Here is a 121896-nt window from a genome sequence, read left to right on the forward strand (position 1 = left end):
CTCGATAGCGTAAATGTCAGTCTTGACACTGTCAGTGACTCATGGTACGGGCTCTGGTGTAGCGACCCGTGTGACGTTATTAGCTCCTGCTGGCTCCAGATAAACAAGAAGTTAAAAAAGGTCTTAAGTCTTAATTCACAAACGTAATACTTAACTCCTCCGTCTGTTCAATTATGTATTGTATTCAACTCTTGAACACGGCCTTAAAATTTTACGTTAATTGATGATAAAATTGTGCTCAGTTGGGTATAGGCTTATTATTTTCCAGGCACCTAAAATATAAAACGCCAGCATTTATTTGATTTAAGTATTAGCATTACTATAATATAATTTGGATGCTATATTTTTTTTCATGCCAAAAAAATTAAATGCGCCCCAATTATTGTTTAATCATAATTTCATTAAAAACCGGCAGCAAAATAAAGCGTAGGTACCAAAATTTTTACAACGAACTTGAACTAAAGTTGGATTCTAAAATAATAACTTGGCATAGAATCTAATATTCTAAACTGAAGCGTTGGGGGGCTTAAGTGGGAGCTATACGTACATCTTTCAAACCGATAGTCGCGAGTTCGAAGTGTTCAAACCGCGGCTTGAACTTAAGTAAAGTCTATTTTTTTATTCGGTAGACTAAAATGACATTTCATAGTATGAAATGACATTTTATGTTCATACTATGAAATGTCATTTCAGTCTACCGAATAAAAAAATAGACTTTAGGCCTACCTAGAGTCTACCTACGGTATCTATATTATCGTAGGTAGTACCAGGCAACGATTAAGTATGTTATAGCCTCCTGAGACCCAGAAGCATTTGTTTTGTTTTTGAATTTGGAACCCTTAGTTACTCAATGAAAGTTCAAAATATTTTTAGGGTCTTAGGAGGTGAATACATATTTACAAAGATATCGCGAAGGTGTGTATGTTTAACTTGTTGTAGTATGCATAGTATGTATTAATGTAAGGCCTGAGTGGACGCTTGAGTTGGGCGTGCAGCGGGGCGGGCGTGCGGCGTGCATGTTAAACAAATGCACGCTGCTCAAATTACTCCTGACAGTCCTGACCCCGACGCCACGCTGCACGCCCCGCCGAACGCTCCGCTTCGAGCGTCTACTCAGGTCTTACACTTAGGCATGTATGGCCGAACTAAAATTTAGCATCTAAGTTACGTAAATTCGATACATTTAGTGGTCAGTACAATGTACCTACGTATTGTACGTGTCACGTGGCTGTCACGCGCTCACGGCAAACACGGCTCGATCAATGCGCAATCACGTTGCTAATCACTCACGATTGACGCGACGCAAATGACGCGCATCCGATCCCGCTAATGAATTAGTACGCTTGCGAGCATTAAGTGGTTATTACACTTACCGCTGGAACACCGGCACGTCGGGAACAGGTACTGGCGGCCGCCAAGCCAAGGTGACGATCGCTTGCGCTTCGCCATCGAATCGTTTTGTGTCTCTCTATCACTCTTCCATATTAGTGAGACCGTGACAGCTGCGTTTCGTTCGCTACGTAGCTTGAGGCCGTAGCCAATATAGAAAAGGCCAATCGAAATGAAAATAGGTACTAGAAATATTATGGAAATGATTATGTGATTTTTTGTTGCATCTTTCATCCTGATACGACAAATAGAGGTAGTACCCTAATATCGCAGATAGCATGACAATCGTTTATCAACAAACACCAATCAAAAAGTAAAAATGTATGGAAAGGACAGACAGGTACCAAGAAAAAGTTGTGTCAGCATTGCCATAAATTATTTAAGTTTGGTACGATTGGCGTTTTCTGTAAACAATTATCATTTATCATATACCTACTGTATATTTTTTCCCAACTTAGTATAAGTTACCAGCTCTACCAGAACTTTCATATTGTAATTTTTTTTACTGAGAACTGACTAAAGTCGTCGGCGCTATCAGTGCAACGAGTCAGTGTAAAGAGGCCTTTAGTGTTGACGATTTTAGCCCCTCCACGTGAGTACATACTCGTACTCGTATATATGGGCGGCACAGCATGTTGCAAATTAATGTTTGACATTGGCTAATGAGAATGAGATCATGTATTTACCTACTTGTGCTAAACAATCTTGATCCCACACACAACGAAACCAAAGATGAATTGTTCAAACGAAAACTTAAAGATCTGTTAATTAAAAGGTGCTATTACTCTGTTAATGAATTTTTAAATGATACAACCTTATCGAATTAAAAAATATAGGTATTTGTAAATATAAATGTTAATAAAATGTATATCATATTTTCTTATACACTCAATTGAATCCTAAACAATGAATTAATTTATTTTTATTTTTATTAATTATTACATATACCTAAATGAAATTTTTAATAATTATATACTTATACATAAATTGAACTAATTTATTTTATTGTCGACGTTAAATTTAACCAATTACTTTGTAACCTAGTTAAAATGAAAAATATTTTTATGAATTATTAAATTTTTAATAATTTTCCACTAAGTAAACGTGTCATGTTGCATGCCATATAAAAAATAGTTTAAATTTACTTTAGTATTAAGTCTTAGTTAAGTACATTGCTACGTACCCTAACAGGGTTCATGTGAACACTAGCTGTAAAATGCCCTTTGTAAGACCTTATGTAACACATGATTATAAATGCAATAAATGAATTATGAATTATGAATTTCTACATTTTAATTTATATGTTCTACTAGTATTCCAACTTTTCAATTCGAAGACTATTGTTTAAAAAAATAAAGAAATTTTAATTACAAAGTAAAGACTATTTGTGTCGAAAAAAAAGTTTAATATCCCAAAAACACAAAGTATCCTAACTAATTAATCCTGCTATATGCTATATGGACGACACGTGCGGCAAATCACGTCTTTTGTCCTTTTGTATTCGTAAAGATAAAGTTTTATGAGCAATCGGTTCAATTTATATTTCGTCTACCATACCAATGTTATACGTAATTATAAAATATACCCCAAACTTGGTTTCCACTACTTTCCACAGTGCTACAAACGTGAACTGCATCATCAGTGTGATAACTGCCTTACAAGACGTAAGTACCGTATATGTACACTATGGTGTACACCATAAACAGTTTAATAGAGCTCCGTGATGCCACGCAATTGCGTCAGTAATTGCCGGTTAATTAGTCCACAATTAGCCGTAAATATAATCAGACAGGTGTGGCTTACAAGATGGTGTTAGACCCTATTGCCATTGCATTTCAAATACAGGTGAGTCGTATATTCATTCAGGCGAGTCAAGTCTAGCTACTATTATGTAATAGAACATAATATCTGAGAGACCGAGCTTTGCTCGGAAAACATAAAATCTCAAAAATTTACGTTTTCCCAGAGATAAGACCTAGCTAGATCGATTTTTCGCCCCCGAAAACCCCCATATACCAAATTTCATCGATATCGTGAGAGCCGTTTCCGAGATCCCCGAAATATATATATATAAATAAATAAATAAATAAGCAAGAATTTCTCGTTTAAAGGTATTAGATAAGTCTGGTTAGCACTTTATATAGCTCTCTAAAGTCTAAACTTGCTGGTGCTCCTCGTCTGTTCAGAGTATTTAATCGAAATTACACTTTAGGATGACTTATGTGGACTAGTTTCATTAAAACTACTCGTAACATTATTTAAAATTAACGTTGTCAATAATTAAATACCTAGGTAGGTTCGTAAACAAAACTACATATAGCACCTGCGTAAAATGCAAAATAAACGTACGTCCATAACTAAGAATTAATATGCCAGTTCAATTTAACTGGACTGTCACCTATTAAATCCGCGTATCTTAATCCCTTAACCCTGGCAAAATATGAGGTAGCGTTGCAATAAAAAATCGTCATAAAGTCATAACAGAGCGGAGCGCGGAATAAACGGGCGCAGCCGTAAAACTGTCGATGTGAATGGCCGGTGCATTTGACCGGTACGCCAGTTTAGTGGAAAACAATCCTTTTGCGAAAACAGATCATTCATTTTCAGTGCCCTTTGTTGAAGTTTAAACATGAACCTTTAACAAATTATTGTAGTCAACCACGTTTCGAACTCTTTAACCAACCTAGTAAAAATGCCCCGTAGGTATTTTCATGAAAAGGAGCATTACGCGAAATTATTTGCCGTTGTCCTGGAGGCTTATTCTAATTATAATCACTGATTAAGAATGTGATCTGGGTTTTTTGTTAATATATTATGATCCGTCAGCTGTCTGCACAAACGCGAAGTTTCTGAAGATTTGCTGGTGTACCTAAAGTTTTTTTCCAATGATGCTCAGAAATATAATCATGCACGGAGAACGCTGAAAAACAAGTGTTTAACAGACAGAATAAAATGCGTTTGTACAAGATAGACACGGTCCAAACAAGATGTGCCTAAATAATAATTAATTTCGTTTATAGAAATAAAGTTGTCACTACGAATTCAGTAGCACTAGCTAAAATGTAAACGCGTCTACAATGCGAAAGGGTAAACCCATCTACAAATCGCACCGCCACAGGTGCGGTTAGAGTCCACATGGGCATTAATAATGATAAATTCGAGTCATTAATTCGGTGGGATTAGTCGAGGCGTGTGCGCCGCCGATAACCAAATATTAACTCAATTAGTGCACATCCAAATGTCTGCTAATCCTTGCACCGAGGCACTGGAGAATAGATGGACGGACGGCTTAGCTTTGAATGTTCAGTCGTTTAATACCTGATTAAAAATAATAGGTACCTCTATTATATTGGGGTAAATCTTACACAGATCGACCTAGCTCACTAAACTAAGCAAAACTTGTACTACTCGTATGGGTACTAGCCTCTCTCGGTACTAGCCGTACTCGTACCTATGTGTGTCTAAGAGAATAGAACAATTGGTTTTTTTATCACGTCGGTGACCATCAGGCACACGGGCCGCTGCTGTATGCAGGCGTGTTACCTTTTCTCTGCAGTCAGCTACAGAGAAAAGGTACCACGCCTGCATACAAATTTGTATGCAGGGGGGGTACCTTTTATCTGCAGCTGACTGTACCCAGTAATAGTACCAAGGAATACCCGTCGTCTGGCTGAAATGAAATAAAAATGTGGAATATTTAGGAAGAAATTAATGTACAAAACCCCTAGTATAAATTTCATTCGATAGCGTGACGAGCGTTCGCGTTTGCGTTGTCTATTTTTGTATAGAATTTTGAACGGCGCGCCAAGCGGGACGTTTTGGAAACTCAATATCTCAACAAAATGACACTACGCAAACGTGTACGTCACGTCACGCTATCGAACGAAATGTACACTAGGGGTAGGTATACTGATAAAATAATGCATCGTCTGCATTAACCTAGATATTTAGCATTATTGTAGGCGACATGAATATTGATTTTTTAAATGATGACTCTTCTAGGAATAATTTGATTGATTTACTAGCTGTATACAATTTTAGATGCATCGTAGATTTTTATACTAGGATTAGCAGTCATTCGGCTACGTGTTTAGACCATGTATATACTAACTGCCAGCCCGGTGTAACGCATGCGTCTCCTGTGACCACAAACATTAGTGATCATCTCGCGGTGCGCTGTGAGGTGACGTACCAGGCTCGCGCGCCACCGGCGCCGGCGCGGCTGGCACGCGCATTTACTCATGCGAACCGAACTTCCTTCATAGAAGCATTATACAGTATAAACTGGAACGATTTGTGGAATCGCCGTGGACACACGGCTGCGCAGATGGCGTCATCCACTATAAATATTATTAAATATCACTTTGACATTTGTTTTCCATTTAAATTGTATAATCGTAAGAATCAATCTTGGGTATCAGATGACATTTTCAATTTAAAACTATTTTTATTCGACATTATTAAAATTGGCAATGTGTTTCCAAATAATAAACACCTAAAACAAATAATCGACAATACACATAAGAGGTATAACGAGCTCGTTAGGCAGACAAAATACGACCATTATAAAAATACTATAAAAAAGAGCCAAAGTGCCTCCAAATCCATGTGGCAAATTGTAAATAAGGAACGGGGCAGAACCTCACGCCCTCTGGCAGATTTTTTTGATGTTGTCGTAGACTCAGATGGGACCAGTTTTACATCGAAACAGGACGCTGCGAGTGCCATGAACAAACGGTTTGCGTCCGCGGCGGCGGCATGTGGAGCGCCGAGCGCCGATCTGCTGCAAGTGCGCGCCGCGCTGAGCCTTGCCCGCGCGCCGGCCGATTGTAGCCTGCTCTTCAGTCCGTTCTCTGTAGCTGAGGTATTTCGAATAATCACCAAAAACATCCCACACAAAGCCACTAAAGATCTATACGATATTTCTATGGAGCTTATATATATCGCTGCCGCTCCCCTATCACCTGTGCTGGCGGATTTGTATAATCAATGCATTTTCGAAGGAGTCTATCCCTCATCCTTTAAAACTAGTAAAATTTCGCCTGTGTTTAAGGGAAAAGGAAAAAGAGAAAACATTGATGGATACAGACCCGTCTCCATAATTCCAGCGGTGGCTAAGGTGTTCGAAAATGGCCTCAGCTCGCGACTAACAGATTTTCTTACGGCTACAGACGCTCTATCTGTGCGGCAATATGCCTACCGCGCGGGCCGCTCGACTTGCGCAATGACGCGCGAGCTGGTGCGCTGTGTCGTGGGCGCTCGCGAACAGGGCCGGCAGGTCGCTCTGTTATGCTGTGACCTGTCAAAGGCGTTCGATGTTGCCGACCACAGCGTGCTTGCTATCAAACTGCGGCACTACGGCATAAGAGGTAAAGCGCACGCACTCTTAACAGATATGCTTCATGGTAGGTCCCAGGCAGTGGTAGGTGACGGGGGCCGAGTGAGATCGGAAGCGATATCGACGGCAATGGGAGTTGCGCAAGGGTTGTCGGTGTCGAATATACTTTTCTCGCTGCTTCTAAATGACTTTCCGAAAGCAATAACAGCGGGAGAAGCTTATATGTATGCCGATGACGTCGCTGTTGTAGTATCCGCACCCACTATAGATGAACTCGAGCAGCGCCTAAATGAAGTTGCTAGTCAGGTATCGCGGTATTTCAGTGTGAACGGCTTAGTACTTAACTTAAAAAAGACCCATTTCCTGCATTTCAATCTTGCAGGAAGAGATCCTAAGGATCTAGTGGTACTCGTGGACCGTGTCAGAATAGACCAGGTCCAAAGCACCGCATTTCTGGGCATTGAACTTGATAGGGGCCTCCAGTGGGAAGCACACACTATTAAAGTTTGCAACAAACTGGCGGGTGCCTGCTTCGCACTGCGACGCCTGGCAAGGGTGGTGCCCAGGGATGTGGTGAGGTCTTGCTATTTTGCCACTGTGCACTCGATCCTCCAATACGGTGCGGAGCTGTGGGGCCGCGCTGCCGAATGGGAGCGCGTCTTCCGTATGCAGAAAAGAGCCGTCCGAGCGATTGTGCAGGTAGGACAAAGTACATCTGCAAAACCACACTTTAAGGACCTCCAGATACTCACTCTGCCCTCTGTAGTTATATACCAAGTGGCTGTCTATGTGCGATGCCACCTTAATGAATACGTGAGAGGAGCTGACGTACACGGTCGTAACTTGCGGAATGCCCACAGACTCTTGGGTGTAAAGCATAGGTTAGCCAAGTCAGCGAAACTAACCCACGTGATGGGGCCGACTGTGTACAACCGACTGCCGAGTCATGTCACGAATGCGCCGTCATTAACTAGCTTTAAAATGCCACTGAAACGATGGCTTATCGAGCACACTTTTTATAGCTTTAATGAGTTTATGGAGTACAAAATAACTACCTAAACTTAGATTTTAATTTAATTTTATATTATGTTATTATGTAAAATGTTACAAATCCTATTTTGTAAATAATTTCTTGTAAATAATATTGTGACATATAATACGAATTATTATGAATAAATATATGAATATGAATGAATATGAATATGATAAGAAGGTAAGTTAGGTACCGTAAAAGTATAAAACTTTGCCCTTAAACATAACTTTGCCCATGGCGTCACAGTTCAGTAAAGGCGAAATAACTTAATATGTTTACAGAATGCGTTATTATACAATTAAAAATACAAGTACACATATTTATAACTTGCGAGTAGCTCGTTTCCATTACGTCATCATGTAAACAGATTTGGATTAGCCGCGACATTATTGCAGGACAGCTAATTGCATTAATCCAATTAATAGTGACTAATAGTAATGACAAGTGCAGTGCTAGCATGACAGATCGCGGCAGATATTGGGCGGCTGACGAGGCATAAGCTAATGGGACATGACGTCACATTACACGCAACTTGTACAGCACAATCAATGCATTTGGTTCTATATAATTTGGTTCTAAGATATAGTTGGTAATTTTAGGTGTAGGTAAAAATATCGGTCAATGATACCAAAAATAAAAAGAACCCTGTTTTTAACCAACTGCTTTTGTATTAAAAAAAATGCACATATTGAAAAATGCGGCGTATTATATCGGCAATAAACTTATATGCCAAAGTAATGGTAAGAAAAATTTGACGTTAAAACATATTTTAATTCAAGAAAGTTCCGCATAATAAATACTTGAAATCCCCACAAAGACATTGTTGCGCCAAAATTATATTAACTTATTGTTATCCCACACAATTAACTCATTCCCCTTGGCTTGGATCTTTAACCCTGATCAAACAATTTCTCAATCTCAAACAGCGTTTCTTTATGAAAACAAACGCAAATCCGATCCGAAGTAAGACGTCGACTAGTCGACTCAAACAAATTATTTGACATAATATCGTTAATTACAAACCCTCTTTTGTGCCCGGGGTAGGGTAATTAGGTTGGGATGTTCTGAATGGGCCCTTTTTCTGCTCGTTACGGCTGAAACAAAGGGGCAAAGAAGTAAACAGAACGTATTCAAACGGAGTTTGAATTAGACTCGACAATGAGAATTCGGCTTTAATTCGATTCGTTTCACTACGGCTTCTAGAATAGTCAGTCTGACGGGGGAGTTGCGCTTAGAATGTAAGTATTCTATGAAGATTAAGTAGATGCCTGCCTACCTAGTTTAGTTTATGTTCTAAAAAAATTAGGCGGTCAATTCAGCCACAATGGACTGTCGGATATTGACTTAATTCTTCATTAATTATCTGCACACTTTCACATTAGTTTAATGCATAATAAGCTTCAATATTACACTTTAAACAACATTAATTAGTGAGCAATGAGTTATATATTGATAGCTCATTAAGCTAACTAGCGCGGAAGTGTGCAGCTAATAAATAAAAAGTATCTTGTAACGCGTTTCATTAATAAAAACCCGGCAACGATGGATTTCCGGGTATTTAGTCTTTTTGTAAAGTCTAGCTATCAGTTTACTAAAAGCAACTATCAAACAACGTCCATGACCAGATGCTCTACGAACACACTTTTGACATTGGTGAAGTCATCATGATCGAAGCCAATTCTTAAAAGAAGAAGTGTACAAAGAAATTGCCTTTACAAAATCATGTCTTGCTGCAAGTTATGCATAGGCTATTACTGAACCGGTGAGCTCCATCTTAGGATCTGTCTTCACTTTCCATCAGGTGTGAGCATGGTGTGAGAGTAGAGCCAATCGCCGATCAGTTTATTATAAAAAAAAGTTTTTGTCAAGCGGCTAAAATGAGCACGCACTGGTTTATTACGCATTCATGCACCTTAATCAGCTTCAGACTGCAGAGTCGAAAAATTCCCTTGTTTAAGTTCTGTGGATCAAAGTATACGTTACACAGTCTTCAAGACCCCTTTAATTGCACCCCATTGTTTCCCGCTGATTTGATTCCGTATCTCTCAATCGCACAATCATAATAACAAGCTTAGCGGCTTGGCGGTCGCTGAGTAGCGTGGAGTAGCTGTAGCTGCGTTTTTACATTTAAATAGAAGAAACAACGGTCCAAAAGTATCTGACACTGACCTATGTGTCTTAAAGTTCGTGTTCTAAGTTTACCCTCCTTCCCCCCCCCCCCCCTCGTAATACTAAAAATGTTGCCAATTTTAACCTAATAAGGTCACTGTGTGAATTTTTCCTGGCGTTTTACCTTGATTAGAATGTATAACAATTCAAATTAATAATTACAATTTTTGCATTGCAATTAGATAGGTACGCCCTGCAGAAAAACAGACGATGCTTAAAGTAAATGTCACTATTCGGATACGAAATCCATAAAACAAGCAAACATGCGGGTAAATAGTTGTGTCAACAAAGCAACCTACTGATAATTACTTACTTAGGGCCACCCCACATCTAGCGTCTTTCGAGCGTCGGCGTCTACAACTCTATGACCGAACGTCGACGCGACGTCGACGCAACGTCATTTTCCATAGCGCTGACCAGACGCCGACGCTCGAAAGACGCTAGATGTGGGGTGGCCCTTACTGCTGTGGCGCAACGAACCGAAGTGGATCTTGGCCTCCGACACCAAAGACCGCCATGCTACTCTGTCCACAGCCGTTTCTGTCCAGTCGACGACGCCAAGTTCGCTTAGGTCTGATACGCATTGATAATACTCGTATGCGTATGTATTTCATAACACAAATATATAATTCCTATATTAAATTTTAATAAAATTAAATGGAAGTAAATTTGATATTCCTTTGGAATATGAAATTACTATGAATACAGAATTTTCAAAAACAATAACTAGGTACCTAATTGTGTAACAAATTAATAGTCCGACCACCGAGCAAAAATCTCGTTACTCAAAACCTGCTCAAAACCCATGCATACGAGTATTCCGAAAAATCTACGTATAATCTTCATCGCACACCGCTGGGCTGGACGCTCTTTTCAACTGCAGCCTTTTGTTGCTGGATTCAATTAAGTTTACACCGGCACCGAGGTCAGTTAATAAAAACCGAAGCCTATAAAAATTGGTACGTAAATCAAATTCAATGAAATGCAGGACAAAAGGGCGGTATTGGAGAATGAAGCCGGCAAACAATGGCGCTTCGCCAATCAGACTGATTCCCGGTCATCACCGGAACACTATTGTTTCATAATAATCATAATTGGGTGTTTTTTTAGATACATTGGGTTTTTTACTATCCGTAATGTAGATTATTATGTAAAGTCGCAACAGATATATCGGAGCAACCAAGGTGCCCAAAATATCTGAACACGCACCCTAACGCCTTAACAGTAAACGCGTGTTCAGATTATTTGTGCTATGGTCGCTCCGATATACGTATCTGATGGCGACTGTACCTATACTATACCGCGCGTGTTATTTTCAATTAATTTCACATAATGCAACCCTTAACGTACTTAATTATGTCGTATAAATTTATTGGCTTATAATTTTATATTATAAATTGGTACGTAAATCAATCAATCGTTATTAAAAATAATAATACATCTACAATAAGTTCTGCAAATGAAAATCTATGTACGAAACATTTAACTGATTTGCAAAACCGAAGTGATCCCATAAGCTTGTGTTCCGTGAACAAAGTTTTGTACGGAACACTAAAAACGATGTGTTAATAAAATAAATAGGTATACCTACGAGTGTGTGGTATAATGACTCTCTGTCAAAAAAGTGTCGTGCAATACGGAATATTTTAAAGTCGTTAAGAATTGCTCAAGTAGGTACCTACCTACTTATACATAATTAACTTGTTTTCATTATGAGAAGAAACAAACGAGCGTAGGGCCTCCCCAGTTACTGCATTGATTGAACCGTCACCCTTTCATTTAGAATTCCCGTACCTTCCCGAATTAATCGCCCGAGATCCTCTCTCTATTAAAGTTTCTTCGCAAGTTCTTTAAGAGGCTTAACACCCATAAAACTCCGGAGATAATGTTAAACATTCATTTAAGTGCGCGAGGTCCGCCCAACTTTAGAATCGTCGTATAAATCTTATAATTCTTCGAGCGTTTAATATTCATATCAGTTTTCGGCGATGGCGGAGCTGAATTTGACGTTGGAGGTGCAAATTTGCTGTCTTATACGTAGGTAATATTTTTGTGTTAAAATGGTCGTTAAAAGAAAAATTTGCTCTTTATACTCATACTGGTTTCCAAAACTATTTACATATTTTATTTTAAAATAAGGATGTAGGCTTAACGACGCTTAACTACACCACTACTTACTATCAGAAAAAGTGTTCAATTAATATCGGAAACCATTGTTATCAATTAACACACATATTTTTAAGATTGTTGTTTTATACATGTATTCACTGACAGCTTGAGCTACGCGTTACGAGCGTAGCCGATAACAAATTTTTGTGCACCTTAGCGCCTACGAACCGAGATCCCGTCTAGCGAGTGTTACACAAAGTTTTCATTTTCACTAAATATTCCTTCAATTTCCCCTAACCAGTTCAATTCTTTTACATTGTCCATGCAGGCTCCCGAAGCAGCCAATGTTCATATTAAGCGCCCTCTAAAATAAAATTTAAACGTCGCCGACTTCAGCTATTCAGACTGGATGCGTCCCGCGGGGCGGCAAACGGCTTGCGAGTCTTGCGACCTCTCAATGCCTCTAAAGGAAAAAAGCATTAAGAGTGTAAGAATTATCAAATACTTGGTACTTAATTTTTTTCAAACCGCAATGTTACTGTTATGAAGTTTTGAAAAGAAGTAACAGCCGTTTAAATTTGAATGTAATTATACCCGTTTGGTTTACGTCGGTGGCCGAGACGAGCGGTTCCGGCAAAGCTCAGACCTGCTGGCACGTTGAATGTAAGTATGTCTCTAACTCTAATCTGTTTTGACTTCACCTACTTAGAGATCCGTTCAAAAAAAATTGCAAAATCTGTCCCTGTCTGTACGTGCGCCACGGGCCTCGCTCAGAAACCTCTATAAAATGCATATTCACAAAATATTGAACATTGAGTTAAGGTTTTTTTTGGCACACACTGATGACTTTTGAGAAGGACAATTTTAAACTACGGTGACGTGAGGCATGTCACAGGCCTTTATAATCTAACCATTTTTGCCAAGTAGATAAATATAAGTAATTTGCCTCCTCCTCCTTCGTATAGAAAAACCATACCAAACAATGAAAAATTGTCTCAATCGCAACGTGAGCCACGTGACCAAAACGTCGTAAGCGCCGTGAAATTGACGTTTCCATAGTTTTTTTCGACCGACAATAACTATTTAATGGCACAAAATTGTGGTTCTCTGTGCCGGTTCTATACGTAGTAACAATACTTGGATCAATGCTAGCAATGTCATTTTATTTAGGTAACTGGTATTCTGCTAATCTAGCATGCTGTATACAGGGTGGCCCATTTAGATCGGTCAGTATGGGAAAGTCTGAAACTATAAGACATGCGAAGATCTGTTCTTAGGAACCATGTCATCGATTTTAATAACAAGAAAAACTGCATTCATACATTTAAAAAAAACCTGTACCTACTCAGTTCGGGAATCGAACCCGGACGTTTTGAAAAATAAAACTAAAACTATTTAGATATCGATTGTGTAGGTCTTAAGCAGTAAATTTTACTATGAAACATGATGTCTAAAATGAATAAAATGAATTGTTTTCATAATCTTTAATTTATTTTAGTAAGTGTTCGAAATGACCACCGCCTTTTTATTATTTTGAGTACAGGTTTTTTTTAATGTATGAATGCAGTTTAACTTGTTATTAAAATCGATGACATGGTTCCTAAGAACAGATCTTCGTATGTCTTATAGTTTCAGACTTTCCCATACTGACCGATCTAAATGGCCACCCTGTATATGAAAAACTCACATTCTTACCTATCTTTGCCAAACTGATATAAAGCTTTAAATCTACTTGCATTTAGACGTTTGGTCGCAGCATCGAAAATAAACCTAGTACGACAATGTAATCGACGGTTTACTGCATTAAATGAGATTTGGTCACAAACGTAGTTGCTATATCGCCTAACGTGTGTCTGTCTTCGATCAGACGAGGGGGTTTTATAGCTAATCTCTACTCGTAAAGCGTTCTGTACTAGTCTGTGAACTTATACCACTTTAAGCTTGACCCGGAGTTCCTTGGCGGCCAGAAGTAACCGGACGTCAAGCTTGTGCTGGCCCACCTGTTACGATGCGTGCGGTAATCTTTGAAATATATCCCTGCTGCGATAACTAGACAATGAGTACCTGGATCCGCACTAACTTCGGTAATCACTATCGTGTGGTCTGTTTGGTCACATTGTAAACCGGTAAAATAGATAAGATGATGTCAAATTTGTTGTAAAATTCAAACAATCTTACACAAATTAACCTGTAAACTCGCTTTGTAAGCAGGGTCACTACCGACTAGGCTAGGAGGCCGTTAAACATGGGTATAATGTGTAATCGTCAATTGAAACAAACAAAGATTATAGAAGGGTAACCCACCTAGTCAATGGCGGTGTAAAGCAATTGCGGGAAGCCGCCAAAACACGTATCTCGTTCATTCGGGTCGTTACAACTTGGCCAATATTTACAGACACTGTCTACCCCGAGAATTAAGCAGCAAATAAACCCAATGAGGAGGAACGGGAAGTATTAAGAGGGTTCTCCGTAAACTGGACGTGTAATAACTTCCTGAGCAAGTCGTTCTGCCGTCGCCACATCAGCGGTTCGACTGCAATCTTTCCATCCATTTGTGGGTGATTTCACATTGTTATTGTACTTTCTAAGTAACTTGGCAGTAACTTCAAAGCTACTATTAGTAGTCGTAATAATGGTTACTAATACTTAATCAATGACAAACAACATGATGTTTAAAAAGATTTAGTAATTCAGAAGACCAATCCTGATATAAATCTTTCTCCTAATGTAAAACGTATTTGCCTTATATTAAGTTGCGGAAGATGCGGAGTGAACCCATTCCCGCGCCCGCCCATGCCGTGTTTCAGTTCACAATAAATTTAAAAAATAAACCACGCTCTTTATATTCCACTGAATTTATCAGAAAAAAGACGCTCCAAGTCCGTTAATACCCACTTAGGAAGCCCCTACGTGAATAATTAGATGTTACCGGGATTTATCCCGCTCCGTTATCTATAACACGCGTTTTAAATTTGCAAACTCATTCTTTTCGCTTTATTGGGGATAATACATCTTGGGTTGGTTGCGATTCTGATTAATGCCTTCGAGTGAAGTTGGCGCAACTTTGTCAGAGATAGCGGAGAAAAATAAAGGGACGTGACTAGACTAATTCCCTTTTTACGGCGACAAGAGGTAAAAGAGTAATTTCAGTTTGTAAATTATATTAAGCACTCCAAAGAGGTTGACATAGCCTGCTTTTTAATCCGAACCATTAGGCCGGCAGGAAAACTGAAAATAAAAAGAACTGTATTCTTCTTATAAATCCGCTCTTGTCAATTGCGTCGGAATATTTTAAACGTCAGTCTATATTTTGTGGATGATTTAGAAAATATGAAAATTAAACTTGTTACTATTTTTTCTTGTGGTAAGTCACGTTATGTATACTATTTTCGTGTAGCCAATAAAGATAAATGTGTATAATCAACATAACAAAATGCATTTCAGTTATATATTTGATAGTGGGAGCTTCCGCTGATGATGAAATCAAACGCGGCACATATCCATTCATGGTATGTCTTTAATATTATCGTACCCATTTTCTAATTAAAAACAAAATAGACAGTTAAATAATTTATCGTTTTGGAATATTCTTTAATCTTTGGAACACCAAGAAGCTTTAAAGATTTCGTCAGAAGTCGAGCTCGTGGCGCCAAGAACGTCCAAGTAACCTTCAACGTTTTCAATGCCTTTATTATGGGTTCATTAGCGAGTATATCTTATGCCAGAGATATTGGCGTGTGTATAACATTCTTGGGTTTGACATAGGGTGTTCCAAAAGTTAAACAAATACTACATACACAAATACATTGATTTCACTGTTTCCTATGTAGTAGAACTTTACACCTCTTTAATTAACAAGTTATGTATGTTTTGCGTATAACGTTTTAGGCATTCATCTACTATCAAGATGAAACAATCCTGGGCCTGGGAGGGGCCAGGTTTCTCCAAGGCGCCGTGCTCGTCCGGCCTAACTTTCTGATATCGTCTTCGCCCGAGTCCACCATCTCCAAAGACCCTCTCAGCAAGACAATGCTAGCCCGACTCGGGGCTACAGTTATCGACCATAAATTTACGTTGAATGAAGATGAGGACGAGCAGGAACAAGAGGTAACGTTTTAGATTCAGTATTTTTTGCAGGTTTTTGATTACGATATATAAGATTGTTATTTTGGTACTTGACTTACTTGACTCAAAATCTCACTGTCATAAACATCTCGACAACAATAAGATGTAGGTATTTTAACATAGGTAAACATACATACATAGTGTTCACATATAACATGCCATGCTGAGTCGGGACCATTTCGTGGCTAATTTATGTGTCATGTTATGTAATGTTATACGTTGTAATGTTATGTGTAAGTTTGTTTATTGTTTCTCTTTTTGTTTGTTGTTTGCCATAAATAAACAATTACTATTTCTATTTCTATATAAACCTTTATATCGATTATTTACTTACTTACGCCCGCTTTGTTAACCTTTACCTAATACCTAAACCGAAGTGATAAACGTTTTATTTATAATCCATTGTTTATGACTTGGAATTCACCTATTTCATTTTAAAGTTCTTACTCTGCTCAATGTTTCCAGGTCATCCAAATCACTCAACCTTCCGAACATGACAGCATCCAATGGTGGCTCACGGATATCTGCTTATTGAAGACGCTGCAGCCTATTGTCACCACTAACGCTGTTCACTTCACACAGCTCTCTACGAAACAGGAGGCTGCTGATAAAATCTGCCACATACTCATTTACAAAGTAAGTCGCAAAGGGGTTGGCCGGTCGAAGTATTTTACAGATGGCGCCAGCATAGGTTTTGCTGTGAATCCTACGAATTCTGTCAAATTCTTACTTTTTATTTTGGAATTTTGTGGCCGGGCTCTTTGAGCCAAATTAGATAAAAGTTAAACCTATGCTCGCGCCATCTATATAATCCTTTGACTCAGTCAGGAAATGAAGTACATAGCTGGGCCATTTTATTTATAGCTGTGTACTCCATAATTTTAAATTTGGGTTTTTCTAAGATTATTTCAGATTTACTCTACTCAGATTTACGTGCTCTTTCGCTCCTAATAAGAGAAAAATTGTGCCCTAAGATTTTTATTTTCATTCCTTTAACAATTTTTTGTTCAGAAAGTAGTCTACATTTAGAAAAACGGTTCATTTTCAATTATAATAAATATTATATTCCTAGTATGATTTCTATATTATTAGCCCTAAAACAAATTTCACAATAGTTTTAAAACATTAAAAATTAAAACAAAATTAATAAATCATCTAACTGGTCGAGTTATTTTGGTAAAAAAAAATGCTTGGGTTATACCTATATAAATGTTTGGGTTATTTTAATATAAATATAAGTAATATATGAAATTAAATTAAACAAAATCCTAACAGAAAAAGAGCGGCACAGACGTTAGAGTCCTGACTCGTTTATTCGTGGAAATGCTGCCAACCTCGACCGACAACTGCGGGGAGCACTTCGTTCGGGGGGCCATGACGTGTGCGGCCGATCAGATCACCAGCGACGGAATACCACCGTCTACGGACTTTTGTCAAGTAAGTTTCTGAAGGAGGTTGTCTGGAAGAAATCGCTTTTTAGCGATAAGGCCACCTGTTGTTTACCCTCTTCTTTTCTGTATCCTTTGTATTGTTTTCTGTAATGAGGTATGCAATAAAGAGTATTTGTATTGTATTGTTTTGAAACTGTTATGGCAACGTTATTATAAATAAGATTAGAGTCCCCTACAAAATATGTTTTCCAAATTTGATGACTATTAAATTTAACCTCGTAAAGCCCAATGAGCATTACAATGTAGGTACTCTCCGTCGTCAATTTAATCAGAACCTCGTACAAACCAAATAAAGCATTAATTTTGTTTCATTGTTTTTTTAAACGATTTACTATACGACAAGGTTCAAACTAAATAAACGGATAATTTGTACAGTCACGTCTGAATATATCGATTATGTACGCACAGTGCCAAAAATTATGTAGGTATACACAACCTTCATAATTATATGGGCATTAAAGTCGTGTAGGTATACATTTTTGTGCACTTTGTCCGTATCGATATTTTCAGACGTGACAGTAAGGTCTAGCCTAACCTTGGAAAGGCCTTTTTACAGGCAGGTGTAGGTATACTTACTGTACCTCTAGGAACATTATTTCCAAAACTTCCGTTATTTAGCCACATTTTGAACACTGGTATGTTTAAATGTGTCTCACGTTATACAGGGCAACAACGGCGGACCTCTTATATGCGACAACGACGTGATTGCGTTGCAAACCTACATAAAGGATGACTGCAAAGCACCCCACTTGTACCAGCTCCTGTCACCACGGAAACAGTTTCTGGATTGTGGTATTGATGAGAAATGCGGTAAAGAGCATTGCCAGCACGTTTGCTCCGTGATTCAAAAGGATGCTCCACCGACACCTACCCATAAGTTAACGGAAACAACCCCAACGGAACCTGCAACGACCGAATCACCTTCAGAAGCGACTACACCGGTGGAGCCCACCAAAACAATCGAGCGGGTGGAATCTACGGAAACTTATTTCCTTTCCACCTTGTCATCGACGACTCTCACGACCATTTCTACGAGCACGATTATCGCTGATACTTCTTCTAAGTCGTGGCCAAATGAGCGAGATGGACGCAAGGCGAACGATGAGGAGACGGATACACTGAATCGAACGGTAAGCGTAGAAGCGAAAAGCGCACCCGTCGACGAAAACACGCCGGAGCGTCGCAGGGGAACGCGAAGCCACTCGAGCGGTGACAACATCAACCTAGCCTTATTCCAGAGTCTTGTTTGCTACGTTTTTATACGTATTTTGTCATAATTGTATGCATCTATTTCAATATAGAAACTCATTTGTGAATCTTTTTTGTGATTACCTGCTGGAATTTAATAAAACTTGAAAAGGGTTTCAAATCTTTTCATACCTCACCGAAGTCTTACACGATTTACAAATTGTTGGCATTAGTGGTACGAAAAAGGCAACCGTGTAGTAATTAACAAAATTCAGATATTATGTTCCTGGAAACCATTAAAAAAATGTGGAAGTCTGAGTAATTAATCGAAAACGACGTTTTCAATTTCGTGTAATTATATTTTTAGGCCGAGTATGGACAGTATACATAGGGCACAGTAATCATTAGTGTATTTTATTCCACCCTTTGAGACCTCAACCATACACAAAGAACATAACTTCAGGTCTTACGGCTCAACCTAGAGTTAGTATTTTACAAGCTTAACTTAACTTCTTAACTTGCAATGTATGCATGTTCGGGTCAAATCTTGCAAGCTAAATTAGGTCCACTTCCCATTATTCAATAGAGCTGAAATTTCACTTACATAAAAATTGGGTTACAATCAAGCTGATCTGATCAGGAGGGTGGCCATAGGAACTGTGCGATTAACAACCAACGCAACCTAATTGTGTTTGGGACTATTAGAATTGTCTCGATGAGTCACAGAGAAGACATCCTCTAGACTGAGCATAGTAACGCTACCCCCTCTGCCACTTATACGGTAGTTTTACTCCATCTTCGAGTCAATCCCGTGCCGTGATTGGTCCGTGTCTTTGAACGGACCAATCACGGCACGGGATTCGCTCACCTCATCCCCCTGCACCCCCGTATTTTTGGCGGCATCGGTTTCATGAAATAATTGCTCTAAACTCAGTCTAGAGGATTCCTAGTCTATGCGATGAGTATTAGTTGCCTGATGAAAGTACAGTCAGTGATACAAGCTTATATCAAAATGATAACAAAATCTTTAAGCACATTTTTATGGATTTTGTTCAGTATCAGAGTCTGTTTGAAGTATTGGATCCGTCGCCAGGCGGCGTGGGCTGCAAGTATTGTAATTAGCATATCGGGTGGCGGCGGCGTTGTCTCTAATCCTGCGGGCCGCCCTTGGTAGGGTTGTCACCGCATGCGAATATTACTAAACTTACCTTCAAAAACAATACACTCTTTTTTTTGGGCAGTCGTGTAAAAAGGTGTTTCATTTGTTTAAACTTATACGACAAACACAGTTCTTATATTTAATTACTTTGAAGTCATGGCTAAAACATTTATGTAGGTGGATGGATCAACTTCTTTTTATTGTTGTTTTGTCTCGTCAGCCAGGCGACAATAGTAACATAGTTTGTTAAAAGTATTATTATACTTTATGTTACTAATAACTGATAAGTAGATATATAGGTATCCCATTATATAGAAAGGGCATTTCAATTATTCCATTGTGTCAAGATAATTTCCCATATAAATTGTTTTGTATTTATTTTACACACATTCAAGTTTACAGCAAACTCCAACACACTTGCATCTAACTGCAACTTTAAAAAAAGTGGCAAAATTTCGTGACACAATGAAATTACTGTTTTTTTTTTGTAATTCAACCGTACATTTTACAGAAATGTGTATACATCGATCGATACCTCGATACATACATGTGTATATGTGATCGAGTTAGGTAATGTACGTATGTACATTCACATTAATTTACATCTAGAGGTACATTAATGACAACGGCAAGTTTATTTCCCTTTGTGACGTTCAATAAAAAAGTAGGTACGGATATGACAGCTGTTACTCGCACAAAAATATAATAATGAATTTACTTCTGTCATTTCTGTTGCCCGAGCGAAGTCGTGCGTGCCAACCCTGCCCGGCCAGGGACACAATTTACATTTTCACAACTGGCGGCTAAGTACACTTAACTTGCAAGTCTACAAGCCTCCTGTAATTTGTTCTGAGACTTAAGGTCTCGTTAAAGACTCGGCTTAACGACTTTACTATAAGTTTTGTTTAACGTTGAGTTATAATAATTTAACATTTTTGCAGGAAGCACTAGTTGTGTGTTTTAGTTACTTGCTTGTAAAAATATATATTTTATTGACAACATTGTTTCAACCAAGCTTACACTTAGGACATATCGTTACACGCTGTTTCATTGGAAAGTAAGTTAAGTCTCTAATAGTTCAGAATACTCGAGTACGGGCAGCGAGGACAGAGCTGAAACTGTAGGAGGTACAATTCTTGTAATGGCTCCTCTACACGATGGGCCAACGCCGGCCACTCCAAGGGACGCATTTATGCGTTAGAGGGAGCAAGTGATATTGCTATCTCATTCTACCGCGTGGCTGCGTCCCTTGGAGTGGCCGGCGTTGGCCCATCGTGTAGAGGAGCCATAAACATTGCTCAAGACTATTCAAAATAACTCTATATAATAATGTATACAGATGTAGTGCATAGGTAATTGTTTTCCATCGTATTTTCTGGAAACGGTCGTATTTGTCATGCTACTTCAGTCGACCTCGGTACTTTTTGTACCGACACTGACTGAAACAGCAAGACACGTTCGCTTCCGAGAAAATACGATGGAAAATAATTATGCATTACATGTTATACCTTTAAACGAGCAATTCTTGTATATTTATTTATTTATATGTATATATATTTCATGGATCCCGGAAACGACTCTAACGATTTCGATGAAATTTGCTATATGGGGGTGTTCGGGGGCGAAAAATCGATCTAGCTTGGTCTTATCTCTAGAAAAACGCGCATTTTCGAGTTTTTATATGTTTTCCAAGCTTTTCTCGGTCTCCCAGATATTCTGTATTTAAATGGGTGTGCCCGACTGACTGAGCGAGCCGAAATTAGAAAAGCTGAAATCATAATCATAAGCTGACGTCATAACTCATCTCGTTTTTTTTTTATTTGTTGGTCCTTCGGGTCAAATTGTTTCAAATGTCCTAAAGATCAATCGTACCGATTTTCATACCTTTAACATCATTTGCAGCATTTTACTAAATTTCTCGGTGTACCGCCAGCGCTATCACCAGCTGATTAACTTAGCAGACGTTTATGAATAACGTCGAAAGTGTGTACAGTCACGTACAACAACACGTTACACAACTAAGGCCGCAAAAATAACTTACACGATCTTATTTTTAGAGCCATAAGAGCGTCACATATGTATTTGTGCGGCCTTACAAGCGATTTTGAAAATTCAACCCTGTGATTTAACCCCTAAGGGGGTAATAGGGTCATCTTTGTTAGGCCTGTTGTAAATAATTTAGTAGAAACAAAACGATACGTGTGTATACGTATTTACCCCGGACTAAGCCGACAATCTGCGCACCGCGCCAGCGGGCTACTAAGCCTGAAGACTTGCCCGTAAATACTTAAGCAAATTTGCAAGTTCGGAGTTGCCGACACTTTACGCTCACAGACTTAAACTTGCTGCTGTTTATCAAAATAAACAATATATAAGTATCTATCGACGTATGGTTTACATACAGAATATTAAGGTTATCGTGGTTGAGAATGGTAAATCTGCATGATATGTGCTCGAAATTAATTGACAATTAAATAGTTACCTAGCAAAAAACAAGGTTAAATAATTCATTTTCCTTAAAATCTCGCACATGTATATATCAGAGTTGGCATGCTCAGCGATGTTATGTTCCTTAGGTATCTTTTTAAATTTTTACCTCGTAGGACGTTCTAGTTCTAGCCATCTAATGCTATACCAATATTACTTACGTACTTATATATTTAAATATCAAACATTGAATTGAGTTCTTACAAAAGTTGCCAAGTGTCCTGAATCCAAATGTACCTATTTTAATACGACCCGATGTGTTTAAATTCTGAAAAGGGATCACATCGGAAAACTGTTATGCATATTTTAAATTTAAATTTACTTACAAGTTAGGGTTGCCTCTTGTTTCTTATTTGGAAAATGGGGATTCAAAAACTTATGAAGACTTTATGGAACAATCTGTGGCGTAGGTACTAACGAATAATTAATTAATAAGTAGAGTCGGACTTAGCTAACTCTGCATGCCATTTGTAATGACAATGTGCCGAAATGTCATCAATAATGTCAATATTCTATGAAAATATTACGTTTATAACGACACTCCCGCACTTTGTTTTATTCAAGTCGGTGCGAAGTTAGCTTAAACCGTCTCTAATCTAAAATAATGGCAGTTGTTGCATTATAAATAGTAACTATACACAACATTTCTTTTTATCTAATTTTGTCTAATACAAAACACTACGTTTTGTATTTTATAGAGGAAAATACAGGTTGCTTATACTGCTAAAGCCACGGTACTTAGTAACAAAATAGTTTTAATAGTCATATAAAAGTACCTCTTGTTGCATATAACCCTAGCGGTGAACTGACGGTGCCGAATAAGGACTTCGCGAATATCTCTTTGCGAACTTTAAAGTGTTTTATGATATTCAACGAACGTGATATAGATAAATTTACGAATAACCACTCGATTGAAATGAAATTGTGAATTTGAACATGAATGCAAAGCGCCAATTACCCTGACGCCTTTACTTTTCGTAATGGCAAAAACACTTGGACTTACTTTTGTGTATAACCTTTTGGCGCGGATGATCAACTTTAGTAGTACATTAATTACATTATACATAGGTATACAGATATAGCAAATAATGTATGCTGGCACATCATTAACATACCTAAATGTAATATTTTAACTATGCACAGTGAAGGAAGGAAATGATATTTAATGTTAAAAGAAATAATAGAAGTGTAATAAGATTAATTCATAAATGTAAGGAACAAACAAAGCTTCAGCGATAGATATAAGAGGAAATGAGTTAACAAACAAAAGGAATTAATTCAACAATCTCATAAAAACAAATAAGCAGTAAATAAAACTTTTAATAATTAAAACTCAAATGAAAATAGGAGCCTCGGGAATAATGAGAGCCAATGTAAGCTGGCCTCTTTGCCGCCTATTTTTGTATGTGAACGGAGTGCAAGTATAAGAATGGTTGTATTTTTTGCATGTCTTTTTCGCCGGCCGCTGTTACGCCTTTTTGCTAAGGAATGGCTAAAGTATGCTTTATTTCTTAGTGACGTTACGCCTTTATAGAACAGTGGTATAGTATTTAGCTGATGTCCCGGTTTAGCCCCTTGGAGGGTAAAGAACTGACAACTGTCGTTAACTCGTCCTGACTGAGTATTAAAGAGTGTAAACAGGGAAAAGATCGTAAAAATAATCGACGGGTAATATATAGGTATTTTTTTCTTAAGGAAAATGGAGCTACGAGAATTGCTCATGATTTGACATTTCAATGCAGATTCACTAAACCCTGAGTTTTAATCAGCATTGTTACCTCAGCACTAACACTAACGCAAAATTGTAGTTTTATATTTACACAAATACCATAAAAAATCACACTGAAACCAGACTAAATATATTTACACGGACAGACTCCAAATTAAGAATTAATTAGTAGTAGAGAGTTTTTCTATTGACCCATGGGTCAATAGAAAAATCAGAAAACAGTAAGTAGGTACGTTACCGTTATACCGTGTAGCAGTTTATAGTGTAGGTATTGAAAATATGTACCTACATACTAGACCGCGATCCAGGAACAGATTTCTAGGACTAAATAGCGCGCGTGATTTTTGATGCTCTTTTACAAAAAAAAAATCTAATCAAATTACCTTAATCATTTCATGAATAAATGGAACAAAGGTTTGTTTTGTAATATAAGGGCACATTGAAGAGAATAACCGAAGTAGTGTAAAAAAAAACCACATTTTTAGAGTTACCTGGATGCCGTAAGCCACCGGGGGGTAGTAGGGGGTCGAAAAGTTGTGATCCTTAATAAGACATCGTTTGGCTAATAGCTCGTATAGCTCAAATAGCATCCTGAGAATGATAGCAGACAGGTGGGACTTGGATATCCTCCGCCGATATATGTACCGACCTTCATGTCCTGCGACCTAGAAAATAAGTATTTTTATGTTTTTATGTAATAGGTAGTTTTACTAATGTAATTTTATAAGTGTCTTGTAACTAACAATCTATGGATCTGCGGAATCTGAAAATGTTTTTTTTTATTATTATTTATTTACTTATATGTAGTTCCAAACTCCAAGCTTTGGGGGCAATTTTTCCAAGGCTGCTACACTCTTTTGATCACATGTCCCGTTCCGACTTGACGAGGATATTGATAGGATAGGATATTATTTAACTGTTCCATATCCTCTATGATTCCTAATATACATATATACAGGCAATACAATGGCAATAACAGTTACGTACCTACCTACACATCAATGGAATCCGAAATTAACCAACCAAAAGACACTTGAAGGAAACGACATAAGGGACCATCATTCGACGCGAGAGATATAACAACGCGGTTTACAATCTCACTCAATAATCTCGTACCGTCCAAACCCAAGCAAGAAGTTAGCCGATCAGTTGAAGTTAGACAAGTCCATTCCACGTCTGCTTCGCTAACTGCCTCCAACAACTAATAAATTGCGGCAGATTGCGGGTATCTTAACAAAAACGCTTACAATTCCATTGTCTTTTAAACTTTTACCGCGCTGTTCGCTTCGGTCAGATACGGAACAGTCCTAGATTTATTGTGTACAAATAGTTTTGGAAACCATGTTATTTTCTTAAAATCCTACTTTGTTATCGGAATTTTGTCTTAGTAAAAGTATTGTTAAGTGTACCTTTGTTTATATGACAGAGTTAATTATTAATTTCTCAAGGTGGAAAACTTTTGAACATTATTGATTTAGGAACAAGATGGTGTAGACAAGGTATTAATGCATTCCTATTGTATTCGCGGTCTAGTAATTGATTCAACTATTGGATTCCAATGTACCTTTTAACTGTATATAGTCAAGGTATTAAAATTCAATACCTTTGATATTTACTACACGGACAATAGTCCACTAAATACATAGTATAATCGTAGTCTCTGTATCGTAGCCATACCATTGACATTCCGTCAAACGTTGTCTTTTTTGAGGGTTTCGTACCCAAAGGGCAAAAACGGGCCAATTACCTACTAAGACTCCGCTGTCCGTATGTCCGTCTGTCTGTCACCAGGCTGTAACTCATGAACCGTGATAGCTAAACAGTTAAAATTTTTACAGATGATGTATTTCTGTTGCCGGTAAAAAAACAAATACTAAAAACAAAATAAAATAAATATTTAAGTGGGGCTCCAATTCAACAAACGTGATTTTTTGTTTTGTTCTGCGTAACCCTTCGTGCGCGAGTCCGACTCGCACTTGGCCGGTTTTTATTATTTGCAAAAAGACAAACTGACCAAATTGTATGCAAAATTGTTTTTTTCTACTTGTCATCTGAAAAATAATCATCATTATTGGTGATAAACAGTAATTAACAACATCATTAAAAGGCTCATATTTGAATTATGTATGATGTATTTTTCTCTTGCTACACGACCCCGAAATTCAGCCTGTATATCATTTGCTGTACCTATCTAATAATGGGTACCACACCGAACGTCTGACCTGCAGAACCTATTCTAAAAGACGTATTAAGGAACGCATATCTTCCGTATAAATACCAATTTGATATGGATCAATAAAAACAATATAGGCACGTGAAACAATTGCCTAAAATTATATCCATAAGGAAACAAACATTGCTTCAATATCCCTTGATTCATATTAAGAAACAGCAATGTGGAATCATCATATCCGCCGACACGACCTGTAGGCAATTTTCAATCTCTTTCCCATTTGTGACAGTAATAAAGCGGCCGGGAAAAGTCAACAATCAATTTTGTATTTCAATTTATTCCCAACCATCCTAGTTCGTGCGATGATAAGAAAAAGAAAAACGCGTTCATTGAAAACGGAAATTATTGCAAGAAGCCATCAGTGGTGTGCTCCGGTTCGCTGTTTTCTTTTATTTCCCGTTTTTTTTCGTCGAACGATTTCACAGTTTTGATTTATGTGCCGTCGGATGGAGCTGTTTCGACTGCTGGCATTTTCTGTAAACCTCATAAGTCTCGCTGCACTATTTCGAAATATGAGCTTTAAGTTGTCGAATGTAAGGATGCTTTTTGATTAGTTTAAACATTAAAGATACGAGGTTGAAGAAATAGTGTGTCCATTTTTCACGCACCTCATTGTGTCGTTCACGCTCGAGGGACTGGACTGTAAAGGTTTGTTCGCGCGTTACGCCTTTATTTGTAATCGCTTCATTTGACTATTCTGCTCTTTGACACCAATATACCATGATAATAAGCTTTTTTTTTTTCTTTAGTTCAACATGCTTAAAAATCATGTGTACACCTCTACACCACCCCACCAATTGGCATGCCTAGGTATATCTAACATAATCATGAGCCTAAGAAGCCCAGGGAGCAAAAATAAATAATGTATCGGGATGACGGATGATCCGAAAAGTCACGGGACTAAGTATTGCCATACATTAGATATTTATTTATGTTTGGATTGGCGTTTTCTATCAACGATTGTCATCTTGGCGAGGCTCCCAGTAGGCACCAGCGTGGTACTAGCATTGTCTTCGCTTTAACTTAACCCACTATATACGTAGGTACCTACTTCTTAAGTAGCCTGACTGGTCTGACAGGGAATTAAAAAAAATTCAACTCATGAGCCAAAAATACAGCCAAAATAATTACCATGTAATGAGGTACCTATACTTACTTATATTTACCAGTTTTCAGAGCAAAGAGTCGGAAACGCACATGATTCACCTCTGTAGTTGCAAGCGTCTATAGACTACAATAACTTCCGATCGCGGCGGGCGGACCGTATGCTTGTTTGTCACCGACGTGGAACATAAAATAAAAGTTTTATTACCAAGTACACCGCAGTGCTCCGTCCACTACATGAGCTCCATTGACGAACAGACGCGGATGCAAATTCGTTGTTTACACTGCAGTGTTGTTTCTTAATCTAGCTAAGCCGGATTGCAGTGATAACGAGCAGTTATGTTGGCGGCCGAAATTAAAGATGGCGCCGATAACAATCCTATCAGGTTACGCTCGGCCGACAATGAGGCAGGCGAAGCTGGGAAATTGGGATGATTTTTCTCCTCTTTGCACGTCCATGTACGAGTAGGGTGTAGTGTCGGCAAAACAAGGCGTCAAAGGTAACAGAAAAACATTGTTTTGGCGGTGTGCGGTGATATCCTTTGTCACAGTCTAAAAAACAATACATTGATTTTTACACTGTGCCGTTGTTAAGCAAGGTAATTCATCAAACGAAAAATCTTTTTTTTTAACTGCCGACGTAAAACTAAATTAGTAATAACTACCTTATTGTATGTATGTTAGTTTATAAGGTATGTGTATCTATGATGGGCCTTAGTTGCCTGACAATAATTGATATTTGATTTAATATTTAAATCTAAAATAGGCCCTTGAGGCATTTATATTAGTAGGAAAAAAAAATTTAGGAACTACTAGTTCTTAAAATTACATAGTTTACCAAAGTGAATTGGTGATATAATTTTATTGCTGGTGGGTTTTTTATGAAGGGAAGTAGCACGCGCGGTTTTACTTACAATAGATAAAGAGCTATCCGTAACGCAAACTACATATGTTTCTCAGAGCCCGTACCATGAGTCACTGACAGTGTCAAAACTGACATTTACGCTATCGAGAACGTAATTTACTTTCTATACATCTCGTTTGCACTAATATGCGAGTACGAGCGAGATGTATAGAAAGTAAATTACGTTCTCGACGGCGTTTATGTCAGTGCCAAACTGATGGTAGCCGTAAAGGTGTAAAAAGTGACAAAAAGCCCACTTGTCAACAATAACCAATTTTATCAGGCAGTAAGCTGAGAACGTTGAAAATTCGATCTTTTTTCACTTGTTTTGTAATCTTATTACAAAAAAATGCATTTATTCTCTAATAAGTATCTCATTTTCTTTGGTATATATGTAGTAATGAAAATAATCGAAATATATTTCTGGGTATACTGAAATCTTAGGTAAAAACGGATACGAATAAAACGAAAAACATTTTTGCTTAAAACTATTTGGGTTTTTCTTACTAAGAACTAAAATTTTTTAGTGACCGAGTTATAAAGTGCTTAAAATTCCGAGCAATAAGCCTACACAATTTTGTGATGATAAGTGTATTGTACAAAAAATACGGAACCCCTACATAAAGGAGACGTATTTTTGCCGACGCTCCCGCCGACGGCGGCGCTCACTTCTCAGGTGCTATCATTGAGTGCTACAATGCGGTGGCCGCGACATCTTTATGCCCGATATGAGATCGCTTTGCCATCATTTTCCCTTCCCCCGAAGGAGGACCTTTTCAAATTTCCGCTCACCTCCACCCGTGATAACATTTTTGCTTTTCATTGAGTTTATTGTACACTTTGAGGAAATTAGCACCCCTTGACCTGAGAACGCGGTCATTGTTGTATTTTTTTGTAGTAGCAGTTTACTCTTTCGTTTTGAAATTCGGGTGCCTAATAGTTATGTTTTACAAGGGGGTAAAGTTGTTGTTTAACCGCTCGTGCTAATATTGATACCCGAGCAAGCGAAATCAGAAATCAGAAATATTTATTGTGTAGACTGTAGGTACAAGAACTATTACTAAGTACATTTTTGATGAGTATCAACAGTTCCAAAATTGAACCACGAGCGTAGTGAGTGTTTCGAAAAATGTAACCTTGAGCGTTGCGAGGGTTTCAAAGCACGAGGGTTAAACAAAATTTGCCCCCGAGTGAAACACAAAATTTTTCACTATACCAAACCGAAGAAAATATTAACTGTAAGATATCAAACAAATACAAACCAAATCAAATCCTAATTCACATTGATATATTCTGTGTAAATTTATTTAGGTACCCGCTCAAAATATTTAATTCTCGTTCTATTCTCGTCCTCGGTTTTTAGGGTTCCGTACCCAAAGGGTAAAAACGGGACCCTATTACTAAGACTCCGCTGTCCGTCCGTCCGTCCGTCCGTCCGTCTGTCACCAGGCTGTATCTCACGAACCGTGATAGCTAGACAGTTGAAATTTTCACAGATGATGTATTTCTGTTGCCGTTATAACAACAAATAATAAAAACAGAATAAAATAAAGATTTAAGTGGGGCTCCCATACAACAAACGTTATTTTTGACCAAAGTTAGGCAACGTCGGGCGGGGTCAGTGTCAGTACTTGGATGGGTGACCGTTTTTTTGCTTGTTTTGTCTATTTTTTGTTGATGGTGCGGAACCCTCCGTGCGCGAGTCCGACTCGCACTTGGCCGGTTTTCTTTATTCAGTCAACTTATTAGGGTTCTACGGTTTTTTATTGTCTGTTGGCGCGAAGAACCAATTTAGTAGGAACCCAGTTTGTGTTTTCCATATTGAACTGGAATTATCAAGATTTTGTATATTTACTTTCATTATAGTACCTATAGATTAATATTCAGTCTTATATTCTCTCTTCTCACCGTCAGTTAAGTAGGTAAGTACCTAATTTAATTTGACGACTGGTCTGGCCTAGTGGGTAGTGACCCTGCCTGTTAAGCCGCGGTCCTGGGTTCGAATCCTGGTAAGGGCATTTGTTTGTGTGATTAACACAGATATTTGTTCCCGAGTCTTGGGTGTTTTTAATGTACATATTTATGTATTTGTATACATATATATATCGTTGTCTGAGTACCCAAAGCCTTCTTGAGCTTACTGTGGGATTTAGTCAATCTGTGTAAGAATGTCCTATAATATTTATTTATTTATTTATTATTTATTTATTTATTATTTATTTATTTATTAATAAAGCCTAATAAAGTAACTGATGAGCATGAAGAATTTCGCACATTTACTGTCCCGCCGATGATGCCGGCCAATGCCACTATGTGAGCGGGACAGCAATATAATTATGCGCATGCAATAGAGATACCTAGAGGTCAGATAGGAAATGGCGGGTACGAAATTCTTACTAACGCGAATTTTCTGAAGCATATACCTACCTTACTTACTTTGGAACTAAGACGATTCGTGTAAGTTACTTTATAAGTTTATACTATGTAATATTTGTTTACTTTATGGGTAAAGCGTTACTGGTGTAAGAAAACAAGATAGTGAATTTGAACAAAGTTTTAATGAGCTACATCTTTGGTCGTATCATTGGTTACATAAACCCGAGACACTTTATATTGAACAAATGTGTACACGACACCATTTCTCCAGTGCAACATCTCAAGTAGGAATGCATGAAACTTACTACAATAAATGCAGAAATAATTAAAATTGGACATAGGGCGCACCGCGCTTATTCGCATTATTCACATTTTCAGAATACCAGTAAGGGCCACTCAACATTAGGGTCTTTTGAACGTCGGCGTCTAGTCAACGCTATGGAAAATCGCATCGCTGCGCAGTTGCTCCCACGTTGCGTCGAGTAGCAGCCATAGAGTTGACTATTCGCCGATGCTCAAAAAACACTAGCATATAACCTGCACACAACGGTAGAAAGGTATGGGTACATACATAGGCTATGGATCTACCCCAAATTAGTGTCCGACCGAAACATGTTTTTTTGCCGAAACCGAAACCGAAACCGAATGTTCGGCTTTGGCTCTAGTTTCGGCCGAAACCGAAACCGAAACCGAAACTTTTGTAGACTTGTTAAAACCGTTGAAAAAATGTCATAAAACCGCTTTTACACACATATTATGGGGCTGTCAACACCCAATGTCCTTGAAAATGATGTTACTTAAGCAGTTTTTTATGAAAATTACTAGAGTTAGACCAAGATAATTCTGCAACGATTTTGATAAGTTGATAACACAAGCAGTGCAAGTGTTATTTTAAACGTCAAAACTTTTATGAAATTATGACGTATAAATAACATTTGCACTAGTTGCACTGCGTATGCTATCAAAATCATTGCAGAATTTTCTTGGTCTAACTCTATTCATTCACCAGTCAAGCTAACATGTAGACACAGGGTCAACCAAAAACGCGAGCGCAGCGAGCGCGAAATTTTTTGTTAACAATATCGCAAGGCCGGGTACCGATCTTCACCTGGGCCAAAAGTCCGAAGTGCCCCATTGAGGCGAACTTTCATGCGAAGTCAAAGCCGTGCTTAAGGCTTCAGGATAAGTAGTTGAGCACAGACTCCAACCAATGTCCATTGTATTCAAAAGCGAGACCGCAGGCCGAGCATGGCGCAGCGAGGCCAAAGGCTTAAGCTGAAGTAGAGGACATGTGGAACTTGTGTTTGGTTTGTACCAAAGGTAAATTGAGGTAAAAAGTGAGGCTAGTTTTCTTATTATTATCTTGCCCAGGGCCCAGTAACATGCGACAGTGCTATCTCATTCACTTATAGGTATTGACAGCCTCTTAAGACTGCGTCAACCGTCCAGTGGCGCCCTCATTAGTGGAATTGTGTTTTATAATAAACCAATTAATGTCTGTACCTAATATACATGAATCAGTATATGTAGGTATTAATATTGTTGTCCTACTTATTCCCCAACTTTTGGTCTTTGTCCGAAGTACCATTTCGTAAGTTTCGGCCCGGCCGAAAGGTTCGGCCGTTTTTTGGCCGAAACCGAAACTACAGCCGAAACATGATTTTTTGGCCGAAACTGGCCGAAACCGAAACCGAAACCGAACCTTCGGTCGGACACTACCCCAAATATGGCCCAATCTGACCTTTTGGTGTCATCTTGGAAATAACTGATTGGCATAAAAAACGATAAACAAGAATCGATGTGAATATTTGCGGTTTATTACATACACATTACCTACTAAAGATACTATTTTTTTATTTAACACATATTTGACATTTTTTTATTTAATTGAATGATCACTTTGTTACAGTACCTACAATAGTCTACTTACAATAATACTTTATGTACATAAATAATACAAACATTTTAACAATGTTCATAGTAAAGATAGTAAACTTAACATTTAATATACAATATAGGTACAAAACGAAATAACAAAGCAATTAAAAAAAATCTAAAATTGGCTTAGCCATGAGATTCCTCGATATATGAATATCAATTTAATTACTGAACTGCTCTTAGTTCAATGAACCAAACATTCGTATTTCTAAAAGGCCAAACTTAATTATTTTGATCGCTAACGTAATTGTTTAATTTGGGACTCTTTTGCTTATATGGCACTTAATGTAACCCTAAAATGTGCCTACTGTACTCCTAAATTTGCTCCAATATTCGAAATTTAATGTATGTTGATATATTTTGATGCAGACCATCACTAAGAACTATCATGTTGTAACACTTTTAATGAGGTTGTGATACTAAACTTGAGATTTAGTTATCATATACAGTGTGTAAATCCAATACGGGCGAATATTTAAACGGTGGTTAGCATAGGACCTAAAAAGTATATTGAGATAGATTTTACTTAGAAATGCATTAAAAATTATAACCATACAAAATAATTCGGCCCGCAATGTAATACACCACACACGTTACGGGATACGAGCTTTTTAAAGTAACTGTCAACGCTTGTTGGCAGTTACTATTCAATTCAATCTTTGGGTAATATGGCTCCATCGATACTGTCGATGATTTCGCCAACGTCGAAGTGGATCCCACGTGGGATCGAATTAATATTATTTGTAATAAATAAACTTCAGCCAGTGTACGGTATATAAAACTATAAAATTATGGCCTCTAGGGCTCTAGCCAGCCACGGTTAGAGGTAGAAATACCAAATGCTCGTAGAGCACGACGTTGTTCGGTTGTATTATGAGCTCTTGTAAGGCGATAGCTGGACTTTACAAGGGCCACGTGGGGCTACCTGGCGTTGACGCCAGAATGGCGATTAAACTCGTATCAAGATTAATTCTTCATTATCCGCACACTTCCATATTAGTTTACTGTATAATAAGCTATCAGTATTACACTTTAAACAACATTAATGGGCAAAAACAAAGAAATTAATCACGACCCGATGTGACCAAGATGGCGGTCGACAAGAAGCCCCCCGGCAGTTACTATGAAAAGCTCGTATCTCGTAATGTCATTACCATCTTGTTTCTTAATGTTTACAGTACATTGCTGCTCGGTACATGTCGAAAAAATTAATCACGGGGTCATAATTAAGTGTAACTTAAAAAAAACATCTTAATTAATTATAAGACGGGTAAATTCTATATCTGGTTTAATTTATTGCCCGTATTTGACTTACACACTGTATAAAAACAGTTGAAGCACAATTAAGGTAAACGTACTGGGGCCCGTTTCTCAAAAGCTTGTAACTTGTAATACAAGCGGATGTCACTTTTTGACAGCTTTTGTTAGAATGGGACTTCCACTTGTATTACAAGTTACAAGCTTCTGAGAAACGGGGTCCTGGTGTTCGACTCGGTCCCAGTACATGTCATCTTGAAACTTAAGTCATTGTCAATAGAGGTGACAGCAGGGTGCCATCTATTGGGCATTAGCATGTCGAGCACTAGTACATCTACCTTACCCAGTGGGGAGTAAAGTAGGCACATTTTACGGTACTTACATGTTAACAAAGAGATTGTGTTAATTACCTAGAATATGTACATACAATTTGACACAATAGCTATACAGTTACATAATTATTTTATTCTCCTTCATTTCACATTGTTCACAACGTTAACAATATCGACGTTAAAGTATTAATCTAAAAAGGTGGTACAGAAAGGTCAAAGGGCTGGGGACCGATTTTTAAAATGCGACCGCTCGGTTTCGTGTATTTCGGTCAGTAATATACTAATGTACTACTAGGCCTGTAAATTCTACTAATAGAATTGAAAACGAGTGGTCAATACCAATAGATTCCCAATTTCTATCACTCGTATTTCATAAATCTGTATTTCGCCGTTTTCCACCGATTTTCGAGTGACGAAATCGAGCGATCGAAATTAAAAAATCGGCCCCCTGGTCGGCAGCTGGTTCTATGTTCACTTTATAATGTATAATTATTTCAAGTTAGTAATAAAAACTAGCCGTATGGTACTACGCCAAGTTTTCTTTATCAAACGACAACAATGTATGCTTACGTACGACAAGTAATGGCTTATAACTACACTAATTTAGCGGTGCATGTATGAGATCAAATTAATGAAAAGAAAAATACAATTCGATATTATTATGCCTATTTTGATTGACGTATCTACAATTCTACATCCATGTTAAAATAATACGATATTTTTTAAATCAAATGGATGGCAACAGCAACTAGTTACCTAGGAAAAAGTACCAGAATAACAAAACAATAAACTACTGTCATGTTCAGAATAGTTCGAAATAATTACAAATATTTTTTTTATGATTCTAGGTTATTACGAAACAGTGAAACTTTCATTTCACCTACCATTTGGCATATACTTTGTTTTAAATTATATCTATTATCTACAACCAATGTGCATTGGTAGGTCCCAAATCGGTAATAAGATCAGCTTGGACCTTGGTGTCAGAAAGTACTACCACGGGTATGTACAACTTTACCTTAAGAAATAATTTTCTACCTACAATTTAAAGGATGACTCATGCCAGACCGGGCCGTGCCCGGGCCGTGGCGTCCAACATGGCATTTTCTATGACGGCTGATCGGTGACCACGGGGTGCTACCCATAGAAAACGAAGCGCCGGAAGCTCCGGCCCGGCCCCGGCCATGTCTAGCGTGAGTATTCCTTAAGTCACTGCTCATTGCATTGCATAAATTGATCGCATATTGTAAAATTGATTTTAAGTTCCACATCAGTTTATACATACTTATGTCCTTCGCACTTTTTTATATTAGACATGAGTTTTAATATCCATACGTGCAATTTTGTGGTCACCATAAAGTCTGTGATAGGTCAATTGTAATCACGTGGTAGTCAGAACTAGTCCGCAATAGTCACTTAGTTTTGGTACTTAGCGTACGGGTGGGCCGCGTCTCACGCGCGATAATCTCAGCTTGGCGCCGACAGGCCGAGGGGCTTGAGGTGTGGAGGCGCCGAAAAAGGGGCAGGAGAGGACCCTGACATATTGTTGTTCAGGTCCCCGGAGCGGGACGAGCCGTTCATCAGCCCCATTGCGTTGCTTGTCTGCTAAAAATGGAATAAAAATTATAAGGACTCTTAAATTTGCTGAGCTTATGACAGTTACTTGAAATCTCTTTTATTTAAACTAAATTGAAAAAGAATTGAAGAAATATGTTTTTAACATATTTTTATTGCTTACTCGTAAACGTTAAGTATATTTCTACACAAATTAATGTGCTAAAGCTCCAGACAATGTTTACGAGTATTTTACGTGACAGCTACTCCATATAAAAATTAACAGTCATAGAGACCACCATTCGACGTGAGAGGTATAAATACATAACTATTGCAAGTAGGTATTAGATCTCAAAGGTTTTTTCCAACTCTAGTAACAGTACTCATTGACCAGCCCTAGTAGCACGGTCGCATTTTTATCATTTATCACCATGCCTGTCACGTTCTAACAAGTATGTAAGTGCGAAAGTGACGGGCTTAGTGATAGTGGATAAAAAATGGAACCGTGCTGAGCCCGCTGATGAGGAGAAACCACTCCACTAAGATAATGAGAACACAAATAAATGCTTCTTTCCAAAAAAACTATTACATTTAACGCTGATTCTTGTACAAGACGTTGTTTGTCTGGTGTCAAAAAACTAAAGCCCTTGCTACACGGTCGCCGACAAGCCCCCAGACCGCGTGGCCTTGGTCCGTCCCGGACCGTGTAGACAGTTGTTTCCAACAAAATTTGACCAAAACTGACCAAGGTCAGACTAAGGTCAGACGGTTAGTAGGCTTGTCGGCGACCGTGTAGCAAGGGCTTAATAGTTAGTAGTTAACATTAAGCCCTCGCTACACGGTCGCCGACAAGCCTTCTAACCGTCTGACCTTGGTCTGCCCTTGGTCAGTTTTGGTCTAATTTTGTTGGAAACAACTGTCTACACGGTCCGGGACGGACCAAGGCCACGCGGTCTGGGGGCTTGTCGGCGACCGTGTAGCAAGGGCTTTAGAATATGTAGCAAAGCAACAGTTTAGTTACCGGTGGTGGTGGCAGATGCGTGGTCTGCCGCTTGAGATGCGCCAGCGGCGGCGGGTTGTAGGCCATGTTGGCGAACACCAGGCGCTCCTCATAGTCGTACTCGCAGAGAATCTTGTTCTCGCATAAATAGAACCGGTCGCCGACGCAGAACCTATAACAAAAAAATAAATGATCAAGAGAATCTAAAACAACAGAGTATTTTCGGTATTATTATTATTTTCATTGGGATCCAATTACCTATTATTGTGATATTGATACCAATCAGTTTTTGGTTACTAAGCCCTGTTTGTGTTAATTATTGCTGCCTAATTGGCATGTATTACATATCGCAAGACGTAATAGTGACACTTTAATTAGGCGTAGGTACGTGTGATCAAGTTCCATTGTTGCTTGTGTTTATCGAGTATCGTACGTAATCATCCCAATTACTCGTACGTGTAAATAGTTTTATTTAAGGCGAAAATAATAACTTATCCATCGATAATAAAATGTATCTTTTACTTTGTCCGTAAATGATGGACAGAACTACGGCTTTTCGAGATGGGCTTTGATGTTTCTTTTTTGTTACATGTAAATATGTAAAAAGAAACATGATGTAAATTACATAAAGCTTGATCAATTGTTATAACTTTATCGATGATCTTAGCTGAAATACGACATTCTGATGTAATTGTAAGTACCTATTAATGTTTTATTGCTTGATAAAACAACCCTTCTTCAGGCTTCTTTCAGAATACTTTCTAGAATTATGAAATTATTAAATACCTTTCCTATTTTTATTCAAATAATTGTACTTTTATTGTGAATGTTTGCTGCTTAGATTTAGGTAACTTTCTAGAAGGAAATGAACATAAGCCAGCGTAACACGAAAGACAGAGTAGCATCTTACATTTGATTGGTTGATCTGTTACTCTGCAATGTTAGTTCAGTGAACATCATGTTTCATTGTATACTACATAAAAATGTTTCATTATGAGACTAGGGGGTGTTTTTAAATACAATAAAAAAAACTGCACCAAAGAGTTAAATAAAATTAAATATATTTAGCTCCAAATAAACTTGAATACACATAGAACATAACAAAAAAATAAATAACGCCAAATTCGATTGTATATCTTGGTAAAAAATTGCGAAACATAAATGAAAAAAAATTACTTTTGCGCACGAATTCACAATAACGCTCATAGCAACCTCCTTCTCCAAGGCGTGCTGGCGTATTGGGGAGGTGCTGGGGGTCCCTGAGCCTGCCCTTGCTTGACAGACGGCACTAGCTGGTACCTAACACCTAGTTTCCGAGATATCGCAAAGTTTCACTGTGACCCTACACAATCAATGTAGATTTTTTAATACCACCTGGAACCTGGATAAAAAGTGCTCAAAACAATGGAAATAGCAAATTTAACTCAAAAAAAACATTACAAAAAAACTGCATTCAGAGATTTTTTAAATAAGTATGCTTCCTTTACCCAAGAATCGAACCGACTAAAATTAAAATAACAACAAACACCCTGTTCTGTTTTGGCACCTATCGATAGGTCAATCATATCATAAGGATCAAATCACTGTAACAAACACTGCAAATTAAATTAAAGGAAAACCAAGTTGGCATTTAAAAAATCTATACTGTATATATCTCAGACGCTAGCCGTAGACCAAGTTCTCAACGCAATAACTAACATAGCCCTTGGCCCAAAAACGTCAATTTACAGGCTTCTAATCGTGAATATCATTACTTTGATGAAGGAGCCGGAAAGCGGGCACTATAAAATGTCTAAGGAACAAAATTTAGTATCGCAAGTGGAAAGGTCAAGCGAGGCGCGCGTCACGCCGCCGATAACGTCACGCGAGCGCATCCCTCGATGCCACAACAAAAGGTATCGCCTTCGACTCGCCAGTGGCCGCCCGCACCGGAACCGCGCGATAACACCGACCTTATCTCCCTCCGCCCCCGCACGTCTTCCTACCGCACCCCCGCTTCTCCGGACACCCTACCAACTCTTTTGTTTCACTTGTCACAAAAATTAAGCGCAATAGCTCCGCTACAAATGTCTCTTTTTTAAGGGGCCAATTTCCACCGCAACTCAGTCGATTTCGCCGCTCTTAATTAACTTTATTTCCTGTTCTCCCCGTTGCCGACTTTTGTTTTTGGGAGTTGTCCCTTTTTATTTTGCTATTTTTTGTCTGCAACGCGTAATGGAAAAGATGTAGAACGAAATTTTAATGACTGGCTGCAAGTTAAGCTTTGTCCGGGGCGCTATTGTGTCGCGACGACAGTGCGAAGTTTGACGTTTTGAGCGGACGCGGCTATTGACTGCTTTCCCTGAGCCGTGAAACAAAAGCGTTTAGGGAAGAACGGTAAAGCGTGGGCGTGAGATGCGAAATGCTATCTGTTATCAGTCCTTCCCATACAGCTATATAATAGGTACGCATGACGCATGCCAGGAAAATATCGTCAAAGGAACTGGTGATCGGTAACAGGCTGGATAGCATCAACGGCTTAGCAGCTAAGGTTTATCCCGAAAATCATTGTAAAATCACTCATATTCCGTTGTAGTAAGAGTCAGCTTTCGGAATTATCCGCCACTTTCGTTCATTCGGAAATACCCGAATACCTACACCTTAATGCGCGGCATATAAAAACATTAAAAAAGTACCTTAACGAAAAAGCTAAGCTAATCTTTCGTTGGTTTCATATTACAATCATCTAATGTTTAAATTAAATTCAACTATTTTATGGGAATCATGTTAATAGTGAGTAGGAGCGAGGGCAGATATAGGTAGGTATTGGAAAGCGCGATCGTGGCAGCGGGCCGCCGCGCCGGCCGGCGGCGAGCGCAGCCGCCACGGCGCGCCGTGCAGTGCGAGCTGCGATCACACGCGGTTTCCGCCGCGGGCTCCGGCAGATTGCTACTAAATTATTTAGCCGTTTAGCGATATTCGCCCGTGATATCTCCCGTCCGCTTCGATCGGACAGCCCGCAAATTGGATTCAGATTTCTGCCGGCATGGAAATTGATTTTTAGGTACCTATGTGATATTTGATAGTTTGCGCTTCATATTGCAATAACGTGTAAACATACCCAAATGTTGTTGGCCAAATTAAACCTGACTATATCAAATATGTTTTGCTACGATTTGCTTTCGTTGTGTAATTGAGTCCTAACTTATTTCTTTGTGTAAGCAAATTGAATCGTCCTGTTCAGGGAGCCCTAGCCAACATGACAATCGTAAATCAACAAACACCAAACGAAAAGTAAAGAAGAAATCGGGATGACATAAAATTGCCAGTTTATAGAGATTAAATAGTTTGACAGGGCATCAAAGTAAACAGAATACAGATATTAAAACTTATTTTAGATATATTTAGGGTTGTTAGTTTTAATTTAGTATTATTCATAGATGTATTTAGTTCATAAGTTATTTATTTGTCTTTTTACTGTTTTTTTTTCATAATATGAATCAAATTGGTTGACTGTACCTACATATAATTTGGGTATACAATTGGAGCCCCGCCCCCCCTACATTGTAGATACGAAAATTGAATTAATTCCATCATCTCCATAAAAAATAGGTAGGTACTGACATTTAATATTATATTAGGTCTAATTAACATTATCATCACTCCCTAAAGGTGGTCTGGAAGAGATCGCCTGTTGTTACCTCTGTCTACATGTATTATGTGTGTGTCTCTCTGTAAATGTTTTATTGAGGTTGTACAATAAAGAGGATTTGTATTGCATTGTACATACATTAATCATAACTTAAGCCCCGTTTAGACGGATCAAGAACTTGCATTCTATTTTCATTATATTGCGGTTTGTGGTATTTGATCGATCGACCTAATTCATTGTAATCTATTATTAGCAATGTAGATTGTTAATAATTTTTATATATAATCTTATACATGCAAGTTCTTGAACAGTCTAATTGGAGGTTTAAGAAAAATCCGTTAATTGTCCCGTTCAGTTAAACGTCAGCAACATAACGAAAGTCCACTAGAATAAATATATAATTCGTCGAAAACGCTTGGCAAGATTGCCCGCGCTCGGGGACCCACAGTGACATATAAACCATTCAGGCGGCTCCAATCTCGTGACCTCTCTATTATTTAAGCAAACGCAGTCCAAGAAGATTGCTCTTTCGGCGCCTGCACCGACCCGGGCCGGGGTATAACATACATTAACCTGTAATACATACAAGTTTTCTGGAAAATATTACTGTTTTTGACCGTGTCTTCATTTAACGATTAGATAATGAGCCCAAAACCTAACTAATTTAAAGTTAAACTATAAAGACCCACAAAGTCAAAAAAATGTTAATTTGTTGTGTTGTTTGTATAGGTAATACTAGGTAGGGTACATGGTACTTAGAGGATATAATCAAACGGAGACGCCTCGCCTTGTCTGTAATTTTCTGTACAAAACAGTCTGCCGATTTTTGCGGGGGAGGGGAACGTCAAATGTATGCGTAACGTAAAAATAGCCATGTCAGATAAACGTCAGTCCATACATTGTGTATGACCGTTGGCCGCCTATTTTCGACAGAGGGGAAAGCCTGTTAATGGCTACTCCGTTTAGTTGTATTCTCCCAAGACATGGTATCACTCGCCTCCACGCACACATTAAAACCGTCCGCCATGTGTTATAGCTTACAGCTTGTCGTACGTGACATTCCCTCTGTACAATGTGTATGTCATTGTCACCGTAATACATCTTTAAGCTCAAACAAAATAAGTCAGAGACAGACTAATGTCAATCAATTGTACAAATACTTTCAAAGTGACATATTTTATACCATTAGTGATATTTGAATACTTTGAATGATTAAACTGTCTTAGTAATACTTTTATATAAGTAGTAAACCGTGAGTATCCCATATGACTCATATGAGTACCCGATTTATACTATGATCAAACTCGAGAAATATTGTACGAAAAACCAAAATCGTTTCACTGACCGCTGTTCCCACTTTTTGCTTTGTAATTATTTTTTTTATGTGATAGTCGGCAAACGAGCGGACGAAATCTAGCAATAGGAATTAATTTCCCAAACGGTAAATTAAAAATGTCAGCGAGGTGGGTCCTCACCTCGCACACAGCACTCGCACAGCGTTCGACAGCAAGAACTGGCATGCAATACAATGTACGTTACATTGCCGGCTACTAGGATAAACTGCATTCAAAAGTTTGACCAGATACTGCAATGTAATGAAAATGCAAGTTCTTGTTAGTCTAACTAAACCTTGCTTTCTTTCTTTCCACGACTAGCCAGTACCTACACGAGTAGTGCACCTAATGCTCGAAATTATTACTCAGAGCAACTGCAACTTCAAACAACACACGTATTCAATCAGGAACTAAATCGCAACCCAATGTCGTGGAGCAAAACGACCGAAAACCACTTCAAATATTTTCTTCCCAGCATGTAGGTTTATTATGTAGCGGAAAATTTAATCGCGCTCTTTGTTTGCCCTCCGTGAGATGAATAAACCATATAACTTCTCGCCGCACTATATTGTCGTCCTCTTTTTACTTCGCTTTATTTGAAATGCTTTGTCTCGCTCAGAGAAGGAAAGTCCCAAACCGGACTTGTATTCAATATAGGAGTCCCCGTTCAATTTTCACGGCTACCACGTTTGACATGAGAGTGAAATGAACAGGGAACGCCGTAGAAGCGTAAAAAGTTAATCTTTTTCCAATTAAAAAATAGCAAGAATATTTAAAGTTCGGTTATTAAAAAAACTGTGAAACGTGTGCATAATAATCTTACCCTAGTCCTGAGTCCTTACTTAGGCTATGGTTACCTCTAGTCACAAGGCAATCCGGCAGTTTTTCGCACAAACCTGGTACAAAATGTACAATAGACTCACCTATGATTGCACTGCTGACAAGCGAAGCACTCGAGATGATAGACGTTGCTTCGCGCCCGCATCACCATCTCGAATGCCGGAATCACTTTGTTGCACGCCGCGCAGTAGCCTGTGTTCCCGAAAAGCCTGACGACAAACATATTTATGGTGAAAACTGGCTTAATATGTATAAACTGACATACTTATTTAAGATGTAGTATGCAACAAAATACAAAAGGCTACATATTTATTAACTATCGGTAACTTAAAGTCTATTTTTTTAATTCGGTATACTAAAATGACATTTCATAATATAAACATGAAATAACATTTCATAATATGAAATGTCATTTTAGTCCACCGAATAAAAAAATAGACTATAGGTATACATATGAAAAAAAATCTTCTCCCGAAGAAACTATTTTTGTTTTATAATAATTAATTGCATTTTAACAATAACTACAATCTCTCTCTCTGTTCGTCGCCTAATCCAAACCGAGCTCGAGCATTACTCGTATTTATTTTTAATTCCCATAATGACACTTTGGCCAGGAAATAAACAGTTATTTGTTTTACAAGGGGGCAAAATTTGTCTTTTAACTCCTTGTGCTATTGATTGATACCCGAGCAAGTGAAAGATTCCAAAATTTTACCACGAGCGTTGTATATAAAACAAGGATTATGGTTCTAACCTCAAATAATCCCTCTTGCAGAGTATGTGAGGTTGGCGTGCGTGTAGAGCGTGTGGCCGACCTCCCCAAGCCGGCAGTCGCAGCAGCCGCACTTCAGGCAGTCCTCGTGCCACAACTGGTCCAGCGCCTTCAGCAGGTAGCGCTCCGTGATCACCTTGCTGCAGCCAGCGCATATCTGTGTATACCATACTAACCTCAAATAATCCCTCTTGCAGAGTATGAGGTTGGCGCGCGTGTAGAGCGTGTGGCCGACCTCCCCGAGCCGGCAGTCGCAGCAGCCGCACTTCAGGCAGTCCTCGTGCCACAGCTGGTCCAGCGCCTTCAGCAGGTAGCGCTCTGTGATCACCTTGCTGCAGCCAGCGTATATCTGGGTATACCATACTAACCTCAAATAATCCCTCTTGCAGAGTATGAGGTTGGCGCGCGTGTAGAGCGTGTGGCCGACCTCCCCGAGCCGGCAGTCGCAGCAGCCGCACTTCAGGCAGTCCTCGTGCCACAACTGGTCCAGGGCCTTCAGCAGGTAGCGCTCCGTGATCACCTTGCTGCAGCCAGCGCATATCTGGGTATACCATACTAACCTCAAATAATCCCTCTTGCAGAGTATGAGGTTGGCGCGCGTGTAGAGCATGTGGCCGACCTCCCCGAGCCGGCAGTCGCAACAGCCGCACTTCAGGCAGTCCTCGTGCCACAACTGGTCCAGGGCCTTCAGCAGGTAGCGCTCCGTGATCACCTTGCTGCAGCCAGCGCATATCTGGGTATACCATACTAACCTCAAATAATCCCTCTTGCAGAGTATGAGGTTGGCGCGCGTGTAGAGCGTGTGGCCGATCTCCCCGAGCCGGCAGTCGCAGCAGCCGCACTTCAGGCAGTCCTCGTGCCACAGCTGGTCCAGCGCCTTCAGCAGGTAGCGCTCCGTGATCACCTTGCTGCAGCCAGCGCATATCTGGGTATACCATACTAACCTCAAATAATCCCTCTTGCAGAGTATGAGGTTGGCGCGCGTGTAGAGCGTGTGGCCGATCTCCCCGAGCCGGCAGTCGCAGCAGCCGCACTTCAGGCAGTCCTCGTGCCACAGCTGGTCCAGCGCCTTCAGCAGGTAGCGCTCCGTGATCACCTTGCTGCAGCCAGCGCATATCTGGGTATACCATACTAACCTCAAATAATCCCTCTTGCAGAGTATGAGGTTGGCGCGCGTGTAGAGCGTGTGGCCGACCTCCCCGAGCCGGCAGTCGCAGCAGCCGCACTTCAGGCAGTCCTCGTGCCACAGCTGGTCCAGGGCCTTCAGCAGGAAGCGCTCCGTGATCACCTTGCTGCAGCCAGCGCATATCTGGGTATACAATATTCATATTATACACCGTGCTTTTTTTGAACTCCGTTAATTTTAAGGGTGCATTCCTGAGCTTAAATTAATTTCCCGAAGACACTATAGTATTCTAATATTTCTAATGAACTCCATTTTGAATAAAATCAATAATTATTTTTTATCAGATATGTCAATGGTTTTCAATTGTTTGTTTGAGTTAAAATATAATCACCGACAAAAGAATTGAGATCATGGGTGCCAATTTCTGGTGTGCGAGCATTGGGATAGGGACATCGCTATCTTACTCATACCTACACCAGAGCGGAATGCGGATCCGTATCAGTATCAGGGTAAATATCAGTGTATTAACTTCTTCTTCTTCTTTTCCTAGCCTTAATCCCATTATTTGGGGTCGGCTCTCCTAGTAATACGTAATACTTCGCCAGGACTGTCTGTCCCGAGTCAGGGTATCAGTGTGATAACCTTGTAAATCCAACAGTAAGCTCAAGAAAGCTTGTGTCGTGGGTACTCAGATGATATATTATAATATATCATATTATTATATAAATACTCAAATACATATAGAACACGGTGTGAGAAAAAAATATATGTGTGCTCATCACACAAATAAATGCCCCTACCGGGATTCGAACCCAGAACCATCGGCTTCATAGGCAGGGTACCGACTAGGCCACACTATAGTGACAAGCGTGTGTGTATGACGCACCTGCGGCTGCGGCGGCTGCGCCTGGCCGTTGGTGGGCGTCTGCGCGGGCGCAGGCAGCGGCGACGCGCGCGCCTCCTTGCTGACCTCCATGGCGAGCATCTGCACGCCCAGCCCGGGACTGCCGCTCGCCTGTTGCGGCGTTCGCCTCTCGCACTATGGACAAAAAAACAAATCACCTAATAAGTTTCAGCCAATTTTTCTTATAAAAACACTTGTTATTTATTGCCGACTGTACTTAACGCCCCCAGAGAATTGGGCTGTCAAAATATTATAGAGCCAAATTTTGAGGAGCCTACTAGTAGCCACTGAAGTTACACTATTCATATGAATACGAAGTTACACTACCAAATTATTGTATTGTCCTGTGCCCTTACCATGAGATTATTAACGTGGCTTTATTCGTAGCCACTGCTTATAAACTCATTCACTATGAATCTCGCTCATGAATTTCACTATCAAACTCGTCGAAGGTACTGTACTATTGTAGGTACTTGAAAATCAATTGAAAAGTGTTCCAGGATGGCAGATACCTACTTTTAGCGCTTTGTTTCATCCGCTACTAATATTGATGCTGACTGTACTACGGTACGATGTAAATGACAATTATACGCAATTCGTTTTTGAGGCAGGTAGCACTAAAAATACAGTTACTTATAACCTATAGATAACTAAGGCTGTAAAACCTTGCAAATTGTCAAACCGTTTAAAATCATAACGCTAAGCCCAGAACCATGAAATTAATCGCTATTCATAGTACCTACAAAAAATAGCACAACTACTGAAGCGGTTAATTGAGAACGTACAATAATTGCATTTTCACAACGAAATACATAATAGAATGGTCTAATGAACCTGTACAGTCAGCATCATAAATATCAGACTAATATGCGTCAAAAGTATCAACCTATTAATAAAAAATATGTCGAATGATTATGCTGTAGGCTGTGGCAGATACGCGAACTGTAGAAATATATCTCTATTTGGAAGAGTATTCCCCATAAAAGTCGTAAGGTTTAACGGCTTGTTCAGTGTCTGCAGTTTTGTAGTTAAATTAATTGTAACTACGTTTTATATTTAATTAATATAACATTAAAATATGGTAACAAAAATATTTGGTTACTCTTAAAAGCCTGTCGGCGTAATGAGAAAGTGCGCTATTAACATTTTCAATTAAATCCAGCGTCCAGCTCCGCACGTAGGCGTTCAATTGCTTGAAAGAATGCCTGATGGATTTCGTTCCGACCTCTCCACCTAATGTTGCTTGTCGTTTTTATTTTGTCAAATTATTTTCGGCCAACGAAATCGGGTATTAGGCGCACTGCCCGAAACAATGCTACCATTGTGCTGCCGTGACGAATGGCCAAGTCTTTCCTTTTTGTATGTTTTGGAGAGTGCGACCGATCGGCCCATAAATAATACAGGATACGGATATTGGCCGGAAACATGCGCCCTGGCCCAATTCGTGTCAATGACTGTTTACACAGGAAACTATTCTAATTGCATTGGAACAAAGATTTTAATTCTCACACAGCACAGAACCCTAGAATGGCACAGGCACCTGCCGCGATAGCAGAGGACGTCGCTGGTTCGTTTCCAGCATGGGGCACTGGAGGCCTTGGTCACTTTTTCTTAGTATATGACATTTATTTAAATTTTAGGTTCTCGTTGGTCGTTATTCTAAGTAATTTCCAGAATTAAGAAGAGTACCTAATCTGACGTTTGCGATGAGTTATATGAGATTAGCGCGGTATTGTGATTTTTTAAAAGTAAAAGTAACTTTGCTGTTACACGTAATTATTATTAAATATAATTTCATATTTATTTCCAAAGTTAAATTACTAGAAGACAAGTCCATACTGTGCTGACAGCTAGGTCTAATTATAACTTGCAAGTTTAAGTCAAAGTGTATATTTAAGATTTACCTCCGACGTTTCGAGGACGGCGTTGTCCCCGTCTCGGAGGTAAATCTTAAAACTGAAATACGCGTAAAACTGAATTAAGCCCGTTGTACAATTTAATAAGTGTACCCATCTTTTAAACTTTTATTAGAGTGATATCACTGAGACAATAGGTGACATGTGTGATAACTTACGAGCACATCAAATGTGCATAATTATCAAGTATTTATAGCTGTTTACAATCATAACTCTAAACTTTATTAACAAACGGTCTAATATCGTCTGACTCACGGAACAGAGCTCGTTTCCAATCGACCCCGATCGAATCGAAATCTCTTGTCGAAGGCAACAGGGCGGTACGGCACGTCCGTGGCATTTTTTTCAAGTTGACAGCTCGTGAGGCCAGCCTTCGTGAATAATTACGACTCGGTGACAGCGACAGGCCACGCCACTCGGCAAACAGCCCGTAGCGAATGCAACTCTCAGATTAGACACAGCAAAAGCAAAAAAGATCATGCCTTCCATTAGCATGGACTCTAAACGTCAATACGCAGAGTGGAACTATAAAAAAATAGACGTCAGTCATTACCGTGACTTCGTTAATCGCGGGGCGATCACGAAAATTCGACGGAGTGCAATCACGTAAATGGCGAATGAAAATGGGTTCGTGATATGCCGAAACGAGACATCAGATGTGAATAATTTGATTTTGGGACCCCTTATTCGTAGCAGTAGTATAACAATTATAAGGCTTTCGTAACGTGTTATGTAATTAAGTAAGTACAAAAACTGCTAACCGACACAACCCACGCTAAAAGTCGGTACTATAAAATCTTGTTGTGTATCATGTTGCAGGTTTCTAAATAACTACTATCAAAATAATAAGAAAGTAGCGTGCAAAGCCTAACCTAGCTCACTACACGCGCCGCACCGACGTAGAGCACGCTTAAATTGAAGGATGCGCCTGGGCCGCTGGGACCGGCTCGCGGCCCCGTTAATCATTAACGCGGACGCGGCCGGAGACCAATTATACTCTGCACGCTCCAAATTAGAACTATTTTCGCCCATTATCCAACTTCATAATCAATTACACGTTAAAATTTCAGTGGTGTTTCTCTGTTTGGGTAATCGGAGTTTGCGGTCCCACGGCGAGCTATTACGGGCAGCACGGACCAAAGGTTTTTGTTGAGCTGCTGCTAAATTTTAATGAACATTCCGAATGCAGTTCAGGTAAAGTGTAATAATGTCTATTAAGGTTCGTGCATAACTGAAAAATCTCTCGGGACGAAAGTGCAGGAAATATTTCGTAGGTATCCAGACCGTGAGTGGTTAGTTAATAATGTTACTATTTCGAAGTTGTGCTATAATATGTTAAATATAGTTTTACTTATATGTTTATTAACTATATTTAACTATTAACTTAGCCAGTTACTATTAAATGATTTTGACTTATGTGCAAATATTTAATTTGATTTTATTGAAAAACATAATAACACTTAAAAAAATAAAAACTTATAAATAAAAAAGCGGCCAAGTGCGAGTCGGACTCGCCCATGAAGGGTTCCGTATTTAGGCGATTTATGACGTATTAAAAAAAACTACTTGCTAGATCTCGTTCAAACCAATTTTCGGTGGAAGTTTACATGGTAATGTACATCATATATTTTTTTTTAGTTTTATCATTCTCTTATTTTAGAAGTTAGGGGGGGGGGGACACATTTTACCACTTTGGAAGTGTCTCTCGCGCAAACTATTCAGTTTAGAAAAAAATGATATTAGAAACCTCAATATCATTTTTGAAGACCTATCCATAGATACCCCACACGTATGGGTTTGATGAAAAAAAAAATTTTGAGTTTCAGTTCGAAGTATGGGGAACCCCAAAAATTTATTGTGTTTTTTCTATTTTTGTGTGAAAATCTTAATGCGGTTCACAGAATACATCTACATACCAAGTTTCAACAGTATAGTTCTTATAGTTTCGGAGAAAAGTGGCTGTGACATACGGACGGACAGACAGACGGACAGACAGACAGACAGACAGACAGACAGACAGACATGACGAATCTATAAGGGTTCCGTTTTTTGCCATTTGGCTACGGAACCCTAAAAATTGGCCTAGGTCGCGGTCGCTCGGTAGGGTACCCAGAAGGCTGGCCGCTGCCCCGCTGGATGGCAATGCTGATCCGCTGGGCATAATATTGGCCAGCCCTCTGGTCACCAGAAGCCTCTATAAGGCGCTTTGACAGCTCCTTATAGAGGCTACGCGCGCTAGGTCCCCACGGCCCCAGGGTTTCCACCCCAAACGCCGCAAATATGTAACTAGTGTCGTATATTTGCGACGTTTGAGGCTTTAATGTGCAAATTATTAAAATATTTTTTAAACTTATAGGTTTTTTCAAAAAAATTGAATACATGTATAAATAAATGAGACGTACCTTATATATATTTGTTGGCTTAAAATGGGCTCTACAAACCTCACCGATATCGCATGTGATTTTCGATCCGTTAATGTAGGTATACTTAAATATTAATTAAGTTTTTATTTTTTACATGCAGAAACGTTTGCGAACCATGCTTAATAAGACAGTAATTTCACCCAAAACAGTAAGTTGTCCACTCTGCGGTGTCCATTCGGTAGCCACCTTGGCCCACCAATCCGGGTGCATACGGCAGACGTGTCCCGGCCAATCTCACTGAAGCTTTATTAATATTTCTAACCTTTTTGAACATACATAGGTGTACAATTGAACACTGCGGAACACTGTACATATTTTGTCTTATGAAAAAAACCTACCTCAATTCAAATGTTGAATGTGAAACCTAACTAACATGAATGAAGCGTAGAAGCCTTAGATCCATGTCAACAAACAAAAACAAATCAAATGTTCCACGCAGACAGAACACTAATAGGTTTGAGTGCACTCTGCTAATCATAATTCATCTGCGAGATTAAAGAATAAGCGGGGGAGATCTCCCGTCCCGTTTCCCCCTGAGCCCCCGCCTGTGTGGGAGAGCAACAATATGATTGCCACACCTGCGGAAACGTAGGCTAAAGTAACGAGACGAGGACTCAATTATTCAGCTTACTATCACAGTGCATGCGGCTCTGCTTTGTGTTTTAAGGTTCGCGTTTTCAAGATGGTGGGTAGCAGGTGATAGCAGGTATTATTTAAGACCTAGGTTCTTTGAGCCGCACGTACTTTTACGTTTACGTTCATATATAGATTTTAGAAAATCGTCATATGGAGGTAACTCATAAACCATCATTCCATCAACTAAAGGACGATCGATTTTTATTCAATTAAAGTTAAATGGTTTATTTCTAAGCTATTTTGTTAATTCCGTTGCTCTAATGAATAGAATAGAAATAATTTTATTCGTGAGCACAAACACAAAATAGAAAATTATATAATGGTCTTTCCTTAGGTATGTTTTTATTTTTATAGTGAGGGTTCTAAATCTAAAATCCGGAACTTTAATTGCTGCGTTGAAACACTAATTAGTATTAAAATGTATCGTATTGAAACGTTTATCTTCTTTATAGTCCCCTTTTTACTCAATAAGATATAATCGTTAATTAAGTAGTTATACTCGCATTTACCATACGAAAGTGTACCAATTAATGCAGTTAACACTACGTATATAGGAAAATAAAAGATCTTTATGGCTTTTATTGTTTTGGTAACGGCTACGGTGTATAAATTTGAGTGTAAGAATTTATGTATGATGTTGATGCGTCATAAAATTAAATAAGTCACTACGTACAAGCATAAAAAGTAACGTAGTCAAATTTATCATTAAAAATAGCGGGATTTTTAGTGCCTCGTAATTATACTCTTATTATAATATATACAGGCTGTAATCGTTAAGTATTTACAGGCGATTATTCTCTAAATATAAAGGATATCAAACATCGTTTAATTAAAACCAAAAGTAGGTTTTTTTTTTATAAATGTATGAATACGTATCCCAAATATTAAGTTTAAACTGTCCCATACATTTACTACGACGTGCGCTGACGGTTAAGTTTATCAGTACGGTTACCATGAGTTTGTCACTGACATAAACGCCGTCGAGAACGTAATTTACTTTCTATACATCTCGCTCGCACTCGCATATTAGTGCAAACGAGATGTATAGAAAGTAAATTACGTTCTCGACAGCGTTTATGTCAGAGGGCCTACCGCGAACCACGTTCGACGTGTTACCTCCCTGTCACACTTATGTACGAATTTACAAGTGCGACAGAGAGGCAACACGTCGAACGTGGTTCGCGGTAGGGGCTCAGAGACAAACTGATGGTAACCGCAAAGATCCTACAATTTAGCCGTTATCATTGAATGAAGATTTAGAAATTGTTTTGCCACTCAGTTTTTTTATTTATTACTTACTTTTATTAATAAATAATCATTTAAACAATTAATCATTTATTTCTATCCCTTACTGTAGACGAATTAAACGACTTAGCGAACATATGGGCCGTTTAAACATAATATTTTGGATATTTCTAATTGTATGTAAAAAAATATTTGCTCATTGGGTAACGTACTTTCGATGTCAGTTTAAAGTTTTTTTTTTATCTGGGGCCCGTTTCTCAAAAGCTTGTAACATGTAATACAAGTGGAAGTCCCTTTCTAAGAAAAGCTGTCAGAAAGTAAATCTGGAGCCCGTTTCTCAAAAGCTTGTAACTTGTAATACAAGCGGAGGTCACTTTTTGACAGCTGTTGTTAGAAAGGGACCTCCACACTTGTATTACAAGTTACAAATTTTGAGAAACTGACCCCTGCTTGTATTACAAGTTACAAGGTTTTGAGAAATGGGCCCCTGATATACCCACTCACTAGTTACGGAATAAATAATCGCATATACCTAAACACTTAACTATTACAATTACACCCTGTATATAGGTACTTTGACAACCAAACCACCTAAGGGTAACATTCCATTTCTGACCGCAGCTGCACTACTGGTACTGAACGCGTCGCTGTTACTGTCAATTTCCATAGTAAAATGAACAGTAGTGCAGCTGCGGTTGGAAATGGACTGTCACCTTAAGATTTATGACAAAGTTCTAAAAATACAAGCTCCTTTTGACAGCGCCTATAAACTGTGTTCCCTATATTTACATATGATTTTAATGTACCTATTTTCATTCAAATTCTGGAAAATATTATCTTAATATTTTCGTCCTTTCAGAAAATGAACGTACCTACGGGTATCTTGATGGTAGAAAGACGATTATTCTCTGAGTTTCATAAACAACTACTGTTTCGAGTTTCCATCATCTTAAAAACCCGAGATACTTCTTTATTAACCCATAGGATTAAAAAAAACATTAACATAAATGTATAAGATAATATTTTAGCATCTTATACGGAACGGAATAAAAATCAAAGTGGAGCAACCTTCCGCGCGGTTGTCGGCGGCGGCAGTTATTTAGCAGATTGCTTTCCTTTAAGTTGTTCTTTAATCTGCCGATGGCCGGCGCTTACTTTCGCACCCTCCGCTTACTCCATATCCGGCCATGTGCAGCGTGCACACTCTTACGCGAACACGAGACATTATTGCAACTATGGTACTAGAAATAAAAATTATTTAATTATTTTGTTAGATTTATTTAGGTTGGCCTAATATTGCCATAGAACGAGACGCGTGGAAGAAAGAAAGGGGGGGCCTTTGCCCAGCAGTGGGACACAACAGGCTAACAAATAAATAAATAAATTATTTTGCTATTTTTATGAATTTATAGTGAAGGTAAATATTATATTTTTCGCTTCCTGAGTAGATAAGATAAGATAAGATAAGATAATCTTTATTGGTACAATACAGGTACACGTCAGTTAGGACTCTTACGAGTATCAGCTTCGCTTGCTTCACGTCTTTGATCACATGACTATATCTTATTTATCGAGACGAACAAGTACCAGAAATCCAAGAAAGCACGTAATTGGTCAGCGATAATAGTAACCAAAACTCGGTCAAACTAGGTTTACATGCCGGCCACTGTTCAAAGTCAATCGTATAAAACTATAACGACGTTTTTGTTCCCTGTTATTTATTATTTACCTTTCTCGTCATTGTCTCTATATTCATTTGACTTACAATTTTTCTAGTAAAATGTCTCATAGAATATGTACATTGCATCTACTACGGGTAACCAGACATCCAATTGTGTTAGCGTATGAAGAATCGCGACAATAACTATTTATTCATACTTGACACCGCGTCATTAACCGCGACCGCGACCAGCACCGCGACAAACGCAATTATTATCGTCGTAGCGGCATTAAGCCAACGCTTTTGTGTAACATATAATTAAAGAAAATTGATCAAAGCCACACAGTAACGCTAATTCAAACTAAAATGTCACTAGCATTATCACTCGTTCGCCGAATGAAAACCGCGGGCTCGACGTGAAATTTCGTTAATACCGACCCATATTGGATTACTGGCGGCACCCGCCCGCCGCAATAATATAACGCAATTCAAACATTAATAGGCTCAAACACAATCACGGATGGCCGCATAATCGAGTTAGCTGCTATTCGGTTAAACCCCTATCGCGTAATCTGCCCCATTGTCTGACAGTCGTGGCGGTGATCATGAGGGCCGATTATTGTGGCAGTTTCGTGTTTATTGTTTTCAGGTGTCTGTCGGCCTCCTGAAGACGCACAATGCGAATCTTATCTACAAACGCCTTCCATCTCGTGAAATTACGCCCTGAACGGTTATTGCACGTCCGGACACAATACGGAACAATCCAGATTCAAGTTTATAGCCAAACCTTTCAAACAATCGGACAGAAGTAGCTTCTAATATAGAAGATAAAATAACAAAAGACGAATAAACAAACTCATGCAGCCAGATAGATACTCAGGTGGATACGTCGGGAAAGTTAAAGTTTCATTTCAGTTAGATGCAGGTGAAGGAACAAATACCTAAGTACCTAGATAGACGCAGTGTCAAAACTGCCAAAAACAAAACTATAAAGTTTGTTCCATAACGGGTAGATATCACTTTATCTATTTGCGATGTCGAACTCAATTTAGCTCGGAGTAAATTTGCCGCACGTACTTCGAAAGAGAATCTTGGTTAACTTCATTCTAAAATACATCTCGTCTTATCCATAACACTTGTTTTGAAGTGTTTATTTCATGTTTGTAAATGTATGCAAAATATTTTTCATTTTATTAAGATAATTGCCGCATAATAAAGTAAAGAAACAAACAAAAATACTTATTTTTTTTAAACTATTTTGTTTTATTATTTTCCAATAAAGTCCGGACATTCCTTTGAGCTGACGTTAACGTATCAGCTTTAAGTATTAATTAAAATAACATAGTAAATACATCTATCGTAACATAAGCCATAGAAGCTATTTAATTAAGTACGAAAGTAAGTAATTACTTAAACGCACATCGACGCTTTAATTAAGAATTAATTGTTTTGACCAACTTACAATATCAATTTAACATGTAATTCTATTAACGTAATGGATATATCCCCGTTTGACTTTTATTGAATTACCGCGGTAAAAATATAACTTCCAGTACCTTATGTCAGGTGAAGCCGATAAAATATGTGTAGCGGCTCAGAATTAAAAGCTTACCAACATAGAGCGAGATTGTTTATACGACAACGGTTTCACTCACTTGAATTTTTAGTCGCTATTGGCGACATGTTTCGTATATGTATTGCAAAAATACAAAAAATATTTACAAATGACGGACATCATGCCTAATACTTATCTAATAGAATTATGTAGTTTAATTTGGTGTGGCATAAAAACTTAACCTAATATAAGCAATTAAGTAAATCTTATTATTTAGTAGGTACAACACCCAAATGGATGCCACTCAGCATATGCCGATGGCTAAGATAAGTTAGCCATGAGGCTGGTTTTCAGGGCATCTAAGAGAAAAACACAATAAAATAAAATAAAACAATACTAAGCTAGCATTTGGGAGAACTAAGCTAGCAGGTGAGATTAAAAGGTAATTAGTCGAAAACAGTAGGTACCTACGTAATCCGTGCAATAACGATTAAAAAGTAAAATAACGTTTTGTAAACAGGACGCAAACTTAATAGCTAAAAAAACAAGATTAATATAATCAAGCACAACACGGGCAGGCCCGTCATGTGTGGAAATTTTAATATCGAGTAAATACTTTTTAATTTTATTTTTAAAAGTTACTATCTACATTCGATGTACCTACATGTGTACTAAAAGCCAACATTCTGATTATAATCCTGCTGTATAGTGTCGGCGGCAGATCGTAAAATCGGGCATATCGAGATATTCCTAGGCATATCATGAAACGCCGCCATTTCATGATCTGACTAAGTTTAACCCAGGCGTATCACGATCTGCCTTATAAAAGAGGCGGCAAATCGGTCAGACCAATGTATTCGTTGATATTCCTAGCTTCATACCGGGCGCATCGTAAAATAATTGATGAGATATTCCTAGGCATATCATGAAACGCCGCCATTTCATGATCTGACTAAAATTAACTCAGGCATATCACGATCTGTCTTATAAAAGATTCGGCAGATCGATGGGAGCAATGTATTCGTCGAATTCCTAGCTTCATTCATACCGATCGCATCGTAAAATAATTGCATTTTTTGCCACTGGTGGCGCTGCATTCTATATGGCGCTGCGTCCGAGTCCAGTGTTGCCAGATCGTACCTTTTAATACAAGTTTACGTTCCTTTTGAGCCTTGAGGTTTGCTCGATATGGCTGGTGGTCGCTAGGCAGATCATGAAATGCCGGCGTTTCATGATCTGCCTAGGAATATGACCCATTGAGGTTTGCACGATATGGCTAGTGGTCGCGCTAGGCAGATCATGAAATGCCGGCGTTTCATGATCTGCCTAGGAATATCACCCCTTGAGGTTTGCACGATATGGCTGGTCGTCGTTAGGCAGATCATGAAATGCCGGCGTTTCATGATCTGCCTAGGAATATCACCCCTTGAGGTTTGCACGATATGGCTGGTCGTCGCTAGGCAGATCATGAAATGCCGGCGTTTCATGATCTGCCTAGGAATATCACCCCTTGAGGTTTGCACGATATGGCTGGTCGTCGCTAGGCAGATCATGAAATGCCGGCGTTTCATGATATGCCTATAGGAATATCACACCCTACTATTTGATATGCCTAAACGTCGCTAGGCAAATCGTCAAACGTTGATGTTTGAACGATATGGCTGGTAGTCGCTAGTCAGATCATGAAATGGCGGCGTTTCATGGTATGCCTAGGAATATCTCGATATGGCCGATTTTACGATCTGCCTCCGACATATGTATCGAAATAATCGGGAGTGTTTTATGATTACTAAAAAGATATGCGAGTGTAAGAAGGATAACGATGTAACATTACGGCTGATTCTGCTGACGTTTTATGTCTCTATTAAAACAAACGTCTCGTATTAATTATGAGACTCAGTCGCATTCCTGATCGTAAAGTATTCATGGCAGTTGTAAAATTTTCCAAATCGTTGTCATGATAATTTATGAAGCATGTTCATGTATCAATTTATGACGATATCTACATTATTATGTACCATCACCTAGTCTTTTATGATGCAATGAAGTTATTTCTTATTATGGACAAATTTAATACCTATTTGCATTTTAGCAAATTATTAATGATATAATAATATGTACTTCTAAGAAACCTGACAATATATTAAATAAGTAAAAAAGTAGTTTATGCTGTAAAACGATGCGATATATTATTAAGAAAACATTGAAATTGTTATAAATAAACTCTACGAACAACAAAACAAGCAACAACGGTTGCACTCCGGGAGTGCCGATAGAAGTGAAAACTCACCTCACTATGTTACCGACGCCCGGTAACACGATAAGTACATACGTTTAGCGGAGGTATTCTATTTATTAATTACATATTATTATCATTCTCAAATAAGATCACACTTTTTCATTGACATGTTTATTTACATACTGCCATGACAACGTCAAATTATTTGAACATAGGAAAAGAGTCTTGAAAAGGAGTCCGCAACATAAATGTTAAATAACATTGAGTTTTTCTTTATTGATTTAAATGCCATTTAAATTATGAGTGGTCACCTTACGGGGCTTACGGTCACGTGATCACCTTACGCCCCTTACGGTCACGTGATCGCCTTACGGTGTCTCGAGTTTATCATTTTTTCCCCTCCTCAAAAAGTGCCCAGCGCCGCTAAAGAAGTTTTCACTTCGAAAAAGCCAGAAAGAATACAACAAAGTCATTTTTTTAACCACAATCAATTTGAGAGCAAGACTTAATTAGAAAACGGCTCTCAGCAAACCGAGTTACTCTGTATTACGTGAAGTGAGTTATAAAATACCGCGTACAACTTCATACATTACCAGCCGATAACCAGCCGAGACTTCCGAGATACAAACCAGTCCCTTTTAGTGAAATTGAAAACTTTTTCTGTTACTCATAACGCCACCGTCCTTTTAAATCAATTGACTTTTATAATTAACTTACGCCGCCACTGGAGTGCACGAGCGTTGCTCGATTGAAATACAACCGAAATTTTAATCTAAAGTTTTATTTTATAAATTTCTCAGGTGTAATATTATCTTACAAAAAGCAAGCTCATTATAAGTATATTAATAAGAAATAAACTAAAAATGAATTTGTTTTACATAACCTACTTGCGCAGCCGAAACTTCAATCAGAGTGAGGCCATATGCGATTCTGTTGTCATTGAGTCTTTAGTAGTTAATAAATGTAAGCTTGAAAAAACATCGACGAAAGTAAAACACATTGACATTTGGCAAAAAAATTACGATTTGACAATAGAACCCTAACAATAACTTAGATTACCTAGGTACCTTCAAAAGTTAAGTATCTATGACCAAAAAGCAACGTACAATTACGACTGCCCTCAAACATTTGTAAGGCACTTTACTTACACAAAATTAAAGTGAATTCCATTAAACAATATTAGTAGAGTGCTACTACTAGGGTGTTCCCGCAATCGTGTGTCTATTCTGACATTATGCAGTCCCTCTAACTACTCTTTACTTTCGTTTACTCCTATTTCATTTAATGTCATTACTGCAGTAGCAACCACGCTGCTTTGAACATAAAGTCTACATTCCAGCGCAAAGCATTAGAGTGATATAAGGTTAAGAAAATAAATACTCTTAATGCAATGAGGTCCCGCCGCCTACGGGGCGCGGCACTTACCCAATTCTTATAAAACATTTATTAGATTAGACAAAAGCTATCGAATCTATGATTTATTTATACTCGTAAATTGGATTGCTATCCGTTTATAAGATGGCGTACCTATTAACCGAGGATAATATAAGATGGGACATCTAACTTTACTAATATCTTATCGAAATTTCAAATAAATCCAGAAATAATATTAAGTAGGTTCTTACAACAAAAATAGGATTCTATTTCACACAGTGTTGCTTATAGTTAGTCGGCCGGGCTCACTCCGAAATAGCCTAATCAAATGTTACCCATTAGTAAAATATTTGTGGCGAGTCATTCAATTATACATTCATTAATTTGTGACCCATGGAGTGGCGTCCATTACATTTAATTATCATTTATTAAATTAGACGGCCTCTTTGCTAATTACTCGGGCGACGGCGACGGTAGCCACTCTTCGAGAGTGACTGCTTGGAATAATGACTACACCCTCGGTTTTAATACCTACTGGATCTTAGCTCATCAAGCGTGTACAAGCAGGGAAGTATGTATCTATACATATAGTTGTACATTTGCACATTGTAATGTTGACAGAGTTCTTGGTCTACCGTGACCATGAACGATTGCAATGTGTTTGAGACGACCGTTTGTAATTGATTTATTTTATAATACAACTTAATGATTTTTCTTTCACTTGTTAGAAATGTATTGTTTTAAAACCCCATCAAGACACAAACCATTAACAAATACTGTGTTTAAATGACGATCTTGTAGTAAAATCTTAATGAATGAACGCAGCGTTCTCTATCGTACTTCCTGTCTGGCACGATAACACCTTTGCCTTGAGAGCGGGTAAAAAATGTAACGAGAGATTCCCAAGCCAATGGACTAAAAAGTTAGGCGTTAATTTGAATAAAGAGCTATGACAGGGCGTTTTCTAAAATAAAATTGAAAACCCGATTCTCCCAGATCCTGGTGTTTTTGGGTTCTTTCAACTCAGAATCACTAGCATATTCAATACTGATGATAAAAAAAATTGTCCCAAAATTTTGTATGAAAATTGTACATTCCACTACGTCACGTTACATACAAGTGAAAATTTTTCTCATACTAAAAACGTGACGTAATGGAATGGACATTTTGGGACATCTTTATTTAATGGTAGGATGGAGAGTGCTGTCGATTCTGAGTAGAATGAGCCCAAGAATGTCCAGATTTGAAAGAATCGGGTTTTCGATATTTATTTTAGAAAAAGCCCGACAACGACCGCATATCATTTATTATCGTAATACAAATTATAAAAGCTTGATTAGTTAAGTTTAGTACAGTTAGTATCTCATTTTTACTCACATTGTATTTTATTAATTGTTAAGTTTAAAACTGTTATTGATAATATTATAAATCATGATAATAATATAACAGTTTAAAATAAAAGATATAAAATACAAAACAACAGGTCCATGTTTATATTATCTGTATCCAAAATGAGAACGATCGAAGTATCATAGTTTATTTTCGAGATTGCCTACGTGCACTGGTCGAAAAAAGTGTACCTAATATTATTTTTCAATTCTCATACAAAGGTGGTCGGTGTGCGGCGGCAAATTGGTTGTATTGTCAATTTGGGCAGTGCGTGCCGGGGCGCAGATGAAATGTTTATTTTCAATTTCCGCCATTTTCCCGCCGCGACGGCCGCAGGATTAGGATGCGAAACAACCACACTATCGCCTGATAGTTTTTGAAGTTCTGGACGTGGTGAGCAGTGAGTTTCTCAATGTTCTTAACAATAACTTACTATTTTATAATTCACAAAAATATTACAAACATGGACACTTAGACATATACAGTGTGGAAAGATAAGTCGGGCCCTGGAGGGAAACTACCTTAAATCCTTAAGCTGGCTCATTTTAGGAGACATTCCTTTATTTTTAAAAAGAAACAAAACTGCATTCAAAGATTTTCTAAAACTCGCTTGCCTCGCCCGGGACTCGAACCAACTAAAATTAAAAAAAACAAACACTCCCTATTTTATTATACTAATCGATGGTATTACTATTCAGGACAAAATTTCTCTAAGAAACATTTATATATATATATATATATGTTATACTTATGTAGATTGTCATATCCTTAGCTTTAGGTAATGAATAGTCGGGCATAATGTATAGTAATTATTTTTAAACTGTTTATTAACCAAAATAGGTATGTTTTTTTTCTTCAAGGAAATAACCATATTTCAGGGGACGGTATATGACGTTTTCGATTTAGAGCTCACTTTGTGCAATCAATTTGTTCAAGAAATGTTTAATAACTGCATTAAATTATACTTAAATTTGTTCACGAAGAAGCCGTGTACCGGCTCTTCAGGCCATAATATTTTTTATTTGCTGTAATTCTCTACAAATCGACACTAAAAGTATCCAAAAATCTAAATATGGAGTTCCGTTTGAGCAACACGCATTACAGTTTTGCCTATGACAGTAATTGAGTTGTTGTGTGATTTTGAAAGCTAGATAACTAAACTAGCAAATTACTATCTACTTATATTTTTACTCACAAATACAACACAGAAATTTAATCCCAAATGTAAACTTTCGTACAATTTCCATACATTGACGACATCACTCAAAATTCTTCTCCGAGTCAGATGGCCGCTGGCCTTGGATCGAAGTAGACGTGTACGTCGTCGTAGCTCGTTTTTGACATTATTATAGACATTTCATCATATACGCATACGAAAATGTATACCAGTAGATAAATTGTATTTCAAAAAATAGGGTAAATAAATATAATAAAAATTTGATTTGTTGTTATTTACAGGTCGTAACGATCGAAAACAGCAGTAAACTATCCTGAAACAATACGATTAAAATCGAATTTAAGTAACTTGTTCCTTCAAAACCCGCTTAAAATGAAAAAAGTTTAAAGACTCGTTTTACTGATTGGGATTGATTTTCATTACGCTGGTATCAATTTTGCGTCATTAAAAAAAATGTATATGACTTCTGTACGTCAATGACTTTTGATGTCAATTGTAATCTTGTATTTACGTTAGAGAATTATATATTCATTTAAATATTACTTACCTATTAATACGAAGCGTAATTCGTTTAATACCTGAAAGTCTTACAGTGTCTACACCTACTTTGTTGCCGTTCGTTCCGTCTATATGTATGCGATTACGTGCTGTTCTGATAATCTTCAAGAATCTAGAACAACGGCAAGACCAGCATTTAGTACTAACTAGTTTTTGCGGATTTGGAGACCGAGATGAAGCTTACAGGCCAATACCGCAGTGGCCTCTGGTTATTGTTATGTGTATATATCGAGTATTATATAAATTTACTATAAAAAAACAATGTTTTATTTCAATGACATTATGTGTGTAGGAATCGTAGGTATGTTTCGGTGATTATAAGAATTTTGTCCACACAATAATTGTGCAAAGCAAAGACATGCTTTCTTTACTGTATAAGCGGTATGGTACCGTTATTATTTATCAATACCGGTTCGTTTTGAAGTTAAAACTATACCGGTTGAAATATAAAGTACGGTACCGGTATAAAATTACAGCAGGGACAACCATTTTTATAAGTGTACCTACAGTCAGCTGCAGAGAAAAGGTACCACCCTTGCAAAGATGATTGTATGCAGGGGTGGTATATACCTTTCCTCTGCAGCTGGCTGTACCTAAACCATCATTGACCGAGCGTTAGCGAAGGTCTCCGATTCAACTTGGGCAAAAATGCTTTCGTATATCCGAATTCTTCTCCTTTGCAAATCACATTTCTCAACTGATTCTGATTAACATTTGTAAGGAGGTTCGGTACTCGGTAGTTCGATATAATTATTCGGTTTCTTTTTTTTGAATAATAAAAAAAAACGTTTATTTCAGACAAACATGGTCCATATTTTGTTAGTACATCTTAACAATTTTTTTAAACTTATAGCTAAGGTTAACTTAAAATAAAACTTAAATAACTATCATATTAAAATAGGCAGAAATTGACATAAAGGACTTAAGCGCCAGTAGGGTCTGTGACACTTAAGACCATTGTGATTATTAGGTACTTACTGGCCCCTATTTCACCACGACCACGGTGACAGATGCGACAATTGTCGACATCACTGTTGCTGACGTCACAGGCCTCCAAAGGCTACGCTAACCTCTTACCGTCGGACGGGCGATGTGCTTGTTTGCCACCAACATTTTAATAAATAAATAAACTCCATTATATTGCCACTAAAAAAATCTTATTTTGTGGCAATTGTCACTAGAAACACGACAATTGTCACGAAATTGCGACACAGAACTCATTTCCTGTCAAGACTTACTGAAAACTCTTTAAAAAATCTTGTGACAATTGTCACAAGATTTTTTCGCAAGAGAAATGTCTGTTTTATCAGTTTTTTTTAATAATACAATGTCGGTGGCAAACACGAATACGACCCGCCCGATGGTAAGCGGTAACTGTAGTCCATGGATGCCTATAGCGTCAATAATATTGATGTTTTATAAATGTCGTACCTGTCACCGTGGTGAAATAGGGGCCAGATTACGCCGCGCCGCGTGAAACGTGAAGTGCATTGGGATAAGTGCATACCGTTCACTCAAGGAAAAAAATATCCCTTATAAGATCACTCGTGTGTCTGCCATTTTGTTAAAGCCAATTTTCATCGTAACTACTGGACTAGTTCAGTTGAAATTTGGTACACATATGTCAAGTAAGGAAGTAGTAATTAAGTCGGTGATCCGAAGATGGACTACTAACGTAAATAAATGAACTTTTTTTAACTTTGCGGCGATTTTGGTATCATGTGACATATCAGATATAATACATAATTAGAAGTAGGTAAGCAAAAATGTAACATAACCTATCTCAGAATTGTATTACATATACAAAAAATAGTTCAACGCCAAAAGATTAATGGAAGACCTATGTCCTATAGGTGAGTTGGTCTTAAACAAAACAAATGCAATAAAAATGTGTAACTGTGGAACCCAGAGTGAATCCTACTCGTAGATACATGATCGGTTTTTATATTATGTACCTATAAGATATTTTCTACCTTATACTTTATAAGTGTACCGACATAATATTTACTTATAAGCAGTTGTTACGTAAAATAATTACAGAATTTTTTGGAAGTATGTGTCACATCATCATCAGGTACTAGTTTTTATGAAAGCGACTGCCATCTGACCTTCCAACCCACAGAGGGTAAACTAGGCTCTTATTAGGATTAGTCCGGTTTTCTCACGATGTTTTCCTTCACCGAAAAGCGACTGATAAATATCAAATGATATTTCTTACATAAGTTCCGAAAAACTCATTCGCGATCTCCGAATTGCAATTCGCACGCTCTTACCGCTAGGCTACCATTGGATTTTTTTGAAGTATGTATAGCACAAAACATTATTTAAAAATGTAACATTTAAGGTAGGTACATTGTAATTAAAATAAGGTATAAACATTATTGGAGGAGACTTGGAGGAAGTGTCATAGGGATCTACATTCGATGCGTGAAAAACAAGTTCTTTTGTCTAATTATAATCGATCGGCAATCACGCGAGCGCATAAATCGAAAAATCTTTTTTTTTTCACTCCCTAAAACTCCCTTAACCTAATAACAGTAAAACAAAAAATAAAAGATATAGGGTTACCAACCAGCCAAAGAATTATAAGTAGATATATGCACTTATCCCAACGCACCTCACGTTCTACTCTGCACGGGGTTCATTGCCGCTCCTACCGCCGTAAGTAACTATCAACACCTACATTATATTTTTTATTTTCATTTTATTAATTTAATAGCGAAACAAAAGGCATACCACATAAAAGTAAATCGGTAAAGATATTAGGGGTACATTAGCCAACACTGTTTCCATATATTTTCAAATTTTATTTTGTCCGCCTTATTGAAATTTTGCACCCTGCCGGAACTTTATTTATTTAAATTCTCATTGAATTGATTTTGCGCTTTATGAAAAGTCATATAGAGTAGTAAATAAAATTTTACATTTGACTTAATGACATCTGGTTTTATTCGGTTTAACTTTAGAAAACGCGTATCTCGACAAAGCCATAATGTAGAAAATTGTCAACTACCAAATGAATTATTAGAATTTAAATACGACACGTGTGACATGAACAGACAAGGAAAGCAAGATTAAATGTATTGTTTCTCTTTCTTCTTTCAATGGAACGCTTTTCCTAAAAGGAGGCCACTAAACTCAAAACGCTATCTTAAAAAAAACTTGATGGGTCAATGACCTGTCCCAGTAAAGTGAGGTAGTGTGCGTGAAGTGCGCTTGTGTGTGAAATGGGGTAAATTGACAGAATCTGAAAATTTACCCACCTCTACCGTCACCTTAAGTGGGCAGATGTAGTTTTTTTTTTTTCAAAGTAGGAGGAATGTAGGTACTGAGTGATATATTTTAATGGGTTATTCATGAATTAGCTACTTGCCTCAGTTAGCTATGAATTGTTTGTCTTTATCTGTCATTTTGACTTATGTATTTGTGAAAAAGGGATAAAACATAATTTTACTAAATCAGGCCCGTAAAGTTTTATGAATGAGGGGGTAAATCTTTAGAAATCCTGAACGAAACGCACGTTTATCCTATTTATTCATCCTGCCAATGGATCCCAGCTTCAGACCTCCGAGCGGTGCGAATTGGCGTAGGCACTTAATTGCGTGTAATCGGTAACTGATGAGCGTGGTGCACGTTTTCAATTTAAATCCGCGACCTCTTCTGGTAAACTTGGGCATTACAAATTTCGACCGGTCCTTTACAGAATTCAAAACCCGGAACGGGCGTGTTCGATCATGCTCGGTAAATCCGGCTTGAATATTTAAGAAAAAAAGTCTAACTAGCCAGTGACGACGTACAGTTAAATCGTGCGCGATAATTATAGGTATTGGCAGGAGAGTTGAGGTGATTGAATAATTTTACGGTTTAGACTCACTTGTTTTAGGTCACTCGCGCGACATGTTTCGGAGAGCCTCCTTTCTCAAGCACTAACAGTGCGAGCAGCGTTCACGACGGCCGTGTATCGCGTACTGCGCGATACACGAAAATTATTCAATGTTAGTATGTATGTATGTATGTATGTATAAACTCTTTATTGTACAAACACAAAACACAAATTTATGGCACAGGATAGGCAGTACAAAGGCGAACTTATCCCTTTAAGGGATTTCTTCCAGTTAACCTTTGAGTAGATGAGAGTTGATGAAGAACGTAGTATGTCTCACGACAATTTAAATTCGAGTTGAGGTGATGTTTACACACACATCTTTAAGAGTACCTACTAATCACAAAAACAATATTGAATGAATGAATGAGTGAATGTGACTTAACGCATCATGCGTTAAGCTAAAAAAACCTTGGAATAACTTTTTGGTCCATCTTGCAGTAGGCGGTTCAACTCCCTATCGGTACGAAAAAAAAGAATACTAATTTCAAAATCTGCTGTCATTTCATGATTTTCTAGTTGTGTGCATGACTTCAACGCTCGTGCCTATACCTATGAGGATATAGGATCCGTAAAATCATCTACGTAAATGATTCGTACATTATAGATTCTAAGTGAGCAGACATTTCTGCATTACTAAAGTAACAAAATAATGCATATTTATTATGGTTCCATTATTTCCCATAATAAAATTATGTTAATTAATTATCGAAACGAGATGCCGAGCTTGCTGGGCACTCTTAATAATTCACTTCCTGTTTTATTTGAGGGGAGAAGATAATCATTAGGAGGATAGGCCTCGGCCGCTTCTCCATACAAACGTAGTCCCCTGGATATTGACATTATGGAAAAAGTTTTTACATAATTTTATGTAGGTATATTAACCCTTTGGACGCCAATGACCAATATATACGCACCGCAGGTCCAACGCCAAAGACGTATTAATCGGTCATAGACCACAGAGCAACATGACCTAGGTGCATATGCATAAATTTCAATTTCAGTTTTGACACTTCGGTGACGTGGCGTCTGAGAGACAGCTTTTGTGTTTGACACGGCGTCGAAAAGGTAAACCATGGCTTTGCCCTATGTTTGACTTTTTTAGATTTTTTTATTTGTGTAATAATGAGGAGCGAAAAACAGATACCTATCATACAAATGTTTAAACTCGTAACTCTTGTAATAATTCAAGATTCGAAAAAAATTCATTGGGCATATAGCTGTGGTTAATACACAACAGTGTCAAAAGGTCGGTCATGTTTTAATTTATTGCCACTCCTATCCTCTTTTAAGTGAACAGGAAATTAAATATCGACACAGTTGATCATCTAGGCTGGCTTGGATTACTTTGATGAGACTGAGTACGATGATCTCCTATTTACATCCGTTATCTTAACCCTTTACTTTAATTTTAACTTGAATACCTATAAATAGAGTTGAATATTTTAACTGCCATATATGGTTTCGTATGCACTAAAGGGATAAATATGTTGCATTATAAAAATAAAAAATAAAATAAAAATAGTTTATTAGCCAGAAGAACATTTTATTATTATTGCTGGTGCTTACTCACCAGCCTTATAAAACAGTTTTCATGATAAGTATGACTAGTGACTGTCTGAACCTCGCGACGATTTCAATTAATTGTATTGTTCATTATTCATTATTTACTACAATATGTATCCAAAGTTATAGCATTATTTGCCTTATTCATCTACATTCAGTATTCAGACGCTCATAGCCGTACTGCGTACTGTAAATGACCCCAGAACCGTATTACAGATCACATGCCTCCTAAGATGGGTTAAATAAGAAAAATCGATATTTAAGTTTATAGATATGGGAACTCCCTACCTGTCATAAATTGTTTTCCCCCAAGAATCCGATATCTGGTCATAGTGTAGCGTGCACAAGATAGATATCGGTAACAACTATGTATGCGCAGTGACAAATGCAAGATGGGCTTACTTACGCAGTCACGTACAGACCAGGTACTCCTCTGGACACGGTCGAAAGGATAAGTAAGGATCGTTACTATCCGTTATGAGCTTATTACCTGAAAAGAAACAAAAACATTAACTATGTATTTGGAAACCTGGGCACTGGCCTGGCCTTTATTTAATAATTTGTTTTGTATAAAATGTGTTTTTGATTTGATACCTGTACACGGAGTACGGCCTATGGTTTTCTATCTGTGTTACTCTATTCCATTAACATACATATGATGTTATTCACCTCTTCTTCAATTGCGATACCTATGTTGATAGTTCATAATAAAATACTTAATACCTGTTGTTGATGTTTAGTACCTAACATAAAAGTAGCAATCCAGAATTTTACAGTCTGAAGAAAATATCAACAGTCCACTTAACGGCATTTTCAACCCTTATACCCGCCCTTAGCAATTTGCCTGACATTTATTCTAACGGGGCTCGTCAATCGCTGGCCTTTGATTCAAACAGCATGCATTAGAGCCATAATAAGGCAGTATTAGGGACTATTTGCATGTAAAACCGAGAATGTATGTAAAATTTAAATTGAATTCATTTATTGCATATCACATCAGGTACATGTGCAAATTATCATGAATGAAAATAGATTAAAATGATGTGGGCGTTGGATTTCTGGGCTGTATCAATCTCTACTTAACCCTTTTCAAGGCCGCACCAATCTACAAGGTTTTCCCAAAAACTCCAAATATATTAATCCAGTTTTGATGTTTCATTTCAAGACAAGTCACATTTCCGAAAGTGCAATTAAATTTGAACCTTAAATTGAAATACTAAAGTTGAGATTCGCTTGGCGCGTATGTGGTCGATAAATCTTACTCATCATCTTCCTCGCGTTTGTCCCGGCATTTTGCCACGGCTCATGGGAGCCTGGAGTCCGCTTGGCAACTAATCCCAGGAATTGGCGTAAGCACTAGTTTTTACGAAAGCGACTGCCATCTGACCTTCCAACCCAGAGGGTAAACTAGGCCTTATTGGGATTAGTCCGGTTTCCTCATGATGTTTTCCTTCACCGAAAAGCGACTGGTAAATATCAAATGATATTTCGTACATAATAGGTAAGTTCCGAAAAACTCATTGGTACGAGCCGGGGTTTGAACCCGCGACCTCCGGATTGCAAGTCGCACGCTCTTACCGATAGGCCACCAGCGCTTTTCTGCTGGTCGATAAATCTTACTATGTCTGAAAAATGCTTGGAGGATACAACTAAACGGAGTAGCCATTAACAGGCTTTCCCCTCTGTCGAAAATGGCGGCCAACGGTCATACACAATGTATGGACTGACGTTTATCTGACATGGCTATTTTTACGTTACGCATACATTTGACGTTCCCCTCCCCCGCAAAAATCGGCAGACTGTTTTGTACAGAAAATTACAGACATGGCGTCTCCGTTTGATTATATCCTCCAAGGAAAAATGGTTAAAATAATAAATGCGAAAGTAACGTCTGTCTGTCTGTTTGTTAGGGACTTTTACACACTTAAACCGCTGAACCAATTCGGATGAAATTTGTTATGGAGTTAGTTTGAGGCCCGACAAAATACATAAGGTCGTTTGTAGTCAATCATCATCATTTCACGCAGGCGAAGTCGCGGGCAGAAGATATTTATTAATACCAAAACCAATCATATTAGACATAGGTATATTACCTGTAGGTATATATGGGGCACTAGTTATGAAAAGGGACCTGTGCTTAGTTTAGCTCCAAAAAGACACACGACGCAGAAAGACCTCACTGGAGCTGTACCTAGCACTTGTAAGTAGATTGTTAGCAAAAAAAGATCATCATGAAGTTATCCAACCTGCGAAGAAATATTACCCGAAAGAAGTATTAAAACAATAATTAATCAATTTTTGGTGTAAAAAATTAAAATTATCGACACGATGTGAGTCAAACCGCGTCGCTGGAATGCCGATGCCGGCGGGGCTTATTAACTCTTAATTAATTAAATTATTAGAAATCTCGTCCGGACTAATTAACGAAGTATTCCAACATTTTGGTCCACCTATTGGGGCTTAATTAAAATTGACAAAGCCGGCGAGAGCCAAATATCGCCTCTATTAATGAAATGATCACTCCAAGCTAATTAAATTATGGAGGTAATGGTGCGTGCTGGTGATACCGCGGGAATGACGTGTCACGTTACGTCACGTTACCGGAATACCAGGATATTTGGGACTCTGAGCTGCGTAGCTGTTTGGTTCACTTTGGAAGAACGCATTCCTGAAGTGTCGGGTATCAAAACGTACTTGTACTTATAAAATCAACCCAACATAATACAGGTATATTAGTAGGGATTGATCTCTAGGAATCCTCGCTAGCATTACTCTCAGTAAGCTACTGGACTACTATATATATACCTACTTACAAACTGAGTACGTCGAATTTACCCAGACGTTAGAAGGGGTAATCGCTGGGGATCATAAAACAGGTTGAACGTAACATAACATTTTAGAGTAGGTACTAAAATGTGTGAAGCCAGATCCAACCATTATAAACATTCATTTCATTTGTTTCAGAAAAGTTAAATAGTCCGATCTTTAAAATTAAAAGAAAGGGCACGACCTGTATCCCTTACAAACGTAGTCCCGATGTTCCTCTCTGGATTCTGATCTGGAAATAGTTATTTACGATACAAGTGCGGAAAAGAGGAAATCCGAAACGAGTGGCGATAAATTAAAACACGACCGAAGGGAGTGTTTTAAATCGACACGAGTTGCGAATTACCTATTCGCACGGGTATCGTACGTTTTACAGTACATATGGCCCTTTAAACTTTTGACATCGAACGAAAAGTGCTATTTTACGCACTAGTGCGGGAAAATAGGACCATATGTACTGTAAAAGTATTTTTTTAATTAGATGTTTATCAACTAAAGACTAAAGCATGCCCCTTCGTTTCATTTTTCGATTTTATTGGTAATTATAAGAGTTTATTTATAATTACATATGTATATTTTTTAATGACTCATAACTCTTATAATAATATAAACATTTAACTGTGTAATAGTACATTTCAATGCAAGTGTGAAAAGTGTGTTATTATTTACGAGTCCCGAGATGTCTTTTATGAGCCGTAGGCGAATAAAAGACACGGGACAAGTAAATAATAACTTATAGCACTTTCACACGTACATTGAACGACGTTCTTTAATACATTTGCGAAAAAATCACAATAAAACAAATATTAGTTACATGAGTACTTACAGTTACAGCACGTTACAGTTACGAATTTTCGCTTGAACTGTAATGATATTGTATATTATGTATATATTATTTATTTATTTATTTAAACTTTAATGCACAATAAATGAAGAGTACAAATGGCGGACTTAATGCCAGAAGGCATTATTCAGCACTATAAACTACGTTCAGCGTTGATTTACATTGCTAAAATTAATCACATTAACTAATTTCATACAAAAACACTCTTAAAGTTGCAATTTAAGTTAATTATTTTGATACAACTAAATTTTAAGTGAAAAAGCGGGCGCCGGTATAGCGCCGCTTTTACTTTTTCATTTTTTCTAACGACAGCCAACGCGGCAATGATAGTTTTCCATTCAGCCAAATTATAAAAATTAAGGATTAAAAATGACTGTATCTGACGTTAGTATGCATGTCTTACAAAGTAAGTATAACAGGCACGAGCAATTCATTAGGAGCTGTTCGGGCTCGGCCGTGTTGAGGCTAGGCGCAGCAACATTAAAATGAGTAATTATAATAAACTTGATATGTCCCGTAATTAACTAAGCCTGATGAAGAGTGCTTTGACGAGAGATGAGACACGCAGCGGTTTTAGCGCTTTTTGGCTAAATTTTAAGTATCTTCTAGTATTATACTGCCAACATTTATTAAAGGTAAAAAAATCTGCAAAAAATTCTTCCCTTATTAATCAACTTCAAAATTTCGAAAGAGTATTTGTATGTTTTCAATTCCTATGTTTAATTTTATTTTATTTATTTGGAAAACATACAGCACATAATAACACAATACCTAAGCATGTTCCTCGACTTCCCGAATTATATTTTACTGGAAGAATCCTTTTTAAGAATTTACTTCACAGTGTTCACATTTTGTTTACTTCAAGATTTGATAATGGAATTCTAGAAAAATCAAGGGAACTCTTTAAATAATTATATATCATGGCACACCAATAGCGATTTGGGTATTTTTTTGTAACTAAGTAGTGAATTTTATGACATTTTAGTACTAGTGACATTTGGTGAAGTGAAACTCTGATGAAGACCATACGGAACGACGTCATACGGTTATTGTAAAGTCAGATCTTTGTTTGTTAAACGTTATTTTGTTTGTGTTTAATAAGAAATATTACGCGAAACTCTGCGTAGGGGGCGCCACTCCCACAATAAGTCACAATCTAAGGGTCTACCGCAAACGAGAGAGTCGAAATTTTGTTATCTAACCTCTGCCTCTCTATCACTCTTGCATATTCGAGCGATAAAGAGGCAGATAGCTGAGTTTCTATTTCGCGTTTCCCGATAAGCCCTTTGTAAACAAACCGCCTTGATGTATCAATGTCATATTTGATTGTCTGTGAAAACTTGTCACAAAACAGTTTAAGGTACAGTATGTATAAGTTACTCTATGGTTTACTAAGTGATTATGATAACGACAGCGCTTCCATCGCTGCCGGCCGCTGTGGCGCCGCCGATCCAGCACTAATTAGCCCGAGTGACAACCCACTCCTGCCATAAAGCGCTGCAGATTTATCGCCTCAGATTATTTATATTATGTTTATTAGGCCCCGCCCTCTCCTGCTTTCCCGCTAATTGAATTCACGAGATTTTTAATATGTAAAGACCTCGTTATAACGGGTTCAACCTTTTTTTTATTATTCCCTAAACAAAAGCATGCCTTTTTAATTATCACACACTTCCTATTTTGTGAGTGAGTTTGTTTTTCAGTACAAATATAATTACACTTGTCACAGTAATTTAAGCGAAAATCTAGTTTCCAATATCCGTTATTAGCCGACATATATTTGATTTGACTCGTACACAAATACAGACGTTGTAATTAAAATAACTATCGTACCTAAATAACCGCAAGTTACATGTTGGCATTTGGCATCACCCGAGTTTTGATTAATAACTGTTCTGGCACAATGATAAATCGACAGCAAAAATATCTATTTCATAACAACTAATTTCACAGAAACTTCATTGTACAACAAACATGACAGTAGGACATTGCCGCCAATTAGTCTTACCTAACCACCTGAATGCAGGGAATATTTAATATTACGTGTTAACTAATAACACATGCGTTAGACATTCATATTCATTTTTATGAAACAAGATTTATTTTTATTTTTGCAATTGCTAATAACGTTGGACAAACATTGTCAAAGTAAAACATTCCTTTAATGAACGCCTATAATTGCAGTGTAGATTTTTTGCAATAATTGTATTCTGTCACAAAACAGTGAGATGTTTCAGAACTTCGGGTTAGTAGCGTAGAGTCCAATTTGCCTGAGAGTGTTGCCGGTCTTATCCAGAAAGTTAGCTATCCGCGTGAGCATCTTCGTTGATTTGTAGCCGGCCCGCAGTGTGTTCTGAAGCTAATTAATTTTAATTGGACTGGATGGCAACACGTCTATTAAAGAGGACTTTTAGCTCGTTTTGACTCTGCGGCCTCTCCGGGCTACGTAAAGGAATATCGGACATGTGTACTCATACCAGTAGCTAATTAACTAATTTCTTATTACTTCAAAATTTCGAATACTCGATACAGGATTAGATACAGTATATTTAGCAAAGGGACTTATGCAATAGTATATATTCGGATTTAACAATAATAACAATAGCTCTTTAATCCGATTCCCGACAGTTAGGAATAATCAAGCTCATGCAGTAACAAATAATTCAATTATTAATACGCGTCTTAACACTCAATCGCGATAGCGCTCCCATAGGCGCACGAGCGTAAAATTAAGAGCATTGTTGCGCACCAGGGACCGTATTTAGAAACAAAAATTCAATGGCAATATTATTGTAATTTAACTTGTTACATATCCGCGCTTTGCGCTACGACAAACCTTGGTCCTTCGAGCGAGCCAACACAGGTTATTTTCGTTTATATACCATTTAAAATGCGCTTGAGAATAAAGTCCCGCGCTGTGGTATGCGTCAACCGGCCCTGGCGCGATCTTTGATTCAATTTTCAATTTGCATGATTATCCATGGTATTGTTATGACTGGGGGTCGGCTATGGTACATTAATTAGAAGTAAGATACGATTACACAAAAGTCTTTTTCGAACTTATAGATATATCAATAAAAACATAATTATTATCAATGCTACTGCATATACATTGATAACCTACACGTAAAAACCACATAGGTATTAGCAACTTCGCTAATCTTTGTGTTATGGGATAGTATTTTTTTACATACCAATCATCATTAAGTAAGCAGAAAAAAGAGCAGCGGAGCCCAACGTTTACATAATAAAATATCCATGGAAAGACATGTCAGAAACATTTCATTTGAACAGGCACGCGTTGCAAGCAACATAAAAATCTGGCAAACAAAATGCTCATTCAATAGGAGGACGGGGCTAATTGTCCAGAGTAGTGACGATGACAGGGGGGCACGTGACCCGTCACGAGCAGGGAAATTAAAACATTCCGTTATTTTCATTTTACAACTAAGGGACGACACTTGAATATATCAAATACTTGCTACAGTAATATATTCCCGTGGTGCGTTGTTTTTATAAGGCTACGTATCGTAGAACGTTTATAAGCAGTTAATTGATTCGTTGTTTTCAGTTACTCATTGTAAGTAAAGTTAGGTAGAAGTAAGACCAAAGAAAGTCTGCAGCGCAATAATTTGACAGCGAATTAAAAAACGATATATGGCAATGTTTTTTAGCAGTCAGTAAAAGGCATTCACTATGGTATGTGTTTGTCAAAATCGTTTAAATATTCGTTGTGTTTTGTGATGAACGGAAAAAAATGGTTTAACCTCACAAAACCGGCGTGCGGGAGTTACTTTTCCGCATGACGAATAATTTTACACTTGTAAAAAATCAGCACGAGGCGATTCAAGCTCAAAAACGGCAATGTTTACAAAATTTGGAGTTGATGATGTGTAAGTGACATGAAACATCTTAATACTTGCACCTGTACTTAGATAATATAATATTGGTTTAATTTAAAGTTTCACAGCAAATTGAACACACCTAATAGGTATAGGCATACTTACCTTATGAACTTCCTCTAACATTTCGAGAAACTCATTGGTACTAGCCGGGTTTCGAGCTTGAACCCACAACCTCCATGCTTATGCTCATGGCATGGGTACCTACTAGTTATAAAGCTAAAATTTATTTTTAATATATGTTTATTGTTTTAATGGTTTATTTCGTTTTTCCGAAAACCGTAGTTCGCAAATTACGGGCCATTGTCTCTGTCAATCTAATTACGCCGTAATGATGCCCGCAATTTGCGAACTTCGGTGTCCACGGTAGGCCCTCTGTAGGATCTGTACCTGTTTACAACTAGGCCGTCGCGAATATTAGGTACAAAAGCTTAATAATTTTGATGAAGCCAAATGTCGCATTCTCCCAATATTATTTATCAATATTAGTATATGTATACATATTAATAATGACATCTATTGTTGGAATAAAATTTATTTTACCATAATGCACAGCTTAATTTTTTCATAGACGGTAAATATGGTAGAAATTTCACAATTACGAGTATCAAGACGCTTTAATCCATTTTCTGTGGTGTTGTCACATATTGATTTTTAAAAATTACTTTTAATCTAGCGCTGCAGACTTTCTTTGGTCTTACTCTATTTATTTGTGGAACTATATGAGCTTGAAATATGACAATTATATACATATATATATAATTGTCATATTTCAAGCCAACCCACTAACCCTGGGTTGAGCGGTTAAACCGTTAACCGAGTGTTAAATTGTACTGATGACCATGGTAAAGCCAGGTTCAACCGGTTAACCCCGGATTAGTGAATGGTCCAAGTGGTCCTAATAGAAACATACGTATAAGTAAATTACAAAAGCATCATACATCGGCCACCGTATCAAAGTAATATTGGAGTCCGACGACGTAGAAAATTTAATAATTAAAAATCACCCCACCCATAAGGGGAGTTACGTACTGCACATTATGCGTTATCATTTTTAATTAAAATTTCTCAGAACACAGACAACTATTTTATTAATACTCTGCGTAAATAGCGGTTATTAAATGAGGCCGTATTGAAATTTCGCTGAAAATATTGGCATAAGAATATTGAACGATAATGTCCATGATTTATATTTAATTATAAAGCCTCATTTTTATATTATGTTCTAAAAATGTTTATCCCTTTGTACTTACCAATATTTTAAATGCGATGTCTGTCTGTTTGTTACTTCTTGACGCTTAAACCGCTGAGCCCATTAGATTGAATTTGGCATGGAGATAGTTTGATGTCCGGGAAAGGACGTCGGGTAGTTTTTAAGAATCATCAATCATCATCAACATTACACGCAGACGAAGTCACGGGCAAAAGCTAGTAGAGAATAATTAACCTACCAGAATTGCTTAGTGCATATACGAGATCCGAGATGTTGTATACTTGAAAATGAAAAGCATTGAAACCAGTTATTATGTAAGTAAGCTAGTACGAATATAATTAGTTAATATAAAATGCCTGTTGCTAGTTTATGGTTGTACCCACCCGACGAAGCCCATACGGTGCGAATTTGAATTTGTTAACCTATTAAACTAGCTTTAATGTTGTCAGTAAGGAAAAAAAGAGTTTTCTCTTATTTCGTATAAAAGAGACAAAATAGAAGAGTAACTTTCTTTTTTTTTTCCCTTGATGTTTGCAAAGTTGTTGTTTAACCTCTCGTGTTAATATTAATGCCCAAGTAAGCGAAAGAGTTCAAAATTGAACAACTGTTCAAAAAATGTAATCTTGAGCGTTGCGAGGGTTTCAAGGCACGAGGGTTAAAGTGTAACATAAAAAACTTCTTAATGAGAGATTACACGGATAACTTCTATACCTATCTGGTTTAATTTATAGCCCGTATTGGAATTACACACTGTATCTAGAATTTTTATAGAGGACATTTTTGCAACATTTTTACCTAAAGATACTTACAGCTTTTTAGGGTTCCGTAGCCAAATGGCAAAAAACGGAACCCTTATGGATTCGTCATGTCTGTCTGTCTGTCCGTCTGTCTGTCCGTCCGTATGTCACAGCCACTTTTTTCCGAAACTATAAGAACTATACTGTTGAAACTTGGTAAGTAGATGTATTCTGTGAACCGCATTAAGATTATCATACAAACATAGAAAAAAAAAACAATAAATTTTGGGGGTTCCCCATACTTAGAACTGAAACTCAAATTTTTTTTTTATCAAACCCATACGTGTGGGGTATCTATGGATAGGTCTTCAAAAATGATATTGAGGTTTCTAATATCATTTTTTTCTAAACTGAATAGTTTGCGCGAGAGACACTTCCAAAGTGGAAAAATGTGTGTCCCCCCCCCTGTAACTTTTAAAATAAGAGAATGATAAAACTAAAAAAAATATATGATGTAGATTACCATGCAAACTTCCACCGAAAATTGGTTTGAACGAAATCTAGTAAGTAGTTTTTTTTTAATACGTCAAAATCCCCTAAATACGGAACCCTTCATGGGCGAGTCCGACTCGCACTTGGCCGCTTTTTTTGTAGTTCGGCTAGTAACATTATATTAGCTGTGACATTCCTAGATATATTATATACTTATACATTTCTAGATTTATGTAAGTGTCAGGCTTTAATGGATCCACCAGTCTAACTTTAATTTCCAATATTACTGGATTGAATTGATTTCAGGGATGTACCAATAAAGAGCTTTAAAAATATGACATCACCTTCATTGCACTTTTATCATTGAGATGCCTTTATTTCTAATGTCTTCCTTAAACTCGTGTTCAGGCAATATAGAAAAAATAGCAAACATTCAGAGCGATTCCAATAGGCTAATCATGAGTTATTAAACCCCACGGCGACCCACCTGATCGCCTCCCGGCTATAATAGAAATACCGGGGACTTATTATTAAATTTGCTGCTAAATTGCTCCCCTCTCCCTCGTATTTCGTAGGTCGGAAGGTGACTTATTGACTCCACATTGTATTTTAAATAATACATTTAATTGATATAGCATAACAACGCGTTACGGCGTATTGACGTTTTGATGTATGTATTAGCCCCTTATTCAATAAGTCATTCACTGTGATTGCATTGAGATCGGCCACATAATAATAACAATCGATATCATAAGGTATTTCATGAAACAATATTTGTACAACGTCAGGATTTAGGTACAGTCCGCAATACTATTCGGTTAGCACCTTAGAATACAAACTTTTTTGCCTTTTTTCTGCAACTGACTGTAGATTTTATTTGATAAAAAATTATATTTCGGCTTTTACGACCAAGTAATACTTATCCCAACAAAAACATAAATGTGAAATGAGAGCCAAGTTCAATATGTGTCGTTGTTGACTCGCTGACAAAAGAATTGAGATCTATATGGGTGCCAAGTTCTGTGCTGTGTAGAAAATCCTGAAATTATAAAGGATTTGTCTTGGCTAGTTTTTAAGAACAAACCAAGTTTTTGAAAAACTAACAGTAAAATATATATTACCTATATGCCTATACGTAAAAACTAGCCAAGACAAATCCTTTATAATTTCAGGATTTTCTACACAGCACAGAACTTGGCACCCATATAGATCTCAATTCTTTTGTCGGCGAGTCAACAACGACACATATTCTCAATATTGAACTCGGCTCTCATTTCACATTTATGTTTTTGTTGGGATATCATTACTTTTTGTACAGAAATTACTATAGTATTCATCATGAAAGCAGTTTGCCTAAGCTGAAAAGGAGACCCTCGCTAACGCGCGGTTAATTGTCAAAAAGTTTCAGTTTTCACATTTTTTCTTTTGTATACGCCTTATAGTCTACCTTCATGCCAAATATCAAGTTTAAAAGTGATCTAGAAGTGGGTTATGTTTTTGGTCTATAAGTATTAATTACTTATTTTTCCATCGAAATATCAATAATTTCCAGTTTTCAGATTTTTCCCTCTATATGCACCTAATAGTCTACCTTGATGCCAAATATCAAGTTTCTAAGTGATCTAGAAGTGAGTTAGGTTTTTGGTCTATAAGTATTAATTTTTTTTTCCATCGAAATATCAATAATTTCCAGTTTTCAGATTTTTTCCTCTATATGCACACCTTGATGCCAAATATCAAGTTTCTAAGTCATCTAGAAGTGGGTTAGGTTTTTGGTCTATAAGTATTAATTTTTTTTTCCATCGAAATATCAATAATTTCCAGTTTTCAGATTTTTTCCTCTATATGCATCTAATAGTCTACCTTGATGCCAAATATTAAGTTTCTAAGTCATATAGAAGTGGGTTAGGTTTTTGGTCTATAAGTATTAATTATTATTTTTCCATCGAAATATCAATAATTTCCAGTTTTCAGATTTTTCCCTCTATATGCACCTAATAGTCTACCTTGATGCCAAATTTCAAGTTTCTAGGTCATCTGGAAGTGGGTTAGGTTTTTGATCTATATGTCAGTAACAAAAATGCCGGTTTTTAAACGTTAATTTATCAATAACTGTTTGAGCTATGTTTATGAAATTGTGTATTTTGGACAAGCTAAGGGACTTGAATACATGTGCCAAATTTCATACTGTGTGTAGGTTAAGTAGGTTTCAAGTTGTGAAGGGGTCAAAAGTAGCTCGAAATGGTTCGTGTAATATTACACACGGTTGCTGCGTCGCCAGTTCCTTTTTCTTTGAACTTGGCTGGACACGCTACCGCGTGTCTAGATATGAAACGTAAGTAGGTGTATCTGTTATGAACACAAATGGTTTTCGAAACGGCTCCACGGTTTTCCATGCCTAATTCCTTAGACCGATATCCCATTCCTTAAGTTTCTATCTACCTAATTATTTTCTCATTTATACCCAAAATTTGGTTTTTCTTAGTTATCACGTAGGTAACCGAAGATCTCGAAGAAACGCCTGTGATTTTTAACGAGTAATTTCAATCCTACCGACATGTCGGTCAACCACTCGCGATCTCAAAATCTATAAAAAAACCGGCCAAGTGCGAGTCGGACTCGCGCACGGAGGGTTCCGCACCATCAACAAAAAATTGAGCAAAACAAGCAAAAAAAAACTGTCACCCATCCAAGTAGGTACTGACCCCGCCCGACGTTGCTTAACTTCGGTCAAAAATCACGTTTTTTGTATGGGAGCCCCACTTAAATCTTTATTTTATTCTGTTTTTAGTATTTGTTGTTATAGCGGCAACAGAAATACATCATCTGTGAAAATTTCAACTGTCTAGCTATCATGGTTCGAGAGATACAGCCTGGTGACAGACGGACGGACGGACGAACGGACGAACGGACGAACGGACGAACGGACGGACGGACGGACGGACGGACAGACGGACAGCGGAGTCTTAGTAATAGGGTCCCGTTTTTACCCTTTGGGTACGGAACCCTAAAAAATGCAATGTCATGAAGACACCGCCTTACTACAAAATGATTTAAATAAGTTTTATGACTATTGCAAAAGGAATAACTTATTTTTAGCTTTCAATAAATGTTATCATATAATATTCACAAAAAAGAAAAACATAATTCATAACTCATATCACATAAGTCAACACCGTCTGGAAACTACTGAAAGTATACGTGACTTAGGTATGCACTTATAGACTCTAAATTAACTTTTGATGTACACGTAGACAGCATTGTAAAAAAGCGGCCAAGTGCGAGTCGGACTCGCCCATGAAGGGTTCCGTATTTAGGCGATTTATGATGTATAAAAAAAAACTACTTACTAGATCTCGTTCAAACCAATTTTCGGTGGAAGTTTACATGGTAATGTACATCATATATTTTTTTTAGTTTTATCATTCTCTTATTTTAGAAGTTACAGGGGGGGGGACACACATTTTACCACTTTGGAAGTGTCTCTCGCGCAAACTATTCAGTTTAGAAAAAAATGATATTAGAAACTTCAATATCATTTTTGAAGACCTATCCATAGATACCCCACACGTATGGGTTTGATGAAAAAAAAAATTTTGAGTTTCAGTTCGAAGTATGGGGAACCCCAAAAATTAATTGTTTTTTTTTCTATTTTTGTGTGAAAATCTTAATGCAGTTCACAGAATACATCTACTTACCAAGTTTCAACAGTATAGTTCTTATAGTTTCGGAGAAAAGTGGCTGTGACATACGGACGGACAGACGGACAGACAGACAGACATGACGAATCTATAAGGGTTCCGTTTTTTGCCATTTGGCTACGGAACCCTAAAAAAGCGTACCAAATGCTCGGCTTCATAATAAATAAATAAAAAAATAAAAAGCGGCCAAGTGCGAGTCGGACTCGCCCATGAAGCGTTCCGTATTTAGGCGATTTATGACGTATTAAAAAAAAACTACTTACTAGATCTCGTTCAAACCAATTTTCGGTGGAAGTTTACACGGTAATGTACATCATATATTTTTTTTAGTTTTATCATTCTGTTATTTTAGAAGTTACAGGGGGGGGGGGGGACACACATTTTACCACTTTGGAAGTGTCTCTCGCGCAAACTATTCAGTTTAGAAAAAAATGATATTAGAAACCTCAATATCATTTTTGAAGACCTATCCATAGATACCCCACACGTATAGGTTTGATGAAAAAAAAATTTTTGAGTTTCAGTGCTAAGTATAGGGAACCCCAAAAATTTATTGTTTTTTTTTCTATTTTTGTGTGAAAATCTTAATGCGGTTCACAGAATACATCTACTTACCAAGTTTCAACAGTATAGTTCTTATAGTTTCGGAGAAAAGTGACTGTGACATACACGGACAGACGGACAGACAGACAGACAGACATGACGAATCTATAAGGGTTCTGTTTTTTGCCATTTGGCTACGGAACCCTAATAAAAAAGCCTTTTATTTCTTGCATCCATTTTTACAAATGAAGTTTGAAATGATTTGTTTTTTATTATGCAAGAACGTGGGTAAAGGCCTCCTCCAAAGTTATCCAATCTTCCCTGGTTTGTGCTGTTTGTATCCAGTTTTGGCCTGCTGTTTTTCTGATCTCGTCTTCCCATCTAGCATATGGTCGCGCCTGTTTCCTTTTCCCTAGTGGACCTTTCCATGTTGTCAGAATTTTTGTCCATCTCAGGTCTTGGATACGTGATACGTGGCCTGCCCATTTCCATTTTAATGCTAATGCTTGTTGTAGTGCGTCTTTTGCTTTGGTAATATCTCTAATCTTTGTATGTCGAATTTTCTGCATTTTGTTTATGCTTAGCATGCTTCGCTCTATTGCTCGCTGACATGTGACTAATTTATTTTTAACTTTATTATCAAATTTCCATGTTTGACAGGCATATGTTAGGCATGGTATAATACATGAGTTGAAGACTTTAGTTTTTATAGCGATTGGCATGTTACTTTTGAATACTTCTCTCAAGCTTCCAGTATTTGTTCCATGTAATTTGTGTTCTTCGCTCTACCTCCCAAATATTACTCGCTCTATCAAAACTTATTTGTTTCCCAAGGTATATATATTTATCTGTATACTCGAGAGGCTTGTTATTGACTGATATTGGTCGCTTCGTACTGTTGGTCATTAGGCCGGCTTCATAATACGTACGTACATCTAAACCGTTCAAAAAGCAGGACACTCTTATTCTACTGTATCAATCACTGGTAAGATCATATCTTGAGTATGCTTCAGTAGCATGGAACCCTTACTATCAAATTTACATAGATAAAATAGAATGGTGCAGAAGAAATTCCTTCGTTTTCTCAATTTTAAAATGAAGAGTCCGCGTTGTTCATACGCTGATGTTTTGATCAAGTATAATATGCTGTCTCTGGAGGACCGACGAGCCGTTGCTGACGCAGTGATGCTGCGCAACATCTGCGTAGCCGATGTAGACTGCCCGCAGCTCCTCGCGGCCCTACAGTTCCGCACTCCGCAGAAGTTGACCAGGTCCAAACACTTATTTAGTTTACCGATTACGCATTCCAACGCAGGCAAACGGGCTCCTTTACACAGAATTTGCGACCACCACAACAAGCTACTTTGTCGAGCCTGCAGTCACAAAACTGTACAAAAATAGATAAGTACCTAGTTATAGATCATTAACATTCATTATTCATTTATTAGGTTTATTTATAAACTTATGTACTTTAGTTATTGCAGTTAAAATAGTTAAGTGTTTGCATGTTGCTAGGTTTACATTTTAAATACAACTTATGTTCTCGGTGAGATATGCTCAAGGAAACATCATAATCTATATAGTTATGTATATTCTGTTTACATTATTCTTCACTTGTATGCTTCTGTTATATCTCCTTGTAATAAATAAATAAATAAACCAGACGTTCTTCGTAGGTTTACTAAGTCCTAGCTTTAGAAAACTACACATTATTTATTACAACATTTACTTATATTACAAAAATAATTAATAACATAAGTACGGATCGCTAGTCGTCACTAATTAGGTAACTGAGTTACCGTGATTGAGCTCCCCACCCACGACATTACACAGTCTTGGCAGATTGAAATTAAGGCAATAATATAGTTTAGGCTGGATAATAAGTATGTTTTTTGATGGAATTAAATAAACCACCGGTTTAGTCGGAGTTACTTACGTGAAAACAAACAAAATATAGTAAATTATCCACCAAAGAAATAAATGGTCCCTAAAAAAATACTGACTTGCACAGCTGAATAATTACCTATTCGCAATTCAGAATGCTGTTCTGCTGCGCAATTAGTTTTTAGGTTAGGTTAGTATTGTTTGATGGTTGTTTAAATAGCACCCAAATGCAACTACTTATTTAAAGTTTTGATTAGAAATTATACAGAAAAGTAATTAATTAAAACTCATTGTTATTTTATCCATAGTCGGATGATCTGATGATGATAATATGTGACTGTTGAGTCTAAAACACTTGATATTCGGATTCCTGAACTCATTTAAAATCTTATGACTCTTATGAGTATTAAGTGGTCAATGTTGTTATAGTCGTTGAAATAGTATAAACGGACTACTTACTACACAACGTTTGTGTGTAGCTATTTTTGCGCTCGAATGCTTAAGTCTACCTTACTATTGCTATGGTGTGCGTTGTCAATTTAAAAAATACTACAAAACTTAAATATGTAACTGGCCCACAAATTAATTAAGTTCTGGCTCTCCCAGCATCGCCTATTTTGTGACTTGAATGCAGTTAATTCGCTAATAGTGCCTAATTGACCGCATAACATACATGCCACCGCTCAGGTTATCGCCGGTGATGCGAGTTACTCAATCAGTTTACCGATACCTATCACCAGATGTACTCTATCAATTATTGATGTGGGATGATGAGTATTTAAAATAAGAGTTAGTTATTTGTAAATAGTTTAGTAGTACCACTGTATATATATATATTGTATGTAAATGAATGCTTTATTCATTGTACGTAATTATGAATCATTAAATACTTTTAAGTTCATTGATTTCATTTTGCGAAACTGGTTAAATGATTACTTAGTACAGTACTCGTAGTGGTGTAATGATAAAAGAGAGCGAAATACAAAGGTCAGTCAATAACTTTTCTATTGCTTCTAGGTACAATTTTATTAAATAATAGATTAATCTTTATTGGCCCATCTCAGTCAAATACAACTTAAAGATAAACAATTTATTAAAGATAGAGGCAGAACACAGGGCCAACTTATCGCTAAGGAGCGATAACTTCCAGAAAACGTTTTGGTAGCGGATACCTACAGAGAAATCAATCACAAAGAATAGGTGCAACTAAAACATTATGTAGCCCCGGGGTTTCATACACATAATTATAGTACATACCTACAACCACACAACCACTAAAAACTAACGACACTACAAACTATCACTACACCTTAAAGCAAAGTTTCCCGCCGCGTCTGTCTGTTTGTGTGTATGTATGTTCAAAAACTACTAATAAACGGATTTTCATGCGGTTTTCACCAATCAATAGAGTGATTCTTGAGGAAGGTGTACTAGGTGTATAATTTGTTATGGTTTTGTATAACCCGTGCGAAGCCGGGACTGGGCGCTAGTGTAATACATAATAACAATAATATAGTACGTCAGTTCCTCACTCTGCGGCCCTGACCACCGGCAGCTTGAGCCCTGCCCCGCTGCCGGCGGCACTCTAGGTTAGGTTATTTATCATGTGTGTATTTTTGTAATGTTTTGTGTTTTAGTATTGTACTTTTATACTCACATTGTAAAACCCTAACCTAAGACCCAAATGAAATAAAGATATAATAACGGGGTTATTCTCATAATAAATGTTAAATACATTTATTTTGTTTGTATTAATATATACCTATTTTTAATACCTACGTTTATTTTTCCATTATAATGGTACTCGGAACTTGAACTGCCAAAACATGAATTATGTACTCATAGGTAATCGTCGTTACTGTACTAACCATACCTAGTACCTACTCAATTTCTCACATGTGCATTACAATAATCTAAATATATTAATATTACCAAGTGAATTAATTATTTTATCAATTTGAAGTCGCAACGGTTAGTCGTAAACCTCACTCATTATCATAATTTAATGTAGGTAATTGTTATTGTCAGTTGGTATATTAATTAGCAAATCAATCAGTTTCCATGTCCAGTGCCCGCAAACCGTAAAGAATACGAGTATACTAATTAACGTAATTGGGAGTTCTACCTCTACCTGTATTACTTTACTACTAAAACTGGCAACATGGGTAATATTGATGTTATGTGTGACATGGTTATGTGTAAATGCACGTTTTATTTTGACGAAACCTAAGGTGGATGAGCTTGATGACGATGCCTGCGCTGTGCATCTGAAGGTATGCATTTTTTATATTCAATAAAGGCCTGTGCACACCGGGTGCGTGTGCGTGACGTGCACGTGCGCGTGCAGCGTTGTAGTATACAGATCCTTCTGAGGAACGGCACACCGCTTGCGTGACGTGTGCGTGTGCGGCTCCAACATTTTAGCGCACACGCACGCGCACGTCACGCACACGCAAGCCGGTGTGCACAGGCCTTAAAGATTCACTGTTTGTTAAGTTTAGAAATGTAATATTTAGGTTGTGACAATGTGCAGTTTCCAACTACCCTCCCCGTCCCAAAATCAACTCACGGCGATCATTCGGGAACGCTCGGCAGAATGCGATCTGAGCGCCTACCGCGAACCACGTTCGACGTGTTGCCTCTCTGTCGCACTTGTAAATTCGTACGTAAGTGTGACAGGGAGGTAACACGTCGAACGTGGTTCGCGGTAGGCCCTCTGGCTTCGAACTTGACACACATCGCGCGTGTGCGTCCCGGACTCTTCAAAAACAATTCGAAAGGATGAAGTTCTGCACCCTCAGTGTCGCGTGTGCCTTCCGAAACCAAAGGGCCCCGAAACGCGAGTGAAAGGAGTGAACATTGCACTGTAAATTGGACAATTCAAAGGACGAGCTGTGAGTACCATCCCTTACCTTTCTCTCACCCCTACACATTGTCACAAGGTTATAAAAATACGGTAATATTGTTATGTTCTGTCAATCTAAAACTACCAGAACACTAAATTAGTCTAAATTGAAATTTCAGTAAGTATACATAGAAGGTAGACCGTTCAAGCACAAATTCGCTTAACTAGATTATTTTTGGCCAACTGGTTAAAGGTCAGTCTGTATGTATGTCTGTTACCTCTTCACAATTAAACCGCTGAACCGATTTAGATGATATTTGGTATAGAGTCTAGTTTGAGATCCCGAGAAGGACATTGAATAGTTTTTATCAATCATCAAAGGCAGAGCATCATTTTTTTACCACAAACAACTACAGGAAGACCCTGTGTGCCGGCAAACCTCGTGTGCATACACCCTTACTACCTGATTAACTTTGTTTTTGATTATAACAGGCCTATTCGAACGCACACCGATATCAGAACCACATCTAAGTTGTAATTGATGTCATTCAGCTATCGTGTATTTCGTCTGTACTTGTCCGTACACGTATTGGCGCGGGCGAGACGCACGATAACTAAATACCATGATTCAAATATCATTCAGTGTACGTAATTTACGTTCGAATTGGCCTGAAAGGCGAGTTTATACTGGCAACACTAATGTCGATCGGACCTTTCAGAACAACGGAGAGCAGATCAATGACTGGCGTTGGATTAAGCCGGCTCGAAGGTATGTTAACCATTCTAATTCGATCACGCTAATTAGATACGGAATTATTTCATTTCCTGTAATTAGCAATCAATTTTACTGCACCTGATAAGGCAATGCATATTCTAGTTAAGTATGTTAACGTGATTGAAGAAGTTAATTAACAACAGCAATTAACGATTGAAAGGGATTGCATAGTAAAGTAATTAATAATTGTTTGATGGATAATGCGATACAACTTCAAGTAGGTACAATACAAACACTATAAAATGAATATGTTATTTCGGTATACAATAAGTATGGTTCATGTAGTACGCAAAGTTAGTAAACATACATTATGTTCAATCAAGGTCCTAGCCGCTAGACTAGGCAAGGAGCGCTTAACCTTTTATAAGACAAAGATTAAGAGTGTCAGAAATTGTGCAAAATCAAAGTATAAAAGTTTTAAAAACAAAGTTCAAAATCATTGTGGGAAATATATTCCCTATGTTTTATAAAGGCTCAAAAGCTGGCAGTTACCTTGCCTAATACATATAAGGACATCAAACTACAACAGAGCTTTGATAATACCTACATTGTGTATGTTTTTTCGTAGCCTACCCTCATTTCGCTTACTTATTCTGATTTCCTTCGTATAAATCGATGTGCCCCTGGCGGCGTGTCCGCGCGCCAACACAGACACTGTTGGGGTAGGTCACGTCTACGAGTAACAGTCTGATTCGAACTTTAAGATACGTCAAGAAGTTGCTAAAGATACGGATCGCATATGTCAGTGTCAGTGTCAAATAACTTCTTTGTTTGAAGAAATTTTGTTTCGTTCAAATGTTTACTACTAGCGACCCGCCCCGGCTTCGCACGGGTTAAAAAATTATACATAAACTTTCCTCTTGAATCACTATCTATTTAAAAAACCGCATCAAAATCCGTTGCGTAGTTTTAAAGATCTAAGCATACATACAGACAGGCAGTTGCGACTTTGTTTTATACTATGTAGTGATGATAACATAAATAATTCGTATTCCGTGAATATTTGTAATTTTTTCAGCGCTCGTCTCAAATTTCTATCGTACCTTAATAGGTATTACCACAGCAGCTGGTACAGGCTCTCTTTATTGTTCAAAAACTGATAAGAAAGTTGCATTTTATTCACATGTGAGGCAAAGTAATCAAATGCAAATTTTGAGTTGTTTTCTTTTAAACGACGACTTTGAATGATAACTACTTAATTAATAACATTCATTTTGAATCGATTGGCTTTGATTTTGTCAATATCTTTGATATTTTACAGTTAGTATTTTCCTTGTATTGGTGTCGTGAATTTCTTTTATGTTTCTCTCGGTGGCAAAATTTGCTTCGCCCTCGTGCCTTGAAACCCTCGCAACGCTCAAGACTCGTGGTTCAATTTTGGAATCTTTCGCTTGCTCGGGTATCAATATGTATTAGCACGAGAGGTTAAACAACAACCTTGCCCCATTGTAAAACAAATAACTATTGATAAGCATATACGTATAGGTCATTAGCGTTGCGAGTTGTCGAGGTTTAAAATGTAAGGGGCCGTTATTGATTTTACGTTTTTGCTCTTTGATGCTACTTGTTTTACAAAAACTGTCCAGTTCTATAAGTTTAAGTTTTTATTAAGTACCTACTTTTTATTGTATGGAAGAAAAGTAGGCAAATCTAGTCAGTGTTTTTGGCTATAAAGAACATAATTTCATAAAAGTAAGTATGTTAATTAACTAAGCTAATTATTAAGAAAACTTGTTTTTTATACATTTGATAATACATAGTTTTACGAGAGGCAACTACTTTAAAGTTGACCTTCGGATGTCAACTGCAGCTGCATTACTGTTACGGCATCGTTAACGCCGCGGCTGTAAGTACTTATGTGCCTGCTGTCAATCCAAACTGCGCAAGTAACCATTTGAAATTTACGAAAAACTGGCATAGAGTTGAAAAAAAACGTGCGCACATTTTGTTGTTCTAGGCATGAGAAGATAGCAAATGACTCAACCTATCTGCCGTTTTAATTTGGCAATCGATGTACCAAACACCCTGTATACAGGGTGCTTCCTGTAACAGGAGCAATAAATTAAACTGTAGGCTGTACTCCTCTAACTGATCAACATTTGTTCAGCAACTTTTGAAAATAACTCATGTTTTGATTTTTATTACACTTTAAAGTTTATTCTAAGACACAATGTATTGCAAATTTTGTTATGTTTAAAGCGTGACAAGCAACGTCAAACACATTGATGTCAGCATACATTGAAGGCAATATTTATTTTGTATGAAAAAGAGAAAGTCTAAGGTTTCATAATTTTTAAAAGTTGCAGAACAGATGTTGGTCAGTTTGAGGAGTACAGCCTTTAGTTTAATTTATTGCTCCTGTTACAGGAAGCACCCTGTATATGAGCTCCACAATAAACGCCGGCGCAACACTGAACACCGAACAACACTCCATCCCTTGAGAAGCCGCTAAGTTGAGCATCGCGTTTCAAAGCGTTGCCTGCTTCATAAGTGGATTAATTACGAGATGATCTTGTACTAAACAGACGTATTCTGTTACATGGCTCTCCTGGCTGGAGCTAACTTAGGATCTTGAAGGTAAATGAGTTTGGGGTAACGGACGAGTAATGTGACGCGACGGGGTCTCTATTGTCTCCCAAATAGTTTTAAGCCATAATTTATTGTTTGCCCGCATTTTCGTTAATCATAATTCATTTGGTTCAGAAACGCATCACCTTTCAGGACTGCCATAAAACAAACCTAACTTAACCTATCTATAGGATAACCTAACTAAAATCCTGAAATGTTAACGGTTTCAGATTTATGACTAATGATAATACGTATGACAAACAATACATTATGACTTAAAACTTTATGGGAAACAACGGGACCCCGACGCGACGACGTCGGGGCACTGTCAGTTCTAGCTCGAAGGTAAGCAGGGTTCTATATTATAAATAGTAGGTAATTAGAGCTGCTGCCTTTACGAATATACCTGCATTTGCTACTTAAATAAATGTACGAAAACTTAACATAAATAAAACCATAGTTTTGTAACAAAATAATCTCTCAACTCCTATAAATGTAGTATTTAATAACTTCATGTTGCGCAAATACAAATACAGCTTTCAATCGGTCAACAAAGCAGACGAGAAACCAGCAGCTGCCATTTTTATGTTCTGAGCAAATATTGGGCCAGCATTTGTGGTCAATTGGGCGGAACTAGAGGGGCCGATGACAGGGCTCGGCTAGAGCAACAAACATTGGTTGCAATAAAAAAGTTACCTGAATATGAGCACCAAGTTAGACTGAAACCAATACCTAGGTACCATAAAAAAATATTTCCTACCTATTTGAAGTTTACCCATTAGATAAGTAGGTACACTTAAACCCGTAGGTTTAGGATACATCTGGTCTTAGAATAACAAAGCCTAGAATAATATGAATCATGGCATCGCAGTGAATTAATGTTGACCTAGCCCGTAAGATTCTTACACTTTCCATAAATTGATTTAAGAACGTCAAATATGGAAATTATGACTAGGCTAGCGAGAGGTACCTCTCGCTTCGAATATGGTCGTTCAAGTCTCTTTTAGCTGGGCTTAATTAAAAAAAAATTGAAGAAATGTATTTTACCATATTTTTAAACTTATACGTATGTTACATTTATAAATTAATTAATGTGGCAAACTTCCAAGAAATAATAACGAACATTTTATTCCATATTTTTATATTTTATATTTTATTCCATCCGACGCGAGAGGTTTACTTACCTTACTTACCAAAGGAAAAAAGAAAATTATTTTATGAAATATTTTAAATTTTGTTATTTTTACTAGAAATATTACAGAAGATATATGTTTCATATAGGCACTGGATACCTTGATCACCTGTTTTTTTCGTATACCGTAAAACGGGGTGTGTAGGTTTCGCGGGGAGAGGTGGGTTATGAATGGGGAGAGAAGGTTTGAGAGGGGGGGGGGGATTTTAAGGCTACTGCTACAAAAATAATGTATTGCAATTTAAAATGGAGCTATAGTAATACGCATAATAAAAAAAATCGATCCAACAATCTTCCAAAATCACCTTTGTATGAAAACCCCACTCACCCCAAATACGAGGCACTACGGGGTGAGGTGGGTTTTCCTCTTTATCGTCAAAGTTATGAAATGGAACTACCCAAAATAAAATAAAAACTAAAATACAAACGTCCGGAATACTTATTATTTACACCATTCAGTTTTCATATGTAAAAATAAAATGTTATCGAGGTTTGAATTTCAGTTTTGACCCTACTCACCCCATTTTACGGTATAACATCAATTTCAGATTACGGAGATAACGGTTTTAATTCTCATTTCATATTAGTAGTTTTCTAGGCAATAACTCTCACGCAAATATTTCACTCATATACTTGTACCAACCGGTACTTGAATGAGTTAATTATCAAAATGCCTTTGTGTGTCCATGTTGGATATACATAGTATGCTTGTTCAACATCCGGCCGCGCACAAATATTTACTCGTCTTACTTAGATATGTCGTTGAAAGTAAGTTAAAACAAAGCTTCTATGAATAGAATACATAAAGATGGTAAAACTACGAAACCCACAGTTTTTAGTTGTAGATATTGTGATATATGTATATTTCGCTTTATAACTAAATTAACAAATATACCACAACCTAATATAATATATCACACGTGATACTAGGGCGCTCCACAGGTTAATTATTTAACAACCATATTTTACTTATAACTAAAGGACTTCATGATAAACAACAACGTATAAACCAAGTGTATATCAAGTGCCTAACATCGAATCAATTTGCGAATACATATATACAATATGCAAGTAATTACCCACGCACTATCAAACAATGATATCCAATTTTCAAATCACAGTACAAACATACTCTAAATTGGCTACTAAATATTCAAAATCAATAGTCCGTACGAACCATACACGGGTAATTCGACAATGGCGAGCTAATTCAATTTGAATCACACAATATTCTATTAATCGTGACGGACAGGTGTAATCAAGCCGCACGCGCTTGTAGCGGGCCGCATTGTCCTGCGGGCCTGCGTTTGATACCCCTGACAACAACAACTGGGGACGCTATTGCAACTTTTATGAAATTAACGATCCGTCAAGCCTAAACCGTTTTAATGTTCCGATCTATTCAACAAAACTCGACGCAAAAATCTGGATGCATTATTTTATTCATTATTCATTTTAAACAACACCATTGGAACTTGTAACCATTGGCGTAATAGCACACCTCAGCTGTCACAAATACCACTAATGAATAAATAATCCCTCTGAACAGATAACAAGAGATGCCAATTAAACAATAGCCTAATTAATTCCAAACATTGGTGTAGTGGACTTAATTTGAGTAGGTAACATTATCAGGCGGGCCGGACACAGCGAGATAGCCAGCGCGGCACGCCTCGCCTATCAGTACAATGCGAAATTCAATATTCAAACTTATAATAAAACATCGTTTCATGTATTTACTATCCAACGACCTTCAGTAAAAAAAACAACGGGTTGCACTCCGGGAGTGCCGGCAGAAGTGAAAACTCAATGACTAGTGCAAAATGTCTACAGCACTATGTATAATTGAGGTTAACACCATCTAGCGTTATTTCGTCGCATTACTTGGAACCCCTAAGCACATCACTGTTAGTACTCGAGTTATATTATTACCAGTTAGAGGAAAACTCACTAGATGGCATTTAAATCAATAAAGAAAAACTCACGTGTCCGTCTTACGTCTTACGAATCTTACCTCTCGCGAGTTTAACATTTTTTCCCCATCACAAAAAGTGCACAGCGCCGCTTAAGAAGTGTTCACTTCAAAAAATTAGTTAAGAAATGGCTGTAATTTATGCTCTACATTCAAATGGAGAAAAGAGATAAAAAGAATTCAATGTTTTCTCATTCCAACGCGAAACATTTAAAAATAAAGACACAAGCTCTAACTAGCTATCCTCGCCGTCACCTGTAAAGGTTTTATTTTAAATAACTTCACACCAAGTATAATTTCCGGCATCAAAATCGACAAACACTTACTTATTACGAATATAAATTCCACTGCTATAACCTAAACCACTTTGCGGCAATCTTATAAAGGGAGCTACGTAAAAGCGACGGCTTTTTAATATAAGAAGCCAACCGCACTGTCCCACGAAACATTTTCCATTAATAAAACGCGAAAAAGGAATATTACATATGAAAAAGACATATATCCGTATCGCCGGACCCGCCGCTATCTTGTGGAAGGTAATAACTTCTTTACAAGTCCAAAGTCCGAGGGATTGAAAAGCAATTTCAGCAAGACACCCCGCCCTGCCCGTGCAGGGGCCGGCCTGGCCATATTTCTTTTTCGCCGCTGTAATTCGCCTTTGATTTAATCTCGAGAAACAAATCTTTGAATGTGAAAGTTTAGTGATAGGCATCACTAGAACTAGTTTCGCTGATTGGATTCCTCCCCGGGCCGAGCTTGGGACTACAATTCGTTGGTCACTGTAGATATTCCGCTATTTGTTTGATTGTTCTAAAAGATTGCATTTCTTATTTCCTGAAGCAACTCGACTGTTTCGGGCTAAATGAAATTTGGACTTGTACCTACCTAGGACCTAGCCTATCTACCAGACATATTATTGAAGTGAAAACTTCTTTAGCGGTGCTGGGCCGTTATTGAGGTGGGGAAAAAATGATAAACTCGAGACAGCGTAAGGCGATCACGTGACCGTAAGGGGCGTAAGGCGATCACGTGACCGTAAGCCCCGTAAGGCATTTAAATCAATGAAGAAAATCTCAATGTTATTTGACATTTATGTTGCGGACTCCTTTTCAAAACTCTTTACCTAGGTTCAAATAGTGTGATCTTATTTGAGAATGATAATAATATATATATATATATATAATAATATATATCTTGGACACGGCGCGGATAGTCCGCCGGTTCCTCTCTCTGCGGCCCTGACCACCGGCAGCTTGGGCCTTGCCCCGCTGCTGGCGGCACCCTAGGTTAGGTTTTTTATAATGTGTTTATATGTATTTTTTATTGTTTTGTAAGTGTTTTTATATTTTACTTTTATATTCATATTATAAATCACCTAGCCTAGAGAGTTCAAGTAAATAAAGAGTATAATAAATAAATATAATACCTCCGCTAAACGTATGTATCGTGTTACCGGGCGTCGGTAACATAGTGAGGTGAGTTTTCACTTCTATCGGCACTCCCGGAGTGCAACCGTTGTTGCTTGTTATATTATACTCTAAAGCCCCATTTAGACGGATCAAGAATTTGCATGCGATTTTCGTTACATTGCGGTTTTTGGTCGATCGACTGAATTCGTTGTATTTGTACATACTCTGTAGTTACAATGTAGCTGTAGGTAAGCTAAATAAATGGGGCTTATTTTTTTACGCATATCTCAAAAATTAAATCAAATGAGGGTTCCGTCGGAATATTCGTTTTTTTTTTTTAATTATAAGATAAATATTACATGGAAAGAAAAATAATTAAGATATCCTAGTAAATAAATATGACAACATAGAAGCATAAAAACGAAAGAAACTTAAGTATGTAAGCAATAAAAAACATTGTCAAGCCCATAGTAAAATGCTTAATATATCATGCCAGTACATTGGACACCATTGAATAATGCAACTTTTAGTGTAGATAATCTAGAGAAACAACGAGTACCTATATCATATGCTAGTAAGTAAATTATCTTGTAGCTAGCAGAGGATCGGGTGTTAACCGACACGAGCGGGTATCGGAGTCACCTATTATGTACCTCTGGGCATTCGAGCGGGTCTTCAAGCTCTGGTTACCAACCTCGCAACCTCTGGTTACCGCAGAATATTAAATTACCTGCAAACAAAATGAAGATTTCAATAAAATATACGTGGTAGATTCGAACATCCAAGGGTGAAAGTGATATCTTCTAATAGTTGTTACTCTTAGTAATAGATCAAAAATATATGTTTACCACACCAGCTCGTAAAGGCTATCTTTATTTTTCAAAAACCAATGAGAAAGTTGCATTTTATCCACAAAAGTGGCAAAGTGAGTGATGAATTTGAATAATTAATATTTACCTAATAGCATTTATTTGGATTTGATAGATAACGAATTTACAGTTACATTTTAGTTGGTGTATTTTCGTCGTGTTGGTGTGGTGAATAAATTTCACCCGGTAGCAAAGTTCCTTTCAAATCTCAAGTAGGTATCCACTTTTAAATTTTGGTATATTTTGCTTGCTTGAGTAGGTATCAATATTAGCACGAGTAGTTAAGCAAGAAGGTGTAAAATTTATAACGATTGGTTAAGGAGTAAAATAAGTAACTATTGTATGTACTTATTTATTATTTGATTAAGACTATCAATTAGGTTAAAAGTGCAAACTTTAAAATAAAACTGCAAATGTTCTATTATTTTAAACAAGTATTAAGACTTATTTTCTAAAATAATGCTGGATTTACATGTTAAAATATGTTTCATCTACAACTTAGCAACTTAGCGTAATAAAATCAGTAGTAACAATAAAAAAAACTCCGTAAACCCCACTCAATTTGAGTCGACGACCGTCCGTCCGTATGGTCCGACCGCAGATCGTATCGTCTAAACTGTTCCGAGCGTATTTATATAATCTAACTATTTGCGAGGGACAAACACCCTTTATTATGTTTTTCCCTTTTGCCTCGCCGGGATTTCGGTACAAATCTCGACGTATATGAAATTTAGTTTGAATGCCGCAACCTAAGAATTCATATTATGAGCGTTCTGAGCACTAAACATCACTTCTGGTCAAGTTTACGTCAACATTTGCACAACAGTAATTATTATAATACATTACTTATATATACGAAGCAGGAGGTCTCGGGTTCGAATCCTGGTAAAGGCATTTATTTGTGTATTTATCTCAGATATATTTGTTACTGGTTTGTGCATGTTTTACAAGTATTTAAGTATTATCTTTTTATCTACCTATATCGTCGCCTACAGCCACAACACTCGACCTAGTAGAGCTTACTGTGGGACTAGGTGGATTTGTGTAACATCATAATATTGATGTAGGTACTAGGTACTTATGAGAGCTTAGAGGTAACATTATTCTACAATAACAATACCCATATGAATCACCCAAATCCATGTAGGCTTGTAATTTAATTAATTTTTATTTCAAAATGATATCTCGGTGAAGTAAAGCAATGCTACGAAAATCATGTTCATATAAAATGTGATTCTATGTTTAGCGAAATAGTGCACCGATTTGTGATTCTCGCCGGGATTCAGGGGCGCTCACGCGTCCTGAGACCATTTTCTGCACCACCGAAACTATATTGAATGCTGTTCTATTGGGAAACCGTTTTCACACCATTCACCAAACATTCATAAGAAAAAACAGCTTACATACACCCAACTAGATAATTTACCGATTAACATATTTTTTCCACTTTTAAATTTATTCTAAGCTTAATAGGATCGTTCGCAGACGTTTCTGCTTGTTAAAAATTTAAAATATTTTTTTCGTAAACAAACTAAACAATAGAATTTGCAGAGCTCTCAGCTTATAAAAGCATATAAAACGACGATGCCTGGTGATTTCTGCTCCGAATATAGCGCCTACACATTTCTCCGTATTTAAAAAACGAATATTTGGATAAATACGGTGAAGTACCTACGTATATTTCTATCTTGTTTTTGAAACTCTTATTCTAAAATCAACACCGACATACAAACAACCCGAATTTTGTCTCACTAGAACGGGCCGAAGGACGTTAAAAGCATAATTGAACCGAGTAAACGCTGGTATTGTGAAGCGGGCCCGCGATCGGCCCATTTGGTACTGTTTCCAATTTGTCGCCGACCATACATCAGTGCCGGCACGCAGCAAGACCGCCCCAACTTTAATACACTTACGCGTGACATTTTTCCAGCCATTATGCATTCGGTCGAAGCTCTAACTGTACCGGGAAATGTAACCGATTTCTGATTTCTCGGAAGAGAAGCCAATTTGACATTAAAGTATATTGAAATGAAAACCTGTTTGAACATTTTTGATTGAAATGGTAGTGTAATTGTCATGGAATAGGTTACGTCATTTGAAATGTTTCTTGAAATCGGTATTTGGTTTGTTTGCAATATTTTTAGATTACCAGCCCAAATAATTCCACAGGGTGCCAGACTGCCAGTAGGGATTGCTCCCGGTACTGAGTTTGTATGGCGAGAACCGGGAATTCTAACTGCCAGGTGACCACATTAAGTATACCTACCCTTTATCTGATTCTTAAAAGGCTGTATATTGCTAACCGTAACAGATGGGTGGTTAATATTTTGACATATGATATCCATAATTTGAACAACAGCGCCAGGTGCCCCGTAAATAAATGCTTTTTTTTCCTCAGTTCTTTAAAACTGTAAAAGATATATACATACATACATACCTACTTACACAACCAACTTTATAAAACATGCCAGCGAACAATAAAAACTGATCACCTACGCGTGAGTTAGTCTTTTGATATAAAAATGTGTGTGATGGTTTACAAGAGTATTATAATAAATAAACCACGTATAATTAAAAAAATCCTTTTCTCTTACTTTACCACTGTATTTCTGCATCAAGTCGACTAACCTACTATTTCTTAATGCAACTTAATTCATTATTTTCTTCACAACTATTCCTATTTTTAATTTTGTGGGCATTAATACTTCATTACCGAGTAGTTAGTTCACTTTTCTGGTCAGGCATTCGTCACGGGAATGACACAAGGCGTCATTTGTCAGCTTCGATGACACATGCGCGCGTAATTGAATCGCGGCCGCCCGACCCGCTGGTTGCGCACCCCTGCGTTCATTTACACCGATTGTGCACGTCTCAATCACTTTTCACTGTGGGAATATTTTTCTATAGGCCTTAATGTTTAGTATTTATGCTCAAAATTCAACTTTTCAGTTGAATGCTTGGATTAACTATTCAAGCTACATTCGCGTAACCACCAAACGGGACAGAACATACGCAAGGCAATTAATAAAAAAAACTGACTGGCAACATACGACAATGTACGGAATTTAGGCGACTATTATTGCTAAACTGTAATAAATGTTATGACATTTATTACAGTTTAGCAATAATAGTCGCCTAATGTTGTCTGTTACGATATATGTATCGTACAAAGGAAAAACGCTGGAATCAAACCAGCGTCCTCTGCATTCGCGTCAGACGCCTAAATCTGCTCGGCCATTCGCGTCACGGCGGAATGGATCTATTCCAGTTTAATTCGATATTTCTTTAGTAGTTTGATTATTATTTTTAGTAGAAGTTTGATTATGACTAGTCAAATAAATGTTCATGTCATTCATGTGAAATCAATAAAGCACCAATATCCCCAGAGGAAGTCCAGGAAATTACAGTCAGTCTAGGTTCGGCGTATCCATAATAATTAGAGGTGCTTTCAGCCGTCGCAAGTTAGTAGCCACGCTTAGCTTAGCGTCCTAATTGGGATCAGTCCGTCCACGTTTGACGAATGGTTCAGGTTTAATACACATCCTATTTGATTTCGTACCCGGAATGCACTGGTATACTTCGTTTTTTTTTAGCATTAGAAATAAGGTAAACAATCTTGATGTGTCTTTTATTTGAAAAACACATTTTAAATATAAGTTACAGTAAATATGTAACAATTATGAATCTAATACGATCTTTTATAGTCTTCTGCTTTCATAAGTAATAGTTATTGATTTTTAAAAAGTGTTTTTCAATTAAAAGACATGTCAAAATCGCTTACCTTCTTTCAAGTTCTTTCTAATGCTAAAAAAACGAACTATAGTAATAATTACCAAGCTTCTGCTTTTCGTAAATACTCGTAATATTGAAGAAATTACTCAAAGGAAATACAGGGATGAAGAGGTAGGAAGGAAGTCAATTTACGTGCTTTATTACTGCAAACGTTCTCGAGTAAGGTTTTATTTGTATAGTAGCGAAACCTTCCTCAAGAATCACTCTATTGATAGGAATGATAGGTCAAAACCGCATGAAAATCCGTTCAGTGGATTTTGAGTTTATCGCAAACATACAGACAGACAGACCCAGTGGGGACGTTTTATAAGATGTACTAATCTACATAAATACTAACTAATAAACACGATTAAACGTCGATTAAACTCAGCTGAAACGTCGGAATTAAAGGTAAAAACAATTAAATTATATCGCGGTAGACCCGTTTGTGTAATTAAATATGTGTACAAAACGCGAGAGTTTAAAGTGTTATAAACACGATTAAGTTTATAAAAGTACATACTAATACGTCTACTTATCTATGAAGAACTGATACTAATGTATTAGAGACAGCTATCCGCAAATAACTGGTTATTAGTCCGTAGTCCATTCCCGCGGGCAGCCGTAGCCGCATAAGTACGATTTGCACTGTTATTAATTTCGCTAAATTGAAAGCGGAGCCGGACTCGACGCGAGCACTTGAGCGATAACTTGACCGCTCTACCTCGCCGTGATTTCAGCTATTAACTCGTTTAGCTCTACATATTTGCGAGTTTACCATCTGATTAGGATATGTGTGTTTAGGGAATATATTTATAGAACTTGATTACTCCGTGTTGTTGATTAATACAGCGAGACAGCGAAGTTGAAATTTAATTGACAGAAAGTTAAAAGTTTAAAATGATGCATGCCAGCTGAGGGGGCTACTTTGCGAGTGCAAAACTCAAAATATGCAACATAAATAAATAGCAGTATTTTTTTTTTGTATTGACTTTGAAGTTCGTTTTTAGCCAAGCTCCTAACGACTGTACTTACATATTAGATATTAATTTAAACTTTATACCTTGTGAAAAAAAGGGATTTCACATGCAGACAGATATAACTCTGAAGAGAAAACCCCAATAACTTATATAGCTATATAACCTTTTGGTATACCTACGGAACCCTAAAAAACACCGCACCGGTAGGTATTTATATACTCCTTGAAGCGCTTAAAGGAGCATAATTCTAAGCATAAGTGTCGTGTAGTAATTTCGAGGAGTGTTGGTGCGAGCCGGCCCACTGCGCGCTCAAATTGCCGTGGCGGTCATTCCCTGCGTTCATTACCGACCCCGGCTCCAAACACTCCACGTCACTTCGAGTAATGACTAAATAACGCTTTCCTTATCAACTAACATACTTAAATCCAGAGAAAGAGATCGAGTGTAAAATGCCTTTCAAGTTTGCACCAAACTTGTGTGGCTATTAAAAATAAATCTAAGGAACGTGAATAATCACAGGGCACGGTGCAGGTGTACGGCGTAAGTTAAAAATTCATGGTAGGTTACACCAAACCGTTTGTACCCTTCGTCGTCTTTGTTCTTTAGGGGATGATAGCTTCCGGTGCCATCAATTTATCAATGTAATGCAAGCTCTGAATACCTACTTGAATATTAGATATAATGAAGCTTAAACCCCCTAATGTAACCGTAATTAAAGCACACACTTCCGAAGGCTAAGCTGGGCAGTGCGTTTGGCGAGCAAACAAAACGGCCTAATTGAGCTCTTATGTCTTCACTATAGGCTATTCTACAGCTGCAGCCGACCATCTAGTCGTGAGCCCTCGCCCTCCCCGCCGCCAGTACAACCGAAGCTTAATTCGGGGCACTGTGCTACATCGGCGCAGACCTCATCTATTTGGTTTTCCATAATCCCTTTGAGGCCGCCAATGTTGATATATCCAGATGGCTCGGGGATGGGTCATAATGGAATGTTCTTGCAGCACGATGAAGTCATTGCCAGTTGCACAAGCACCGAAGCGAGTTTGATTAAACATGTTTCATAAAATTAAGGTATTTTAAAAGGCCTAAAAAGGGTCTGGCGACAGGAAAGCCGTAAAACGTGGACACAGTTTGTTCCCTACTTAATGTTAACTTGTCAAAATTTGCATAAAATCTGCCGGGCGGCCGTCGTTATGAAACTTTTGACTGCACTTCGAAAGCTGTAAATTTAAAATGACCGATAAATGAGGCGACCTCAATTTTTGAACAGGCCTTCCCATCGTTGCAGTATTATTAAAATTGAGATATTTTTGAAAAAATCACAAACCTTACTCTATGTCAGACTAAGCGTTATCTTTTTTTAATAATACGTATAGCGTATTTGTCATTTGTTTCCTTCAAAATACTCAGAAGCGATAAGAGCATCTTAAAGTCTGTCAAAAGTGTCGAACTTTTTTCATTTCATTTTGGACATAAAAAAATATTCAGATAAAGCCCACGAGCACTTCAACTCAGGCGAAAGAGTGCGTTCAGTGCGTAGCGACTTAACCCATCTACTCTTAGTCTATTTTTAGTTACAAGGTGATCTTTTAAAAATTTTTAAACTAAGCCTGGATAATTTATGTCAATACTGTCATTGTAATGATACAAACTTACCTACTTGTATTTATATTTTGCAGTTATCTTTAAATTATATGATAAAGTTTGTATATAAACATGGCAACTAATTAGATAACTCTTGTCTTGTATACATCGACTAATTAGTGCCTAAAGTACAGTACAGACGTCATATTCCCTTACTCACATGTAGGTATATTCGATTTAAAATAGAAATCGATATCACAGTTTAAATAAACAGTTTAATATTATAAGGTTGTTATTAGATTCGCGTAGTGTGTAGTTCCGCACGTTTCTAGGAATATTTCGAACTTAAATTAGGTCTAACACTACACCTTACATTTCATTTCAATGTGTAACTTAATGCAAGCAATTACCAGGGGCATGTAGGTATACATTAATGGGAATATAAAGATTTGTATTAATATCATCAAGGGTACCAACTTACAGCAACTCAAAGGTTAACTGGAAGAAACCCCTTAAAGGGATATGCCATCCTCTGCCATATTTGTGTTTTGTACAATAAAGATTTTATTCATAGGTACATTTGTATGTATGTTGGTGATTGTGCTAAAACAGACAGATAGAGTTACTTTCGCATTTATAATATCAGTATGGATTTAACTTATCAACATTTTCTTATCAATAGTTGGTACACTTGCTCCAAAAAATATGTATGTAACTCCGTATGTATAAGATAAGTAAAGTGTAAGAAAAAAACATGCCTCGGAAAATCAATAAACATGTATGCTCGAATAGATGGCGCCATACCTTTGGGCTATTCTCGTGTAGATGGCGACACCGTTTGATATTTAACAATTTTAACACATATCAGTATAAGAACATGGGTCAAAGTCATTGTGGCGTTCTAAAAAAACATATCCATAGGTATTGTAGGTATATAATGCATATCCCGATATTTTTATTCATTGTAATTTTGAGTTTTAATCCTGTGTCGAAAGATGGCAGTAAATTTACTGTGACTACCAAATTTACTATGACAATAACCCTCTATACACTCTATTCTCTTTGGTTGCTCTGAGCGCTAGTAATAAGGCTCCCCCGAAGATAACGGCGATTCACTCTTGACGTCAACAAGTTAATATTTAATTGTCGATAACCCGCGGGTCTCTGCTCTGCTCAAACCCATTAGTCAAGAGGACGTCATTAGCTGTACTATTTTTAAACAGGGATAAAGGAAGGGCATTCCAAAGCGAATGTGAAAAAATAGAGTAAGTAATAGGTTTTATTTAACTAGGTATCAATGTTCGTATTGCACCTCTATATATTTAACTTGTCTTAAAATTTTGCAAATCTATTTCGGACAGTTTTTGGTATTTAACTGATCTGAAAGAGGTCACTTATTAACACCGTGCGGTTTAAAATGACGGATACTGTCTTAGTGTAAGGCCTGAGTGGACGCTCGAGTTGGGCGTGCAGCGGGGCGGGGCGTGCAGCGTGCATGTTAAACAAATGCAAGCTTATAGGAGCGGCCTTAGTGCACGCTGCTCAAATTACTTGTGAGCCCGACGCCACGCTGCACGCCCCGCCGAACGCTCCGCTTCGAGCGTCCACTCAGGCCTTATACGTTGACAACAACTATCATATCCGTGCATCAGTTAATGTAAAACGGTATCAACCCAATGATTACATTAGACTGATCTGATGATGCAGATCGAAGGTGGGCATTGTAAATCCGTGATGAGAGGTCGCCACCGCGTAGGAGTTGGGCTCTTGATAACAACCTCGATGAGAAGTCGATGACTATATAAACAAGATAAAATCGCTTCAAAAACATTTTTTTTTATTTCAATAAGCATTTGTGCTATGTACCCTCCCGCCTTGATTGTCTATGATTTTCGATAACGTTGCCAATGTCTTGTGTCAGAAAAATATATTCTTTTGTCCTGACTAGAATCTAGAGTTTTATTCCTGTTTATTTACGGATTATTTCCATACATTTTAATTTGTCATCTTCATTTAATAATAAATAATCATTGAGAGTTCAAGTAAATAAAGAGAATAATAATCATTGTACATTCTCTATTATAAGGCCAATTACTTTTTAATTACTACCTAGTTATTAGGTAGGTACCTTTTTCAAATCGGATGTTTCCAAAGATTACTTAATAAGCTATGTTTCCAGAATACCAACCTAATAATTACTCATAATTACCCACACAGCAACAATGTCGTGTATAGAAACGGGGTCATGTTAGTGTGGATTTCCTGTGAATGTCTATGTCTAATGAGGGAGGAATGTCTTAATTAGTGGTGTTCGCCGCGGACTGTTCCGAAACGGGGTAATTAGTAATTACCGATAACTCTTTAATTAACCTGCCTAATAACAGAGTATATTTGCATTGCCGCCGACGGTCCAATTAGTCGGTTATCGATTGAACATTATGTGGCTGAAACGAACGAAACTGACCTGGTTGACTGGTAGAGAATGCCTTTTGGCATTAAGTCCGCCATTTGTACATTTTTCTTTGTTGTGCAATAAAGTTTAAATAAATGAATAAACTTCCTATAAAGCACCTTAAGCATATACTTAGTGAACACAAACACACATATATATATATATATATATATATATATATATATATATATATATATATATATATATATATATATATATATACATACATATACGTATATATATAGTTTTTATTTGTATAGTTACAGGTAAGTTATAAAAATTAGAAACTTTAATCTTGAACCCGCAAATTGCATACTATACACAGAAAAATAAGATAATATATGTAAAAGAGTCTGTGCGGAAAGAGAAGAGTCGTGAAATGTACTAGGGTTTGCACGATGGATCCGAAATGTATGGGAATATCCGCGGATCCGGATCCAGATCCGGATAATTTCATACATTTCGGATCCGGATTGCAAACCCTAATCGGGCCCCATACATTCCACGACTCTTTTCTTTCGGCACAGACTCTACCTATTTAATTATCCTGTATACAAAAGGTATTTTTACAGGGTATGCGCGACATATTTCGTTTTAATTGTTTTTTTTAATGGTGAAAAATCAAGACAATATTACTGAAACGTATCAAAATCAAATACAATGATCTATGTACTTATCATTTAATGGGTGAATGGTACAAACATTGTACGTAGTTAAGCATAGTTGAGGATCTTTTATTACTTTAATTAGTGTCTTCGGTTACCGCGATAGTTACTCATGATGAAATAAAACTATTAAAGCGGATTATATCGCATATATTTAATTTATACTACAGCCCGACGTTTCGAACCCTTTACAGCGTTCGTGGTCAACGGGTGACTGAGTAACTATCGCGGTAACCGAAGACAATATTATGTACACCAGTACGGACTGGAAGTTACTTTAATTAGTCTTAAGTTAATTATGTACATTTTTTTGCAATTCACCCAAATGGTGACTCAAGAGAACAATGAATATGCACTATAGACATACCTACTTATAGACTTTGCTCGTGGAACAGGTCGAATTTGGAGTAACTGGAATGCGCACAAACAATTATATGCGTGCGCGTCACTCCTCACGCCACTTTGCGTTATCGCGCGTGAATAGAGACTACGTATGGATAGGGTGCCCTATTGATATTCCGAGAAAAATTACGCCGATTTTTGTTTCGCCGACAACGATTCGCCGACGGGTTGTTTGGCAGAGTAACGATTGGCCGAATCTCATTACGCATAATAGTCGTTTGCGAGAGTAGTCAATAAGCAGAACATTGATACGCATATTTACTATTCGTAGAATAATCATTTAGTAACTGTCATAATTACCCGAGAAACCATTGGTCGAAACACAATAGGTCGAATGTTCATTTGGCATATTATTGACTAGCAGAACTTAGAATATTCTTACCCCCGGAGTTACACACAATGTTTTTCATCACACTTGCGAAGAAAGAACTAAATTTTAATCGAAATAATTATAAACTAAGGTGAGAGTTCAAATATTTTGATGAAGTGTACCTGATGATGATGATTATTTTGATGATAATGATGATGATTTACTTTAAGTAATATGTTCAGCGATTACTCCGGCACCCATGGTCCGATTTGAGTAAGTTACCTTCGAGGTATTCCCATAATAATTTTCTTCTTTAATCTTTATTCTGAGGAATTGACGGAACTTCTAAATTTTTAAAGGCATGTGTATTATGATTTGGATATTTTCTAAAGTAACTCAAGCATTTTCTCCCGAAATCCACCAATTTGATGTAGTGCAATTGTAGCCTCACTACATATTCGCTAATTTCTTCGTAACTTACTTTATATACATATGTATACCTACCTACTTAACGCATTTAATTAAAAAATGATAATATTTTATATCATTCTTTTGTTGCGAAAATAAAATTATATGTATAATGTGAAACGTTATTCGACTAAACATTGCTTAAACGAAACAGTTACTCTGCCAAATGGAAATCGTCCGATAATAGTTCAGCTAATTTACACAGAAGCGAACTGAACTGTATGTGAACCAAGAGTTTGCTTAACGTTAGTCGACCAAAAGTTACATTTACAAATAAATGACTCTGCGAAACGATGCTCGGCGAATCGTTGTCGGCGAATCGATAATCTGCTAAAAGTTTCCCGGAGAATCATTAGGTACCCATGGATAGAGTGAAATTGTACTAAGACTTCTAAGTTAAGTACTAAGATTTCAACTTTAATGTGTAATGTACGAGTACATGTATGTGAAATTAAAAAATATATCGAATATTAACTTTAGTGGGTCATACAATCAATTAAACCTTACACTTAGGGTTGCCACCGCACAGCTAAAATTCGTAAAATAGAGCACATCACTAGATAATATAACAAGCTAAAGTGTCATTCAATAGAACTTGCGAACTATGTAAACAAAAGTTGCTAGTAATTTGACATTCAGTGTCAATTTTAGTATGGCGGTTTGTTTACATAGTTAGCAAGTTCTATTGAATGACACTTTAGTTACTAATTTCTTTTAGTAAGTAATACCACTGTATATGTCTTGTTTGTAAATAAATGGTTATATAACAACAACTGTAAAAAATAGGTAAATTTAAAACTGAATTATTTCTTTATCTAGTCAGTAAAAAGTACGGAATAATAATAATTAAATAAAAATATCAGGTATGTCCCAATAAGAGATGCGCTCACGCATTAAAAATATATAGATGTTTGTTGCTGGTCTCATATTGAGATACTCTCATTGAATTTAGAAGGGATTTATACAGAGGCATTACAGTAACTGTACAAATATTAAACTAAATTAATAACTACTAGCTTAAATCTAAAATATAGATGGTCAAGCAAATTTTGTCAGTAGAAAAAGGCGCGAAATTCAAATGTTCTATGGGATGATATCCCTTCGCGCCTACATGTTTCAAATTTGCCGAGTTTTTCTACTGATGACAAGATCTGCTTGACCAAATATAGGCTCTTGAGGCATTGTACCAAGGATGCTGGCGGCATTTCCTCGTTGAATCGCAATGCTGATATTGCTGATACCAGGGACCGGAACCGGTTACCTTAACCGGGGTTTTTCATAGGGTTATTTTAGAAGTGGTTATAAAAACCCCTACCATAACGGTAACCGTCTGATAAGGTAACACTTTGATTCGGTAACCGTATCAGATCGAGTTAACCCCTGTTACCGGTAACCGAAATAAAAACCCCGTCTATGCTGTTACCTCATAATAAGGTTTTGAACCAGTTCAAACGATTGTAAACTTTACGCAGACTTAAATTCAACTTATTATTGAATAACCGTGGTTGGCATGGGCGGTCTATGAAGCCTCCAGCACAAACAAGTTTTTTTGCCGGTAACTTCGCTTATTGTCAATTCAAACAATATTGCACTTTGAGTCCTTAAGCTAAAATTGAAAACAAGTGAGCGATTACAGTATTATTTTTAGAGCGACAGCCGCGGCGCAGCGCGGCCATTCCTTTGTTTATCTTTATACCTGTGTGTTCCTATTGTTTTTGTCAATTCTAGTTTAGAAATTTTTAGAAAAGGGGTTGCAAGTAAACAACATCCTATCCTAGTAATATCTGCTATTATTTAGATATATTTTATGCTACTTAGATTATTATTTTTATTTTCGGGTTCACACTTGATATGTACCTACAGATTAAAGACTGATTTAAAGAAAAATTTTCAGTGATTTAAAAAAAAAACACTTTGTGATAAAGATACATGCGCTAGCGGATTGTGGTAGATATTTTACCATTGTTAACAAATGACATATGTACTAGTTATTATGAGCTTATTTTATAATAAGCAATTAAAGTCTATTTTTTTATTCGGTAGACTAAAATGACATTTCATAGTATGAAATGAAATGACACATGATGTTCATAGCTTCATACTACGAAATGTCATTTTAGTCTACCGAATAAAAAATAGACTTTAGTTTAAAATGTTTTCAGATGCGGTGAGTTGTATGAGCTAAGTCGTAATTTACCTTGTACCGCTTAATGCAGCGATCAGAAAATATATATCTATAGCAGTTATAAACTTATTTTAATACTACAAATCTTTCATTAATACCAGGGGGCTCAGCACGGTTCCATTTTTATCGACTATCACTATGCCCGTCACTTTCGCACTTACATACTTGTTAGAACGTGACAGGCATGGTGATAAACGATAAAAATGCGACCGTGCTACTAGGGCAGAATTCATTATACATATTCATTGGGTATCTATAACATTGGTAGGTGAAATAGTTTTGATTAAATTAAATAGATACATACATACTTAGTAAGCAGTGTTGGGCATTCAAGAATAAAATCATTATTTAAATAAGAATTCCTAAGAATAAAATCATGTTGATTTTATTCCCGTCAAAATTATTCAAATAATTTTGATCGGAAATAATTCGTATGTGAAAAAATTGAATAAGAATAATCTCATTCTTAATCAAATAAATATAATCATGATTTTATATTCTAAATAATATTCCTGGATTAAACATGTAGTATGGGTGCCGTATAAGCGTTACGTATAGATAGAAGTAAATTAGACAAGAAACTATTATGTTTCTTGACTAATTTATACCTGATTTTATGCAATAAAATCTTACAAATTTAATTTACTGCCGCATAGTCTTGGTATTGGACGATACCCGTATTTATTTTAATGTGATAACATGGCATTAGAAAGAACTTGAAGGAAGGTAAGCGATTTTGACATGTCTTTTAATTGAAATCACTTTTTAAAAACCATAACTATTACTTATGAAAGCAGAAGACTATAAAAGATCGTATTAGATTCATAATTGTTACATATTTACCGTAACTTATTTTTAAAATGTGCTTTTCAATTAAAAGAGACATCAAGATTGTTTACCTTATATCTAATGCTAAAAAAAAACGAAATATAGTATGTGGTTTCAGTATCCGAGTTACTACCAAGACTTATGGTGTTTTTAAAAGCTCTTCTGATATTTAAAATTTGCATTTATTATTTAGACGGAAATTAACAGGTATATCGTTTGACACAACGCTTGCCGCACGTGTTTAGCAAATGCTGACAAAGAATTCACCACGCCACGACTTAATCCTATTGTTATTGCCAATGAGTAATAAATGACGGTCTCAAGTGCAAACACGCCTGCAACTTTCTGCAAATCTATTTAATTATAGTGATAAGCGTAGGACTCTTTTCTTACCTGCAGTAATTTACTATCTCATTCACTTTCCGTAGGTGTGAAAGAGATAGCATACGTAAGACCTCAAGGCTGGTAGGAATAATAAACAAAATACATACTTAATACGCAAAGAAATATACATTGAACCATCATAATTATAATTTCGCAGTTTACTTTCTATGTAGCTTCATTATAAAATTATCATCACCGTTTCGAAGGCTTCAAAAAATTCAAATCAATCCGACCATTGAAAAGAGGGGTGAAATTCATTTTACTATCTATATACATTGTACTACATATAATATGACGTATAATATGACCAAATAAATGCCATTTAACCTTGTTACCACTAACTTATGAATCTACAATTACATCAATTAGTCATGACACGGCAGAGTACTGATAACAATACTGTAGTGTAGTACAATAATAAGGCTTTATTGTTGTCACTATGACTCTCACCGCATTCTGCTTAATCCTAAATATCCTAATACAATAGAAAATACCACGACCTTTAAACATTCGGTGCACTTGCGTTGTAGCGCGTGCCAGCGGAGCGCAGCGTTTCGATTTAAATACGCATGTTGCTTCGCCTGTGTAGGTATATTTATTATCTTCATATTATTAGGTACTAGGAAGTGCAAATAATTGACTTCATACATGAAAGATATTTTGCAGATTTTGTTCAATAGTCACCTTCAACAAGACGAGAGTAATCTAGAGCAGAGTTGGGCAAAAAATAACTTGAATAAGAATAAGAATAAAAACAGAAATTTCATTCTTATTCCAATCGATTTGAATAAGATTTGATTTAAATGAAAAAGACAAAACGAAATATCTATTCCAGATGTAGGATTATACTAAATAATGTTTTATTCAATTAGAATGTTATTCTATATTAATTTAACTTTTGTAGTTACATACTACTACTTTTAATTTTGTAAGTTTCTAAAATAAATAAAACAAATAAAATAGATAAAACAAATAAAATAAATAAAAATAACAAATAAATTATATTATTTACATCTATTTTATTATTATTGCATTTTAGTTTTTATATAATATTATAAGTATTAGTTTAATTTTTAAGTAGGTTTATTTTAATTTTAGTTTAGGTTTTAAATTTTTAATTCATACTATTCATAGTTAGTTGTAATGTTTTTTTATTATTACCTTTTAAGTTAAATAAATGAACTTTATCCTAATAAAATAAATAAGATAAATAAAATAAACAAAATAAACAAAATAAATAAAATAAACAAAATAAACAAAATAAATAAAATAAATAAAGTAAATAAAGTAAATAAAGTAAATAAAGTAAATAAAGTAAATAAAGTAAATAAATTAATAAAGTAAATAAAGTAAATAAAGTAAATAAATTAATAAAGTAAATAAAGTAAATAAAGTAAATAAAGTAAATAAAGTAAATAAAGTAAATAAAGTAAATAAAGTAAATAAAGTAACTAAAGTAACTAAAGTAAATAAAGTAGCTAAAGTAACTAAAGTAACTAAAGTAACTAAAGTAACTAAAGTAAATAAAGTAAATAAAGTAAAGAAAGTAAAGAAAGTAAATAAAGTAAATAAAGTAAATAAAGTAAATAAAGTAAATAAAGTAAATAAAGTAAATAAAGTAAATAAAGTAAATAAAGTAAATAAAGTAAATAAAGTAAATAAAGTAAATAAAGTAAATAAAGTAAATAAAGTAAATAAAGTAAATAAAGTAAATAAAGTAAATAAAGTAAATAAAGTAAATAAAGTAAATAAAGTAAATAAAGTAAATAAAGTAAATAAAGTAAGTAAAGTAAGTAAAGTAAGTAAAGTAAGTAAAGTAAGTAAAGTAAGTAAAGTAAATAAAGTAAGTAAAGTAAATAAAGTAAATAAAGTAAATAAAGTAAATAAATTAATAAAGTAAATAAAGTAAATAAATTAATAAAGTAAATAAAGTAAATAAAGTAAATAAAGTAAATAAAGTAAATAAAGTAAATAAAGTAAATAAAGTAAATAAAGTAAATAAAGTAAATAAATTAATAAAGTAAATAAAGTAAATAAATTAATAAAGTAAATAAAGTAAATAAAGTAAATAAAGTAAATAAAGTAAATAAAGTAAATAAAGTAAATAAAGTAAATAAAGTAAATAAAGTAAATAAAGTAAATAAAGTAAATAAAGTAAATAAAGTAAATAAAGTAAATCAAATACATAAAATAAAAAATAAAATAAACGAAATAAATAAAATAATCAAAATAATAAAAATAAATTATATAAATAAAATTAACAAAATTAATGACAAATAAAATAAATGAAATAAGTAAAATAAACAAATTAAAAAAATAGACAAAATAAGTAAAATAAACAAAAACATTAAAATAAACAAAAACATTAAAATAAGCAAAATTAAAAAAAAAAATACAAAAATAACAAAATAAACTATTAGTTCTATTAATAAATTAACTTTTTCTTTTAGTAGGTATTTGACTGACGGCACATCACTAAATACGAATGTAGCAAACCAATAAGCAACCGATAATAAAGGTTACCATAACTGAATAAAAACCGGTTAAAAACCCCTAACAAAAACCCTAACGCGATGGGGTTTTGAGATTAACTCGGTTAAAGGTTAAGGTTACCGTTTCAATAAGCTTACCGTTACAATCAGGTAACAGTATGATAGGGTTACCGAATGATACGGTAACCGAATTGATTGGGTTACCGAATGGATAGGATTAAGCGTAAAGAGGGGTTTTCCGGTCCTTGGCTGATACGTTGTGCGAGGAAGCCGCCAGCTCTTCGGTGACCAGTTACTTACGGAAACCAGATGTTTTAATACTTCCCGGGCAGAGGTGTAGAGTTAGAGGCGGTGAAGCTTTATTTGACGTTTTAAGGTCTCTGCCCACTACACCGTATCATACCATGACCGTGCTATGAACGTATCAGGCACGGAATGTAACGCGAAACGGACTACTATGCCCACTACACCGTGTCCACATAGTTTCATATCCGTGCATAACGGGTTTAGTGCCCGTAGTAACTGCGTATCATCCCCATAGCATCCGCCTATAATCCCCGTAGCACCCGCGTTTTATTCGCAAGAGCCAGACTCGTCAGAAAGAGCGAGCGAATGGTTATCAATTATCATACTGGCAAGAGCGAGCAACAAATACGGCAACCCGTTTATAACGGGTTTAGAACGGTAACCCGTTTGCTCACCGTTTCGTCGTCTGCACGCACCGTTCTGGCAACGTTGCGTGTCATGCACGGAGCGTTTCGGCACCGGCAAAATATCCTCGCCGGCAATTTTTGACGGTCCGTGCATGGCACGCTACGGGTATGGTCGGTGACGGAACGGGCTAGTGGGCATAGTCTCATACTTTTTAATACAAAGATATTTTTTTTGCCTGACACGTTCATAGCACGGTCATGGTATGATACGGTGTAGTGGACAGAGACCTTTAAGCGCATTGTAAATATTGTAATATGCCTACTTGGAAAATAAACCAACTCTATCTTTATTGTGCGAGCGGAATTTGAGCTGCGATGCAAATATTCATCAATCAATTGTCATTTGTTTTTGCACATTCGTAAACTGGCGGAAGTTATGCAGATAAGGTTAATATCGTGTCCATTTTTTCTGAATACTTATAGACAATGATATGATAATTATGTACCGTCGGGATGTCCGCAGATAGCATCTATAATAGCAATATATATGTATATGTATATTTTTATGGTTTATAGATATCAAAACAGTATTCATAGACTGCATGTTTCCTCGAATCGAAAACCAAATAAATAAATAAAAAAAAACTATAATATAAAATAAAGTAAACGGAATAATAGACCTTTTAGTTTTAGTAGGTATTACCATTATTTTTAGAAGATTTATTTTAATTGATCTATTTCAATAATAATTAGTGTATCAAAATAAATAAGAAAATAATACAAAAAAATTACCACATTTAATGCAAATAAATAATTTACATACTTTACTTGGCATTGCTAGCCGTGCGGTCCCCGTCCCTACCGCCGGCTGTGTGGGGTGACTGTGGGCTCTATAGCTATTACAGTAGGGTATAAAAAGAATGTTTTCCTTTTATGTAACAGAACATTAAGATCGATATTTACACATACGAACTTGATGAACATGAGAGTAAAAAAGTTGTTTTGTAGAATAAGCGCTTAATGCTTTTTTTACAGAGTAAACATTAAAACGCGAGAGAAAACATCATACATTCATTGGAAGAAGACATTCTTTAAGCTAGGTATTCAACATAAAGAGATAACCAAAATGCAATTATATAGGTGCCCAAGTGATTAAATAGTAGATTGTTGTTAACCAAGGGATGAAAGGCACTCATTTCTGCCGAGGTAGTTTGGTGCTCGGACGCAGTGAGAGCGCCAATAGTCCGAGGCTGAAATGATGCCTTTCACCCGAGTTAAACACTCTACTTTTCATTTCGAATAGTAATACAAGGAAAGTAAAATGCATGTGTTTTTTTTAAAACATGAGAAAGTAAAAATATAAATAACGCCAGCGACTTAAAAAGCAACAATTGACAGCCCTGTAGACTAATGAAGGGTGAGACCGCCATATGTTTGCGATTCTCACTAAAACATAACAAGTACTAAATTAGGAACAAACCCGCTTGAATCATAATTTTGCAATTATAAATACTTATTGGAATGTCTATATGGTCAAGACAATATGATAAGTAGACGCCTTTTTTTTATTTAATATGTGGGTATCTAGGTACCAATTGCTTGAATTTATGCAAAATTACGAGCCGCCTATTTAAATAAAAATTATAATTATGTTTTATTAAAAAATTGTATGTTATAGACATATTTTTCTCTTAACGTCTTTATTAATAAAGCCTAACATTTCAACGAATAATTTTATCTTTACATTAAAATGAGTACAGTACTTAGCGCAGGTATAGTTTGTAGCTTTCTAGTAGACCCCGAAGGCTTATCCTATTGTCTATTGTTCAGTAAAACCGCACGTGCTACTTACCTGCAAAAAAGGGTCCTAATTATTATATTTGGCACCTGTGCGCGGGCTAGTCCAACGCTCAAAAAACCAGTGTAGGTGCGCTCTCCGATAACGCGCCTTTGTTACGCATCTCGATGACACATTTTAGACTGGTTCTGTAGCGTTCGACTCGCCGGCACTCAGTAACCGAAGTACCGATTTTTTATGCAGGTGGTTGTGGCACGTGGCACGAGCGGTTTTTCTTAACAATAGACAATAGGATTAGCCTTCGGGGTCTATTAGAAAGCTACAAACTATATTTGTATTATGAAAAATTCACATTCTTCTTAACAATCACTACATAGTATAAAACAAAATCGCTTCCCGATGTCTGTCTGTCCCTATGTATGCTTAGATCTTTAAAACTACGCAACGGATTTTGATGTGTTTTTTTTAATAGATAGAATGATTCAAGAGGAAGGTTTATGTATAATTTGATAACCCGTGCGAAGCCGGGGCGGGTCGCTAATAGTTATATTAAGAAACATAAAACTGTCGTTATCACAGCCAGCCATGACACGACGGTTCGATTGGCCGGCTCTGCGGTCTGTTCTTCCCGCGGCGGCGACCGCAGCCGATAGCGCAATATCAGCCTACCCTATTCATAAAACGCTGTTCTCGACTCAGCTATTCCTAATATAACTTGACCGCGACTTAACAACAATAGGAATGATGACATATTATGTTGAGTTTTATAACACAGTCGTTAAATAGATAGAAAATTAGTAATTTATCACAACAAACTGGACTGTAAAAAATATTAAATGGAAATGATAAAAATACAAGACTAAAGTTTGAAAATGTAAGTTATTTTTTAACTTCCAAAGATAAAAAAATGGTGCCATTCGATTTGTAGGGTTCCGTACCTCAAAAGGAAAAAACTGAACCCTTATAGGATCACTCATGCGTCTGTCTGTCTGTCTGTCCAACCATTTCTGTTTGTCTGACCGCGTTGTTTCGCGCCGCGACTATTGATGCTGTCTGTAACTACCTACCTACCTATATGTAGATTGTCGACACACCATAATAAAAACCGGCCATGTGCGGTCGGATTCGCCCACCGAGGGTTCCGTAAAAAAACTATTTATTTTTTATTTTTACAAAATAGTTTTCAGATTTTTCCTATTTTTGTAGTGTAAGACGATATTACTTGCCAAATTTTATACCTCCTTCCTCCTCCTTAGGAATAGCTATAACTTTCGAGTGAAGATATACAATTTGTTGGTTTATCTAATCGTTATACAGCTCCGTAATTTATTAACATAATAAACATATTGAACATGAAACAATGTATGAAATCTAATAACGTTATGTTAGAAGCGCGGTCACGTCAGTACCGATCGACTAATTAACGCAGATTAATTAAACATAACGACCTCAATTAATTCATTATATTACCTATAGCCTTATTATTAAGCCAAAGTTAATTAATGGAAATGCAGTACTCCATTGTTATATATCACTATAACAACTTTGTGTGTGGAAATGACAATAAATACTGTGCATATTAAACAATGATTTAGGTATATATGTAATTATTTTCACCGTAATTAAATTCAGGATTTCATTTTATTTTTTTGGAGAAAATATTGAAATTTTGTTAACTAGCCATAATATATATTTCATATAGGTACCTATATTACCTACTGTTTTCCTAATATTAAGGTCAGATATTTAAAAACGGATCGGATCGGATCGGTAAGGCGTACGACTTCAAAACCAGTGGTTCCCCACCAATGAGTTTTCTTGGAAATTTATTTATGTAGGCAGGCCTGTCTCACTCCGCGATTTCGTCGCTTTGCTACAGGTAGCTAAAAGTACATCCGTTCGGCCCCAATTTTAGGGAAAGCCATAAGCCGCGCGTGGCGCTGTCGCCACCTAGCGACCATATCTGTGCTGATCGTAACAGACGCGTTTTATTAGAGAGTGAGTCTTCTGTACTTAGTACTATTATTTATTCTGTGATGTAGGTACCACTCGCCCGGTGAAAGAAAACATCGTTGAAGAACCGCAATTGCAGGTCCTATGAGCCGCATGTAGCTCGCGAGCCGCGGTTTTCCGACCCTTACCATAAGGCTGTTCCTTTTGTGTTGGTAGGTAGACAGCTTAGTAAAAACCAGTGCCTGCGCCATATTTTGAAATTAGGTTTCCAAAAATGTACCTGTTTGCATTTAGGATACCACTGGGAAATCACTAAAGTTGTGAAAAAAAGAATTTTTTTGACCCCAATTTTATTTTGCGGTTCATCAGCACACGTATGCCAGCGTGATTATTTTCGGTGATAAAAAAAAGATAAGATCATTGTGAACCAACCTGAAACTAAGCCTAATTTTATATCTATAAGCCATTGCGATACTTCGATTTAGTTGTGTTCGCAGTACTAGTTTTCTATACTATACCTACTAGTAATTTCAGTCTCGGAACCGAGAATTCTGATACTAATTCAGTCCCGGAAGCATTCCCTAACCTGGATATCGATACCAATTGTTCACACTCATACTAATAACGCGGAAAATGTTGTTGCAATTAATACTTTTGACTTGTGCTTGAGTAATTATGGGGAAAATTTTGTTGTAATTAGTAGTAATTACAACAAAATTTTCCCCGTAATTACTACAAAATGTGAACTAGATAGAGTAGGTATCGATATTAAAATCGCTTAACACAAAGACTGCTCGTTAATCCAAAAAACGGCCATAATGCGTAACATAAAACGCTAAAGCGCATTTAATTGTTCCCGGTAATTATAAGAACACAGCGTACATAATTAAAACGAATGAAGCATCGCTACACTGGGCTAGTGATGTAGCTCTAATGAGCCACTTGCTAATTAGCGAATAAACAAGCGGATACTGCCTTCTAATTGGCTTTTGGGACAACCGCGCTGGGAGCTGTATTTCCACGTATTTTCTTTCATTGTGAGGCTCTTGGTACAACGTTATGTTATTTAGATAACTTGGCGAAGTTTTTTTTTATGATATACGAGGCAAACGAGCAGACGAATCGCCTGATGGTAAGCTATTACCGTCGCCTATGGACACCCACAACACCAAAGGGGTTACATGTGCATTGCTGGCATTTAAGATACTCTCTTTTAGAAGAATTAGATTCAAATCATTTTTAATATACCATCTAAAGTTAGGGTTTTGTTGTACGTCATATAAGGTTGAATGTAAGATTTAATTTATATTTAAAGCCATACACACTCGTCCTTTTTCAACTTTATAATAATATATACTAATATCCATACTAATATTATAAATGCGAAAGTGTGTCTGTCTATTACCTCTTCACGCTAAAACCGCTGAACCGATTTAGTTGAAATTTGGTATGAAGATAGTTTGAGTCCAGGGGAAGGACATAGGATACTTTTTATCTCAGAACTCACCCCTTAAGGGGGTGAAAAGGGGGTGGAAGTTTGTATGGGGAATCGTTAAAAAGCAGATTGGGTAAAAATAAGCTACCCAAATTACTAACTCCACGCAGACGAAGTCGCGGGCAAAAGCTAGTACTTACTTAAATATAAGCAAGTCATTTACAAAAATGAAACGAACACCAGCATATTTTTTCTGAAGTTCAAGTACTTACAAAAAAAATAATAAACATATTACTTATCCTACTTTTTCGCTTAAATATCCTTACATCATCTGACGTGTAAACTTTTAATAAGTTATTTATTTACATTTATTTAAAACTTAACGGAGAAACACCATTTTTAATATATAATATACCTACATAGTTTACATAAACTAATATGTATCAAAGCAGTTATGTACCTATATAATAAAAAGTTTTCGATGAATATTTATATTATATTATTTATTCAGAACACGTTACTAGTAATAATATCAAAATACCTTGGACTGAGATTGTGTGATTGATTATAGATGTATTAAAGGATTTTTTTTGTTCTTCAAAAACTGATGAGAAAGTTTCATTTTATCCAGATGAGTAACAAAGTGAATTGATTCTAATTATGTATTGTTTCCTCATGTTAGCTATACTTAGTAGGTATTGATTTTTAAATTACGATTCTGAAATATAAATATTTAATAAATTAATTAAACGAGTTTTAAAGTAGGTCCAAGTGATTTTTGAAGTGAACATTAATGAAACTGCATAAAATTGTAGATGAATAGATAAAAAGTAAATAAACATGAAAAAATCTAGCAATGAATTGCTTATCTAATTTCTAAAAGCGGAAGTTTTATCTCCCCACAACTACGTATCCTTATTTACGTCGCTACTTATCTAAAGTTTAGGTACTGATAATTTTGTCATGATAATTGAAATTGTTCTAAGTTGTGATATATTTTAGTTTCACAACAACCTTCCTTTTTTCAATGGACAGCGTGTAGATGATATAATTTCGATATTTACTACTCTAAATACGTATTTACACCTAAAATAAAACTTTTTTAAATATTATCTAAGACTAGCATTGTACCAAGGAGAATTTTCCAAAGTTGCTGAATTTCTATAGGATAAGTTCTCCGAAATTTAATTTAACAAACAATGAAAACATGTCAAAACCTTAATAAGATATTTCTACTGCTTGTCTTATTAAGATGTGTTAACTAAATGATATTAAAAATAACCTACTTGAAATATTCCCGTAAGAATCTTTCTGATTGGAAACTTGCATTAAATTTTCGTGTAAGTTTCCAGAAATTTATGAGTGTTCCAGCATTTTTTGAGAATAAACTGCAAATTGTAGCGGTTCCAGTCTGTTTCCTATCCGTAATGTACATAGGTATATATAATTAATATACAAATATTAAGCGCTTACTCATTATTCAAACATATGTTCCAAAACTATTAAAAAAATCTAAAACCAAAATTAATACTAATCAAACCTAAAAATCAATAAATACATAAAAATAAGTAAATTTAATGACTGCGAAAACATAAATATCAATTTTATCGCCGTGTCTTTAATTTAAAATTTAATAAACACCTCGCGTGTTACAAGACACTTTATACATCTACTCAAGCATGAAATAGACACTTAATTGGTTAACGATAAGTGAAATTATATTGTAATTTCATTAACAACAATCGCTAAATTGGAGTTAGGCATAATCAATGCAATTAGTTTGAGAGTGCGTCCTCGACTTATAATAGTTTTTCAAAGCTCGACGGAGATCATTAAGCGGGCTCTTCAAAGCTGTCACCGCATTACACTAATTGACGTAATTAGAGGGATTGCCGAACGGAAATAAAAGTCGGCTCACCTTCATGAAACGCCGGCCCGGCCAATTAGTCTAGCAACTCGTAATTAGCCTCTTCAGAACACTCTTACGGTCGATTAGTCCGGCACTAGTTTCAATGAAAATCACGGCACAAAATGTTCATTTTCAGCGTAATGAATGTCACGGCACTGGTAAAAGTTTTTCGCGATCGCGCGCTGGATTGAGTACGTGGAGCGGAGACGTGCGCTCGCCGCGCGCGCTAGACAGCGAATGAGCGGGACGTCGCTTAGGTGGGGAGCGATACTTACCCTTCCTTGTCCCGTACGAAAGCTCCGTATTTGCGGAGCTTTTCGCGCAATAAACCGGCGGCACTTACGTCGATTCGACGCTGAAGCGGCGCTTTACGCTGTAAGTGGGCAGATTTTAAACGGCGCAGCGTATAGGCCTAAATAAAAACGATAATATTAATCGAATTATAACTGGATTGTGACTTACGTAGGTTTACAATAATAACCGAAACGTTGGTGCAAGTTTATATCCAATATTATTGACTTATTTACTTGTGTTATATGTAGAGGTAAAAACGAATGCAGAATAGAGCATAGGCGAAACTGAAATAAAAAATACCCATTCTTTCTTTTTTTCATGTACCTACTTACTACTTAGGTACCCACATATTTTAGAGCTTTTACATTTGAAAGGCGAAACGAAAGATGCCATATACAAAGCTCTATCTCCATAGTTAGATCAATCTCGTTTTGATGTAGGTAAAGGCTATTTAAATACTTGTTTAATTATAATGGTAAGGTAAGTCTGTTTCCTTTCCGTAATGTAAATATAAATATGTAATGTATGTAATGTAGGTAATAATTAAATTACAAATATTAAGCGCTTACTCATTATTCAAACATAAGCTTACTGAAAATAAGATAAATATAATATGTGTTTCAAATCTATTAAAAATAAAGGCATATTTATACTTAAACTTTTTTGATATCATTGTACCTAGTAAAGTGATTTCTTACCGTCGGGGAAAATTTAGGTAATAAAATAGCATAAGATATTATAAAGTTTAATTTTTTGCGTTAGGTATATTGTACCTACCTATTTTTCTTGTGGGTGTTAAATGAGTTTTAAATAATAAAAAATAGAAATACACTTTTCAGGGAAAAATATTAAAAAAAAACCTAATTACTGGAGCTTCACTCTTACTCGATCGGTTATACCTACAGATAAATACACAATAGTATCATATGATATAACTTATTAAGAAAAACGCCCTTATTTTTTCAAACTACTACGTTATCTAAATTGAATAGGTAGGTACCTTTACATATTAATTTTTCATCATGCTACAAAAGAAATTAAATATAATATTTAAAACCTTCGCGTTTTGAACACATATTAACTCACATTTATAGACGGGTCTAACGCGAAATTTATTCAATTACCGTCTATAAATGTGAGAAATTAAATAATTCTATTGAAACGGTGCGCATCTATGAATGCAGTCTTGCTCGCCAGGATGCATTGTGCCGAATACAAGGGCAGGGACATTCATCATTGATAAAACTAGTCGACGACACCTCTTGCACCAACGGCTGCCTCCGTACAGTTCTATGGATTACATTCGATTCGCTCTTATAAGAAAACAGGTTGGAGAAATAGGGCGAATATAATAATTTCAGGGTGTCATGAGTTAGAAGAAGGGTAGGTATGATTTTAAGTCCTTATACCTATGTATTTCTAAGTAATAAGTTGTTCATTTGTTAAAACGGTTTGGGAAAACGGTTTCTGCAACTCATAGGTATCTACTTATTCCACAAATTAACACTTTCGGAGAAATTTTTCGAAAAACTAAAGTTTAGTTTTGTAGTTAAACTCATATAACCTAAAAACCGATTGAATTCAGACTCCTGGTTGACTAGGTTTCATTGCAAATTAGCTCTAGAACAATGGTGACGTTTTTATTAAGTACTAGTACTTTTTTTTTTAATACTTCCTTATATTTTTAGAATTTATTTTTTTGACATTTCCTACTGTTATTTTATAATTTTAATTATGTGCATTGTATTAGTTTGTAAGACTTTTCTAACACAATATATTATTGTTATAGAAATAAATTAATAAAATTAATAACTCCTTCCTCTAGGACCTCTAGGTCAAATTACCAATCAGCCTGTACACAATCTCCACAACATTCCATTTGCAGGAGACCAATTCGAACAGACAGATGACATCAAAATGGAAGTTTAAATTGGCCTCCAGGTCTACTCGTAAATAACGGTTAAGTTTTCGATGCTAGGTGTCCCTTATAACCTCAAAAACGTGTCTTATAAAGTATAATTCAATTAAAGCGTGAATAAAAAGTAGAAAAGGGTTCGTCGCAGTTATTATAGGATAAAAGTTGTCTTGTTACAGTTGTCATCCATCTTATGCGGGCTTGGATCAATTTAGCTCCAAAAGGGGTATAAAGAATGATTTATGACTTGTGACCATAATGGTTTTAATTAGTGCGTGCTAGTAGTTATTTATGCTTTATGGCTATGAGTAGTTTATTGACCAGTGCTTGCGTTGCTGTGCTCAGCAATGAAGGGTAGAGTCAGATTAAGCAAACCCTACACCGTGTGACCTGACTCTAGCAAGTGAAATATCTAGTACAAAAGACATTTAACTGTACTGTTAGAGTTGGAATTATTTGATCCAGATTTGTTGATTTGGGTGTTATAATAGGAATGTTATGAATATTTTTATGTCTATGTAAGAAACATACATACCTACATAC

At 36.8% G+C, this 121896-nt stretch overlaps 2 protein-coding genes across 2 annotated transcripts; one reads left to right on the top strand and one right to left on the bottom strand.

The window, feature by feature from the left end:
* The first annotated feature begins 14704 nt into the window (after window positions 1–14704).
* Window positions 14705–18902, top strand: LOC134662875 (uncharacterized). The gene is made up of 6 exons (XM_063519184.1): window positions 14705–15402; window positions 15483–15547; window positions 15927–16145; window positions 16629–16799; window positions 17439–17600; window positions 18280–18902. Exons 1-6 carry the CDS (start codon window positions 15369–15371, stop codon window positions 18889–18891), a joined length of 1263 nt encoding a protein of 420 aa, XP_063375254.1. The 5' UTR covers window positions 14705–15368; the 3' UTR covers window positions 18892–18902.
* Window positions 18903–35603: 16701 nt separating this feature from the next.
* LOC134662358 (rhombotin-2) lies at window positions 35604–119505 on the bottom strand. Its single transcript, XM_063518560.1, is given in 8 exon segments — window positions 35604–35852; window positions 35855–35923; window positions 36897–37047; window positions 42764–42889; window positions 43435–43460; window positions 43463–43609; window positions 45465–45617; window positions 119154–119505. Coding segments are annotated over 8 exon segments (780 nt in total). The 5' UTR covers window positions 119160–119505; the 3' UTR covers window positions 35604–35750.
* Window positions 119506–121896: the final 2391 nt, after the last annotated feature.

Source organism: Cydia amplana, chromosome 3 (genome assembly GCF_948474715.1).
Source record: "Cydia amplana chromosome 3, ilCydAmpl1.1, whole genome shotgun sequence".
In the NCBI taxonomy this organism is placed as follows: Eukaryota; Metazoa; Arthropoda; class Insecta; order Lepidoptera; family Tortricidae; genus Cydia; species Cydia amplana.

Coding starts and splice junctions, on each gene's coding strand:
- LOC134662875 (XM_063519184.1), top strand. CDS start 15,369: ATGAAAATTAAACTTGTTACTATTTTTTCTTGTG. Junction 16,800..17,438: donor GCCACATACTCATTTACAAA/GTAAGTCGCAAA, acceptor AAATCCTAACAG/AAAAAGAGCGGCACAGACGT. Junction 17,601..18,279: donor CGTCTACGGACTTTTGTCAA/GTAAGTTTCTGA, acceptor CACGTTATACAG/GGCAACAACGGCGGACCTCT.